The sequence below is a fragment of the Ursus americanus genome, chromosome 8 (genome assembly GCF_024610735.1).
Source record: "Ursus americanus isolate L20-20 chromosome 8, mUrsAme1.1.p, whole genome shotgun sequence".
Lineage (NCBI taxonomy): Eukaryota > Metazoa > Chordata > Mammalia > Carnivora > Ursidae > Ursus > Ursus americanus.
In genome coordinates this window covers 30,039,276-30,157,439 of record NC_142134.1, presented here as the reverse complement: position 1 = coordinate 30,157,439, position 118,164 = coordinate 30,039,276, and the positions used below count along the sequence as shown (strand labels likewise).

At 36.6% G+C, this 118,164-nt stretch overlaps 1 protein-coding gene and 2 long non-coding RNA genes across 3 annotated transcripts in view; 2 read left to right on the top strand and 1 right to left on the bottom strand.

The window, feature by feature from the left end:
- Positions 1 to 7,253: 7,253 nt before the first annotated feature.
- Positions 7,254 to 31,250, bottom strand: SULT1E1 (sulfotransferase family 1E member 1). The gene is made up of 8 exons (XM_045789137.2): positions 31,119 to 31,250; positions 21,613 to 21,775; positions 19,001 to 19,126; positions 17,773 to 17,870; positions 14,078 to 14,204; positions 12,128 to 12,222; positions 10,815 to 10,995; positions 7,254 to 8,927 (listed from the first exon to the last, which is right to left on the bottom strand). Exons 2-8 carry the CDS (start codon positions 21,758 to 21,760, stop codon positions 8,815 to 8,817), a joined length of 888 nt encoding a protein of 295 aa, XP_045645093.1. The 5' UTR covers positions 21,761 to 21,775; positions 31,119 to 31,250; the 3' UTR covers positions 7,254 to 8,814.
- On the top strand, positions 28,403 to 99,764 carry LOC148109555 (uncharacterized). Its single transcript, XR_015725455.1, has 3 exons — positions 28,403 to 28,566; positions 31,038 to 31,237; positions 99,168 to 99,764. It is a non-coding gene; the product is annotated as an uncharacterized LOC148109555 (long non-coding RNA).
- A 17,686-nt stretch (positions 99,765 to 117,450) lies between these two features.
- LOC148109554 (uncharacterized) overlaps positions 117,451 to 118,164 on the top strand; it is a 2,122-nt gene continuing 1,408 nt past the window's right edge. Inside the window, exons 1-2 of the long non-coding RNA XR_015725401.1 lie at positions 117,451 to 117,480; positions 117,948 to 117,968. This is a non-coding gene — a long non-coding RNA (uncharacterized LOC148109554). The remainder of the gene's footprint in view (positions 117,481 to 117,947; positions 117,969 to 118,164) is intronic.

The following is a 118,164-nucleotide window of genomic DNA, read 5'->3' as shown; positions in this document are numbered from 1 at the left end:
TTTGAAGTTGAAACCTCTCATTCAACGAAGTATAAAGATGTAATTAAGTATAAAGATGCAAAGTATAAAGATAAATTATCATCCTCTGTGAACATCCCAAACAGTATCTTTGACTCTAAATCTTAAGATTTTATCTTGTAGTAGGTTTCAGGGAAGAAACTAAGAAACAACCTGAATGCCACACTGCTATGGAATTACAGGAAGGCAAAACAACTGGAGACAATTAGATACTTTTTACAGATTAGTCTGAAAAACAGGGAAAAATATTTCTAGTTTGCCTTCCCCTAGGCTTTGCAGCTAGAAAATGATCCTCACGTTCTTATCATGTCTCCAATTATGTCCCTTGAAAGAGATTGGAGGTTTATGTTCTAGAAAAAGTGTAATTTAGGGATTCAGGATTTAGGGTCACTAGATATTGCTGAGGAAAATGTGTCATTAATGAAAAGAAGGGAATTAAGTGATGAGACCCTTCAAGTTAGTTTGATAAAAAGTATGCAGCCCATTTAATTTGATGTCATAGGAAAAACCCAGGGAAATAATCAACTTAACTTCATTCTCCTTCCTCCCTCAGATCTCCTGCCAAATACAAACCAGAGAGCCCAGCATCTTGTTGATGTAATCCATACACATCAGCCTCCCAGGGCAGAAAACAGGATGGAATCTGGAGGGATAAGCCAAAGATATCCAGCGTGGTAAACTTGCTCCACTTTTCAGAGGGTCTATTTTCCCAAACTCTAATTATTACTTGTCTAAAAAGCATTGTCAATTTGATTGCTGAAACAATATTTTCAATTTTCTTTTCTGCAGGGATACATTTCATAAATAAATATTGTTTAGAAATAAATTTTACAAATTTGCAGAACTTTGTGCATGTATGCACATATAAATGTGTACATATACATACATATGACTATATATAACATCTCTGTGACTATGCACAAAACATATACAGACATAAATCATGATGAAATAAATGTAAAGACATGCTTTAGTCTAAAGATGAATTATACAAAGCATGAGACTATAAGTGTTTGAGGGATGGTGGTAACACATCAGTGGATTTCATCCTACCCTACCCTCTTGGACAAGACTGAAACTTAAGACAAGATATCTCAAAGTTTAAATCTCTGGTTTCTCATACCTGTGTTAGTATGTATGTAATATGTACTCTGGATGATCTTTAAGGTATGGAGCAAGGTATGTATGATAAGTTATGGTATGATAAGGTACGGTAAGGTATGGTACGGTTAAGGTATGGTATGGGCAAGTATAGTATTGGGAATTTCACAGGCCTTTATGTGATGAAGTCAGTGTTATGTGATGAATTCAGCATTTTCACCAGAAGAAAATAAATAACTGACTGAGCTTTAAGTGTGGCAGGGGGTTAAGAGCAAAACTGGGAAATGCTTGAACTCTTCACTATGAAATTCTTCCTGTAGGATATCAAATCAATGTCAACAGTTTTGGTAATAAAAGGCTGTAAAAAGGGGAGAGAAGACCATGGGAGTTGACTATATTAATGTGGGCAAATATTCACTATCCTCTACTTTGCTTATGGAAGGAGAATACTTTCCTGCCCAACAGGAGTAATAATTTCTAGATAAATTATACTAATTTAATTAATTAATTTTTTAAAAATTTAAAATATATATATAATATCGCCACATTTTCTTTATCCATTCATCCATCCATGAGCACTTAGGTTGTTTCCATAGCTTGGTTATTAAAAATAATGTTGCAGTGAACATGGGGGTGTAGATACTTTTTGAGTTAGTGTTTTTATTTTCTTTAAATAAATACCCAAAAGTAGAGTTGCTGCATCAAAAACTCCAGTTTTTGAGTTTCCTCAAAAACTCCATACTGTTTTGCATAATGGCCGCACCAGTTTACATCCCACAACAGTGTATAAGCGTTCACTTTACTGCACGTCCTCCACCAATACTTGCTATTTCTTGGTCTTTTTGACAAAAGCCATTCTAACAAATGTGAGGTGATATCTCGTTATGGTTTTGATTTGCATTTTGCTGATGAATAGTAGGTACCATTTCATATAGCTGTTAGCCAAGTGTATGTGTTCACTGGAAAAATGTCTATTCAGATCCTCTGCCCATTTTTTAATCAAATTGTCTGGTTTTTGACCACGGATATTTTGGGTATTAGTTTTTTATCAGATATATGATTTCCAAATATTTTTTTCCCATTTGGAAGGTTGCCTTTCCATTTTGTTGATGGTTTCCTTGCTGTGCAGAAACCTTTTAGATTGATGTAGTCCTGTTTGTTTATTTTGCTTTTGTTGCCTTTGCTTTTAATGTCAAATCCATAAAATAATCACCAATACTGAAGTCAAGGAGTTTACTGCCTACATTTTCTTCTAGGAGTTTCATGATCTCAGATCTTATGTTCAAATTTTTAATTCACTTTGAATTAGTTTTTGTGTATGGTGTAAGATAGTGGTCCAGTTTCATCCTTTTGCATGTTGCTGTGCAGTTTTTCCAACACCATTTATCAGCATGGCAGCTTTATTTCCTCCTTTACATATGTTTAATTTTTATTTCTTTTTTTCTTGCCTTATTGCAGTGTCTAAAACTTCTATTAGGTTTGAGAACTTAAGTGATGAAAACGGGTATTATTGCCTTGTTTCTGGTTTTAAGATGAAAGGATTCCAAGATACCCTTCAACAGACAAATGGATAAAGAAGATGTGGTCTATATATACAAGGGAATATTACTCAGCCACCAGACAGGATGATTACCCAACATTTGCATCAACATGGAGAAACTGGAGGAGATTATGCTAAGTGAAATAAGTCAGGCAGAGAAAGACAATTACCACATGGTTTCACTTATTTGCGGAAAATAAGGAATAGCAGGGAGAACATTAGGAGAAGGAAGGGAAAAATGAAGGGGGCGGGGAACAGAGGGTGAGATGAACCATGAGAGACTATGGACTCTGGGAAACAAACTGAGGGTTTTGGAGGGGAGTTGGTAGAGGGATGGGTTAGCCCAGTGGTGGGTATTAAGGAGGACACATATTGCGTGGAGCACTGGGTGCTATACACAAACAGTGAATCATGGAACACTACATCAGAAACTAATGATGTACTGTATGGTGACTAACATATCATAATAATTTAAAAAAAAAAAGATGAAAGGATTCAGTCTTCAACAACTAGGTATGATGTTAGCTGTAGATTCTTTTTAGAAATTCTGGATCAAGTTGATGTAGTTCTCCTCTATTCCCAAACTGCTGAGAGTTTTTACCATCACCAGACATATGAACTGCATCAGATGCTTTTCCTACATCAATTGATATGATAATTCTTCTCTAGCTTATTAATATAGTGGGTTATACTGATTGATTTTCAAGTGTTGAAACAGCCTTACATATCTGACTAAAATTCCAATTTGGCACAGTGTGTAATTCCTTTTATACTATTAGATGCAGTTTGCTAACATTTTTGTTAAGGAATTTTGTGTGTAAGCTCATGGAAGGGAGTGGTCTGTAGTTTTCTTTCTCTGTACTATCTTCATCTGGAATTTGTATCATGGTTATGCTGGTTTTATAATATGAGTTGGAAATTATTCTCTTCTCTTTTATATCCTGGACGAGCTTATGTAAAATTGATCTCAACTTTTCATTAAATCTTTGGTAAAATTCTGCACTGAACCATCTGAAAATGGGCATTTCTTTTTTGAGAGTATTTTAATTAAAAATTCAATTTTTAAAATGGTTGAGGACTATGCAGGTTATTTATTTCATGTTATGTGAGCTTTTATACTTTATGGGTTTTGAGTAATTTGTTCATTTTTTTCTATGTTGTGAAATTTATGAGCATAAAATTGTTTCTAGTGTTTCCTTATTATTCTTTCATTGGCTGTAAAATTTGTGATGATATTTCCTGTTTTCATTCTTGATATTGGTGATTTACATCTTGTATCTTTTCATCTTAGACATTCTTCCTAAAGGGATATCAGTGTTATCTATTTAAGATCTAGCTTTTGATTTCTTTAATTTTCTCTGTTATTTTCCTGGATTCAATTTCATTTAATTCTGATTTTAGTTTTTATTATTTCTTTTTTTCCACTTCTTTTGGGTTCATTTTACTTTGGTGAACTAATGATAAAATTTTAAAATCCTGGGCCAAAATAGGGAAGAAATAGAATCTACAGAATTAGGGGCGCCTGGGTAGCGCAGTCGTTAAAGCGTCTGCCTTTGGCTCAGGGCGTGATCCTGGTGATCCGGGATCGAGTCCCACATCAGGCTCTTCCGCTATGGGCCTGCTTCTTCCTCTCCCACTCCCCCTGCTGTGTTCCCTCTCTCGCTGGCTGTCTCTCTGTCACATAAATAAATAAAATCTTAAAAAAAAAAAAAAAGAATCTACAGAATTAAACTCTGCTATTCTTATGGGCCTTTTTCTGATTTTCTAAAAGGTGACTGAGAAGCTGAGCAGAGCTTTTGAGAGCCTGTGGGTTTAGGAATATAAAAGTTGGATTCCAGGTCCCAGAAAAAGATGGGATTGGAGGGGAAGGCCTGTATAACCCTGTGTTTTAAATGAATCCTGAAAACCTTAGGCCACAAAAGTATGCAAATTCCTCATTTATTTCTTTCCCTTGAAAGTGGTAGCATTGCTAAAGGCTAAGAAGCTACTGGGGTCCAGCAGGCAACAGCATGCTTGGAGAATGAGAAAGTGACAGTGAGACCAGAGGTCAAGTAGGGGGAAGGACAGAGAAGGTGGCCAGCATGATCATGGGGTTGGGGGAACTGAGCAAACAAACAAGTACATTAAAGATGGAACAAATATACAATTTTGGAAAATAAGAAGGCTAGACAATATCCTTGAGGCTTTGGATTGAAATTGTAGGTATTGATATAAACTTGTATTTTTTATAGTATATATACTAGACTTAGAAATAAATATATATCTATATTTATACAAATGCATATGTGTGTATGAATATGTATGTTCTTTGTAAATGCTTAGTCAAATAATTTAATGAAACATTCAGAAAAAGACGCAGCAGGAGAAGAGGAAAGTGAAATACTGGATACAGTGATAATAGATAATTCTCAAATGCTTCCAATGTAAAAGAGAACAGAAAAATGTAGGACTGTCTGGAGGATACTTGATGCAAATATTTGTTTTGTTTTAAGATATTCCAGCATTTTTGCTGATGGGAATTGATTATGCAGGAAGAGAAAATAATGAGGTTACAGAGGAGAAATATCAATTGCTAGAATAGATGACAGTTGAAGAATTCAGGGCACAAGTAGAGAGTTTGCATTATTCAGATACGAAAGACTGTTCATCCTTAGTAAAGGAAATTTAGATTTTTAAGGAAAGAGACATATTTGTTGTTGATTATGGAGGATCTTTTTTTTTTTTTTTAATTTGGGATTAGAAGGAATAGGAAAAATCTCTATAGTACCCTTTGTAATTCCAGTACTTGTACTTTTAAAAATGTGATGATTAATTTTGGTAGAGATTAACTCTAGATAAAGATTTTAACTTCCAACTGTTGTCTTAATATACCTGTATACTTAATATAAGCTAAAAGACACTTGCTTCTAGCAATGTGGTTATGAAGATATTTTGAGAGACAATCAACAAAGAGCAAGTAAGTTATGGATAAAATATACCATTTGGTGCATTCCTAAGCCTTCTAAAAATGGAAGGTGTCTCTACACTTCTAAAAATGGGAGAAAGAAAAATTGTTTTCTAGAGGAGAGCCTGGCAAACTATGGCCCTCAGGCCAAATCTGCATTTCCATTTGTTTTTGTAATGAAATTTTGTTTTAACAAAGTGACACACTCATTCGTTTATGTGTTGTTGTCTATGGCTGCCTTCAAGTTACAATGACAGAGTTGAAGAGTTGCAATGATGGCCATATAGTCAGCAAGTTGGAAATACTTACTATCTGGACTTTTACAGGAAAAAAAAATAGTTGCGGAAGAAAAAGAACTCCAAAGAGTTTCTGTATGTTCGGCATTCATTTTCCCTCTTATTAAACTCTAATACTTCCATGGTACATTTGTTACATACTAATGAATCAAAGTTAAATCATTATTATTTACAAAAGGACATTCTTCAGTAGAATTTTATAAATGTTAGCCGAGTTTATTTTCTTGTCCCAGGATCACATCTAGGGTACCAAGTTATACTTAGGAGTCATGTGTCTTTAGACTCCTCTTGACTATGACAAGATTCTCAGATTTTCTCTGTTCTTGATGACCTTGATAAAACTGAAGGGTCCTGGTCAGGTATTTTTTGTATTGTTCTTCCTTCAGTTTGGTTTTATCTAATGTTTTTTCTATGGTTATACAATGATGGTAGGTTTTTTGCAAAAAGATCAGCAAGGTTAAGAGACATTTTCATCATATACCAAGGGTATTTCTATGAATACATCTTATCATTGAAAATGTTAACCTTGATCAACTGGCTGAGCTAGTATTTGCCAGGTTTCCCCACTGTAAAGTTACTCTTCCCTCCTCACTCTGGCCATCATCCTTTCCATACTCTTTTGAAGGAAGTCACTATTGAGTCCTACACTTACGGGATGGAATGGGGAGTTATACATAGCTGGAATTCTTCTTTATGGGATATTTGTATATGTTCCCACACTTAATTATTTATTCAATTAATTTATATCAGCATGGGTTCATGGATATTTATTTTATACAGTGGGTTATAATCTAGTACTATTTTATTTATTTTGTTGCCCAGATTGAATTCTCAGGTGATTTAGTCATATAAAGGAACTCTATAGCATGGTTCAAGTTAGTATGCAGTTGAAGCCGTCATAAATAAATGCTTACTAAGCACTTTCTGGTCTTAACATGGCATCAATCAGTCAGTCAGTCAATAAGCATTAGTATTTCTAAGTATCTAGCACTTGTCCTGAAGGCATTGTTCTAGAGATTTAATTATTGGGAAACCTTAAACACTAAGGTAATGAGAAATTTCTAGTTTTCCTGGAAGCCCAGAACCAAACCTACAGTGGCTATCCCTGTGACCCCACCACGTGATACTGTCCAAGGCTCTCAATTGTCTCCAGCTCACAGAGATGTTAAGCCCAGCTCAGGGAAGATGACAAAGAATCTCAGAGGGTTTGAAGTTCCTATTTGAATTGTAAACTAGATCCTAGTCTCTTCCTTTCTCCAAAATATTACAAAGATTTCTGGACAAGCTGTGGGGAAATGTGATTGGTCTAAATTTCAGTCAGGTCAATTTGGAATACACTGTTTCACTAAACAACTAAAGTCAGAAAGATACATGAGTTTATTCTTGTTTAGTTAGATGTAGGCAACACCAAACATCAGTTTTACAAACCAAAAAATTAAAAAGCTATCATTATAAACTGTAATGTTACTGAAAAATAAATCATGACAAAATGGGTATTTAAAAAATAACAACTGTTCCCTTCAGAGATTGAAATTCTACTTCTCATCTTACCCCAACCAAATCTTAATAGTTATCAAGACTCTCCAATTTTTGCATAGTGTGTAACTATGTTATACTTTTTTTAAAAAATAGTTTTGATTCTGAAAAATCATAATTACTGAACAGAGTGTTGGGCAATCTCTAGACTTTTTTCCAAGGTATAAGATTACAAATCATATCAACTTATCCCTAGATTTGACTTTTTAGTTTAGTAATTAAGGATATATAATATCTATAATAGTCTACTAAAGGCACATAGTGAATTTTTCATGACCTTGTGTGTCTTCTGATTTAGAGAAGGGAAACATTGAGTATTATAATAAACAGTATAGAAAAGAAAATCACCATAAAAAAACAGAAAAATAGGAGACACAAGGCAAAACAACATTGCTTAAATAGAAAATAATAATTATTCTTCCCTTACTTTTGTTTTTGTTTTGTTTTACTGGCAAATATCACATTCTTTAAAACTTTAGTTTACAGAACTTACAATTCATTACATTGTATATAGGACAGGGGGACCTCTAGAGCATAAATGTTGCAAATTAGTTGAAGATATTCAAGCATAAATAGTACTCATTGGGATTATTTATATACATCTGGAAATCAGTTCTGTTCTGCCCACACTTTATATTAGACTAAGGTAAATTCCAAACTAAGCCATTTTGCAGAAAATGAAAGTAAATCAAAAAGGAAATAGTAGGTATAGTGGTGCCTCCGAATGTATATATTCTTTAGTTTTTCCTCCCAAGGTCTTCAAAGTCCATGCACAGTTATTAATATACATATTTATGCACGTATGTATATATAAACATATTCATATACTAAATGTACTACTAATGAAAAAAGGATTCACAAAAATAAAGAATTTGGAGTGCTTTGTTATTTTAAATGAGATTCTGACAATTCAAACTATATGTGTGTTCCTACATCATACACATACATCATAGATTTGTAATAATTTATAGATTATAGATTTGTGTAATATTTGTAAATAAAAAGAAAAAAGAAAACAAAAAAGATCATAGCAGGGAAAAAATCTTCTTGTTTTTATATGAACATCTTAATAATCATGTGAATCTGATCATGATCCTTCATATGACTTATTTACCAATCTAATTTTTTTTTAGAGAGCCAGCATGAGTGGGGGGAGGGGAAAAGGAAGAAGGAGAGGCTCTTAAGCAGGTTCCACGCTCTGCGCAGACCTTAATGTGGGGCTTGATCTCACAACCCTGAGATCACGACCTGAGCTGACATTAAGAGTTGGACACAACCAACTGATCCACCCAGGCACCCCTCTACTAATCTAACATTTGAAAACAGTGAGGAATGATGAGAAGAAAGCTTTAATCTCAGATATATTAAGAAAACTCTTCTTAGATCTCAGTTCTTAACTTCAGTGTGGAGCCCTTCATTTCCTGCTCATAATGTATATCAAATTTCTCATTCAGGGCTACTGTAAAGTGATTCTTCCAGTCTCCTGCAATTCCTGTAACAAAAGAGAAAACAGTAAATATTATGTTTTCCAGCCAGAATCATGAAATTTTCTAATATTCATTACTTTCATTAACACCTAATATAATCTTCAATTATAAAAACAAAATATATACCAGTGTGTGTGTGTGAGTGTGTGTGTGTGTGTGTATTTGAGCTTGCAAAGCAAGGTTTGTCCTGATTGTTAACAAATAAACAAAACCCAGCAAGTTTATTTCTCTGACTCTTTCCTCTTATGCTACTTTACTTAATTTTTCTTCTCCAATTGCCCCTGAAATGTTGGAGCTCCTAAGATGAGATCCATGTTTTGCCACACTTCCAAGATATTAAATATCATCTTCATACTAGCACTTAAACACAGGCTTACGTCTCCATAGCCAACTGCCTACATGATATTGCCACCTGCATTCCATGTGAGTATCTCAAATTCAACTAGTTCAAAATTAAATCCATTTTCTTTCCCACAAAATTGTGGGCTTTTTTTTCTGTACTTTTCCATAACCTGATTAATGGCAGCACCAGCTATCCAAAGCATTAATTTGGAAGTTGCCCCTCAACCACAATATCTAATTTTATACTCATTCAGACTTTCTTCCTATCCATTTCTTCCATTCCATTTTTTGCTGTCACTGACAGGTAAGCTTCTCAGCATCTCCCACCTTGTGCTATTTCAAGACTAGCAGGTCCTTTTCTTTTGCATTCCATCACATCCAACCTTCCCCTGGCAGGAGTATTTTAAGTTAGTAGTTCACTTGCCCCCTTAGTTCAAGGAGCTCTAACCTTTCCCAGTGAAATAGCCCCAAAAGACAGAAAATATGTATCTTGAGAATTAGATAGGCTCTAAGTGTTTGGCACTAAGCAGCCCTTTACAAGCATGGCAACTATTTTAAGTCCATTCTGTTATCTTAAAAGTACATGTGGACCTTATGAAAAAGAAGACTGAGATCATCTGAGAACTAAACAATTAAAATAAAATCCGTATGTTAACTCTTTTTTCAGGGCTTTCTGTGGGTGTCAGTGACAGGTTTGTTATTCTTATTATCTTAAAAACTCCTGACTCTGTCACTGAAAACTCAGCTCAAAGGGCAAGATTTTCTCTGTTCTGTTTCTGCTTCACATATCAGGAGACTGATCTCCCAATACTCTACATATTCAACATGCCTTTGGATTTGTAAACTGATCACATCTCCTCAGAACATTCCTCCTCCCAATAGAATGTCAACTCATTGTATGTTGATATTTTGCCAAATACTGCTGTCTTTGCTAGTAAGTGCTTTGAAACTTTTAAAACAGTTTTAATGAGGTTAACTGATATACAAAGAACTGTACATATTTGCACAATTTGATGAGTTTGGATATTTGCCACTCGGTCTTGAAAAATGTTTGCCATTTGTTCAAGGAAAAGCTAATTGTTCTAGGCTTGTTTCTCATCTCAAAGTAAGATAATAATAGAAATTTTCTTTTGAGTATCTGATTTGAATTTCAAGAGGATTAGAATTTTAAAATTATATACATTTATATTACGTACCAAGGCACACAGACTTTATAAATGACAGCTAGTAGCGTGTGGTATTATTGCTGACAGTGAGGCTGGGGTGGCCGCTGGCCATTCTTACTATGCTGCATATACTAAGTAATCAGCAAGTAGTAGCAATTTAGTACTACTACTACTAGTAGTAGTAGTAGTAGTAGTAGTAACACTACCATTTTAATGCCTCTACAGAACTGGTAACTCAGGAAAAAGATTGCTCAAATGTGAAACAGCTCTGAAGAAAACACACTGGATCCGCAGGCAAGAGCAGACTTCAGTAAGTTTTTGCCTTTAACTATTTCAACTTGTGACTTCCTGTAGCAATCGAGGCAAATTACATGACTATCTCACCCTTTCTCATGAAGGGAGAAACTTTTTGGTTCATGATTTCATCTGGTAGTGTTGTATAATTGGTAGATGGATTGTTCTTCATCTCCTGGAATGAAGTATGTTGTACAATCTTGTCCACAAGCTCCTCTGATGGCTGCCTTCCCAGAAATTGTATCACTTTTATCACCTCTTTTCTGATATCCTAGGAAGAAAAAATATTTTGAAGACTCAATTACTAAAGTTAAATTCATTACTATTTGGATTTTAAAAAGAGAAAGAGAAAAAAATCTTTCCCCTTTTGTCCCAATTGGTATTGGAATTAGGCTTCTAATGAGGAAAAACGTCTTAGAGAAGTGGTATTTTTTTTAACTTCTCTAGGCATAATTTCCCTTATCCATAAAATGGATATAAAAGTTGCTTCAAAGAGTGTTAGAACACTAAATGAGATGATGTTTATAAAATATTTATTGTAGTCCTTGATGCTTAGCACATGCTCAATAACTGTTATCTATGAATATGAATATATACTCTCAAAGAGTAGCGTCCCCTGTGAAAGAATAAGTTTGGGGCTGAAAATATGTAGATAGTTTTCATTTTTTCTTCTAATTTATTGGTGTACGTACCAAGAAACAAAGTAACCAAAAAGATTAAGAAAAGGTATAAAATATCAAATATTCAACGTGGAACATCTGATGTATGTGAACGATAGCTACAAACATCCCCATCCCTATATCACTTCTATAGTGTGCCCTATTATCCAGCTCAATCACTCAATGCAAGTATTTGCAATACCAACTATAATGCTGGTATTGGTACATAGCTCCCTTTACAAAGAATGTTCTTCTCAAATTTTCCATCCTACAAATTACAACTTGCCTGTCAAACTTCACCTTAAGTATCACCCTCTTTGGCATGATTTCTTTGACTATTCCAATTTGAGTGAGATGACCTTATTTTTGCTCTTGTAAATTCCCATGTAAGTCTTTATTCTCATAATTTATTTACTTGTTTGTCTGCTGTTTTGTTTTATTTTATGAACTCAAGTTCTTTCAAATTTTATCTTTGGAATTTTTTTCAATATATTCATTCACAAAAGAGTTTTATTTACTAGCTTCAAATCTGTGCTAAAATATCTGGATTATTGTAACTTTTAGAGGTGGTTCCACCATCTATTTAAAGACAGACTTTTGTATCTAGAGTGTTGTTAAATGCTAGTATTTTAGAAATTACTAAATTAGGCATTTGTTTTCTTTTTCTTAAGTGTTTATTTTATTAACATAAAGTGTTATATTAGTCTCGGGTGTACAATAGCCCATATGTTTTCAATTTCTCACCTCCTTCATGTCTTCATAGAAAAGAAATAGCACATGTGGATTATTTCTCTTTTCCCACCAAGATTTTGCATGTTTATACCAGGAACCATACGGCACTAAAATCAGAGATAAAAACAACGTAAAGGAATCTTTACACGGCTTGAAAATGAGTATTCAAACAACAGTAGCAACAAATAAATATAAAAAAATGATCACAGAATGAAAACTAGAGATTAGCCTACAGCTTTTTTTTTTAATTTTATTTATTTATTTGAGAGAGAGAGGGAGAGTAAACATGGGAGAGAGAGAGCGTGAGCACCAGTGGGAGGAGAGGCTGAGGGAGAGGGAGAAGCAGACTCCCCACGGAGCAGGGAGGCAGATGAAGGACTCGATCCCAGGACCCTGAAATATGACCTGAGCTGAAGGCACACACTTAACCAACTGAGCCACTCAGGTGCCCCGCTGTCACACATCTTAAGCAAATTTCTCTGCAGCAAGAGAGGCAAAGTATGCTGAGTAATCCACGTACAGAAACCTATCCTACACTTTCATCATTATGACATGGTTTATGACACAGAAAAGGTGAAGGTAATCCCCCTCCCATTAACTTGATTCAGAGCTTATAAGAGCATTTTTGAAATGTGTGTGTGTGTGTGTGTGTGTGTAAAGTCAAGCTGTCAGTGAAGAGAGTGGAGTGAGTGGAACTATAATGATCCTATAATCCGAATTCAGTCTAGGTCTGAAGTTTACCATTTACAAACTATCTTTGGCAACTAAAGCCAGGAACTATATAATTTTTTATTATACTACTTGCAGTTTATATAGTAGAGGTGTTTTGTTAGGGACCCTTAGTGTTATCCTCATTTCAAAAAAGTTAGAAGATTTTGAAGATGATATGATATGCTGAAATGCTGTCTCTCTGTCTCTCTCTTCCCTTGTCTCATGCATATCCCAGTGTTTCACTCAATAAAAAGCTGACAGAATAATATAATGTTGTCTGAGTCAAAGTATTCTGCTTTGCATTGTCATCACCTACTACTGTTCTTTGACTCTATTGACAATTGTTCCTAACAGCAAAAGTTATACCATGATATTTATAGTGCCTTATTCATCCATTTTGCAGAGATGCAACATTATCTTTCTCTGCCTTACAGTGGGGGTTTGGACGGTCTCGAGGTATTTGTTTAATTCCTGATGCTTTAGCATAACTTTTTCCAAAATGCAATAAACATAAAGTACATATATTCCACTTTCATTAAGTCAATATTACCTTCTATGGATATAAAGATGGTATTATTATCATTTTTCTTGCAATTCTTACTAGAGGATAAGAATGGCCTTCTTCAGGTAATAGTGGACTCCCCTGAACCCTTTCTTCCTCAACTTTAAATAGTTGCTGTAGTCAACAGTTTAAAGAAAAGTTAAAATTTTTCTGCTCAAGTAACTCTTGTATGGATCTAAGAAATCGAGTTGAAACATTCAGACTGTACCCTGGTGGAAAGAATAAGAACTTTATAGATATTCAGACTTCCTTGTGAATTCTGACCCCAGAAAGCACTTGAAATTTTCCTTGGAAACAGACGGGCATTCTCTCTTCTCTATTTCTTTGACCCCTTATTCAGTAGTGTTGTAATGCTGTGAAATACTTTTCTAACAAAAAGAAATGAGAGAAAAGTGGACACTGAATCTCTGTTGCAGAGAGGAAAACCTGTTACCTCCAACCTCCAAACACACTTTTATATTTTTATTTTTAGGCACTGAACTGGAGTGCCCAAATTCTGCAGTTAGCCATCCACATCTGGAAACCCTGTGCTTGCTCTGGAGTTCAAGGGCTTCTAGAATTTCTGTGTTTTAGTTAAGGATCAGAGAGGATAACAGACCAGAACAGACGACAAAAGTTTTTGCTCAGAAATGTCATTTGTCTTATATCATTTACCTTGAAAGAATTGGGAGTAAGGAAGCTGCTCTTACCTTCTCCATCCATGAATTTTTCCACGAACTCTTGAAAAGATCCAGGATCTGGATGACCAGCTACCATTTGAAAGAAATAATAATAAGAAACAACCACATCTTTGGCATTCCGGCAAAGATAGATCATCTAAAAGGGTGAAATTGTATATGAAATCACAAATTGTTTTCAAACATAGTCTCATCAAGATGTAAAACGAAAACATGTTTTCACCTACAAACATAATACATATTTATTGTAGAAAGGGTATAAAATATATGACAATATAAAGAAGAAAAAGTCTTCAGTAACCTGAAGTGAGAGCCTCTTTTGTGCAGTTGTGGAGGGTTAGTTCTCACTTTTCATTTTTCATGCCATTTTCACATATAATAACTCATTTTAAAGTCACAAATTTCATGCAATCTTAGAGGGAAAAACATGTTTATTGAGGGTCTACTCAAATGCACATTTATCTCAGTAAAAATATAATTTTCACCAACATTGGTGAGTTTCCGTATTACACATAGAACTGCCAGTCTGGCACTAAAAAGTTCTATCATCTTGTGCAAAGCACCAATTTTGGTTCTAAATGTTCTAGCCAATAAACAAGTAAGTTGGCATCTTTATGGTCTCTTCTAAGTCTGATGCTCAGTGCTGCAGGAAAAGATCTGCAGAAGTAAACTCCAATATCCCTGTGGTCTCCACTCCCTCCCACAAGCACCTGAGCAAAGCTATTAGGGAAGGCTGCTTATGACCCTTCACTATTTCCTGGGTTTGAACTGACTCACTAGCTTGTCTTCGCTCTTCAAGTTTCTACACTTTTCAAACAATTTCAATGAAATCTTCTAGTTTATTTTAAGAAATATGGCTCTTCTCCATCTCTGTCACTCTTAAATAAATAAATAAATAAATAAATAAATAAATAAATAAATAAATAAAATCTTTAAAAAAAAAAAAGAAAAAAGAAACATGGCTCTCATTTTTAAGGTCCTGCTAGAAAAACCTGAAATTGCTACCCCACCAAAAGTGAACTTTCTTTTCTTATCAAAGCTATCATTAGCCACATTGAACTTTTCCAATCTAATTTAATATTTTTCCTACTTTTTTGCATATTAGCTGAATGGAACTCTTTGCCACTATATCCATGAATTTACTTCAGAATTTTCACCCCTTGCATTTCTTCAGGCTGGTCCCTCTGTCTTGAATATTCTCTACATCTCAAAATGTGTCTTTTTAAAGCTTGGCTCCAGGTCTCCATGAAACTTTTTATTTTCCCAGATGGTGTTAGGGTGTGAACAAAACTAATCCTTCTTCCCCTAAACTCCCATTAGTTTATCTTATCTCCATTTTAGCAGATACTATTCTAACTTTTTACCACACATGCTTTTCCCATCTTCGAGGAAAATCTAGGTCTTTCCTAAAGATAGGATTTTGCCTGCAGCTCTCTGAAGTCAAAGTTGCTGGTTTACCCACAATTCACTTGGAATCATAATCCTTTTTAAAAATCCTGCACTTGAAAAACCCTTGTTCCTGTGATTCTCAATTCATACCTCTCCCAGCTAAAGCCTTTCTAAACTTGTGGTCCTTCCCTTGCTTTAATTGAAAATGTGAACATCTGCCTCACAGTATTATTCTCCATTCCTAGTCTTGGCTTCATTCAGCATAATTTTAGTATCTGTATGCATGAACCATTTGATTCTCCTGGTTCTTGTATTCATTGATTGTTACTTTTATTTTACTTCACCTAACCACTTTTATGACCAAATCATGAATCTTGTCAGCACCCTAAAGATTTCACTTCTGAAGCCCTATTCTGGAGCATCGTGTTTTCTTCCAAGACAGTCTTACTCTTCCCTTCGTCCTTATCAGTTATTCCCAATATACTTGTCCTGCAACAATTCCAAGACCTCAAATTTATTGGCCTCAATTGTTTCTCTTATCTATTAGTTTGATCCCTTCCCCTTCACACACTTTCTAAAAATCACTTATAGCTTCTGGCTCACCACTCCAAATTCACTTTTACTCATAGTTTCAATCCATCTATCTTCCTGTGCCCCAGTGAATTAGCCCAGAAATAGTCAGGACATGAATCCATCTAACCGTTTGATGAATCTCTGAGAAGATAAGCAGTTTTGTGAAGACTAAGCAGTTTAGAGAAGACTAAGACTATTGTAAATGTTTCTGTTTTCATTTGAGAAATGAAAGCGCTACAACCCATTCTCCAAAGGAAAAAAGTGACTTGGTCGAATCTCTTGAAAAAATGGTGATTACACATCTCTTGCAAAATACTTAAATGCCATTAACTAGTAAGAGAAAATTTATGTATGGAATGATGTCGGCATGATGTATGCGTTCTATCTAGAATTGCTTTTGATAAAAGTTAAAAAACAAAAAAAACACATTAGAATCTTCAGAGTTTTGGACCATGGATCACCAGAAAAATATTAAATACACCATGTAACATTAAATAAAAAATAAAAATGTTTCATGATAGTGATAAACCCTCTATTTTGTTATTAAGGCTACATATAGTACATTAATATCTCATATGTATAGGATATATGGGTCATAGTGTGTCCTAAAAAAGCTGAAAAGGTCTTGAGAAACAGCATGAATGATCCAAGACTTAATGTTTTAGGGTCACATGTATCATTCTTTGTCAAAAGCAAAATTGATCATGTCAATCATCAACTTAAAATGCCTGCAACTCATTACCATTAAATAGAGTTCAAACTTTTTAACTTAGCTTCAATGTCTGTTGCCATCAAGTCCTAGCTTATCTCCCTTCATTTATCCAGGCAATGTGTACACTCAACCTTGCAGCTCAACAACCTGTTTCAGTTCCCCACTGGGGTTGCCTCTGGGATTATACAGACTAACTGCTTTACATCTTTTAAATATCAGCTGAGATGTTACTTGCTCTTAGGTACCTCGCCTGCCCTCATTGTCTGGGCTAGAATTCTTCTCCTTACTTAACCTATGACACCTTCTGCATTGTCTCCTTATTTGCCCCTTTCCCCCACTGGATCACGTGATCATGAAGAAAGGATTGCCTGGGTCTTCTTAACCGCTGTATTGCTGGCACATAATAGGCACTCAGTAAATAATTATTATATGATACTATCTGGTTTATCTTTGTCTAGTTCACTTGCATGCTTCATAATGCAAAGCACAATGGTTTGCAAAAAGGAATACATTCGAAACCGTCAGTAATAACAACAAATATAGGGGCACCTGGGTCACTCAGTCAGTTAAGCGGCTGCCTTCAGCTCAGGTTATCATCTCAGAGTTCTAGGATCGAGCCCCACAATGGGCTCCCTCCTCGGGGGAGAGTCTGCTTCTCCCTCTGCCCCTCCCGCTGCTCGTGTACACTTGTTCTCTCAAATTAATAAATAAAATCTTAAAAAAATATATAAAAGTAGCTACCGTTTATTGAATATTTACAGTATACTAGATACCGTGTTAGGTACTTAACAAGCATTATATCATTGAATCCTTATAACACTCCACAAGGAAGATGGTATCATAATCCTTCTCTTACAGATGAGGAAGCTGTGGCTTAGAGTTTACTTTTTTTTTCCCAAATCACCTCTAGAGTTGGAGTGAAAGCTAGACTCTGACTATACTGACCTTAATCCACATTTATTAAATGTCTGTAGATTCCATAAAAGTACAAATTAACAAATGTGAAGTTTTAAGAATACTTGACTCTGGTTACCTTACAGTTCTTTTCCCAAAATGAGGCTGGAAGAAGTTCAAGTGGCAAGTGAGTCTTCACTATTCTAGGAGATGCCATCTGTTTTAATTGTTTTACCCCTGATTTTTAAAAAATTAGAGGTTATATAACTTCAAAAATTATAAATATTTATATGGATTTTTATAGACATTTAAAAAATAAAAATAACTTTAAGATTCATAGTAATAACAATATATGCCATGACAAACTTAGATAGAGGGAATTATAAAGAAAAAAAGATAAAATAAAATTTCACCATTTGGGGAAAATCTTTATTAACATTTTGGTAACATATTAACACAATCATTATTAACACTCCATATAAATACAGCTGACCCTTGAGCATGTGTTTGAACTGCACAGGTCCACTTATATATGGATTTTTTACACTACATTACTATAAATATAATTTCTCTTACTTATTATTTTCTTAGTAACATTTGCTTTTTTCTGGTTTACTTTATTGTAAGAGTACAGTATGTAATACATATATAACATACAAGATATGTGTTAATCAACTGTTTATGTTAGTGGTAAGGCTTCCAGTCTAATAGTAGACTCTTAGTAGTTAAATTTAGGGCAAGTAAAAACTTCTATACAGATTTTTATTGTGTGAGGTGGGATCATCTCTAACCCCACCATTGTTCAAGGGTCAACTATGGATCCATATGACCAGACTAAGAACCATCTAACTACCACACATGCAGATGGAATTTTTAATACTTTCTAATTGATTTTTCTTCAATATATTATACTGAAATAGAAGACGTTCTAAAATTTTTAATGATTTCATAAAGTTATTATGTCACTTTATTCTTCTGTTGATTAACACATTGTTTCTAATTTTTCACAATATTAAAAGAATCTGTGATGAATATCCTTTTGGATATATTCTCAATAAATTTATGGATATTTTTTAGTTTTTAATGTATTATCATATTCAGCCATTATAGGAATAAATGCTTAAATATTACTGGGCTCTACTGAAGGCATATAAGGGCTATTCTTATTCACTCTAGTTCAAACCAATGTTATACCATAAACTCTGCCAAAATTTAAATTTAAATTTACATGCTTTCCATAGAGAAGACATAATACTAATTGCCACTCTTGCTTACAGTCTCTTTCCTTGCACCGTCTATATCTACACTTTAGAATATATGTACATAGCTTTAAAATTTAAAGTTAAAAAAATCTACTTTAACATCACCATTCATTATCTCTTCTTTTCTGCATTCCAAATAGGGTACTCGATTAAAAATGACATCTTCTTTGCATTTTTCCACATCACCCTCTTTGTAGATCATGTATACAATTTCACTAACCCACGTTGTACCTGTAAAAATTAGACAAATCTCAGGGTTCCACTGACCATGCAGGGCTGACAATACAAGCAGTGTATTTATAGCTGGATAAGGTAGGAATGTCCTAATGCAATATTATTTGAAAGATGTCCGAATAGCCACAGACACCAAGAAATATTTCTTCTCATATTTCATTTTATAAGACCCAAAAATAACCTCAATAAATAGAGATGAACGTTGTAGTAAGACACACTTATGGTAGGAGTCCAAACTTGTCCACGATGAACTGGGACATTGTGCAAGCTGGTAACAGTTTGGGATTTAAATTTTTACATCTAAAAAGTAAGGAGGCTTGAATTATTGAATTCTTACTACACGGAAAGCATTGTATTTAATTAGTCATTATCAGGAAAAACAAAGAGGAATAAGATGTTGTTCCTGACATCTAGGACACATCAACAATAAATATATTTCAGCTGACTAAAGTCGTGCAAGTGAAAATAATACACAATTGAATGCTGAGCTTAATTCAAAGAAAGGAAAGATGAGGATTGGAGTAGGGAGGAGGCTCCCACATCCATGTATGTGCTATTTCTTCAGCCTGGAACACTCTTCTAGGAGCTAAATCTCTCATGTCTCTGCTTTGCTTACCCTAAGAAGCCTCTGAAGAGCTCCAAGAAAGGTGTTCCTGCTATATGTCCTCACGATACCCTAGTGGACTTCCTTCACCCACAGCCCTTTCATACTGTACTGTCGTCTGCCACTTTACCTACTTATATTCCCCACAGGATTGTAAAAGCTGAGAAGGTAGAGATTAGATGTGTTTTATTCACTATTATATCTCCAGTGGCTAATATCACACTTGACACATAGCAGGAACTCAATAAAAATTTGCTGAATGAATAAATGAGAAAACAGAAATGGAAAAAAACGCAAAGACGTGGTGAAGAAGCAGATCAATGAGAATAGATGGTCCCTACTTCTGGGGGGATAAGGTGAATAGGGAGGTGTCATTCATTCATTCATTATTTTCAACACATATATATTGAGTATATGATAGTCACTATGCTAAATGCCAAGAATACACAATTAAACAAGATATAGTCACTACATTAGTGTTCCATCTGTTATGGAGACTTATACTCCAAACACATAGTTTGAGCGTGGATTTGGACTATCTTTTCTGTCTAATAGATACCTGCAAATACTGTACCAAAATAAAAATGTTAATTTTGAAAAAAGAAAAAGAAGTAAGGAGACTTGAATAATAGGTGATTCATTCAAGCATGCTTCAACCACAAACTTTACTGATAGCTTCTGATGCCTCAAGCTGAGCCTCAGTAGAGAGAATACAGGAAAAAATAGATCTGATCCTTGCCTTCTGGTGCTCAAAGGCACTTTTAGGGTTGGAAACAGTGCACAATAATTACAATACTTCTTTTTCCCAAGATGCCATAATACAGGTAGGCACAGGAATTTAAAGAACTGCAGAGGAAGAACATCTAGCTCAGTGTGCTGCTGCCTCTGTGATGTTTCAACAAGAAATGCCTTCAAGACGACATGAGAATTAAACTTAGACCTTAACACATTATTGCCATTGGTTCTCCAGTTTTGTAAGGTGGAAAAGGATTCTACCAGGCACAACTGTCTTTTCTTTTTTTTTTTTCAATCAAAGGTCAGATACTTAAGAATAGTATAGTGGTGAGGAAAAGAATTGGAAATAGATTATAAAGCCTAAATTGAAGAAGAAATGTGTGGGGAGGAGGCTGCAGAGGCAAGCAGATGGTGAGCATAAAATGCCTTGGAGTTCATCCTAGAGTTCGAGTTTTTGAAAAGTTCTGGAAAGGCAATGACATGCATTAAGCAAGAGAGCAAGATTATGAGGGTTATGTTCTGGAAGAATTCCTCCAGTGGCGAAGTAAGATAACAATGGAGTGAGACGTATTTAGTGTTTAAGATATGGAAGTGTTAAATGTAACAACCAGACGGAGAAGTCTAGGTCAGATCTTCCTGATTTCTAAAGGTCTATGATCGTGAGACTCCAAAACTTTGATTAACAGTTGAGCTCATCTCAGGAAAAAAGACGTTGCAAAAAAAGGGGTTTGGGGGCAGACTTAAGGAGGGAGAGCTAGTTAACTGAAAAATAATTTTTTAAAAGTTTACAAAAATTGCTTATACTTTGTTTTTACAACAATGAAAATAATGACATGAGGTAAGCACAGTCGGTAGTTTGAAATTTTAGTTATGGTTCTGTATTCATCCATTTATACTACGTAATTTTCTAAAGGCATCAACAATACCCTTCTGTCAATGTGTGCCCAAGTTCCAGGTACAGACTGTGCTCTTAGAATAAAGCTATAATATCCACTTCTTCTATGTCTTTACCAAAACTACTGTGTCTGTCTTTAATATGAAGAATGAGTGTGGAAGAGGTAACGAGCTTAATACTTACCATTCAAGGTGGGTTTGTCATTTCTAGGTGAAAAGAGAAGAGCGTTGACATAATAAGGAAACTTACCAGATTTGGGATAGGTGACAATGACAATGTCATCTGGTCTTGCCTGGAATGTCTCCACATCATCCCAATATTTCATAAAGTCTTCATACATTAGAATTCCATGGACTTTGCCAAAGAATGTACCGTAGCCGGATTTAGAAGAATCCATCCTAAGGCTGGTGCACTGAAAGGAAAAGGTATGTTTTTCCACTTCATATGTACTTCAAAGTGTTTTAAAATTAATAATAGCTCTGTACATTGAGGCTCTCTTGGGTTTCTAGCATTTCTTAGCTATTGAGCATATAGAGGAAGGCATGTTAAAAAAAGTATATAACATAGTTTTGGTGCTTTAGAATCTCTAATCCTATTCAGAAGGTAAGTCTAACAATATAAAAGAATAAGAGTGTATAAGACACTGTAAAGTGTTTTTTTTTTAAGATTTTATTTATTTATTTGACAGAAAGAGAGGCAGCGAGATAGGGAACACAAGTAGGGGGACTAGGAGAGGGAGAAGCAGGCTACCCGCCAAGCAGGGAGCCTGATGCGGTGCTGGATCCCAGGACATGGAGATCATGACCTGAGCCAAAGGTAGACGCTTAACGACTGAGCCACCCAGGCGCCCCATTAAAACTATGTAAAAAGTAGGGGCGCCTGGGTGGCTCAGTCTGTTAGGCGTCTGACTCTTGGATTCAGTTCAGGTCATAATTTCAGGACCCTTGGAACAAGCCCCAATTGGGCTCTGTGCTGAATGCAGACTAGTCTTGGGATTCTCTCTAGCTCTGCACACCCCACCTCAGTCTCTCTCTCTGTTTCTCTTTCTAAAATAAATAAATAAATCCTAGAAAGAAAAAAAAAAAACTATGTAAAATATAATGTGAAGCATTTGTATTATATTTATTTTTGTAAGGACTTTAAAATCTGAGCCACCCAGGCACCCCTGGATAATCTCGACGATTTTTAATAATTTTATTGTACCTTCCTCCATGCACCTAAAAAAACACCATTAGGGACATTTGAGGGGCTCAGTCCCTTAAGCATCTGCCTTCCACTGAGGTCAGGATCCTGGGGTCCTGGGATCAAGCCTGCATCAGGCTCCCCGCTCAGCGGGGAGCCTGCTTCTCCCTCTACCTCTTCCCCTCCCCACCACTCATGCTGTCTCTTGTTCTCTTTCTCAAATAAATAAATAAAATCTATTTTAAAAAACCCATATTTCATTGTCCATCAGTACTTGACAGATAATACAAAATTGTGCATTAATGCTACATACGCATGTGAGTTTGAATTATTTCAGAAGATCAATTTCAATGAATGGTGCCTAGAACTATTTCTAGAAATAGAGGTAGAATACTTTTGTGTGCAGAAATAAAGAAGTAAAAGACTTCTAAAAAATTGTATTATATTTATACATAATATTTATACCTAGCAAATTCCATGATGAATAAAAACAACAGAGCCTTCCATTTCTTTGTCAAAATTGATGGGGTATATAGAAAGACTAAGAGATTCAAAAATACAACAATATTTTGGCAAATAATCACTTAGATTAATGATGTATACATTAACTAACAATAGAAGATTGATGGCCACATTTGATAGCTACTGCCAGATCTCAAAGTCATAGCTTCCTTAGTTCCTGAATATGTTTCATTTAATGAAAAAATTCAAATGCTTGGTAAGTGTATTCAAAAGATGAAATTAATGACACTGTAATAAATATATCTAAGAGATGGATTCTTGAGGGTGTAGTAGATTCCTCTGGGACCTCTCACACTACCTTGACTTTTCTCTCTCATTTGATCAGTAAAGTAGTGGATATTCTCATTGACTGACTTCTCTGAAACATATAAGGTTAAACAAGATGGTTATCAATGATAATTCATTTCCTGATCCCATGACAACCCACTTCACGTTCAGGGTTGGGCATAGAATTTTTAATTAAGCAAGCTTTACTTCTTCCACTGTCTTTCCTTCTCCATTCTGAGTTTGTGGTATAGCATCTCAACAAATTTTGTCCTTCTTTGTTATTAGATCTCCTTTCTAGATCTCCTTTAATTCATCCGTGTGAACCAGACTAATGCACATCTGCCATGATGACTGCTCTGTGACCCGCAGCCTTCTTGAGCACATCACCTCCCCACATGCTTTCCTTTTGTTTAACCATATCCTTAAGTACACCCTCGAGGCAAAATGCCCTTGATCTGCTCTGGAGATATGACTATGACACACACTAATTCTTTCCTTTTTTAAATTTTTTTTTTTAATTTAAATTTTGGGTTGTTAACATACAGTGCAATACTGGTTTCTGGAGTAGACTCGGTGATTCATTACTCACACACAACACCCAGTGCTCATCATAAGTGCTCTCTTAATACCCATCACCCATCTAGCCCATCCCCGAGACACCTCCCTCCATCAACCCTCAGTTTGTTCTCAATTGTTTAATGAGTCCCTTATAGCTTATTTCCCTTTCTCCTTTTTTCCTTTTTCCCCTTCCCATATGTTCATCTGTTTTCTTTCTTAAAGTCCACATATGAGTGAGGTCATATGGAAGTTGTCTTTCTCTACTGACTTATTTTACTTAACGTAATACACTTTAGCTCCATCCATATCATTGCAAATGGCAAGAGTTCATTCTTTTTGATGGCTGAGTAATAGTCCATGATATATGGACATTGGAGATTTTGGCTCTCTTATAGTTTGACTATTGTCGATAATGCTGCTATAAACATCAGGTGCATGTATCCTTCAAATCTGTATTTTTGTATTCTTTGCGTAAACACCTAGTAGAGCAATTACTGGATCATAGGGTAGTTCTATTTTTAACTTTCTGAGGAACCTCCATACTGTTCTCCAGGGTGGCTGTACCAGTTTGCATTCCCACCAACAGTGTATGAGTGTTCCCCGTTCTCTGCATTCTTGTCAACAACTGTTGTTTCTTATGCTGTTAATTTCAGTCATCCTGACAGGTATGAGATGGTAGCTCATTGTGGTTATTTTATTTTTTTAAGATTTTATTTATTTGCCAGAGAGAGAAAGAGAAATACAGAGCATAGGCAGGGGGAGCAGCAGGCAGAAGGAGAAGCAGACTCCCTGCTGAGCAGGCAGCCCTATTCAGGACTCGATCCCAGGACTCTGGGATCATGACCTAAGCCAAAGACAGACACTTAACTGATTGAGCCACCCTGGCGTCCTTCATCGTGGTTTTGATTTGTATTTCCCTGAGTGATGTTAAGTATCTTTTCATGTGTCTGTTAGCCATCTGGATGTCTTCTGTGGAAAAGTGTTTATTCATGTCTTCTGCCCCTTTCTTAACTGGATTATTTGTTTTCTGGGTGTTGAGTTTGATAAGTTCTTTGTAGATTCTGGATACTAACCCTTTATCCGATATGTCATTTGCAAATATCTTCTCCCATTCTGTAGGCTGCCTTTAGTTTTATGGATTATTTCCCTTGCTGTCCAGAAGATTTTATCTTGATGGAGGTCCCAATACTTCATTTCTGCTTTTGTTTTTGCCTATGGTGATATGTCTAGTAAGAAGGTGCTAGGGCCAAGGTTAAAGAGGTTTCTGCCTGGACACACACATTCTTAAACATTCTCCTCTTGGGTGGTCCCCTATCAGTACTCCCAGCCTCTAGGGCTACCAAAGCAAGTCTTAAAAGAGGTGGGGTTGCAGAGATCTACTCATCTTCTATGACCAAAGACACACTTCAGTCATAAGTCCCCTTAATAAAAACATTTCTTGTGAAGCTGGAGTTGGTCTTTTTCTTCGGTGTTATGGATCCTTCAGCCTTTGGAGGTTGTTTTCGTATACCTCCCTTTCACAAACGTCACCTTGCCCAAAAAGCCACCTGGTAAGTTATATGCTCATACATTTGTAATGGCTATGGCTTTTATTGTCTTTTCCAGAGAGCCTGTAGTATAATAGGAGGCTTCCGGAGGTAGTAGTTCTTTTAGTCACTTAATGTGCTTCCTTTGATACAGAGCATCCCAATTCATGAGAAATGTATTATAAAAAGAAAATGAAATTACAATTATTGTAACAGATCGATTATCCCAACCTAAAAATTTTAGGAAGGTATACAATTTTAGGAAGATAAATCCTACAAATTAAACCAAATGGTTAGACCATTGACTTATTCTGAAGGCTTCTTCCAGTCATGTTTTCCCCACGATATTTCTAGGCTGCGCATTACAGATGGAGACTTTCAGATGTTGCCTCCTAACTCCCCATCACCAGCACCTGACACTAAGTCCCACGGATTAAATCCCTGTCATTTCCCTTGTTTTTCTATATTTGTGCACCCTGCCCTCATTCAGAACCTCTCCCAACTGTTGATTGAATATGAGAGTAGCCTTTCAGCTGACCTTACTGTAAAAAGTGCAAATCTCTTCTTTCTACAACCACCAGAAGAAAGGGAATGGACATTCTTTACTAGGCACTTAGTTTGTGCCAGATTTGAAAAGTTTTCTTTTAAAATCTTATTTATATGTCATAAAATTCTGTGAATGGGGCACCTGGGTGGCTTAGTCAGTTAAGCATCTGCCTTTGGCTCAGGTCATAATCGCAGGATCCTGGGATTGAGCCCCGCATTGGGTTCCCTGCTCAGTGGAAAGCCTGCTTCTCCCCCTGCTGTGCTCTCTCTCTCTCTCTCTTTCTGTCAAATAAATAAATAAATAGAAATCTTAAAATAAATACATACATACATAAAGAAACTAAAATTATGTGAAAAAAGCAGACATCATTATCAATTAGGTTAAGTTTGTCCTGTACCAGACCTTGAAGACAGAAACCATATTTGTTTTACTGAAGGAAAGGCAAATATGCACATATTTACACATACACCTAGGTGTGCTTATATAAATATCCTTATTTTTGACACATGATTGGTGAAAACAAATGAAACATTATAGAGAAAATAAAAATGCTCTCTTTATTCTACTCTCAAAAGATAATCACTCTTGATAGCACTGTATTTATGCTTCCAAATATTTAAATGTGTATAAAGCCTACACACTTACATATCTAATTTAATTTGTATCATATTTTACAAGGCTTTTGCACTGTAATTTTTTGCTATATAATGTGAACATAATTTGGTGTTAATGCATAAATTCTGCTTTTATTCTCATAAATGACATGTGGCAGTCCATAGTATGGGTGTAGCATAGATGACACAATTCTTTACTGATGGAAATTCCTGTTTTTCCCAATTTTTTTAATATAAGTTGCACTGTAATGAATGTCTTTGAGTATGTCTTTTCACACTATCTTTGCAGTGACAATGGAATTGCAAAAATAAAAATTATGTGCATATAAAATATTGTTAAATATTTTTTAATTGCCAAAATTATACCAACTTGCACACTGTATGAAATTGCCTGTATTCTCACATCCTCACTTGTATTGGAAATCATTTGTTGTAATCTTTCATTATTGAAAATATGTATTTAAAATTGTATTTTAGGGGCGCCTGGGTGGCACAGCGGTTAAGCGTCTGCCTTCAGCTCAGGGCGTGATCCCAGCGTTATGGGATCGAGCCCCACATCAGGCTCCTCTGCTATGAGCCTGCTTCTTCCTCTCCCACTCCCCCTGCTTGTGTTCCCTCTCTCGCTGGCTGTCTCTATCTCTGTCGAATAAATAAATAAAATCTTTAAATAAATAAATAAATAAATAAAAATAAAATTGTATTTTAGGGATATTTTATAATTTTTCATGTTTTCATCTTTTATAAGTTAATTGGTTATTTTAATTATTTTGATCCATTTTGTCCACCAGGAGTGTTGCTTTTTCCTAACTGACTTATAGCTAGCAATTTATTGTTGATTTTATATTGAAGATACATGTGGTTTTTCTGTCTTACATACCAGTAATCTTTAAACTGTCTTTTTTTTTTTAAAGATTTTATTTATTTATTTGACAGTTAGAGAGCACAAGCAGGGGGAGTAGAAGAGGGAGACGCAGGCTCCCAACTGAGCAGGGAGCCCCTCATAGAGGGCTTGATCCCGGGACCCTGGGATCATGACCTGAGCCAAAGGCAGACGCTTAACCGACTGAGCCACCCAGGCACCCCCTAAACTATCTTAATAAATCTTTTAGTAGCATTTCATAGAAGTCTATTGTTCACATAATCAAATGTGTCAAATTTTTCCTTATGATTGGTATGGTTGCCTAAATATTTAAATGTGCTCATACAATGAGAAACATATATATGTGTTAAAAGTTTTAAATTAATCCTATTAATTTAAAGGATTAATGTGTACATAACAGAGAATAGAATATAGTTATGAAGAGTGTGGGTCCTAAAGTAGACCACCTTGTTTATATCCTAGCTCTGCTATTTGAAATTATATGATCTTGGCAAATTACTTCAGGTCAGCTGTGCTCCATCTTCTCATCTACAAATAAAGGTGATAAAATGATAATACTTACTTGAAACACTGAATGGGTATTATAAATTCCCATTATAAATGCTTAATAAGTATGAGCTTCTATTGTTATTATGCCAAATCCTATATTATGGAAATAGATTATGTTATTACGCCAACTACTATATTATGGTAATATAGAGGAGTGTGGAGAGCAAGATGGAGTCTCTCATGTCAAGCAGGGCCCTGTGTCAAGCAATGACGCAAGGAGGTGAGGTACTGCAGCTAGGAGATATGCCAGGACCAACATCAGCTGACACCCCAGAACTGATAACGAGCAGAACCAGAGGAGGTCTGCCAGGACCCAAGACCAATTAAATCCCTTTAAAAAGGGGAGGATTTTGGCAGCAATCTGTCAGACTCTTCAGACACGACCTCTCTATATCTGACCACTTTAAAAAGGCAGCTGCCACCCAAGGCTCTGGCCCGCTTGCTCTCTGAATAGAGGGACATCCTTCACTGCTTGAACATAATAAGCAGTGAGTGCCAAGAGCTGATCAGACTACACCAAGGCCTTGTCTCAACTGTGCCCCCACAAACTGACTGCAGGTTGGTTCATTAACTTCCTACACCCTTCTGTTGTGTTTTGTTTTTTTTTTTAAGAGAGAGAGAGAGAGAACAAGTGGGGGAGGGGTGGACAGAGGGAAAGGGGGAGAGAGAATCCCAAGCAGGCTCCGTGCTCAGTGAGGAGCCCGACGCGGGACTCAATCTCCAAACCCTGAGATCATGTCCTGAGCAGAAATCAAGAGTCAGATGCTCAACCAACTGAGCCACCCAGGTGCCCCACCATTCTGTTATCTTGTTTGTTGTTGGCTTATCTTATGTTCTGTTCTATGTGCTGTGTAAAAAGCCAAGTTAATCTCATGGTGAAATCTCATTGAGTTTGAAATCCTGAAACTGTTTTATAATTGTGATTAACTTTGCTTTATGACTGAATAAAGCTGGCATTACGTGTCACCTCATAGCATGCTCATGATAAGGCACTTTGCACCCTCTCAGTTAGAAACAGTACACATAACAGGGTAATGTCTCCTTTAAAGCAGGGAAACATGTGTTGATAAATTCCCAAGAATATATTTCATAAATATAAAATTATCTGGAGAAACTGATAATCAGTAATCTGTGTTCCCACTGGAGAGTGTAAAATCCATAAACGTACAACGATTTTTACACAAATCTGTAAATTTCCAGTATCATTTTGACACAGCATGACTTCCATTTGCTTCTCTAAAGTTCTTTTGGACAACCCAATATATTTATTTCATTTTGGCCTCAGATTACACACCAGAAGAGAGACACAATGAAAGAGAGTTATTCATTTGTTTGTTTTTGCCTAAAGAATGTCTTAACATGTGTTTTGGAAACACAGAACAACACTAGTCCTGCATGTTCTCGCTAAATGAAAAAAATACCAGTCCCTAATGGCAGACTCAACTCTTTGAAGACATCCCTCTCAAATATGTTAGCTGTAATCTCATCGAAATTATGAGATTTTGAAGATGAATCAGTCTCGTTAATAAATCACCTTGTTGAGCACCTGGGTGGCTCAGTCTGTTAAGCATCTGCCTTTGGCTCAGGTCATGATCTCAGGGTCCTGGAATGGAGCTCTCTGTTCTGGCTCTCTGTTCAGTGGGGAGTCTGCGTCACCCTCCCCCTCTACCCTCCCCCTTGCTCACACTCTTTCTTTCTCAAATAAATAAATAAAAATCTTTAAAAAAATAAGATTAAATTAAATTAAAGGAAAGGAAAGTAAATCAGCTTGTTCCCTAAACCTTCCTTGCTCTCAGAAAATAGAAATCTTTCACTAGAAGAAATGTGTGTAACAGGTGTTACTTGCCCAGCCTATTGATTTGTTTATTCATGTGAACAACTTTCTTGGTGTTCTGCCAAGTTTGCAAATATTGGCTTACAGTCCATTAGGAGTAGCTGCTTTATCATTGGGCACTTGGCTGACTTCTAGCTGCCCCACTCATGGTCAGTTTTGGTGTCAGAGTTAAACTGAGTGGCATATAATTAAATCTCTTTTCTTACTAACTTCTCTTGTTAATTATCTCATATCACAATGTGTGGACTCACCCTTTAGCTGCTCTCTTCTTTTTCAAAAGATGTATTTCAGTTAGAAATTGTCAATTTTATTTTCTAACTGAGTATAAAGGTTACTGTTATCTAGAAACATCAACCAAGAAAAATTGTTAAAGCTGTGCTTTATAAATTCAATTGAATTCAGAAAGATTTTTTCTTTTTCCTCTTCATTTCTTCTTCCCTTCCTGTTTTCTTTCTCCCTTTCTCTATCCTCCCCTTGTCCATCCCCTAGTCTGCCTCTCCTCCAGCAAATACTCTCTGTGTGAGCACCTACCTCATTTCCAGATACAGTGTTAAGTGTCAGAGATACACGCTGAGCACGGATGCATAGAGCTCACTTTGTCCTCACCATCTCCTACTTACTCAGATTTGGGGGAAATGGTTGAAAGCAGGGAACATCCAGCCTCGGCGCTATGTCACAAGGCAGAAGCTCAAAAATAATTGCTAAATGTAACTGCTAGATCAAATCTCTCTGTGCTTTCTCATTTCTATTAAGGACTCCTAGATAAATAGCTACTCTTTTGCAAATAATCTACCTGCCGATGATTGGCAAGGACTTGGATTTCTGCTGTATTTTTTTGATGTCTCTCATCTAAAAGTAACAGTAATGTATAAAAGGCCCATGGTGATATTGGACTGCTTCTGTCACATTTCAAAGAAGCAATCACACTAGAAGTCAGGCTCCCCTTTAACTGTTTCTACCCTGCTGGCTCTGCTTCCTCCTTAGTGAAATGGAGAACATGTCCAGCATTCAGAACTTACCGGGTCACTACGATTCCAAAGTTTTATGTTAGAATTCTTTAAACAACAAAGCACTATATAATCCAAGATTTATTTTTAATGACAAGTGATTTAAAAAGGCTTCAAAATGCTTGACATTATTAAGTAACTAAGTATTAACAACGACTTTCTTCTCTCTGAATTTCCTTTTTTAACAGCTTTGCGATATATAATTTGCATCTAAGTTTCCTATATCAAAGTCTAAATATTAACATCAGTAATGATCGTAAAAATACAACCTGTCCAGATGATCCTGGGGAAAAAAACTGCGTGATCCAGTCCAGTTTTCTGCGATCTCCACTCAGGTTTTAGCCTGCCAAAAGAGATGAGAACCACTTGATCATCTGAAATGTTTCTGGTGAGCTTTTATTCCCAATGCCAGAGAAGGAGGTGGAGGTTCATTGGTGGGTTGGCTTTCTAGAGTCTATGACCCAATGGGGTATCGCAGGTACGGATACATAACCTCTGCTGCATTTAGCCATGGAGTCGTGCTCATTCACACAGAGATGCGGAAAGCCTCTGGTTTATTTCTCATTCTTGGCTCATAATCAAATTCCTAAGTTTGCCAGTAGTAATCAGTGGGTGGGGGAGAGGGAGGGAGAGGAAATGAAGGGGAAATGAGGGAGAGGGGTTTGGAGCAAAATATAAGAGAGCTTGGAAGGGGGGGCTCCTTTATTTACTCACTGATGAATAATAAAATGAGATTGACCTTCAAAAGAATTAACTTCCTGGGGGAGTGAGAGGAGAGAAGAAAAGGAGGGACAAAACAGAAGGGCAGTGAAGACCCTGGATCAGGAGACCTAGCTCAGTTCACTGAGAGCTGTCAAGGAAGGCTTTGTAGTGCCTGGTTGTGTCCTAACAAGTCAATCAGAAAACACCTCCTACTTAAGATCTTTGCTTTTAACTCTGAAGCAGCCCTGAAAATCAAAAACAGATGACAGCTAAGGAAAGAATGTAGACATCATTCACCTTTGGATTATTATTTTTAAAAATCTCACTTCTCTCTGCACCCAATCACATGCGTAATAGGATAGTGTGGAATTTCCGTGTGAAGTTAACCATTGATATCACTGGAATTTAGATAAGAGAATATGAAAAATAAAAATCTAAAGGTTTGTGGAGCCCAAAATTCTCCCTTGCTCCCACCCCTCTACCCTCATCAATACCTCCAACCCCGATAGTTCCAAACCTGACTCTTTCTCATTTGTCTCTTGATTTTAAGGAGATGGCACTTCCTTTAAAAGGCCTGTCATGACTCTTGCTGACCTGACCATCCCTCTAAGTGGCCTTCAGACCCTACACTCTACTCATTAACACTCAGTCCACTGTGTTGTGATTAGAATTTATTTGTGCACCTTCCTAATAGCAGGTTATAAGTTACAGAGAGGGTTTTTACTCAGTAATTACCACACTAGCTGAATGAAAGCGGCCGATGTGTTTGAGACAGAAGAAGTTAAAAAAAAAAAAATTGTTAGCTATAGAAGTTACAAATATCTAGTCCTACCAAAAGTAAAAAAGAACAGTTGAGTGGTTTTGAGAAATGAGGCTTTTCATGATACAAAATCAAGGTATAGCAGGAGTCCTAGAGGCTTGAATATAGATTTTAGATTATTTGGTATTCTGTAGTTGTCACTCTCTTTTGTTTATTTTTTCGTTAAATAAAATGTGTGTTAAAAGCATTTGATCATTCTAAAAATTTAATTAAATATACACATTTGATATAGATGATCATTTTTAAACCTGTTGCATAGCTTAACTTTCCATTATTATTTTTTAATAATAAGGATCTGTAAGGCTTCCTTTATTGTTTGCCAAAAATAATCTTTTATCCAAGCAGTCAGGATACAAATACAAGCTAACCTGAGCAGGTTTAACCTTCAGACATCTCTCTTATCTTTCACTTGTAAACAACTGGCCACAGGGATGTTACAAATGTTTCAAAACCATGTGATGCTGGTCAACTCCAAAGACCAAAACACATTCAATCCTAGAAAATCTTATAAATGATGAGGATTCACTTGCTGATCACGATAAAACAATGGCACAATGGCCACTTAACTAACCTTCATCCTCCTCCATGAGCAAGGAGAACAGAAGTTACAAAGTGATTGGGTCTTTGGTCTGAGCTTTCCTCCTTTGTACCCTCATTCTCAGAAAAAATAAAAATGCAGATAAGGACCTATTTTCTTAAATGTCTATCTTGACCCGTAGCATTTGGGCAGAATTGGTATCATACCACTGTCATTCTCCAAAACACCGAAAACAAATGCAAGATGGGCATATCTGTGTGACAAAATGTTCCCAAGGCAATGGTTGTTCCCGACGTGTGGCTGCTGAGCTTTTTCTTTTCCTTCTGTATCACATACTTATTTCTTTTGGGTCAAGTTTGACAAGGTTTCAGCATTAATTGTGAAAAAAATAAATGACTTTTTAAAAACTATTTTGTTAATAGACTTGATTTTTTAGAACAGTTTCGGGTTTACAAAGAAATTGATCAGATAGTACAGAGAGGTCTCATACAGCTTATCTGCGCTGTACGGTTTCCCTTACTTATTAACATCTTGCATTACTGTGGTACGTTTGTTAGAACTGATGAACCGATAGTGATACATTACTATTAACTGAAGTCCATAGTTTACAGTCAGATTTCCTTTTTGTATAGTAAAGTTCCGTGGGGGCTGACAAATGCATAATGTCATGGGGCCACCACTATGGTATCATTTGGAATAGTTTCAACCCCCTAAAAACTCTTGGGCTCCACCGATCAATCCTACCTCCTCTCCTCTGAACTTCTGACAACCACTGATCTTTTTACTGTCCCTGAAATTTCACCTTTTCCAGAATGTCACAGAGTTGGAATCAAAGAGTTATGCAGTCTTTTCAGACTGGCCGCTTTGACTTAGCAATATACATTCAAGATTCATCCATGCCTTTTGGTGACTTGATAGCTAGTTTCTTTTTATTGCTCAACATCATCCAATTGTCTGAATACACCACAGTTTGTTTATTGCTTCACCTATTGAAGGACATCTTGGCTGCTTCCAGGTTTTGCAATTATGATCAAAGCTGCTATTAACATTAATGTGCAGGGTTTTGTGTGGACAGAGGTTTTTACCTCACTTGGGTAAATACTTAGGAGTTCAATTGCTGGATTATACGGTAAGACCACGTTTAGCTTTGTAAGGCACTGCCAAAATGGCTTTACTGTTTTGCATTCCCACCAGCAGTGAATAAAAATTGCCGTTGACCCACATTGTCACCAGCATGTAGTGTTCTCAGTTTGGGATATTGTGTGGTGTGGTGCCACAGATCTCAATTTTCTCTAATGTCCTTGTTTTATCTCCCCTTTTATGAGACAGAAAGGCCAGAGGGGCTGTTTTATGTGCTCCCCTTTTTCCAGGTTAGATAAATCTCTGATAATATATTTTTCCATAGCAAGACTTTGTGGTGGAGAACACTCTAGGTTTATTTTTAAATGGTTACTCCCCCCACCTCCTTCTGCCTGAAGCTCAGGGGGAGTTTTCTCCGTTCATTCTTCACCATGATAAGCTGATGAGACTCCCAGAAGTAAAACTCAGGAAAGCACGGAGCCCTTCTAAGACTGGGTCCCCTGGAGTTCTTAACTCTTAAACTCAATCACACTCAGCCTCCAGCATTTCACCAGTTACCACTAATTACTCCAACCAGTTTAAGGTTCCAGTGGCTTCTACTCTCATTGGCTCTTATTCTCTGATTTCTGCCTCACCAGTTTTGGGGGCTGCAGTCTGCCCTGTGACCTCCTTTCTCTGATAAGTCTAAGAATGGTTGGTTTCCACCGCTGTTTCTGTCGTTGTTGCAAGGATGGAGGGACTATTTAAAGCTCGTTATGTGTCAGAGCTGAAACCAGGGGTGTGCCTGTGCTCTGGTATATCGATGTAGCCTCACTCTTTAACATTCTGTGAGCTTAAAAAAGCAAGTGACTACAATCTTCTCTCACTCAGAAGAAGTCCCTGGGAGTCATATCACAAAAGAAAGACATAAACACTAACTTTTTAGTAGCACGTAATTGATCACATGGGTACTTTGAAATGCCAGATACATTAATGTCGGGAATTTTTAAATAATTTACAAAACTCAGCATCTTTGTTTAATCTTGGTAGAAGAAAATCTTGAATTCATATATTTTCAAGGTCAAATTTATTAGTTTATCTGTTCATTGTCATTCCTATCAGATATAGTTTTGTTATCCAATCGTTAGAGTTAGGTGTCTTTTTTTCTTTAAAGATTTTATTTATTTATTTGAGAAAGACAGAGAAAGCATGAGCTGGGGAAGCGGCAGAGGGAGAGGGAGAAGCAGACTCCCCACTGGAGCCTGATACAGGACCAGTGCCAGCCAATCCCAGGACCCTGAGATCACGACCTGAGCCAAAGTCAGATCTTTAACCAACTGAGCCACCCAGGTGCCCCTAGAGTTAGTTTTAAAGCTAAAAACAGGAGTTTGCCCTAAAAATTATATAGTTAATTCCGAATTAGATTTATCCAATTATTTTAACAACCTTGCACATTTAAAAAATAATAAGCCACGTGTGAATTAGACTATAATTCATATTCTTTTATTACCTGTGCCATCACATAATTAGCGTATTATTCCTATATCTTAAAAAATGGCACTGATCATTTGGTAAAGACTTTTGAAAATCCTCATATTATCACCTAATTTTTTTATGGATCTATTTATTTTGTGGGCATTTCTTTCTCTTGAATTCAAGCAAGTATCAGCAGGTTGGAAGATTGTGAAATCACATTTTTCTTTTATTGTTTTGATTCCTTTCCTCCTCAGTGAGTCTAATTCACAAAGATGATACCAATACGTAGGTTTCAGTTTTTTTCACTTTAACCTTTCCTGAACTCTCTACTGCAAATCCTTGGCAAATTATAAAATATTTTGAAAAAATATTAATAGTATACTTACTTTGTAATAACTCAACCGTGTTACTGGTAACATGTTAACCTATATCTAGTTACTGGGCTCTTTCTTTACTCATGCATCTGTGGCAGCAACAATGACTGGAAGAGGAAGAAATAGAAATATACCTACTATATGCCATGCAGTTTATGTATAGTTACCTATGATCATCACATTTCTCATATGGAGGTATGTCCTAGAACTGTGTTCTGAGACTTGCCCAGCAGGTGCATCCTGGAATGATGATACTGTGATACTGGAATCCAGCTATAAGAAGAAGCTTCAGGGTAAAGAGAGAGATGATGGGCTAATCATAAACCCTTTCAATAGGTATCTTCTTCATCTTTAAGATAATATAGATTTGACTTAGATATCTTGATAAAAATAAGTAATAATGATTACACAGCAGATAGGCAGAAGATGCTAGGATGGTGGAATGGAGAGAACATGGTGTAATAGGTAATAGCTATGTGGGCGTCAGGAGTCAGGAATTGGAGCATGGAAGAATCTGTGGTATTCTAAGGGTCAGGCAGTAGGTGGACAGCCGCCAGACAGGTTAGGAAAGTACTAAGCAGGTGGTAGAGGTGTTGGGACAAGCCTGGAGCTCAGGAGCCGGACTAACAGAAAAAAAGCAAGTCAAATTCCTATCTGAGAGGAAATAAGGTACTCAGATGAAGATTCAGATATGTGAAAAAAATATGTGAGGAATCTGGGATATAAAGCAGGTTTGGGGTCATGAGAAAAAGTCCCTTGTTTGATTTGTTAAACTGTTAAATCATAACTGAATAATCATAATGATATCTAATGTTTCACAAGGGCTTATTGCTTCTCAGAAACTGCTAAGTGCTGTTCACAGATTATCTCTTTTCATCCTCATAATAGCCTTGCAAACTAGTACTATTATCCTGACTGTAAGACAAAAAAAATGAAGCCCAATGAGGCTAGTTATGTTGCACAAATTTATAGCCACCATGGCTGACTTGGGTTTTGAACCTAAATCAACTAATCCAAGAACTCAATCGTAGACCCCTGTGCCAAAGGACTGAGCAGCTAAGTACCCTTAATCTCCCTGCACCACCCCTAGCTTCGTCCCTCTACTTCTCACTTCCTCCTCAATCCTAGCAGGATTGGCATCAGGGCATGGGAAGACACCAAAGCTGTGGAAACCAGAAAGACTTGGACTGGGATTTAAGTGTGTCTTTATGGGACTTCTTTCAGATTCTTGTTGCTAATCTCTGCAGTGATAGATAAGAAATCCTTTTGGGGGATGGGAGGAGATTGCTTCTTAGACTTCTTCCAGTTGCTTAGTCTCGTCCAGTAATTCTCAAACCTGGTGGTACCTGGTGACATTTAAAAATATTCAATTGCTGCATCATGTCTTTTATATTTTTCCAATTCCCTATAGTTCTATCTCTGATGAAATCACCTAGTTAGACTTGAGTTCTGAAAGGGGCAAGACAGAGCATTAGAATCATTCTCACCTACCTAAGGGCTTTTGCTTCCATATGCAGAGACTTAGGGATAATTCCCACGTTTGAATTGCACCCTCCCTCAAGAATCTTTCCTAGAGCCAACAAGATCAGGGGACTGGTACTCCAGGGGCAAGTCCTGAAGATCTGAAGCTATGGAAATAGCTTACACTCATGCCGGTCCACAGCACCTGTGGATTTCTGCTCTGATCTCCACTCCGTAGTCGGCCCCACTTTCTCCTACTTCACCCACTTCTTAGGAAAGGATTCCGTTTGAATCTCAACCCATTCTCTACTTCCTCAATTTCTGGTAAGTTTTATAGTTTATACTTTTGAAAGGTCAGAGACAGGGCAGAAGGAAGAAAAATGGTGCTAGATTTATAATTTGTTTATAAGTGGGGATTTCCCCTCCCTACCTGTTATAGGTTGAATTGTGTCTCCCCAAAATAGATATTAAAGTTCTCACCCTTAGTACTTCAGAATGTGACCTTAGGGTCATTACAGATGCAACTAGTCAAGATAATATCCTACCGTAGTGGGGGGGGGTGCTAATCCAATATGATAATGTCCTTATAAGAAGACAATAGTAAAGACACAAGGCAAGGACTCTATGTGAATACAGAGGTAGAGACTGGAGTGATGGACTGCAAGCCAAAGAACACCAAGGTTAAATGGACGCCACCAGAAGGAAGGAATGAACAAGGAAGGATTCTGCCCATAGTCTCAAAGGAAGCATGGCCTTGCTGACATCCTGATTTTGGACTTCAAGCTTCCAGAACTGGGAGAGAATAAATTTCTGTTGTTTTAAGCCTCTCAGTTTGTGATACTTTGCTATGGCAGTCCAAGGAAACTAATGTACTGCCCTTGCTACTTGCAGGTAGAATATAGTTCTCCACTCCGATAATCTTAGAATTGACCACATAACTTGCTTTGTCTAATTGAATATGAACAGACATGACAATAGGCTATGTCTGAACAAAAGCTTGGAAAATCTTTGCCTGTTTTGGCTGTCACCTTTGTTCTAATCATTTACTGTAAGAACATAATGTCCCAGATAATAGTTCTTCCTTCACCTTCGGTACCCCAATGAGAAGACACATGAAATTCAGCAGAGCCCAGCTATGCCATAATTGAGTGGCAGCCCTCAAGCAGCATGGTCAAGAAATTAATTTTTCTCGTTGTAAGTCACTGTTTTGCAGTTGTGTGTTTTTTCCAAAAATGCCAACTAAAAAAGGAGTCCTAAAAAATTAAGTTAAATTTTTCCAAATGAACCTATCTAATTAAATAAATAACGGTTATATCAACATAGATCATGATATGTGATGTAGATTAAGGGAAGAACACTGCATTTTAGCAAAATAGTACAAAAGACACGAAAGTAATCAGGACTTCTGTGCTTTTTGTTCTCTTCTTTTATCTAAGGTAGGGAGCTATAAAAGGCTACGAAAGTTCAGGGCTGATACTTTGAAGATTGGGCAATAGCAATTAATCCAATATTTAGAGTTAAGAACATAGGAATATCAAGGTCAGATTAATATTTCAAAAAAAAAAAGCATTGGCCCAGGTAGTGACAGGGAAAATGTTCTTTCTAGATTGTAATATTGTAATGTCAAAAAGAACCTCTCAACCCAAGTAAGTAAGAAGGGACATAGTAAGAAGGGACGTTATTTGAAAGAATTATTGCATGCTGCTGGGGCCCTTGGTGGGAGAGGGACTATTACACTAGGGAGAACATTGAGTTCTGTGAGATTAGCAAGCATTTTAAGAGTTAGGCAAGATAAACACTATATGATCTTACTTATATGTGGAAGTGAAAAGTCAAACTCATAGAATCGGAGAGGAGAATGGTGGTTACCAGGGTCCTGGAAGGTAGGGGACAACGGGGAGATACTGGTCACAAGGTACAAACTTCCAGTTTATAAAATGAATAAATTCTGGGGATCTAACGTACAAGATGGTGACTATAGTCAATAACACTGTATTGTACATTTGATATTTGCCAAAAGAGTAGATCTTCAGTGTTCTCACCAAGCACACAAAAAAGGGGGGATAACTGTGTGAGGTGATACAAGTATCCATTAGCCTGATCGTGGCAATCACGTCACAGTGTATACTTATAACAAATCATCACATTGCACACCTTAAATATATACAATTTGTATTTGTCAGTTATGCCTCTGTTAAACTGACAATGGGGTGGGAGGGAGTTACACAAAAGGGATTTTCTTTCATACAAAGAAGTCAACAAGGCTAGAAAGAACCATGCATGGAGAAGTGGGGTGAGAGGATGGCATTGAGGGAAAGCAGATAAGAGAATGTTTATCCTGAGGCCAGCCTATCTATTCTCAGAATGGGCTATTAAGGAAGGGGTTTTAACTGATTCAAGCTGAGGGTTAGCGAGAGTTCAGAGTCCAGGGGGAAGGCAGGAATCTTTTTTACCACTATTGCCAATTTATTTCAAAGGGTATTTTAAAGGAGGTCTGGAAGGGTCTTGAGCATAAGAGCTTCTGTCCCCGTGGATTTGAGGTGTGCCCCCTCCCAGTAGGTGACTGTGTTCCCAACCTGGAAGCTCTATGAACCTGTACTTTCGGGATTTTTATGGAGACTTCATCACTTAGCTGTGATCAAGTATTAACTAAATTTCCATTCCTACCTTCCCTTCTAGAGGATTGGGGTGGGGGTGGGGGCTGAAAGAGCCAAGCTTCTAATCATGGCTTTGTCTTTCTGGTAACCAACCCCCATCCACGAGCCATCCAGGACCCACCCAGAGTCACCTCATTAGAAATAAAACATGCTCCAATCACCCGGGAAATTCCAGTGGATTTAGGAGATGCTTCTATCACTCAGGAAATGATAAGGGTTTTAAAGGTTTTGTGCCAGGAACCAGGAGCAGAAACCAATATATATTTTCTATTATTTCATACTGGAAGGAAGGAATCTTAACCAAAGCTTAGTTAAGAAATATTTTCTTCCCATTGATAGCCGGACACCTGGTCAGCTAATCATTTACATGACAAAGAATAGGAAACTGGGATGTCTGTGTCTGGCCTTGTCTGTAAACAAGGGGCCATCCCTGAGTATCATCTGAGTCCTATGGGGAAGGGTGTTTCTTTGCAGTAAGCCTTTTTCTGGGACACAAAATGGTGAAGGGATTCCTTCAACCTCCCCTTTTTCCCAGGAACGTGGCGTTCAGGTAAATTTCAACATCGTCAGCAGTGTCACAAAACTGTAAATACACTGAGATAAGGAATGAAATGTTCAAGAGGTCACAGTGCCCTCCATGGAACACTGTACAACACAGGATAGTGAATAAGAGCGACCTGATAATGAGGCTGCCCGCCCTGCTTACTATGAACTGAGTGATGCAAAGTAATTACTTTAGTATTTCTTAATATTACAGATTATACTATTTAGCCCCCCTATAAGTGGAAAGGGGTAATTATTACTAAAATTTCTGTAAACTGAAAAACATCACACATGTTATTTTAATATGCGTAGCATGAACGTTGGCTGAACAGAAGAGTGAACGCAGAGATGCAAAGGGACAAGAAGAGCCCCATGTTCTTTCTTTGCTAGTTTGTTAGAATACATTGCTTCCTCTGCCCAAGCTTGCCTCCACATCTTGCTCGAGCAGAAAAGTAATTAAGTTTAACTTGCTAGAACTAGTAACTTTGAATTCTCTGCTGTCCAGTACTTCTCAAAAGCCTGGTTATGATAAGCAATATTTATGGACAGTTGTTTGAAGGGAGTGGATTCTATCTGTTCCTCTGGGTATTTAAAATGTTACCCTTGGATTAGGCCAGGCCACCAAGGAGCTACCTACCTAAACTGAATGATTTGAGACTGAATGCTTCCTTAGCTACCTTAGGAAAAATTGTCAGGTGTATGAGTTTGTGTCTTCCTGTGCAAAATCATAGAATCTTTCAATTACTCAAGTCTTCACTTTCAGCCTTCTGCAGGCTTCATGGTGTTTTCCACAAAGTCTTATGTGATTCCAGCAGTTAGTATGTACAGTGACAAATCATGGTAATAGTGTATGTCCTTGATATGCTGAAATGAAAACAGCACTTAACTGGTGCGGTGCTCCTCCCCAAAACTCACGGCTCCAGTCTAATGATGAGAAAGCGTCAGACAAATCCCACATTCTACCTTCTACCTGACAATTATTCCTCAAAATTATCAAGGTCATCAAAAACAAGAAAAACGGTTACAGCCAAGAGGAGCCTGTGAGACATAAGAGCTAAATGTCATCTGGTATCCTAGATGGGATCCTGGAACAAAAAAAGACACTGAGGAAAACTAAGAATATCTGAATCAAATATGAACTTCAATAAATAATAAGGTATCAGTACTAGTGTATTAACTGTAACAAATGCACAACAGTCATGCAAGCTGTTACTAGAAGAGAAAATTGGGTTGGGTTATGTGAGAAATCTACTATCTTCACAATTGTTCTATAACTATGAAACTGTTCTAAAATTAAAAGACTATTAAAATAAACAACTAATGAGATAATTCAACTTAAAAGTTAGAAAAAAGAATAGTATATCAGTAAATTTCAAGTATGCAGAACTCAATTACAAACAAGAGTAGAAAATGAAAGACTACTTAGAGAAGAAAAACAAAGGCATACAATCTTTCTCTTTAAGATAAAGATTAAAATGGAAGAAATCAAAGCAAAATGAACAAAGATAAAAATATCACACGTATGAACAATATTGGAAATGCGAACAAGTGATTTATAACACGGAACTGACAAAAACATCTGTGAACAGCTTTGTTTTTGTCAGTAAATTTAAGAAGCAGATGAAATGGAGACATCCCTGACAAAATGATTCTAATCAGCAACAAATACAAAGAAAACATCAAAACATTGTTTTTATTCCATTTCTTGATGATTCTTGAATACTGTGTTACCACGACCTTAAGAAATTTCATAATTTAATAACCAGTTAAATAATACTATAGCCTTTGAAGAAACTTAATAAGTTACTTAGTACTTTACAGAGAATAAGCATCAGATTTGACAGTTTCACAGGAGAGGTCTATTAAATATTTAAATTAAAAATAATTGTTGCTATTTCCATTTCTGATGGTGTTGAAAGTGATGTTCTCTTTAGTTCCAGTAGGAGGAGGTAAAACCTAAGGATTTTAATCGGAAGCAGCAGAGAAGACACATTGAAAGCTAAGGGCAAATCCAGACTTCAAGATTTAATTCCACACACCTTTGTGAAACATACTACAGGTGTTGAGGCGGGGCCAAGTTTTGCGTTCTAGGTTAGGTGTTTCCTGACCCTTCTAAATGAAGATGTTTGAATTTTGTGTCTGGGGAAGAGTTGTGGTGGCAAAACAATGTTAAATGAATGGACTAAGGGAAACTGCAAAGGATTACCTCTCCTCCCTTCCACTTCCTTCTCCTTACCTTCTCTCTCTCTCTCTCACACACACACACACACACGCACACGCACACGCACGCGCACGCGCGCACGCACACACACGCCAAGGGAGACTTAATCCCCTCTCTACCCTCTAGACTTGAGAAGGGGCAATAGATCTATTTTTATTTTGATTCCCTTCTTTTCAGGAAAGAGGTACCCCCTTTGGGGCACCTGGGTGGCTCAGTCTTTAAACATCTGCCTTTGGCTCAGGGCGTGATCCTGGCGTCAAGGGATCAAGCCCCACATCAGTCTCCTCCCCTAGGAGCCTGCTTCTTCCTCTCCCACTCCCCCTGCTTGTGTTCCCTCTCTCGCTGGCTGTCTCTATCTCTGTCAAATAAATAAATAAAATCTTTAAAAAAAAAAATCTTTCCCAGAAGTGGAATTGCTAGATAATATGGTAGTTCCATTAAAAAAAAAAAAAAGAAGAAGAAGTACCCCCTTTGATCATTAGGTGGCACCAAAGAGCAATATAATATGCTCAGATAAATGTAAAAGAAAAGCTGAGCATGTTCAGCAATAAATCATCTCTAATTAGGCAGGCAGGACTGGACTGAAATAATATTGAACAGATTTATTACAATTTTCTGAAGGATAACCTCTCAATCACTAAGATCATAGCAAAATACTTCAGTTAAAAATTCTACAAAGCCTATATGACTATCATATGAATTATTTTACCTTTGCTAAAAAAAAATAGGCATCGCTAATTGGAATTTGCCTAGATATTTCTATTATCAATGGATCAGGTACTTGATATTTAAAATCATTAGTTACTAGACATCAAAATGCACAAATGAATTCGTTACCTTCATGCATGTCCTTATTCGTTGTCCTGAGTTTATGTCAAGGCTATGGGGTTAGGGATGGATAGCTAATTCAATTTCAGTTCAATTTCTATTTCAAGTGCTAAAGTTGCTGAGGAAACAGTGATGTCTGTCCTTGCCCTCCAAGATTTCACAAATAAGAAGGGAAGACAAAAGTACAAGCAAGCAACTGGTGCTGATAGATTACAATGCTGACCACATGGAAATTAAACACTGTCCAAAAGACCTCAAGGATGGGTCACTTAAGCAGTGCAGGGGAAGTGGTAACGAGGCAGCGCTCAGCCAGGAAGAGCAGGGAAGCAGTGCTGTCATAGAACATGGAAACATTCCACGGGGAGGAAATAACGTGCATAGGGTCGGAGGAGTAAGAGCTTCATGCACTCTTGAAAGCACAAGAAGATTGTTGTGGCTGTGTCCTTCAGAAAAGACGAGTGTGCTGGTTGGTGAAAGGTGGCGCTGAAGAAGTCAGCAGTGCTCATATCACGCAGGGATTTATAGGTGAGTTTAGGTGATGAACGATTATCCTATAAGCAATGGGGAGCCAGTGGAAAAACAGGTACCATGGTCAGCTTTGCATTTTGAGAGACTCGTTGTTGCTCAGGTGTGGAACACAGATCAGATAGGAACAATATTAGACACAGTGAGAGGAGTGAAGAGACAACCACTCCAGAGAGTTGATGGTGGCTTACTGTAGAGAGCAAAATGGAGTCTCTCATGTCAAGTAGGCTCCCGAGTCAAGCAATGACACAAGTAGTTAAAGGCTCTGCAGCTACAAGATATTACTGGGGCCAGCATCAGCTGACACCCAAGCAGAACCAGAGCAGGTCTGTAGGGGCCTGAGATGCGTTAAACCCTTTTTAAAAGGGGAGGATTTTGGCAGCTAACTGTCAGACATGACCTCTCTATGTCTGAGCACTTAAAAAAGGCAGCTGCCACCCAAGGCTCTGACCACTTGCTCTCTGAAAAGAACAAAGTTCCTTCACTGCTTGAACATAAGAAGCAGTAAGTGCCAAGAGCTGACCCGGACCAGATGACAGAGGCCGTATCTCAACTGCGTGCCCACAGACTGACTCCGCCTTGGTTGCTTAACCTGCTGCATCCTGCTGTGCTCTCCTTGGTTGCGTGGTTTGTCCTATGCCCTGCTCTGTGTGCCATGCAACATGCCAAGTTTCACCACGTGGTAAAATGTCATTGAGTTTGGAATCCTGAACCTGCTTTATAATTGTGATTAACTTTGCTTTACGATTGAATAAAACTGACATTGTGGAAAGACACAATTCCTGTGTACGCCTTCACAACGTGCTCATGACATTCACCGATACCGGGGACATTTGGTAGGTAGCCTCAAGTCCATTTACAGCTAGATTGGCAGTTGGGGAAAGAGATAGAGGTGTCTGACCTGAGCAATCGAGGGAATGATCTAGAGAAACAAGAGCCAGGCTCAGGCAGAGGTGGTGTGTTCCTTCTAGACACCGAGTTTGATGTGCCTATGAGGCCTTCCTCATCTTTTCCTGAGTTGGCTATGTCAGTGGAAGGCTCTAACATCCACGCGTGTGATATTTCCCTTACCCTCCTTATCATTGCTGCAAAGTTCAATCCACATATTCCTCTCGGAGGTCTCTTTAACCTGTCCAGTTCTTTCCATTCCCACCAACCTTCTTATTTAAATATTATCATCTCTTATTTGGATCACTTCAAAAGGCTCTGAACTGGTCTACCTGCTTTCACTCCTCTCTGAAGCCAGAGTGAGCTATTTTTAGTACATAAATCTGATCTTCCTCCCACCATAATCCTACTTAAAACCTTGCAGTAGCTTCCTGTTGTTCTCAGGATTAAGGCCAAATCCTTAAATTGGCCTACAAATCCCTGAATGGCCAAGCTCACATATCACACATCCCCTTTCTGCTTCCCATCCCCCCAGCCCCCTCCACCCCAACAAACAGCCAGTCTGTCAGTCCTCAGCTGCATCTTGATCTTCCCTCAACAGGCTTCGCTCCTCAGGCTCTATTTTTGCCAGAAATGCTCTTCAATACTCATTTCAACTCTCTCATTCTATTGACTAAAGCTTTAAAAGCCAGTTCCTCAAGAACTGACCTGTCTAGATCAAGCACCTCTGTCACGGCACCCAGAGCGCCATGCACCTCTGCTTTGTGAACTTGTCAAAACTGCACTTTTGCATGTGTTTACACTGATCCTGTCTCCTGACCCACTAAGGGTCAGCGTTCATGAGTCTGATTTCAGCTAATCTTTGGGTTTCTAGAACTTAGTCTGATGTTGGCAGACGGTGAACACATGCTTCTTACTTGTTAAGTGGAGAGATGAACCAGCGATGTACAGAGCATACTTTATATACAGATGTGAAGATTAAGAAACACATCTGCATGGGTCATATAATTTAGGTGTCTTTAGAATAAAAATAATAATCACAGTCATGGAAATGAATCAGATCACTCGAGAAGTGCATGCAGAGTGGAAAAGAAGAAAGATAGGAAGGGAGGGAAGAAGGAGGAAAATCAAGGCTGTATTGATCACTGTTCTCAGTTGCTGACATAAAACCCTATTCTGTGCTTCAGCAGGAAAGGAATGTATTGAAAGATTTTTAGGAGTTTACAAAGTTTGGTTCAGAGATCCAGGTCTAGCACTAGATAGGATCAGTGCTAAAACCTAAAACGTGATTTTTAGGAGTTTACAAAGTTTGGTTCGGAGATCCAGGTCTAGCACTAGATAGGATCAGTGCTAAAACCTAAAACATGGCATTTCTAGGGAAAACACAAGCTCACACAGCGTATGCCAGTACCCTGGGGATTTATAGTTCGTATAGACGATACTGGAGAATAAACACCAGAAGGTCTGCCACTCCAGCCAGCAAAGAGCTAGAGCCCTCAGCCATCATCCTCACTAAGAGGTTAATTTCCCAGATACCTGCTTCTTCGTGTTCACTGGATTTCCAACTATAGGACTTCGACAGTGAATCTGACGGGCCGAACCTAGGTCATATGCCTGGCAGTAGTAGCTGGGGGGGCTCATAAAGTACATTTTTAGGTTTCCACCATGAGAAGATGAGGACGCATAAGATGAGAAATTAGCAAAATATAGAGATGGCATTCCAACGAAGTTAAAGATCACTCACACATAAAAAGTATCTCCTACAATGGCTCCTTAAAAAAAAAAAATCCTGAAAATATCAAAATATAAGAGATGGTTAAGGAAATAGAGCCAGAAGAGGAAATCAGAAGGATGTGTTCTTAGGGATGACATATGAAGAGAGTGTTCTTTGAAAATAGGAGAATCAGTGACACAAATACTGCACAGAAATTTAGCAGCATAGTCTAGGAGTACCCATTGCGAACCAACCAGAAGGAAGTCATTATGGCCCTGGAGGAGGCAGCTCCCGGGGATAATGAGGCAAAGGGCAAATTTATGGTACATAAGGAATGGGAAGTAAGAATGTAAGCAGGGTACGTGTAGGACATTATTCCAAGAAACTTTTGGAGCCCTAGCAATAGAATATGGTATTAAAGATGCCTTTGTTGTTGTTGTGTCTTCCAAAGAAATTCACAGTCCTGGAAAAATAAGTAAATAGACAATATAGCGAGATAAGTGTTGTGATAAGGATAAGCATGAGAGGTTAAGAGTACAGAGGAGAGGCACCTAAATAGCCTTAGGGATTATGGAAGGTTTAGGGGTTTAGGCAGGAGAGTTACATTTTCATATTTAAGCTTTAGAAACATCACTGAAGCTGCAGGATGAAAAGTGAGGTCCAGTCAGGAGGTCACTCCAACCAAAGGAGAAAGATGGAGCCTGTGTGAAGGTGGGAAGAAGGGAATGGAGAGGAGGCTGATTTGCAAGAGACTGAAAGGGTAGCTCTGATATATTTGTATTTAATTGAATGTAGGGGTTACAGAAAAGTGACAAATCAAAGATCCCTTGGCCTCCTGAGAACATTCATTGTTAAGAATAGTATCAGCATCCTTTCCTGATTAAAACCCTTCAGAGTGTAGGAATAGAGGGTACATTCCTCAATCTCATAAAAACCATCTATGAAAAGCCTACAGCAAATATCATTCTCAATGGGGAAAAGCTGGAAGCCTTTCCCTTAAGATCAGGAACACAACAAGGATGCCTACTCTTGCCACTATTATTCAACATAGTACTAGAAGTCCTTGCAACAGAAATCAGACATCAAAAAGGGATAAAAGGTATCCAAATCAGCAAAGTAGAAGTCAAAATGTCTCTCTTCGCAGATGACATGATACTCTATATGGAAAACCCAAAAGAATCCACTCCCAAACTATTAGAAGTTATAGAGCAATTCAGTAATGTGATTAGATACAAAATCAATGCTCAGAAATCAGTTGCATTTCTATACATGAATAATGAGACTGAAGAAAGAGAAATTAGGGAATCCATTCCATTTACAATAGCACCAAAAACCATACATTACCTTGGAATTAACTTAACCAGAGACGTAAAGGACCTATATTCTAGAAACTATAAATCACTCTTGAAAGACATTGAAGAAGACACAAAAAGATGGAAAAATATTCCATGCTCATGGATCGGAAGAATTAACATAGTTAAAATGCCCATGCTACCCAGAGCAACCTACACTTTCAATGCTATCCTGACCAAAATACCGATGACATTTTTCAAAGAACTGGAACAAATAGTCCTTAAATTCGTATGGAAACAGAAAAGGCCCCGAATCGCCAAGGAACTGTTGAAAAGGAAAAACAAAGCTGGGGGCATCACAATGCTGGATTTGGAGCTGTACTACAAAGCTGTGATCACAAAGACAGCATGGTACTGGCAAAAAAAATGACACATAGACCAATGGAACAGAATAGAGAACCCAGAAATGGACCCTCGGCTCTTTGGGCAACTAATCTTTGATAAAGCAGGAAAAAAACATCCGGTGGAAAAAAAGACAGTCTCTTCAATAAATGGTGCTGGGAAAATTGGACAGCTACATGCAAAAGAATGAAACTTGACCACTCTCTCACACCATACACAAAGATAAAATCCAAATGGATGAAAGACCTTGAGGTGAGACAGGAATCCATCAAAATCCTAGGGGAGAACATAGGCAGCAACCTCTACGACATCGGCCAAAGCAAACTTTTTCATGACACATCTCCAAAGGCAACAGAAACAAAAGATAAATTGAACTTGTGGGACTTCATCAAGATAAAAAGCTTCTGCACAGCCAAGGAAACAGTCAAAAAAACTAAGAGGCAGCCCACGGAATGGAAGAATATATTTGCAAATAATGCTACAGATAAAAGTCTGGTATCCAAGATCTACAAAGAACTTCTCAAACTCAATATGCGAGAAACAAATAAACAAATCATAAAATGGGTAGAAGATATGAACAGACACTTTTCCAATGATGACATACAAATGGCTAACAGACACATGAAAAAATGTTCAAAATCATTAGCCATCAGGTAATTCAAATCAAAACCACACTAAGATACCACCTTACGCCAGTTAGAATGGCAAAAATTGACAAGGCAAGAAACAATAATTGCTGGAGAGGATGTGGAGAAAGGGGATCCCTCCTACATTGTTGGTGGGAATGCAAGTTGGTACAGACACTCTGGAAAACAGTGTGGAGGTCCCTTAAAAAGTTAAAAATTGAGCTACCCTATGACCCAGCCATTGCACTACTGGGTATTTACCCCAAAGATACAGACGTAGTGAAGAGAAGGGCCATATGCACCCAAATGCTCATAGCAGCATTGTCCACAATAGCTAAATCATGGAAGGAACTGAGATGCCCTTCAACAGATGACTGGATTAAGAAGATGTGGTCCATATATACAATGGAATATTACTCAGCTATCAGAAAGAACGAATTCTCAACATTTGCTGCAACATGGACAGCACTGGAGGAGATAATGCTAAGTGAAATAAGTCAAGCAGAGAAAGACAAATATCATATGATTTCTCTCATCTATGGAACATAAGAACTAGGAAGATTGGTAGAAGAAGAAAGGGATAAAGAGAGGGGGGTTAATCAGAAGGGGGAATGAAGCATGAGAGACTATGGACTCTAAGAAACAAACTGAGGGCTTCAGAGGGGAGGGGGGTGGGGGAAGGGATAGACTGGTGATGGGTAGTAAGGAGGGCAGGTATTGCATGGTGCACTGGGTGTTATATGCAACTAATGAATCATCGAATTTTACATCAGAAACCAGGGATGTACTGTATGGTGACTAACATAATATAATAAAAAAAATTTTTAAAAACAATAAAAAGAATAGTATCATAAAGAGGATGCCTGGCTGGCTCAGTTGGAGGAGCATGTGATTCTTGATCTCAGAGTCATGGTTTCAGTCCCACATTTGGTGTGAAGATTACTTGAAATAAATAAATACAATTTAAAAAAAAAGAATAGTATAAAGGATATCATTCACTAACCCAGCTGATTAATATAATACATGATTTTCTTCCTTAAATTTCTATTTATTTAACATGTTATATTATGTTGTATTAAGATGTCATTCCTCTTATTTCAAATGAGTAATTTAATGTTTCACAGGAGAGGTTCAGAATATTTCAAACTCTTGTATGTTTTGTTTGTTTGTTTGTTTGTTTGTTTGTTTGTTTTTATCACCGTCACCTGAGAATTCAGGGGAGTGTGAGGGTGCTATTCATTTCTAAGAAGAGGGCTCAAGAGATACTAACAAACCAGATGAGAAAAGTATAAGTCCGTTAGTTGTTGAGTTGTGATGGACTTGTATTTGAATGCTTTCTCTTTTACACAGATAAAAGAAGTTGCTATGGAAAATACAGTCATTATATATCATGGTAGTGTTAGCTCTGAGGCTGCATATCTAGGTTCAAATCCTGGCTCTGCCACTTTCTATCTTGCTGTGGACAAATTGTTCAACCTCTCTTAGACCCAGACTGAACATCTATAAACTAGACATAATTTCATAGGTTGTTGTAAGGATTAAAAGGCATAACTTATATAAAATACTTGGAACTTTAATTATTCAACAAACACGTATTATTATTTTAATAAAAAATCTAATGGTGTTTTTCTTAGGTGCATGGAAGTGAATACAATATAATCATTAAAAACCTTTGAGGTTTTCCAATAAAATTTCCAATACACACACACACACACACAAGCACAAGTGATTAATATCAATATAACCTCTCTATCTATATCTATAACACACACATGTAAATTACATACATTGGCATATACATATATAATTATCATATAAATAAACCTAAATTACTTTCATCTAATGCCTAACACTGACAGTCTTACAGAGACATAACAAGATTTACCTTCTCAACGTAATTCAATAATATCTACCTACCATTACTTGCCAAGTTTCTGTTCTGATTCTATCCTGTTCATCAAGCTTTCTTGAATATCCTAACTGGAAATACATTCTCTCTATTCTCTATGCTGATAAGATTTCTTGGAATTCTTATCTTCCTCTACTTTCATTATAGCTGATGCTGTGCTCATTTACCTCCCTTCTCATACTCTAGTCTCCACAAAAATAAGGCCCATATTTAAAGTATCTTTGTATAATTTGTACAATAATTTGCCCAGTCTAGATCATTAACACGTATTTTTGAATATATAAGTAAATAAATAGTGCTTTAGTGGGGCTTTGTGCAGACTCAAACTTCTATGGGGCTAGGCAGTTAACAGCAAAAGGAAATGAATGAAGCAGACTGAGTATAACTTAAAAGGGTCTAGTGGTAAGTGTATTAAATGAAAGTGCATACCTGCTATAAAGAGCACACTCACAACCCACTTTCTGTCAATTTAGCCCTGTAGGAATATAGACCAAGTTCTGTCAAGTTTGCTATATCAAGAGAGGCAACAACTATTGAATTATGTATGAGGGTTTTTTTAATGTTGCAAACATTTCAATGTTTCAAGTGAAAGAAAATATTCAGCCTTGGGGATACTACGTAGCCATCTCAGATACTGTAAACTATGCTGAGTAAGCCAGAGGCTCACAAATTTATCTTCCCTATTTCCTCTCCTTCTGCTCTCCCCCCTATGACTCCTATTCCTGATACTCTTTTCTTCTAAATCCCCACATCCTCTCACATATTAAATTCCCTTCTATCCCCATCCTTGATATTTTCGAGTGTGAGCCCAAAGGCACGGGTAAGCCTAATGAGGATCGGTATGACCATTTTAGCCACTCACAAAATCAAATACCTCACCTGCAAAGAGGTAGTTACAAGAGGAGAATTTGAGGACGAAGTCTCAGGGGATCAAGGAAGACTTGGGATCATCAGCTGAACTGGGGGGATGAAGCATAGTACAAATTTCATCTGGTCAGTAATGGGAAAGGATACGTTTGAACCCCATGGACCCAACAATGAGATCAGGACAAAATACATTTTAAGAACGAAGAACTAACTGACTCCTGGGTGACTCAGTCAGTTAAGTATCTGCCTTTGGCTCAGGTCATGATCCCAGGGTCCTGGGATGGAGTCCTCTGCTGAGCAGGGAGTCTGCTTCTCCCTCTCCGTCAACCCCTCCCCCCTGTTTGTACTCTGTCTCTCTCTCAAATAAATAAATTAAATCAGAAAAAAAAAGGAAAAGAAAGAAAGAAAGAAAGAAAGAAAGAAAGAAAGAAAGAAAGAAAGAAAGAAAGAAAGAAAGAAAGGAAGAAAGAAAGAAAGAAAGAAAGAAAGAAAGAAAACTAAGTCCAACAGTGAAAACTCGGTGAAACTGATTTCTGGCTGAGACAGCCAAGGACAAGACAACCAGCTGCTGTGGTTCCACGCTAGCCATTTACTGGTTTGATATTTACTGGTTAGATATGATCTATGGTTGCTAATTAGAAATTTCAACCATATTTAACAGCACATTTGTCTTATGAATATTAAATATCAATATCACTTTTAGAATTATATTTTCAAAAGGCAAGTGTCTTTTTCCCCACTACCTAAGCCATTGATCAGTGCCCACATTCATATCATGAGGCATAATAGTATTCTCTATTATGATCAACATTTTTCTGTGCCTCTATTTCTTTTCCAAATATTAAAGACTTAAATACAGATTTTTTTTTCTGAGCTCAATATGGCTTCAAATCCTGAGAAGGATAAGTATTTATAAAGTTTGCCAAATTATATTTTTAACTGAGAACTGATATATCAATATTAGCAGAGCAGTAGCAGAACTGAATTCCATTACACTATATCATTCAATTAGATAATAATTTTCTAGTCCTTTCCTCTCCAATATTCTGACATTCCAAGTTTAAAGAGCACCTGTGAAATGATTACAGTCTGCCTTTAGATTATAATTTAATTAGCCTGTGTTATAGAGTCAAAGACGAGTGTATTATCATGTTTACACATTAATCTTGGCTGAAGAAAGATATTGACACCGTAGACCTCATGTTTCTGAAATATGCTTAGCAAAGAATTCCCTGGTTCTAAGTCTACCTTTATTTAAATAGTTGCCAGTTAGTTCAAAACATTTCTTGCGGGGCGCCTGGGTGGCTCAGTGGGTTAAGCATCTGCCTCCTGCTCAGGTCATGATCCTTGAGTCCCGGGATCGAGCCCCACATCCAACTCCCTGCTCAACGGGGAGTCTGCTTCTCCCTCTGCCCCTCACCTCACTTGTGCTCTCTCTCTCTCAATAAATAAATACCATCTTAAAAAAAAAAAGCATTTTTCAGAATTGTACGGTGTTTCTTTTCCAGGCAGTTTATCTGTGACATCTTAATTTCCCAGTGCCTTGTTTTAACTTTTTTTATTATTTCAAATTCATGAATGATTATATGCCAAAAAACATACACTATTTTCTTCATCATTTATCTATATTTTAACCTTTTTTAAAAAAACTCATGTTATTTTATAAAGAAATATCTGTAAACAACATATTTAGAGATCACAAAGCAATTAAGTGTACTCCTGAAATGTACACATCTAACCACTAACTTTATTTTTTTAAGTTTTCATATAAATTCCAATTAGTTAACATACAGTATAATATTAGTTTCAGGTGTGCACTATACTGATTCAACACTTCCATGCATTACCCACTGCAAAACACTATTGAAATCAATAGCAGAAGTCAGAAAGAGAAAACTAAATTTGATTTCTTTTCTAGTCTGTGCGTTCAGATGCCTAGATCCAAGATTGAGGTGGTTTTCCCACCCTTTATCAGACTGTGACAGTGAAAAGGAATTCTTCATTATGTTAAGCCATCGTATTCTGGTGTCTGCATTTTTTTTACTATGGTATAGTCTATATTGTACTTTCCAACATACTGTGGATGCCACAGGAAAATTTGCAGATGAAATATCTACTCTAATGGAGCTTACAGTCCATGTGGAGTTAGACAAAGGAAGAATAGGCATACTATATGGAGATAAGCACCATGAAGAAAAATAGAACCTGGTAAAGTGATAAAGAATGAAGAGTTGAGTAGTGAGAGAGAAATGATAACTAGACTTCATACAGAAAGGACAGATAAATGAGTGTCCATACCTTAAATATGATAAGCCTCAAATGTAGCTTCAGTCTCCTCATCTACTCTGTGAACCCTCCCTATGCTGAGCTACACGTGTCAATATCACCAGCCTGACAAAGACTTCCAGATTCTAAACATTTCCACGAGTGTCCCAACTGCTGCACAAATTTAAAACATTTAAATCCGAGGTCATTTCTTTCATCCCAAATATGTTTTTCCTACTGTCTTATCTAGGCCCTACCTTAACTGCAAATCTCTTTAGAAACTCACCAGTAACAACATAAGGGAACGTCTCTCTACTTGCCTGATGGGAGGCTACCCAGTTCATGAATCATTTAATAAATTAGATCTTAAGACATGCTCAGTTGAATTTTGTTAGCAGATTTGAGATCCAAAATGAATGACATTTAGGGACAACTAGAAACAGGGGTGCAGCACCTGCAAGCTCTTTTGAGTCCACTGTTTTTCTTGCCCTTTTGGAGGGCTGTCGGTAAGTCCTCTTGGTTTCAGCTCTGTTCTTGCGTTCAAGCTACTGATCTAATTGGCTTTCCAGTCCAGGGTTAGCGAGTCAGTCTAGACTCACAGGAAGCTCTAATGGCGCACCTCCTGAGCCCTTGGTTCAGTCCACAATCCCATGTTGGAATCCCTTCCCCATTCCAGTCTGAGATCCTTATTTACTGGAGTTTGCTGGTTTAGTCCTTTCCCCATTTCCTGTCCAATGGAGTCTGCTGGTTTAGTCCACACTGGGGATGGCTGGTGGTGTGCATGGGGACTTCTCTTGGCCAGCCCACAGTGACATGTTTTGCTTACTGCAGGTGTGTTAAGGTGTACATGTTTGTTTGTCTAATTTTGTGCAAATAAAGGCTATTGCTAGAGGGATATTGGAGGCCAAAAAGCTGAAAAATTATTGGGCACAGGTTGAGGTAGAAGACAGCAAAAGGTAAAAATTCTTTTTTTTCTTTTTTTTCTCTTTTTTTAAAATTTGAATTCAATTAATTAACATATAATGTACTATTAGCTTCAGAGGTAGAGTTCAGTGATTCATCAGTCTTATGTAATACCCAGTGCTCATTACATCATGTGCCCTCCTTAATGTCCATCACCCAGTTACCCCATGCCACGTCCCCTGCCCTCCAGCAGTTTGTTTCCTATGATTAAGAGTCTCTTATGGTTTGTGTCCCTCTCTAATTTCATCTTGTTTTATTTTTCCCTCACTTCCCCTGTGTCCCTCTGTTTTGTTTCTTAAATTCCACATATGAGTAAGATCCTATGATAATTATCTTTCTCTGATTGACCTATTTCGCTTAGCGTAATGCCCTCTAATTCCATCCATGTTGATGTAAATGGTAAGCATCCTTCCTGATGGCTGAGTATATTCCATTGTATATATGAAACACATCTTCATTATCCATTCATCTGTCAACAGATATCTTGGCTCTTTCCACAGTTGGCTATTGTGGACATTGCTGTTATAAACCTTGGGGTGCAGGTGGCCCCTTCAGATTACTGCTTTTGTATCTTTGGGGTAAATACCCAGTAGTTGCAATTGCTGGGTCATAAGGTAGCTCTATTTTCAACTTTTTGAGGAATCTCCGTGCTGTGTTCCAGAGTGGCTGCACCAGCTGGGATTTCCAAGCGTAAGAGGGTTCCCCTTTCTCCACATCCTCATCAACATCCATTTCCTGACTTGTTAATTTTACCCATTCTGATTGGTGTGAGGTGGTATCTCATTGTAGTTTTGATTTCTATTTCCCTGATGCTGAGTGATGTTGAGCATTTTTTCATATAATTGTTGGCCATTTGGGTGTCTTCTTTGCAGAAACATCTTTTCATGTCTTCTGGCCATTTCTTGATTGGTTTATTTGTTCTTTGGATGTTGAGTTTGATAAGTTCCTTATAGATTTGGGATCCTAGCCCTTTATCTGATAAGACATTTGCAAATATCTTCTCCCATTCTATCAGTTGTCTTTTGGTTTTGTTGACTCTTTCCTTTGCTGTGCAAAAACTTTTTATCTTAAGGAAGTCCCAATAGTTCATTTTTGCCTTTGTCTCCCTTGTCTTTGGACACATGTCTAGTAAGAAGTTGCTGTGGTAGAGGTCAAAAGGGTTGCAGCCTGTGTTCTCCTCTAGGATTTTGATGGATTCCTGTCTCACATTTAGGTCTTTCATCCATTTTGAATCTATTTTTGTGTATGGTGTAAGGAAATGGTCCATTTTCATTCTTCTGCATGTGGCAAGAGGGAAAAATTCCTACCAGAATGAGTTCTTCCTTTTCTTTTTTTTTTTATATTTGCAAATAATTTTAATAAAAGATGGATTCCAAATTTCTATGACAATATATTGAGTACAAAAATAAAAAAGAGAAGGGGGAAATGTGCATAATTTATCATAATGAATGGCATATATCATATTCTTAAAAATTACTATTATATACCCAAAATTCTGGTATCTTCTACTTGACAGTAGTATAATAATCTTGCTCAAAAATCATCATGCCATAAAATAAGCTAACATTAATATTGCATTCCTGGTATTTTTTTAATTTTAATTATTTGTTTGTTTGGTTTGGTTTCAAGTTTTGATTTAAATTCTGGGTAGTTTACATATACTGCAATATTGGTTTCAGGAGTAGAATTTAGTGATTCATCACTTACATATAACACCCAGTGCTCATCATAACAAGCGCCCTCCTTAATACCCATCCCCATTTAGCCCATCCCCCTGACCACCTCCCTTCCATCAACCCTCAGTTTGTTCTCTATAGTTAAGAGTTTTTTATGGTTGGCCTCTCTCTCTTTTCCCCCCTTCCCCTATGTTCATTTGTTTTGTTTCTTAAATTACACATGTGAGTGAAACCATATATTTGTCTTTCCCTGACTCTTATTTCTCTTAGAATCAATTCTTCCTAATCTCTGCTCGTAGTGCTCAGTAGAGATTACAAAATAAAATGTCACATTGACCTTTCTTTCCAAATCCAAACCCACTGTTATTGAATTTTTCTATCCCAGAGAGAGCTGTGGCCTTCTTGCTTGTCTCATTTTCATAATTGTGCTTGGCTTTCTGCTTGCCTGGAACATGCAGGTTGTTGGGGTTTTTTGGTTTTTTTGTTCTTATGGGTTTTTGTTTTGGTTTTGGGTTTTGTTTTTGGTTTTGGGGGGGTTTTTTGGTTTGTTTGGGTTTTTTTGTTTGTTTGTTTGTTTTGGCTAATTTTGTAAGTGACTCTGGTTTTTGAAAAGGTAATATTTTTTGAACCATCTCTGGGACCCATCTTACATCTGATGGAGTTATTGAATATTGCCAGAAATATTTAAAATTAAAAATAAGGCTAAAATCTTAAAGTTGTGTTAAATTAAATAATGAGTTAGGTTAAATTAATATCTAGAGGGCCGCCTGGGTGGCTCAGTCAGTTAAGCGTCTGCCTTCGGCTCAGGTCATGATCATAATAATTTGTGATCTAATTTAATGAAGTGCTATGAAACTTTTTAAATATTTTTGGCAAACTTCTTCAAATCAAATTCTAAATGAAGTAATATTTTGCTGTAATATTTCAAAGGATTTTTAGATTAATCAGGCTTATTTGATATGTAAATTACATGAGAAGCATTGTCAAAAAGTAATACTAAGCCTTCTTTATACTGTATTTGTAAGATTGTAGCACTTGTACATAAAGTCCAATCTGTTTCTGCAAAAACTGACCCCTCATGGTCTGACTTTTGCCACCCTGATGGCCTTGAAACAAGGCAATGGTCTATTCCAAAATCAGAAATTTAGATGAGTAAACAATGGCTGTAAATTAAAGAATGTCAGGGCTCTAGGAAACCCAAGACACCTGTTTGGTTCTCTCCAGCTCCCTGACCAACCCCATTTTTCAGTTTTTGCATTCTTTTACCCACCATAATGCATTTAAGATGACTCAAATTATAAACAGACATTAACAGAGAGATTTCTGCAAAACCGTAAAAATAGCCTATCACAATGTCTGACTTGTCAGGTCCGTAATCCTGGAAAAACAATTGGTGTCTCCAGAGGCCTCTGACTCCTCCCTTTGGACCCTATAGACACCCACAGCTCGACTTCATTCAACTGCCACTTAGTGTGGGTTATCAACATGCTCTAGTTACTGGATGAGTGTTTCCCAGATGGGCTGAAGCTTTCCCCTGCTGCAAGGCTAATGGCCCCACTGTACACAAGAAACTGTTAGAACGTGTATTCCCCACTCGGGGTATACTGTGCATGATCTCCAGTGATGGAGGAACCCACTTCACCAGACAAATCATATGAGCCTTAACAAAAACCTTACAAACGTCTTAAAATTCTTTCAGTGTACAACTTCTTGCTGGTCCCTCACCATCTTACGCTAGTATGACCAACTACTATAAGTCTCTAATGTCTTATGCTCAAGCCTATCATCAGCATGTTGAAGAAGGCTTTTGGGTCTAAATGCATAGGGTCCTACTGGTCATAGTCTGGCTCCTAATGGCTGGGTATTGTAGAAACATCATCAGAGGAAGACCCATCAGGAGGACCTTACTGAGTGATCCTGACCACTGACACTGCTACAAAACTAAAAAGTATTAAGCCTTGTTACACATCACACAGCTAAAGAAGGTTGCATGTGTCAACCGGTCCCGTAGAGACATCAAAGACCTCTAAATCAAATGGAGGAAGAAGAGAAGTAGCTGACATTGAGGTAGACTGCTTCCACCCAAGACAACAAATCAAGACCTCATACTTTTAAAATGAAGCCTTTTCTCCTTTTCCTTTCCTTTACTCTGACCCTGGAAAGATAATGCCCTTATCTGTATCTACCAGGTCATTGCTAAGGCGGGGAAGGATGGAATGAGGTAAGCATTTAAAAAAAGAAAAAAAAATGTTTATATTTCAAACCTGATTGAATATAAGTGCATAAAATAATGTTTTTACCAAGATTCAAAAAAGAAAAACAGCAAATGTGGGACATTAGGAAAGACCTGGAAAGGTATAATAACATTTGAGGTAATATGTGAGGGGTTGATAGTATTTTAATGAGCATAGACATTAGAATTATTCATGACAGTGTGCAAGCGTGTACAACAGTAAAGGAGAAGAAAAGTATGAGATATGTTCAGGTGAGGATGAGCGGATCACATTGACTAAAGGTTATACATGTTTAGGAACTTGTCTCATCCATTCATTGACTTCTTTAATGATACCTGATAAGTGCCAACCATGTGCCAAAAATTGACCAGGCAAAAGACTGTAAAGCTTTTTCGCTCTATAAAATGTGCTATCTAGTGGATAATGAAAGACATGGCTGAAAAATTGTCCCTATTGTGGACAGCCGTGAATGTTGGAATGCCAAGTGTGCATTCAATTAATAAAGAAACAAAAAGCCACTTCAGATATTGAACAGAGGAATCATGTAAATGAACTCTTATGGAAATGTGAGGAAGGGTTAAGAAATGACAAATGTAAATAAGAAATTTGTATAATTCTTCTTATAACTTGCCAATGCCCTTGCAATGATCAAACACAATATAAATGATTAAATCCATATATTCTTCTGAAGTTCTCCTCTCTTGATTTCCATGTTATCACATTCTGACTGATATCCTATCTCTTTGTTAATTCTCAATTTTCCAAAGGAATATTTCTATCAACTTAGGCCAGAAGTGTTGTTTTTCTTTGGAGTCCTATAATTGGTTCTCTTCAGTTCCCCAGATGTTCTTCAACTTTTTCAAATTCAGTAATCATAGTTGAACTCATTAGCCCTGCTCTCCACTGAACCAGTCCTTGTTCTGGATTCTTTCTGTATCTCATATTCTAATGATACTGCATTCATCCCACACTCAAGTCAGAAGTCTGTAAGTCATCCAGATTCTGCCTTCTTCTTGAAGCTCCCAAATCCAGATGGCTCACAAATCTGATTATTTTTATCTTTCAAGTATTCCTGCAAAAAGCAGCTTCTCTTTATGAACTAGCTTAGTGGTTTAGACTGTAAGGTCTCTATATTCGGAGGTCATAGGCCAAATCTGTCATGTACTACCAATTGGACTCTGCATATATCATAAACCCAAGTTTCAATTTCCTAATCTTAAAACAGAGGTAATGATTTATTTAATTTATAGAGCTAACTTGATGGTAAATAAGATGATGGATATAATGTGTATATTGATTAAACATGGGGTATATTTGGTAAAAGGCAGCCATTATTAATATTATCATTATTATGATTGCCCCCAAATTTGCCTTTATTTATGTCTTTTTTATCATCCACCCTGTAGTGTGGCAATGATCTTAAAATTAGTTTTAATTTCTTATTTCGAAGCTCAGTTCCTACACTTCCACCTGCCAACTACCAGTATGATCTCTATAACCTAATTACAACTCCGAAGTCCAAAGGATAAAGTTTAAAGAGCTTTCTCCTGGTTTTCACATTTAATCTCTTTGACTCTGCTTATCTCTTCCTCACTTGGACATTAGCCTGCAGCAACAAGGCAATGAAAAATTATCTCTACCTCTATATCTGTATCTACACCTGTATAGATGGCTCCACCCCCTCACATCCTGCTATTGCACCTGCATTTTCTGTCTTGGAGCTGATACTCCTCTCTTGTGCATCTGGAAAACTCCTATTCATTCCTCAAAACCTTGCACAAATTTCACATTCTCTGAGAAACCTTCCTAGTGACCTAAAGACAAAATCAATTACCGTCTTTTCTCCAATTCCATATCCTGAATAGACTGACACTCTTTTCTATATTTCAGTGTGTTGCTATTATCTGTTTACAATGTCTGTTTCCATGATTAGAATTTAGATTCATTGTCCCAATGTTGGAACATATATTTGATGCTGTAATCCCAAAGCCTTTACTTTATGGATGTTAATAAATGTATATTGAAATGAAATAAAACCTCTGCAATATTCTAGGTGGAATGATCAGGGATTAAATTATTTTATCTTGCCACTGTAATTATAGTTATGAAGCCAGCACTTCAGGATGTGCTGAGAAGTATCAGTAGGTCACACCGAATCAACAAGGAGCTTACATTCTAAATCATTATTCAAAATGCACACACATTTATACACATGTGCACAGACACACACATGGACACACACACAAACACACACTACCCTGCTTTTAGTGCATGTATTTTGTTATTTAATCCTCATAAAAATCTTCTAAGTTAAGTCCTATTATACCCATTTCTCAAGGGCAAAATTAACATAGAGAAACTTCAGTAACTTGCAGAGATCGCACTGTCAGTAAGTGGCAGGACTGGGTTTGAACCCCGATAGTCTTGACTGCAGGCCAGAGATCATAATTGCTATTCTATCACTACCTTCTAAGTACAAACACTGAAGACTTAACTCCTAATACAAGATGACATTTAAATGTGCCAAATTATGTGGAGGTGGTCACCTAATCTATAGTACAAGTGGTGTGATTTGATTTTGACCATGAGGTTGGGGTAATTAAAGATACAGAAGAATATTCTAGGTAGAAAAGAGAAAAAACAGTATTCCTTTTTGCTCAACATCTCACATACACTGAAGTACTTTATAAATACTTAGAGATGTCATCTACTAAAACGCATAAAAAATGATTTTAAGAAAAACTGAATCATGCTAACGATTTCTTTTAATAATGTTTATTCTCATTTATTCATATATTTTATCCGATTGCATAAAATTTTATTTGGAACCATTTCTAAAGAGAAAAATTGTACATTTTTAGCTTTGTTTCATGTGTGAAAACTGTATAATGAAATGTTTTAATTTATATACAATTTTTTGTTACTTTTGGAATATTTGTGTTTGTAACAATATTTGGCTGTTATAGATTGTACATTAAAGGTGACGTAATCAATGGGTGTATTTTAATATTTCCTAAATCTGATTCAGATTTTGCATGAGTTTAATATTCTAAGTTGGCATCGTGACTCCTAAAAAGCCCCAAGCAAAAAGTATTTGTTGTAAAGCATGCAGTCAAATTTAACTTACCTTTAAACTCCTGAGAGCTTTCAATGAATATCCTCAAGTTACGAATCAGAGCCAAAAAATCATTAAAAGAATGACCCCTTTGAGTTGCATATAAGTTACTATGTGAGAGAACTTGAGTTGATGAGAGCTCAGGACATATGGGAAGATGATTGTTTCCCTTAGGTCTCTTTGTTTGCTTCTCTGAAAATGTCCCTTGAAACATAACTTCCTCTGGAAGATCATTATAACCCCTTGGAACTATTTAATACTCTTCTCACTGATAGAAGCCAATGTTAGTCCATGTTAACTTGAACAAAACAATTGACTTGCATGCCCATTCATGAGTTAAAATAATGAAATATCGTACCTGAGCATATGTTGTGTCTTAATCATAAAAAATTAACATTAAACTCACAACAATCAATACATTATTCTCCTGGAAAGTGATAGTATTTTACTGTTTAACAGATTCTGACCTTTTGGGACAGAGTTTATTAACTCCTTTTTAAATGTGTAAAAACTCAACTGTTTTGACAATACAAATGCTGTATTTGTGGGGCTCTTTGCAGTGCAGCATTGAGAACCTGAAGAGTGACATTTGGGCACAGCTCACTCACAGCTCTCTCTACACCAGCAGTAGAGCCCTGAGCTACTCACCTCATATTTCTGAGCCATGTTTTACCTGTCTAAACAACGTGGGAAATGCACAAAATGGTCACTCCAGGTGGTTTCACCTCTAACGTTACACAATTCTAAGTAAAATGAATATTCTTACCAATATGTATGCTTTATGTCACCACAGTAGAAACAAGAAAGGAGGGAGATGTGTAACACAACCCTCCTTATTGCTAGAAAGAATTCCGTTAGGGTACTACTAATTAAAATGCTGCTTCACTTCTATCACAATTCAAAGCGCACATTTCTAAAAACTTCTCATTTATGAAATCTCAAAAATAATACAGAGTGTCCTGTATTTCTCACATGATCTTGGCAATTTATCTCTGTAAGAAATTATCCACTTATGTGTCTTTTGACTGTTGTTTTTTGTTTGCTTGCTGTGTACGTACAAATGAGGCCATGTTCTTTTCCCACACGTTGTATCTTATAAATGATCTTAGTTTATATTATCAAATTAAATGGCTAAAATAACATGGATTAACATTAAGGCGTAATATATGAAGAATATTGAGATTTATGAGCACTTACAGTCATTCTAATTTCCACATTGTATATTTCCATTTCAACTTAATAATAGCTTTGAAATTCATATTATCATTGGAAATTTTCAGAGTTTAAGCAACTTGCCCTATGATACAAAATGTATATGGTAAAATCAGATTTCAAATCCTGGGAATACACATCTAATGGTAAAAGCACTCAGCTTTGTTGCTGGAAAAGCCACTGTTCAAAAAATCTCGAACTTACCAACTACGTAGCTTTGGGCAAGTGAACATTTTGTGAGCATAGAATATTTCATATGACCAGATAGCATCCATTTCATAGAATCATTGTCATTGTGTCTTTGTCAGTGTTATAATCTCAAAAATGAAACTAACTGAAATTTAAATAAAACTTGAAAAAAATCTCACAAATGAAACAATTTAAAGTGTATGAAAATGCCGTATGTTGTCTGGCATGTATTTCTAAACGTGTTATCATATTAGCACCATTTATATCAGCATAATCTCAAAATTCATCCTTTTTGAAAAATTTCAACCCTGACTCAAATCAGAAAAGAAAAAAATACATTCTCTTTCACCTGGAGAACTGTTCTCTATCCTTGATTCAGTCCCACAAAAAAAGATTATGGGCTGAAGTTTTTATATTTAATCTATGCTTTATAATCAGTCTTGAACAAGTCATCAACCCTAAAAGTGCTTGGCAACTTTAGCCTTTAAGTGGAGATAGTTGCACCTTCCTGTCTCCTCCACCTCATACAGATATCCCGCAGTTAGATGTACCCTATTACTTGATATCCTCAGGCAATTCTTTGTACATAGGCAGGAAGAATCAGGCACTCTCTTATTGCCAGGATCTTTTAATATTAGTGAGTATTTGATGGTGAAGAGTTAATTATGCTCTTCTCCATTTGGGATCCCCAGAGCCTAATAAAATCCAGAAAACAGCTCTCCAGTACCATAGCAATGGAAGAGATTGGTGAAGTCATCGTCTCAGTTCCTGAAAGCCTAAAAATCTCTGCTTTATAATGGGGCTGGCTTGTTCGTAAGCCTAAATGAAATGTTAGGAATGGGATAACAAACATGTATCATCCTTAAAAATATAATTGTGTTGTGAGTGTTTGTATGTGGGTTGTTCTTTTCTTTACTTCTATTTTGTCTTTATTTCTTTCTTTAAAATTTGGGTTTTCTGTCACCATGGTGCTGTAGGATTTCACCTGAAAAGTAGAAGATTTGGATTTCCCTTGCAGAGAAAGTCAGTATCTGCAGAGTGGTTTAAGAGTTGAACAAGTTTCCTATTTTGTAAGATCAAAAGTAGGCAAGGGCAGATGGGAGAAGGCAAAGAAAGAAACATTTAGGGAGCACCTACAATGGATTGGAGCCAGTTTTCGAAAGGACCTTTCAAGTGTGATTTTGAATAATTTTTGTAAATTTTCTTTGCCAGATTACCCTCCTCTGTAAAATAGGAATTATTTTACATCCCACCTTGTTGAAGAGTCATAAGAATTAAATAAGTAGGGCGCCTGGGTGGCTCAGTCGGTTGACTATTTGCCTTCATCTCAGGTCATGATCCCAGGGTCCTGGGATCAAGTCCCTTGTCGTCAGACTCCCTGGGAGGCTGCTTCTCCCTCTGCCTGCTGCCCCCAGCCCTCCCCTGATCCTGGTGTCTCTCTCTCTCTCTCAAATAAATAAATGAAGTCTTAAAAAAAGAGAGAATTAAATATGTAAAGTACTTGGAACAATGCTTGACACAGAGTAAAAATCAATAAATATTAACATTAAAAATAACTTTAATAATAATTTACCTCTATAGCAGTATTTGAGATAGATATTATTTCATCCTGTCTTTCAGTAAAGGAAACTGAAACTTGAAGGTATTCTAAGCAATTCCCAAAGTCAAACAACATGTACGTAGTGAAATAGAGAATCATAACCATGGGCAGTAATTTCTCTGACATCAGCCATAACAACATTTTTCTAGATATGTCTCTTAAGGCAAAGGAAATAAATCCAAAAACAAACTATTGGGACTACATCAAACTAAAAAGCTGTTGCACAGCAAAGAAAACCATCAACTAAAACAGAAAGTCAACCTACCGAATGAGAGAGGATATTTGCAAATGATATATCCAATAAGGGGTTAATATCCAAAATATATAACTAATTTATACAACTCAATACCAAAAACATAAACCAACTGGTTAAAAGATGGGCAGAAGACCTGAGTAAACATTTTTCCAAAGAGGACATACAGATCCCTAACAGACACATGAAAAGATGCTCAACCTCACTAATCATCAGACAAATTCAAATCAAAACCACAATGAGCTATCACTTTCCACTAGTTAGAATGGCTAAAATCAAAATGACAAGAAACAACAAGTGTTGGTGAGGATGTGGAGAAAAGGAACCTTTGTGCATTGTTGGTGGGAATGTATATTGGTACAACCAGTGTGGAAAACCATATGGAGTTTCCTCAAAAAATTAAAAATAGGCATACCATATGATCCAATAATTCTGATACTGGGTATTTTCCCAAAGAAAATGAAAACATCAGTTTGAAAATATATATGTTTATCCTATGTTTAGTGCAACATTATTTACAATAGCCAAGATATGGAAGCAACCTAAGTGTCCATCAATAGACAAATGGATAAAGAAGATGTGGGATATTTCTCAGCCATAAAAAAGGATGAGATTATGCCATTTTAGACAACATGGGTGGACCTAGAGTGTATTATGCTAAGTGAGATAAGTCAGAGAATACCATATGATTCCACTCATAAGTGGAAACCAAAAAAAAGAAAAGGAGTAGAGTAAAAAACAAAAGGCAGAATCAGAACTATAAATACAGAGAACAAACTGATGGTTGCCAGAGGGAGGGGTGTGGGGTTGGGCAAAATGGTGAAAAGGCAAGGGAAAAACAGGCTTGTAGATATGGAATGAGTGTATCATGGGAGCTAAAGGCATAAGGAACAGGCAATGATATTTTGATAGTGATGTAACAGGACAGCTTGTAGCTACACTTGTGGTGAACATAACATAATGTATAAACCTGTCAAATCACTGAGTTGTACACCTGAAATTAATGCAACACTATGTATCATCTGTACTCAGAAAAAATCATAACCAATTTTATGGATTCTGAAGACCATCCTGTTCCTTTTTTTTTCCCACTTGAATAATTAGGATTTTTTTTTTCTTTAATTTAATATGAAAGCATCTAAAGTTTCAAATTTGTCCCCAGTCAGTTTTGACCAAAGCCCAGAGACTTTAATATTTCCACTTTTTATTGTTTACTATATAATTTGTATTTAATTATATAGCTGCTAACCCAATAGATTATTTTAAAGAAAATGTATTTGATTTGCTAATTTAATTTGTTGTGTTTTACAACAATTTTTAATTACATTCTCTATGTTAATATGCTGGTTTAGAGAATGTAAACATCATAAATTTTGTATTTTATATCTGATTGTGATTTTGTGTCAGTAAATGATCATTTTGTTGCAAGTTTTGTTACCTATTGGTAGTATAAGCAAAAATGTGTGTATTTATATATGCATATGTACAAATTAATTCAATTTCAAATCTTCAAAATCTTTTTTAAACTTAATCTATCAGATAGATTAATATTATGTAAGAGTTCCCTCTGTACATGTTTCTATCAATTTCTGTCAAAACTTTTAACATATGCAGTATATGAGTTTTTCTTTTTATTTTAAAATATGTTCTCTGAAATATAAAATTGTGATTGTGTTTATTATGGAATATGGTATTTATTATCATAGATTCAACTAACACTTGATCATTTTGTTTTGATTACTATCTTATGAGACAATAGCATTGTTATTTTTTTTTTTCACCTCTACCTGTTTTCTGTTTCTTAACTCATCCTCTAAAAAACATATGGGAGAGAATTGAAATATTGGTGTATATATATGTGTGTGTGTATATATATATATACATATATATGTATAACATATATATATGTATAACACACATATGTTTTTTCTGTTTTAATGTTTAAAACAATTTGAGCACTTGTGTTAACAGAAGTATTTCATCATTCTCCTTTGAAATGTTTCCTTCCTCTCCTGTGTGGTTCAGTCAGTTAAATGTCTACCTTCAGCTCAGGTCATCCCAGGGTCCTGGGATTGAGTCTCCCTTGGACTCCCTGCTCAGCAGGAGGTCTGCTTCTCCCTCTGCCTGTAGCTCCTCCTGCTTGTGCTTGCTCTCTCTCTCTCAAATGAATAAATAAATAAAAAATAAAGTGTTTCCTTCTTGCCTGTCTACAACTTCTATAAGTACTGTAATTTTTATAGCACAACTTTCTTTGGAGGCTGGGATACAAAATTCAGTGTCTTTGAGAAATAACAACATTTATATAGGCTGAAAGCATTGATTTCTGCTAACTTGAGAAGACTGGAGTTAGATCAAACCTTAAATCCACATTGCCAAGGGAACAGTGGTCCATAGTGGGCTGGATCAGACCTAAAGAAATGTATCTGAGGAATGTCACCAAACCTTCTCCAAAACAACGAATTTCTTTTCACTAGAAAAGATTAGTGTTCTCTCCACTCCTCCTCTTCTCTAAAATCTATTCTCAGGATGTGGTGCTATGAGATGTGATGTGACATGTACATTGTGAAGCTTAGTAAAGCTTCAGTTCTTCACAAGAGCAGATGGTTTTGCCTCACTTGTGCATAGACAGGAACATGTTAGGTTCTGCCTGGACACAGATCCTTGAAAGTATTCTGCAAATTCACAAAAGCTTTGGAAAGCTAGTTCCAAATGACTTTTGAAATCAGTTTCAAACTCTTTTGAGTTTATTTCTATCGTTTCAGAACACAAGAGGAAGTTGCTCTTAGATGCAATGAAGAAAGATGTAAATTTGTCCACATTCCAGAGAAAACAGAGAGTCTAATTGTTGTTGCAAAATACCCTCTGCAGACTCTGAACCATCGGGAGATACTAAATGAGTCATGTGACCGCAAATGAACTTTTTTTTTTTTTAAACCACATAAAATGCCTCTTTTAGTACATCTGGAAATGTAGGTATCATATGATACTAAGGCTTCAACTACATTATCCCCAATTTCGGTGGGGGATGTAGTGATTTTAAAGTTCAGTATAGACTTATACATGTTGATAGCTAACAAATCTACATAACATTAAAGTAAAAATATAACTTGGAACATTTTCAGAACAATGGCTTATGAATTTTCATGTATCTGAGGAAAATATTTGTATCGTTTTAGAAAAAAAAGTGACTAAACATTTATCCATTGAAAAACTTGCATTATTTAGGTTAATGTTAATTTAGGTTAGGTTAATAATTTAGGTTAGTCCAACCTACTAGAATTACTTTAATTTAAAATATTTGGATTTAAAATGTATTAAGCTTTTTTGTCTGTTGTTAAAATATAATGCTAAATATTCTCATTACTACAATAAGAATTTAATGATTTCAAGTAACTCTTCATTCATTAGGATTTTCTCTACTGATGTGGTGTTCCTAGAATATCCCTTTGATAATAAATCCAAGGTAAAAGTCAAAGAGATATAGAAGAGACCATTCTCAAGTGATTATTCATTAAAGTGACAATAGAAGGGTGCATGTGAAAAAAAACATAGCTCAAATTTTGTTTCAAAACCTTTTAGGAAGTAATATATTTCTAGAAATTGAAGAACACATCACAGTAGTGGTTCTCTAATTTAAAGATAAAGAAAGATCATACATGTATTGCAGTGAAAAATATGCTATGTAGTCAAATTATTTTTGATAAAAGGAAGTAAAGCAGTCATCAATGGAAAATGCATTTATCTACTATCTATACAATACAATTCTTTGGGAATCTCAAGAAGTACACAAAACCTGACTTGCATCTTTGTCTCACAGTGGACCATACAAGAATATTCCTTTCAACTAAACAGAAATACTAGAAGGTGGAAGACTAATAACCTTTAAAACTAGTTTTTAGCTTTATGAAGCTGAAGTTAGTAGACTACCTCAATGCAATTTTAAATATGAAAAATAATCCTGTGAATTTCTGCTAGAAAACCTGGACCTAAGAATCCCCAAATATTTCTCTTTGTATACCAAAACATCCACACTAGAATTTTCCATTTCACATTTTCTAATTTTTCACTTGTGAAATCCAGTTCTTTACAAAATATGGGCACTTTAAAGACAGAGTTGATAAATCACTTACCAGATGCCTGTCTTGAGGAACTGGAGGTCCAGATTTTGTTTCTACAGGAATTGATTACTGAAAATTTCCCTCTGTATGTTGTTCAGTCAACCAAGACAATCCATCTAAGCATTAGGAAGGCAAACGATGAAGTCCGTAGAGCTGTATGAGGTTAATGATTAACTGTAGAAAGTCTATTATTGGCTTAAATATTAAATGCTTAAGGACGGCTTTTAGTTGTTACTTGTGGTGGTAGATAGAAACAAAGAGCCCATGGAAATCTCCTAAGCCTGACTTCCAGAATTAACTGCTATCCGATAATTACGTATAGTAAATGGGCCCTTTATTTTACTTTTGCTTCTGATTTCAACAGTAAAAGCCACACAAAACAGACACGTGCTGTTTCATGGCTCCAGTGCTCTTATTAGAAACCCTCACTTAAAGGTGATTTATCTGTGCCTCTAGAACTGCATGGGCAAGTTAGACCAGCAAGAACATGTTCCTTGTGTAGGAGCAAAGGAAAAGGCATGTGGAGCCAAGAAAATTTGTAGTATATTCTGTTCCTTAAATGATACCTGCACTATCCAGAGGCAGATCTGTAGATCACTTTTAAGCCGCCTGGTAATAGTGGTGACTGTGTAAAAACTCTGTTTCAAAAATAGAAAAAAACTGGTTTGAAACTTTTGCCATTTTCCATATGATTAAACTATGGTTCCTTTTGGCTCTAGGTCTTTATATTGTGCTGCTGACAAAGGGCAAAGTTATTTAAATCTGTGGGTTTTTCAATCTGTACAAAAACGGAATTTGAAGTTGAAACCTCTCATTCAACGAAGTATAAAGATGTAATTAAGTATAAAGATGCAAAGTATAAAGATAAATTATCATCCTCTGTGAACATCCCAAACAGTATCTTTGACTCTAGTGGAAAAATCTTGAGATTTTGTCTTGTAGTAGGTTTCAGGGAAGAAACTAAGAAACAACCTGAATGCCACACTGCTATGGAATTACAGGAAGGCAAAACAACTGGAGACAATTAGATACTTTTTACAGATTAGTCTGAACAACAGGGGAAATTATTTCTAGTTTGCCTTCCCCTAGGCTTTGCAGCTAGAAAATGATCCTCAGGTTCTTATCATGTCTCCAGTTATGTCCCTTGAAAGAGATTGGAGGTTTATGTTCTAGAAAAAGTGTAATTTAGGGATTCAGGATTTAGGGTCACTAGATGTTGCTGAGGAAAATGTGTCATTAATGAAAAGAAGGGAATTAAGTGATGAGACCCTTCAAGTTAATTTGATAAGAGGTATACAGACCATTTAATTTGATGTCATAGGAAAAACCCAGGGAAATAATCAAGCTTAAATCTCTGGTTTCTTATACCTATTTTAGTATGTATGTAGTACGTACTCTGGATGATCTTTAAGGTATGGAGCAAGGTATGTATGATAAGTTATGGTATGATAAGGTACGGTAAGGTATGGTACGGTTAAGGTATGGTATGGGCAAGTATAGTATCGGGAAGTTCACAGGCCTTTATGTGATGAAGTCAGCGTTAATGTGATGAATTCAGCATTTTCACCAGAAGAAAATAAATAACTGACTGAGCTTTAAGTGTGGCAGGGGGTTAAGAGCAAAACTGGGAAATGCTTGAACTCTTCACTATGAAATTCTTCCTGTAGGATATCAAATCAATGGCAACAGCTGTAGATTCTTTTTAGAAATTCTGGATCAAGTTGATGTAGTTCTCCTCTATTCCCAAACTGCTGAGAGTTTTTACCATCACCAGACATATGAACTGCATCAGATGCTTTTCCTACATCAATTGATATGATAATTCTTCTTAGCTTATTAATATAGTGGGTTATACTGATTGATTTTCAAGTGTTGAAACAGCCTTACATATCTGACTAAAATTCCAATTTGGCACAGTGTGTAATTCCTTTTATACTATTAGATGCAGTTTGCTAACATTTTTGTTAAGGAATTTTGTGTGTAAGCTCATGGAAGGGAGTGGTCTGTAGTTTTCTTTCTCTGTACTATCTTCATCTGGAATTTGTATCATGGTTATGCTGGTTTTATAATATGAGTTGGAAATTATTCTCTTCTCTTTTATATCCTGGACGAGCTTATGTAAAATTGATCTCAACTTTTCATTAAATCTTTGGTAAAATTCTGCACTGAACCATCTGAAAATGGGCATTTCTTTTTTGAGAGTATTTTAATTAAAAATTCAATTTTTAAAATGGTTGAGGACTATTCAGGTTATTTATTTCATGTTATGTGAGCTTTTATACTTTATGGGTTTTGAGTAATTTGTTCATTTTTTTCTATGTTGTGAAATTTATGAGCATAAAAAATTGTTTCTAGTGTTTCCTTATTATTCTTTCATTGGCTGTAAAATTTGTGATGATATTTCCTGTTTTCATTCTTGATATTGGTGATTTACATCTTGTATCTTTTCATCTTAGACATTCTTCCTAAAGGGATATCAGTGTTATCTATTTAAGATCTAGCTTTTGATTTCTTTAATTTTCTCTGTTATTTTCCTGGATTCAATTTCATTTAATTCTGATTTTAGTTTTTATTATTTCTTTTTTTCCACTTCTTTTGGGTTCATTTTACTTTGGTGAACTAATGATAAAATTTTAAAATCCTGGGCCAAAATAGGGAAGAAATAGAATCTACAGAATTAAACGCTGCTATTCTTATGGGCCTTTTTCTGATTTTCTAAAAGGTGACTGAGAAGCTGAACAGAACTTTTGAGAGCCTGTGGGTTTAGGAATATAAAAGTTGGATTCCAGGTCCCAGAAAAAGATGGGATTGGAGGGGAAGGCCTGTATAACCCTGTGTTTTAAATGAATCCTGAAAACCTTAGGCCACAAAAGTATGCAAATTCCTCATTTATTTCTTTCCCTTGAAAGTGGTAGCATTGCTAAAAGCTAAGAAGCTACTGGGGTCCAGCAGGCAACAGCATGCTTGGAGAATGAGAAAGTGACAGTGAGACCAGAGGTCATGTAGGGTGAAGGACAGAGAAGGTGGCCAGCATGATTATGGGGTTGGGCGAACTGAGCAAACAAACAAGTACATTAAAGATGGAACAAATATACAATTTTGGAAAATAAGAAGGCTAGACAATATCCTTGAGGTTTTGGATTGAAATTGTAGGTATCGATATAAACTTGTATTTTTTATAGTATATATACTAGACTTAGAAATAAATAAATATATATATTTATATAAATGCATATGTGTATGAATATGTATGTTCTTTGTAAATGCTTAGTCAAATAATTTAATGAAACATTCAGAAAAAGATGCAGTAGGAGAAGAGTAAAGTGAAAAACTGGATACAGTGATTATAGATAATTCTCAAATGCTTCCAGTGTAAAAGAGAACAGAAAAATGTAGGACTGTCTGGAGGATACTTGATGCAAATATTTGTTTTGTTTTAAGATATTCCAACATTTTTGCTGATGGGAATTGATTACTCAGGAAGAGAAAATAATGAGGTTACAGAGGAAAAATATCAATTGCTAGAATAGATGACAGTTGAAGAATTCAGTGCGCAAGTAGAGAGGTTGGCATTACTCAGATACCAAAGACTGTTCATCCTTAGTAAAGGAAAATTCAGATTTTTAAGGAAAGAGACATATAGTTGTTGTTGATAGTGGAGGAGCTTTTTTTTTTTTTTTAATTTGGGATTAAAAGGAATAGCAAAAATCTCTATAGTACTCTTTCTAATTCCAGTACTTGTACTTTTAAAAATGTGATGATTAATTTTGGTAGAGATTAACTCTAGATAAAGATTTTAACTTCCAACACTTGTCTTAATATACCTGTATACTTAATATAAGCTAAAAGACACTTGCTTCTAGCAATGTGGTTATGAAGATATTTTGAGAGACAATCAACAAAGAGCAAGTAAGTTATGGATAAAATATACCATTTGGTGCATTCCTAAGCTTTCTAAAAATGGAAGGTGTCTCTACACTTCTAAAAATGGGAGAAAGAAAAATTATTATCTAGAGGAGAGCCTGGCAAACTATGGCCCTCAGGCCAAATCTGCATTTCCACTTGTTTTTGTAAGTAAATTTTATTTTAACAAAGTGACTCACTCATTCGTTTATGTGTTGTTGTCTATGGCTGCCTTCAAGATACAATGACAGAGTTGAAGAGTTGCAATGATGGCCATATAGTCAGCAAGTTGGAAATACTTACTATCTGGGCTTTTACAAAAAAAAAAAAATAGTTGCAGAAAAAAAAGAACTCCAAGGAGTTTCTGTATGTTCAGCGTTCATTTTCCCTCTTACTAAACTCTTATGCTTCCATGGTACATTTGTTACATACTAATGAATCAAAGTTAAATCATTATTATTTACAAAAGGACATTCTTCAGTAGAATTTTATAAATGTTAGCCGAATCTATTTTCTTGTCCCAGGATCACATCTAGGGTACCACGTTATACTTAGGAGTCATGTGTCTTTAGACTCCTCTTGACTATGACAAGCTTCTCAGATTTTCTCTGTTCTTGATGACCTTGATAAAACTGAAGGGTCCTGGTCAGGTATTTTTTGTATTGTTCTTCCTTCAGTTTGGTTTTATCTAATGTTTTTTCTATGGTTATACAATGATGGTAGGTTTTTTGCAAAAAGATCAGCAAGGTTAAGAGACATTTTCATCATATACCAAGGCTATTTCTATGAATACGTCTTATCATTGAAAATGTTTCATTGTATCATTGAAAAGATTTCATCAACAATGTCTAGGTTTTGAACCAAATCTGCTAGAGCTTGGTAGAGGAGAAAAGGGTTTTAATTATTTTTCTCATTTTAGGTTCTTCCTTATGTTGAAAAGGAGCTATCAGGTTCAGAATGGAGTCACCTGTACTAAACACTTTGCTTGGAAGCAAACTAAGACTTACTATCTCAGCTAATTGCACTTTCCACCTCCCCACCCGCTGCCAGGAATGTAACTTTAACCAGTCAACCTGGAATTACCTTGTAGCACTAGTGAGGTTACCCACGCCATAGGCCCTCCAATCTTAGGAAGGCAACCTTGCCTGAAACAATTCATTCATTGCAACTAATGTCCTTTTTCTGCCCCTTTTGCACCTTTGAAAGTCTTTCCTTTTCTACAGCTCAGTTTTCTACACCTCATTGCTAGATGGGACGCTGCTAGATTCATGAATTGTCGAATAAAGCCTATTTCATCATCAAATTTAATCAGTTGAATTTTTGATTTTTCACACTCAGAAAAGTTTTTTTTTTCTTTAGTCACAGTGTTCCTGCAACCTTTTCCATTAACCTCAAAAGTGTGTTTATCCATAAGAAGCTACTTCTTCCATAATCCTTATATTGAGACTGGTATTCTGTGCTGAACTTCAGATTAACTGGAAGAGATTCTGACATGTACTTCAATTCTTTCCCCTTGTGAAGGAGATAGACCCAGTGCTTTCCCTAGGCACTCGTATTAGTGGGAAAAATCCTTTTTCAAAAAAGGATAGACCTTGAACCCCAACACCCCACCTTCCCCCAGTTTACAAATATCATCACTATTGGAGATCCCCACCTAAAACCCTCTTCCCCCACGGGTATGGATACTGCCCACAACCACCTGCCAGTTTGTGCCACTCCCCTGGACTGTGCCTTGATTTATGAACACTCATCCAGGAGGACAAACCTTGCACAGGATTCAGTTCCCTTAATCCTGTGGTTATTCTTCTATTCCTCCCGCCTCCCAGCCTGTTAGAACAGGAGTTAATGTGGACTGAATGGTAAGGAAAGCCTTCATAAAAGAGATAGCCTTGAACAGGATTTGAAAGGCCAACTCAGATCTCTTAAAAGGGCAAAGAGGAAAGTGAGAAATAGCATTCTAATGAGGGAGAAGAGCAGACACAAGACATCTAATGACTTAGTACTTAAAAATAATGAGTGTATCTGTTGAAGTAAATTTTTTCCGAGATATTCTTGAGCGACAAAAACTGGGGGAAAAACAATTCAGAGTATATTCTCCTTAATTTAAAATAAACAAAATATTACATATTTCTTAATATGTGCATATGTGTCTTCGTGTATGTATACTTACAAGCAAATGTTTGCAAATTGATCTTCAAGGACCACCAAAAATGATGTGAAATTGGGTGGCATCAAATAGTGACTTTGCTTTATCTGATTGCTTGAATTTATATATTGTGATAGAACAGAATTGTGGGCGTTGTGGTGTGTGTGCTAGTGTATTCCTTGGGAAATCAAGAACACCTTGTAGAGAAGAAAGAACAAACATTCGCAGTAGAAGAAAAGAGCATAGATAAAAAGATGACTGGATGGCAGGACGGTAGAGAAAATAGTTATATATTTTTGTGTGGTTAAGGCTTTCTGAACAAATAAATCTAGGACCTAGGTTAGCAAACAAGGCTTGGAAGTTAAAAAATGACTGAGTAGAGAGTGGGAACTAAGATTCACTCTCCCTTGGGTATATGTGTTTACATTTCAAAGGGGAATAAAATCTGGAATCAGAAACTTTCCAGGGTTTGCAAAACTACAGGACTTGGCCTATTTTCCCCCTGGAAATCCTTTACGTTCCAAAGGATAAGTACCTGGAAGCCCTCTTATTCGTGCCCCAGTTATCATTTGTTTAGATTGGGGAAATTAAGCTTCCTTGTATCACTCAGCACCAGACAAGGATGACACATACACAAACTCCCAAATGTATCCTCTTTTGAGTTCTTCTCCTGTAGTGTGAAAATTGCCTTTGCACTTGTAGTCTGACCCCTTGTTTCAGGAGAAAGGCAGAGAGCGGGGGCCGAGGGGGACTGGTAAGATTGTCACCGTAAGAGAGCCTCTGATCTCTGCACCAAGAATTTCATGTGTACTTTCAGAACACAAACAAATATAGGTATTAAAGACTTACCACAGCACTAATATTCATTCTACTGAAGAGTGAAACTTCTATGGCAGGGTTGAAGGGGGCTGTCTCCCAGCTGGTTTTTTAAATTCCATCATTTTCAGTACAGAGATTAAAAGACACTATTTTCACTTGATTTATTTCATATGTATCTATTAAGGACTTCGTAAGCACCAAAAAACAGGCCTAGATCTAAATCTAAATCTTTTCGGATGAGGCAGACAATAGACAAACAAGTAAACATTTACAAAGTCAAATAGTGATTAGCTTTAATTTTTAAACTAAGGCAGGATAGTAGGGTGAGGAGTTTATTTCAAATATGGCGGCCAGGAAGGTCCTTTCTGAGGATGTCAAATTCCAACAGAGATCCGAATAAATAGAGTAAGCCCTAAAGGTATTTTGGGGAAGAGCATTTCAGAAAAAAGGTCACAGCTAAGGCTGTGCCAAGTCAAGGACGTGGCCAGTATGTTTGGGGAACAGCAGGGTTAGTATGGATGTGGGAGGAAAAGGGACAAAAAGGAGGACATGAGGTAGGAGAGATGGGAAGCCAAATGCAGAGTTTTGTAGCCCAGGGCAACTTTTTTGGCTATTCTGGAAGAACTCATCACAGGGATCTAAGCAGAGGACTACGAGATCTAAATCCTACTTTAAAAGATTTACCCTCCCAACTGTGTCGAAAACAAAGATGAGCTTGGAGGTGGGATGAGAGAAGAGCAGAAAGAATAGTTGGAGCTTTTGCAACTATCCAGGCCATGGTCCATTTACTTGGACAAGAATTAAAGTGAGGAATTTGCTAAGAAATGACCATAGGGCTAATGGGATTTGGGAATGGTAAGTGACTTGTCTGGAGGACCAGGCAGTAGGCCCCCTGTAACCATGGCCTTGGGTTGTGACTTGGCAACGGCAGTTCCCTGTTGGCAGCAGCCCGGGCGACGGCTGACCCCCTCCCATGATGCCACTCCTGGCATTTTCTGCATTGTGAGCTGTTGCCCAAAAGGCAGGACCTGACACCATATGAAGGGGATGAAGCAATTATGATTCTAATCTTTTCCTATAGCTCAATCCAGTTTCTGGTGTCCGAACATTATCAAACATTCACTACTACAAAGCTGGGGGTTTCTGGTTACGGGCACAGATTAATAACTGGACCTACCGAGATATGACACTTATCTTCTTGCCATGGTCAGGGTACCTAAAATCCAAGTGAAAGGGGAACATCCCAAATAGGAATGATCTGCTATGGTGTTGCTGGGGCAATGATAACACAGACAGTATCCTATGCCTTTGATGTAAACGTGGGCGAATGCAGTTAGGAACTGTTTGACCGAATCTGAAGTGTTTTACCATGAGAGAAACCAATGAACCATGTCTACGGAGATCATAGAATTCCAAAAAGATGATAACCTGCTTTATCTCTTAATGACATCCATGGCATTCCCTCATAAGCTTGGCTTTTACAGCATATGAACTTATGAAGCAGTTTTTTCACCATGACTAAAAACAATATCCTGTCTCCCAGCCCACACCCTGTTAATGAACTGTCAGAGAGAGAAATAAGATGTTACTTTATAAGATGTTATTTAGATGGAACATTTAGTTAGATATTTACCAGGTTGCAAGAACCACTGCTATTTTATGGGTTTTTTTCCTTTTTATTCTTCCTTTCTTTTTTCCTCACAAATCAAACTTATTTCCTATACTTTTTGGATTCCAAAAGTTGCAGTTTAGGATATTGAAAAATCCTTAAGGCGATGCCAGGTAATTAGGCGTTTTTCTTTGTTTGTTTAAGAAAAGAGTTTTAAAGTGCTATGTGGAAGTAGAATTTCAAAGTGTGGCCATTAGCAGATAATGTTATTCCAAGATATTCATTGTAGTCACAATTCTTTAAAAATTCTAATGTTGTCTGTTAATATGAAAATAAATAGGTTTGGTTATGTTGCCGCAGAAATATGAGAGCTGAACAACAAAAAAATGTGAGAGCTGAATTTTTAAGTTCAGGAAAACATAGTTTAGAAACCACCATTGAAATACTGTTCTTAGTTTTCATAATTGTACTTCACTAGATAAAAGAACACCTTTTTAAAAAAAAAGTATTTTTAACATTTTTAACGAAAAGTAAATGTTGCTTTAAAAGGTAGGCAAGATCTCCTTCAAAAGGTGACTAGATAAACAAACTGTGGCACATTCATACCACTAAATATCATTCAGCAATATGAAGAAATGAGCTTTCAGTCCATGAAATGACATGGAGGAAACTTGAATTCCTGTTGCTAATTGAAAGAGGCCAGTCTAAAATGGATGCAGCTTGTATGATTTCAATTATATGAGGATTTATTGGAACTCTGTGTAGTTTCTGTGCAATTTTTCTGGAAACCTAGGAATTCTCTTTGAAAAGTTGTCCATTATAGCTTTGTAGAGATTCAACCACAAGTGATAAATTTTTGAGTATTACTCAAATCTATTACCAGTTACTACAGGTGATTTACATATGTTTTTGAAAGTCAATGTATTTTCCAAAGGCAGTAATAATAAATACTAAATGCCTTTGCTCTCAAGATAGAGATTAACATTGTCAAATTTGTCCTTGTTATTGGAAAGTTTGGTATATGCTAGAAGACATAAGGGAATTTTTAAATATCCATAACACAGTTGTATGAATGCTAAAGAATGTTTCTTAGGCATACTACCACCATGATAGAACTAGTCTTTCATGTAAAATCATTTTAATGCAATATTAACTTAAGTAGAAACGTAATAGGATTAAATTATGCTTTAAGAAAATGGTTTAACTGTAACAAATCTATTTATCATATTCAGAGCCATTTCTTACTATTGACATGACTGGTTGGAAGGGGAATAATGTGATTTGTAGAGTTGATGTTATTTTAAGACATTAGAAATCTAAGTTGAAAGTAGTTTTTCTCCTTCAGTTTTTATTCTTCCATAAATTCTTTCTTGCCATTATGTTATTAAAAATGTCATGAACTGATTTCATTGAAGATATGTATCTCGTATGATCTATAAATATACTAGTGGGTAGAAATACATGTATTCCTAAAACTATTTTTATTTTCATTTCTGGGATGCATTATAACAAAATAGTAGTAGATCACAAGAAGACTTGATTATATAAAATAAGTATCCCAACCATGTTACCAGTGACAGAGAACTCAGAGTATTTTTAAGGAAAATTTGTATTCTATGTAATAAAATACATAGAACAATTAAAAATAATTTTCCATGTTTCAATAACAGTGATGAAAGTAGTTGATACTGTTCTAGATAAAAAAAAAAAAAAAAGACCCGAGAAAAAAAAGAGTGAGATACTAAAAATGGAACATATTTGAATCCTGATTTGAAAAATAAATTCAAAAAATGACTTTTTAAAGGTTATCAGAAACATTTGAATAAGTACTTGACATTAAATGATACTAATAAAATATTGTTAACTTTCTTGAGTGTAAAAATGGCATTGTGGTTGTCTTAGTCCATTTTGGCTGCTATCACACACTTCCATAGACTGGGTGGCTTATAAACAACAGAAATTTATTTCTCACAGCTCTAGAGGTTGGGAAGTCCAAGATCAGGGTGCTGGCAGATTCGGTGTCTGGCCAGAGCTCTCTTCCTTATCACAGATGGCTGTCTTCTTGCTGTGTTCTCATGTGGCAGAAGGAGCAAGAAAGCTCTCTGGGGCCTCTTTTATAAAGCACTAATCCCATTCTCCAGGGCTTCTTCCTCATGATCTAATCAATTCCCAAAGGCCCCACCTCCAAATGCCATCAAGTTAGGAATGAAAATTTCAACATATAAATATAAACATTCAGTCTATAGAAGTGGTTATATTTTTTGAAAATACTTTTTAGAGATGCACACTGCAGTGTGTAGTGGCAAAATGGTATGATATCTGAGATTTGCTTTAAAATACTCAAAGAAAAATTGGGGCATCTGGGTGATTCAGTCAGTTAAGTGTCCAACTCTTGATTTCATCTCAGATCATGATCTCAGGTCATGAGATCGAGCCCCACATCAAATCCCACAACCTGTTCCAGGCTAAGCAGGGAGGCTGCTTGGATTCTCTCTCTTTATCTCCCTTTGCCCCTCTCCCTGCTCTCTCACTCTCTCGCTCTCTCTCTCTCTCTAAAATAAATAAGTGAATCTTTAAAAAAATAAAATTCTGCAAGAAAAATCAAACTGAGGTTGGGATAAGTGAAACAAACTTTGAAAAATGTTGATGCTGAGTCTGGGTGCTGGGTAGATGGATCTTGTTGTATCTTTACTTTTGAGTATAATTTAAATTTTTCATATTAAATACTTCAAAAAATCTTTGGTGTTTAATTCTTTCTGTAATATGTTTCAGTCATTACTTCAGTCATTCCTTCAGCTTTACTTCCAATGCACTTTCCAAAAATCTTACCTCCCTTTGATTTGGTATGCTCTTAATTTTGCACAACTCTTGTTGTTTTCCTGATTCTACACCTATGTTTGAGATTTTTATATGTTTTAGAACACCTTCTTAGGTCTTGTTTAGGCTTGTGTTGGAGCCTCCGGAGTCAACTGCACTGACAGTTATCTGTTAACAAAGTTATTAATTCAGAAGGTGTAATTGAACCTCCTTAAACATTTTCCCCAGAACTCTGAACTCAACTTGATATGTAAGCTTACTCTTCCCAGTCCTAAATTTGTCTAGAAAGTCATCTCAGATGCTTGAATCAGGGAGTCTTTGCCCTTCGGTAGAAATAATGGTAAAAAGACCACATCCTTTACATTCTGAATCACAATAGATTATCTACAAGTATCAAGAAAAAAAGCCCTTGAGGAAATGCTATTATATATTCGGTCCCAAATGAAAAAATTTGCAACCAATGGGAGACTGCTTCTCAAGACTGATACTGAGACTATATTTTATACTCAATGTGAAGCACTTGTAATTTTATTTATTTCCAAGTATGAATGTAGAAGAAGAAAAATACTATAAGTTGTTTTGTTTTGTTTTGTTTTGTTTTGTTTTGTTTGTTTTATTTTGTTTAGGGGAGACTGAGGAACAGAGGGTAGAATCAGTTAGAATGTATAAAAGCATGGTCAAAGCATTAAAATAACATGAGATTTGAAATGGAAAGGACGAAGGACATGAACATATATATGATGACTTGTGGTGTGGTGTGGTGGTGTGTAAGTAGGAAAAAGTCTCATGTTTTAAAAAGAGAAAAGGAGTCTGGAAAACAGTATGGAGTTTCCTTAAGATGTTAAGAATAGAGCTACCCCACGACCCAGCAATTGCACTACTAGGTATTTACCCCAAAGATACAGATTTAGTGAAAAAAAGGGGCACCAACAACCCAATGTTCATAGCAGCAGTGTCCACAACAGCCAAACTGTGGAAGGAGCTGAGATGTCCTTCAACAGATGAATGGTTAAAGAAGATGTGGTCCATATATACAATGGAATATCAGCCATCAGAAAGGATGAATACCCACCATTTGCATCGACATGGATGGAACTGGACGGGATTATGCTAAGTGAAATAAGTCAAGCAGAAAAAGACAATTATCATATGGTTCCACTTACATGTGGAACATAAGGAATAGGATAGAGGACATTAGGAGAAGAAAGGGAAAAATGAAGGGGGAGAAATCAGAGGGAGAGATGAACCATGAGAGATTATGGACTCTGGGAAACAAACTGAGGGTTTCAGAGGGGAGGGGGATGGAGGATTGGGATAGGCCGGTGATGGGTACTAAGGAGGGCACATATTGCATGGAGCACTGGGTGTTATAAGCAAACAATGAGTAATGGAACATTACATCAAAAACTAATGATGTACTGTATGGTGACTAACATAACATAATAAAAAGAGAGAGAGAGAGAGAAACGGAACACAATATTTAGCTAGATAGTAATAAAATTGTTTGTTAAATGGTGAAACAACTGACCTCTAGATTAAGCTGTCTAAGATTACCTGGAAGCCAAATCCTTTTAGAAATAAAATTGGGTGATTACTATTACAGCCCAATTATTTTACAGTAGTTCCAGTTGGCAAGGGGCATGCATTATGTCCCAAAGCATTGAACAGTGTATTTAAGCAGAATGAAAAAATCAGTCCCATCAGCCTTTGTATGTCTTATGTCCAGAATGTTAAAATATTTAAACATCTGGAAAAGAATGAACATTTTTTGGGTCAAGAAGCCTGATTGAAAATGTATCTTCACGTATTCACTTTCCTTGAATAATATTGAAATCATAGAAAACCTATAAGCACACATCCCACCCCACCCCCCAAATTCTGATAAGCACCAAGTGACCAAAATAGGGACAACTATCTGGAATATATAAAACAAGTGAGGTTACATTGTCAGTAGAATTACAATCCCCTGGAGACAAGAAAGAGTCTTCAGAGACACTGAGTTATCTCAGCAGAACAGGACAACCTCAAGATCAAGACGGCAGAAGCCAGCAGAAAGAGATCATCTGTGGAGGCAGCTGTGCACTTAACCTGTGGGTAGCCAAATAGATGTCTAATGCTTCTGATTCTGGAGATTTCTCCTGGACAAAAACTGGGAGTGAAGCTATCTAAAATGGGATTTTCTAACACAAATTTCAATTGGCAACAGAATTTACAATAACCAAATTTTAGTTGGAAACAGAAATTTCCAGAACAAATACTATAGATGGAGAAGTTCAACCCTGGCAACTTAAGACCACTGAGGAAAGCAAACTGACTTTGTCAAACAGAAGTTAGATGTACACCATCAAGAAAAGCACACTGAATACATGTCTTGCTCTTTCTAGCTGATAATTGTGCAACATACCTCAAGAATACTGTTAAATATACTTTAGAGACTGATGATATGCAATCTAGGGAATCATGCTCTGGTATAAACAAACACCCAAAAGCATGATAGAGAGGCACCCAAGTTACAAAAAGAAGCATAATACTTGAAGAAACTGGTTTATGCAGAAAACTCAAAAAAAACTTTAGAAAATGAGTAATTGGCATACCCATCATTATTCAATAGGATATTATATCTATTTTAAAATCGACAGTTTTGAAAAAGGAAAAATTATTACTTTAGAACTTAATAACTTGATTATTGAAATAAATTTTCTGGATATTAAAATATCAAATCAGCCACCTAGGAGATGAAAGAGAAATGTTTTTGAACAGATTAGTGCAAAGGCCAAGAAGACATAAACTGTAGGAGAAGAATTAAACTGAGTATGTATCTAGATATTCAAAAGCCTATTTAATAAGTATTCCAAAAAATAGACATGAGAAAATGCAATGCAAAGAAAATAGAAAAATAAACTGAGGCAAAACAAGTTTTTTTAAAAAGAGTCATTTAAGTGACAAGCAGTAAAAATGAAAAAAACAAGCAGAACGAAACAACTTATCCACATCTTGCTAAGCAAGAAACGTCCATTAATATATAGAGAAACAAACACTTAGATTGTTCACAAGGACGTTCACCTCTCTTTTTGCTGATGAGTAAGCATCTTCTGTTAAGTCTGACCTTTGTCTCCATGGGAGACAAAGATATATAGAAATCAGAATGGCAAAGTATAAATCACGTTGTAGACTCTGTGACATTCAAATACAGAAGTCTGTTAAACTGCCTTTAATGGCTAGCTAGAAAGTTAATTGCTCTCTGCATAAGCACTTTTAGCACACCCACAGAAATGTTTTTTCCATTGTGAAATTTAAAAAAAAATAGCAATGCATATAGAAGAATTATAAACATGGACACAGATGTAGGGCATCTGAAGGGAACCAAGGAGAAAATTCAGAGCAGAGAGCCTTGAGGGCATCAGGGTAAAGGGTAGAGCCCAGTGTACAACATTGTAACTTAAGACTTGGCGCTGGGATAACTTAACTACACTTTGGTGAATGGTGGTGTTGGAATTCTTCCTCAGGTCGAATGACTTACAGATCTGCAAGAGCTCAGCCCAGGAGAGGTAAGTGATTCTAGAATTCAGTCTGCCGAAGGATCCAGGCTGGAAGAACAAGAAAAGAGATTCTCCCAGCTCAGCTTCATTTTTGGCATTTGGAGAAAAAAACAAAAAACAAAGAAATTCAACATATTCAAAGTCGCATAAATACTCAAGTGGTAAGATACGCAGGCTCACAAAATTGTAAATGCGGACAAATATGTGTTTATTTTCTGAAAGAAGTCCTCTTTGCAGCTGTTACCTGATGTTCATTTCCTTTCAAAAGAGATATTCAGACATGTACACAGGTAAATTAGTGTTAGAGATTTAAGATCGAGCCATGCACAAGGTCGGGTGATTTCTACCTGGCGAACTGAGAGTCATGCAGTAGGTGAGGTCCGAGCCAAGAATTGGCATCGAAGGCTCTCACCAATCGCATGGAGAATGGGAGAGAAACAGCATCCCAGACCGTGAAGTAGGGTGAGTAAGGAGCCGTGAGGAAAATAGACCAGGGCATAAAGGGAACTTCACACAACTTGGATCAGTATAATGCAAGACAAGGCTAGTGAGTCTTAGGGGCAAAGACAAAAATGTGAAGTTGTCTGTGTGTATCTTGCAGGCAGGAGATTCAGGAGAGTTTTATGATTTTTAAACAAGAAGTTGAATGTTCAGATTGACATTTTAAGTGGCTCTAGGACCAATTTCTGGATAGAATAGACAAGTTGGAAGTAGGAGCCAAAAGGCTTGACCCTTACTCATTTGTGATGTGATTGTGGGTTCAGGGAAAGAGCTGAGATCACTGGGCACCTTTGACAGAGGGCTTTCTCTGGAGCAATGGCGAGAGCAAAGCTTGAAGAGTGAGTGAGAATACAGAGAACACACCCATTACAGTAACAACATGTCAGGATGGTTACCTTGCAGTGTTTCTCCCAGAAGGTCATGGAAACGGGTGAATACGATAAGTCTTTACAACACTCTGATATGGCATTTTATTCAAAGACTCCATACCTTAAAAGGTATCCATGAATTGTTAAAGGATTGTAGGATGCCACAGGTTTCTCATAGTCTTCCCGCATAGTCTTAACCAAAGGGTTCTCAAAACATGATAACCCTGGACCAGAACCATCAATATCATTGACTGATTGATTTGAGAAATGCAAATTCTCAGACCCTGCCCCCAAACCCAATGAATCATATACTCTGAAAGTGGGGTCCATAACTTGTGTTTTAATTAGCCCTTGAGGTGAATTAATTCCTCAAGATGATTCTAAAACATGTTAACTTTGAAAACCACCAGTCTAACTCATTCGAAAGATCACATCAACAGGTAAATTATTAGAGGAACTAATTGAGGCCTAGTATCAATCCATTCAAGGCATGACCATAATATCTTTTCAGCAATGTCACAATTGGTGTTATTTGTAAATGTCTATATCGTATATCAAGTCAAATTATATGACATCACACAGCTCTGTAAGGACAAGCTTGAGTAAAACTTACCATTTGCAATTTCAGGCATAATCAATTCCATGAATAGAACTTGGTTATAAATAGAAATCTTATTTACATTTTTTTCCACATCTATTTTATGAAGAGTAAAACCATGATTAGTAATCTGGTTTATCATTTTATTTACCCTGGTTGTCTTTGAAAAATAAAAAGAAATCAAATTTATTCTTTTTCTGGGATTTACTAGGAAAACATACTCACCTAATAGCTTTCCCTTTCATTTTAATGAGACATTACCACTATATTATATTACTATCTAACATAGATTGAATGTTACCATGTGCCAAGTACTATTTCGATCTTCAGAAAACTCTATAAAGTCAAGAGAATTATCATCTACATTTTGTATATAAGGAAATAGTGGCACAAAAGTGATAAAAAACACATGCAACATTCTTCACCTAGAAGGTAAGAGAGCCAGGATGATTGTTCCAGAATCCACAGTAGTGGTTTTTCTAAATGATATTTAAAATTCTTTTTTGTTTGTTTTGTTTGTTTAAATCAGGTTTATTGAGGCATAGTGTCTAGAAAGTGAAATTCACCATCTTTTATGGTCCAATCACTGCCCATAATTCATTCTTTTCCTTTACAGCAGTGGTTCTCAAAGTGTGGTCCCCAAACTAGCAGTGTCAGCACCACTTGGAAACTTGTTAGTCTACCCCAGTCTTACTGAATCAGAAACTCAGGAGGCGATGAGAGCCAAAGCACAAAGCATGTGTCATATTTGCTAAACTTAGTATCTACAGTGACAAATCATGGTAATAGTGTATGTCCTTGATATGCTGAAATGAAAATAGCAGTTAACCGGTACGGTGCTCCTCCCCAAAACTCACGGCTCCAGTCTAATGATGAGAAAGCGTCAGACAAATCCCACATTCTACCTTCTACCTGACAATTATTCCTCAAAATAATCAAGGTCATCAAAAACAAGAAAAACGGTTACAGCCAAGAGGAGCCTGTGAGACATAAGAGCTAAATGTCATCTGGTATCCTAGATGGGATCCTGGAACAAAAAAAGACACTGAGGAAAACTAAGAATATCTGAATCAAATACGAACTTCAGTAAATAATAAGGTATCAGTACTAGTGTATTAACTGTAACAAATGCACAATAGTCATGCAAGCTGTTACTAGAAGAGAAAATTGGGTTGGGTTATGTGAGAAATCTACTATCTTCACAATTGTTCTATAACTATGAAACTGTTCTAAAATTAAAAGACTATTAAAATAAACAACTAATGAGATAATTCAACTTAAAAGTTAGAAAAAAGAATAGTATATCAGTAAATTTCAAGTATGCAGAACTCAATTACAAACAAGAGTAGAAAATGAAAGACTACTTAGAGAAGAAAAACAAAGGCATACAATCTTTCTCTTTAAGATAAAGATTAAAATGGAAGAAATCAAAGCAAAATGAACAAAGATAAAAATATCACACGTATGAACAATATTGGAAATGCGAACAAGTGATTTATAACACGGAACTGACAAAAACATCTGTGAACAGCTTTGTTTTTGTCAGTAAATTTAAGAAGCAGATGAAATGGAGACATCCCTGACAAAATGATTCTAATCAGCAACAAATACAAAGAAAACATCAAAACATTGTTTTTATTCCATTTCTTAATGATTCTTGAATACTGTGTTACTACGACCTTAAGAAATTTCATAATTTAATAACCAGTTAAATAATACTATAGCCTTTGAAGAAACTTAATAAGTTATTTAGTACTTTACAGAGAATAAGCATCAGATTTGACAGTTTCACAGGAGAGGTCTATTAAATATTTAAATTAAAAATAATTGTTGCTATTTCCATTTCTGATGGTGTTGAAAGTGATGTTCTCTTTAGTTCCAGTAGGAGGAGGTAAAACCTAAGGATTTTAATCGGAAGCAGCAGAGAAGACACATTGAAAGCTAAGGGCAAATCCAGACTTCAAGATTTAATTCCACACACCTTTGTGAAACATACTACAGGTGTTGAGGCGGGGCCAAGTTTTGCGTTCTAGGTTAGGTGTTTCCTGACCCTTCTAAATGAAGATGTTTGAATTTTGTGTCTGGGGAAGAGTTGTGGTGGCAAAACAATGTTAAATGAATGGACTAAGGGAAACTGCAAAGGATTACCTCTCCTCCCTTCCACTTCCTTCTCCTTACCTTCTCTCTCTCTCTCTCTCTCTCTCTCTCTCACACACACACACACACACATGCACGCGCACACGCACGCGCGCACACACACACACACACGCCAAGGGAGACTTAATCCCCTCTCTACCCTCTAGACTTGAGAAGGGGCAATAGATCTATTTTTATTTTGATTCCCTTCTTTTCAGGAAAGAGGTACCCCCTTTGGGGCACCTGGGTGGCTCAGTCTTTAAACATCTGCCTTTGGCTCAGGGCGTGATCCTGGCGTCAAGGGATCAAGCCCCACATCAGTCTCCTCCCCTAGGAGCCTGCTTCTTCCTCTCCCACTCCCCCTGCTTGTGTTCCCTCTCTCGCTGGCTGTCTCTATCTCTGTCAAATAAATAAATAAAATCTTTTAAAAAAAAAATCTTTCCCAGAAGTGGAATTGCTAGATAATATGGTAGTTCCATTAAAAAAAAAAAAGAAGAAGAAGAAGTACCCCCTTTGATCATTAGGTGGCACCAAAGAGCAATATAATATGCTCAGATAAATGTAAAAGAAAAGCTGAGCATGTTCAGCAATAAATCATCTCTAATTAGGCAGGCAGGACTGGACTGAAATAATATTGAACAGATTTATTACAATTTTCTGAAGGATAACCTCTCAATCACTAAGATCATAGCAAAATACTTCAGTTAAAAATTCTACAAAGCCTATATGACTATCATATGAATTATTTTACCTTTGCTAAAAAAAAATAGGCATCGCTAATTGGAATTTGCCTAGATATTTCTATTATCAATGGATCAGGTACTTGATATTTAAAATCGTTAGTTACTAGACATCAAAATGCACAAATGAATTCGTTACCTTCATGCATGTCCTTATTCGTTGTCCTGAGTTTATGTCAAGGCTATGGGGTTAGGGATGGATAGCTAATTCAATTTCAGTTCAATTTCTATTTCAAGTGCTAAAGTTGCTGAGGAAACAGTGATGTCTGTCCTTGCCCTCCAAGATTTCACAAATAAGAAGGGAAGACAAAAGTACAAGCAAGCAACTGGTGCTGATAGATTACAATGCTGACCACATGGAAATTAAACACTGTCCAAAAGACCTCAAGGATGGGTCACTTAAGCAGTGCAGGGGGAATGGTAACGAGGCAGTGCTCAGCCAGGAAGAGCAGGGAAGCAGTGCTGTCATAGAACATGGAAACATTCCACGGGGAGGAAATAACGTGCATAGGGTCGGAGGAGTAAGAGCTTCATGCACTCTTGAAAGCACAAGAAGATTGTTGTGGCTGTGTCCTTCAGAAAAGACGAGTGTGCTGGTTGGTGAGAGGTGGCGCTGAAGAAGTCAGCAGTGCTCATATCACGCAGGGATTTATAGGTGAGTTTAGGTGATGAACGATTATCCTATAAGCAATGGGGAGCCAGTGGAAAAACAGGTACCATGGTCAGCTTTGCATTTTGAGAGACTCGTTGTTGCTCAGGTGTGGAACACAGATCAGATAGGAACAATATTAGACACAGTGAGAGGAGTGAAGAGACAACCGCTCCAGAGAGTTGATGGTGGCTTACTGTAGAGAGCAAAATGGAGTCTCTCATGTCAAGTAGGCTCCCGAGTCAAGCAATGGCTCTGCAGCTACAAGATATTGCTGGGGCCAGCATCAGCTGACACCCAAGCAGAACCAGAGCAGGTCTGTAGAGGCCTGAGACCAGTTAAATCGCTTTTAAGAGGGGAGGATTTTGGCAGCTAACTGTCAGACATGACCTCTCTATGTCTGAGCACTTAAAAAAGGCAGCTGCCACCCAAGGCTCTGAACACTTGCTCTCTGAAAAGAACAAAGATCCTTCACTGCTTGAACATAAGAAGCAGTAAGTACCAAGAGCTGACCCGGACCAGATCACAGAGCCCTTATCTCAACTGCGTGCCCACAGACTGACTCCGCCTTGGTTCCTTAACCTGCTGCATCCTGCTGTGCTCTCCTTGGTTGCGTGGTTTGTCCTATGCCCTGCTCTGTGTGCCATGCAATATGCCAAGTTTCACTACGTGGTAAAATGTCATTGAGTTTGGAATCCTGAACCTGCTTGATAATTGTGATTAACTTTGCTTTACGATTGAATAAAACTGACATTGTGGAAAGACACAATTCCTGTGTGCGCCTTCACAACGTGCTCATGACGTTCACCGAGACGGGGGACATTTGGTAGGTAGCCTCAAGTCCATTACAGCTAGATTGGCAGTTGGGGAAAGAGATAGAGGTGTCTGACCTGAGCAATCGAGGGAATGATCTAGAGAAACAAGAGCCAGGCTCAGGCAGAGGTGGTGTGTTCCTTCTAGACACCGAGTTTGATGTGCCTATGAGGCCTTCCTCATCTTTTCCTGAGTTGGCTATGTCAGTGGAAGGCTCTAACATCCACGCGTGTGATATTTCCCTTACCCTCCTTATCATTGCTGCAAAGTTCAATCCACATATTCCTCTCGGAGGTCTCTTTAACCTGTCCAGTTCTTTCCATTCCCACCAACCTTCTTATTTAAATATTATCATCTCTTATTTGGATCACTTCAAAAGGCTCTGAACTGGTCTACCTGCTTTCACTCCTCTCTGAAGCCAGAGTGAGCTATTTTTAGTACATAAATCTGATCTTCCTCCCACCATAATCCTACTTAAAACCTTGCAGTAGCTTCCTGTTGTTCTCAGGATTAAGGCCAAATCCTTAAATTGGCCTACAAATCCCTGAATGGCCAAGCTCACATATCACACATCCCCTTTCTGCTTCCCATCCCCCCAGCCCCCTCCACCCCAACAAACAGCCAGTCTGTCAGTCCTCAGCTGCATCTTGATCTTCCCTCAACAGGCTTCGCTCCTCAGGCTCTATTTTTGCCAGAAATGCTCTTCAATACTCATTTCAACTCTCTCATTCTATTGACTAAAGCTTTAAAAGCCAGTTCCTCAAGAACTGACCTGTCTAGATCAAGCACCTCTGTCACGGCACCCAGAGCGCCATGCACCTCTGCTTTGTGAACTTGTCAAAACTGCACTTTTGCATGTGTTTACACTGATCCTGTCTCCTGACCCACTAAGGGTCAGCGTTCATGAGTCTGATTTCAGCTAATCTTTGGGTTTCTAGAACCTAGTCTGATGTTGGCAGACGGTGAACACATGCTTCTTACTTGTTAAGTGGAGAAATGAACCAGCAAGGTACAGAGCATACTTTATATACAGATGTGAAGATTAAGAAACACATCTGCATGGGTCATATAATTTAGGTGTCTTTAGAATAAAAATAATAATCACAGTCATGGAAATGAATCAGATCACTCGAGAAGTGCATGCAGAGTGGAAAAGAAGAAAGATAGGAAGGGAGGGAAGAAGGAGGAAAATCAAGGCTGTATTGATCACTGTTCTCAGTTGCTGACATAAAACCCTATTCTGTGCTTCAGCAGGAAAGGAATGTATTGAAAGATTTTCAGGAGTTTACAAAGTTTGGTTCGGAGATCCAGGTCTAGCACTAGATAGGATCAGTGCTACAACCTAAAACATGGCATTTCTAGGGAAAACACAAGCTCACACAGCGTATGCCAGTACCCTGGGGATTTATAGTTCGTATAGACGATACTGGAGAATAAACACCAGAAGGTCTGCCACTCCAGCCAGCAAAGAGCTAGAGTCCTCAGCCATCATCCTCACTAAGAGGTTAATTTCCCAGATACCTGCTTCTTCGTGTTCACTGGATTTCCAACTGTAGGACCTCGACAGTGAATCTGATGGGCCGAACCTAGGTCACATGCCTGGCAGTAGTAGTTGGGGGGACTCACAAAGTAAATTTTTAGGTTTCCATCATGAGAAGATGAGGACTCATAAGATGAGAAATTAGCAAAATATAGAGATGGCATTCCAACGAAGTTAAATATCACTCACACATAAAAAGTATCTCCTACAATGGCTCCTTAAAAAAAAAAATCCTGAAAATATCAAAATATAAGAGATGGTTAAGGAAATAGAGCCAGAAGAGGAAATCAGAAGGATGTGTTTTTAGGGATGACATATGAAGAGAGTGTTCTTTGAAAATAGGAGAATCAGTGACACAAATATGCACAGAAATTTAGCAGCATAGTCTAGGAGTACCCATTGCGAACCAACCAGAAGGAAGTCATTATGGCCCTGAAGGAGGCAGCTCCCGGGGATAATGAGGCAAAGGGCAAATTTATGGTACATAAGGAATGGGAAGTAAGAATGTAAGCAGGGTACGTGTAGGACATTATTCCAAGAAACTTTTGGAGCCCTAGCAATAGAATATGGTATTAAAGATGCCTTTGTTGTTGTTGTGTCTTCCAAAGAAATTCACAGTCCCAGAAAAATAAGTAAATAGACAATATAGCGAGATAAGTGTTGTGATAAGGATAAGCATGAGAGGTTAAGAGTACAGAGGAGAGGCACCTAAATAGCCTTAGGGATTATGGAAGGTTTAGGGGTTTAGGCAGTAGAGTGACGTTTTCATATTTAAGCTTTAGAAACATCACCAAAGCTGCAGGATGAAAAGTGAGGTCCAGTCCGGAGGTCACTCCAACCAACCAAGAGAGATGGAGCCTGCGTGAAGGTTGGATGATTATATTGAAGGGAATGGAGAGGAGGCTGATTTGCAATAGACTAAAAGGGTAGCTCTGATATATTTGTATTTAATTGAATGTAGGGGTTACTGAAAAGTGACAAATCAAAGATCCCTTGGCCTCCTGAGAACATTCATTGTTAAGAATAGTATCATAAAAAGGGTGCCTGGCTGGCTCAGTTGGAGGAGCATGTGATTCTTGATCTCGGATACATGAGTTCAAGTCCCACATTGGGTGTAAAGATTACTCAAAATAAATAAATACAATTAAAAAAAAAGAATAGTATCATAAAGAATACAGTTTTACTAACCCAGCTGATTAATATAATACATGATTTTCTTCCTTACATTTCCATTTATTTAATATGTTATGTTGTATTAAGATGTAATTCCTCTTATTTCAAGTGAATAATTTAATGTTCCACAGAAGAGGTTCTAGAATATTCAAACTCTTGTATGTTTTGTTTGTTTGTTTGTTTGTTTGTTTTTATCACCGTCATCTGAGAATTCAGGGGAGTGGGAGGGTGCTATTCATTTCTAAGAAGAGGGCTCAAGAGATGCTAACAAACCAGATGAGAAAAGTATAAGTCCTTGAGTTGTTGAGTTGTGATGGACTTGTATTTGAATGCTTTCTCTTTTACACAGATAAAAGAACTTGCTATGGAAAATACAGTCATTATATATCATGGTAGTGTTAGCTCTGAGGCTGCATATCTAGGTTCAAATCCTGGCTCTGCCACTTTCTATCTTGCTGTGGACAAATTGTTCAACCTCTCTTAGACCCAGACTGAACAACTATAAACTAGACATAATTTCATAGGTTGTTGTAAGGATTAAAAGGCATAACTTATGTAAAATACTTGGAACTTTAATTATTCAATGAACATGTATTACTATTTTAATAAAAAATTCAATGGTGTTTTTTTTAGGTGCGTGGAAGAGAGTACAATATAATCATTAAAAACCTTTGAGGTTTTCCAATAAAATTTCCAATACACACACACACACACACAAGCACAAGTGATTAATATCAATATAACCTCTCTATCTATATCTATAACACACACATGTAAATTACATACATTGGCATATACATATATAATTATCATATAAATAAACCTAAATTACTTTCATCTAATGCCTAACACTGACAGTCTTACAGAGACATAACAAGATTTACCTTCTCAACGTAATTCAATAATATCTACCTACCATTACTTGCCAAGTTTCTGTTCTGATTCTATCCTGTTCATCAAGCTTTCTTGAATATCCTAACTGGAAATACATTCTCTCTATTCTCTATGCTGATAAGATTTCTTGGAATTCTTACCTTCCTCTACTTTCATTATAGCTGATGCTGTGCTCATTTACCTCCCTTCCTATACTCTAGTCTCCACAAAAATAAGGCCCATATTTAAAGTATCTTTGTATAATTTGTACAATAATTTGCACAGTCTAGATCATTAACACGTATTTTTGAATATATAAGTAGATAAATAGAGCTTTAGTGGGGCTTTGTGCAGACTCAAACTTCTATGGGGCTAGGCAGTTAACAGCAAAAGGAAATGAATGAAGCAGACTGAGTATAACTTAGAAGGGTCTAGTGGTAAGTGTATTAAATGAAAGTGCATACCTGCTATAAAGAGCACACTCACAACCCACTTTCTGTCAATTTAGCCCTGTAGGAATGTAGACCCAGTTCTGTCAAGTTTGCTATATCAAGAGAGGCAACAACTATTGAATTATGTATGAGAGTTTTTTAATGTTGCAAACATTTCAATGTTTCAAGTGAAAGAAAATATCCAGCCTTGGGGATACTACGTAGCCATCTCAGATACTGTAAACTATGCTGAGTAAGCCAGAGGCTCACAAATTTATCTTCCCTATTTCCTCTCCTTCTGCTCTCCCCCCATGACTCCTATTCCTGATGCTCGTTTCCTCTAAATCCCCACGTCCTCTCACATTAAATTCCCCTCTATTCGCACCCTTGATATTTTCGAGTGTGAGCCCAAAGGCATGGGTAAGCCTAATGAGGATCGGTATGACCATTTTAGCCACTCACAAAATCAAATACCTCACCTGCAAAGGGGTAGTTACAAGAGGAGAATTTGAGGACGAAGTCTCAGGGGATCAAGGAAGACTTGGGATCATCAGCTGAACTGGGGGGATGAAGCATAGTACAAATTTCATCTGGTCAGTAATGGGAAAGGATACGTTTGAACCCCATGGACCCAACAATGAGATCAGGACAAAATACATTTTAAGAACGAAGAACTAACTGACGCCTGGGTGACTCAGTCAGTTAAGTATCTGCCTTCGGCTCAGGTCATGATCCCAGGGTCCTGGGATGGAGTCCTCTGCTGAGCAGGGAGTCTGCTTCTCCCTCTCCGTCAACCACTCCCCCCTGCTTGTACTCTCTCTCTCTCAAATAAATAAATTAAATCAGAAAAAAAAAGGAGAAATAAAGAAAGAAAGAAAGAAAGAAAGAAAGAAAGAAAGAAAGAAAGAAAGAAAGAAAGAAAGAGTCTTTTTCCCCACTACCTAAGCCATTGATCAGTGCCCACATTCATATCATGAGGCATAATAGTATTCTCTATTATGATCAACATTTTTCTGTGCCTCTATTTCTTTTCCAAATATTAAAGACTTAAATACAGATTTTTTTTCTGAGCTCAATATGGCTTCAAATCCTGAGAAGGATAAGTATTTATAAAGTTTGCCAAATTATATTTTTAACTGTGAGAACTGATATATCAATATTAGCAGAGCAGTAGCAGAACTGAATTCCATTACACTATATCATTCAATTAGATAATAATTTTCTAGTCCTTTCCTCTCCAACATCCTGATATTCCAAGTTTAAAGAGCACCTGTGAAATGATTACAGTCTGCCTTTAGATTATAATTTAATTAGCCTGTGTTATAGAGTCAAAGACGAGTGTATTCTTATCACATTTACACATTAATCTTGGCTGAAGAAAGATATTGACACCGTAGACCTCATGTTTCTGAAATATGCTTAGCAAAGAATTCCCTGGTTCTAAGTCTATCTTTATTTAAATAGTTGCCAGTTAGTTCAAAACATTTCTTGCGGGGCGCCTGGGTGGCTCAGTGGGTTAAGCATCTGCCTCCTGCTCAGGTCATGATCCTTGAGTCCCGGGATCGAGCCCCACATCCAACTCCCTGCTCAACGGGGAGTCTGCTTCTCCCTCTGCCCCTCACCTCACTCATATGCGCTCTCTCTCTCAAATAAATAAATAAAATCTTAAAAAAAAAAACCATTTCTCAGAATTTTCCGGTGTTTATTTCCAGGCACTTTATCTGTGGCATCTTAATTTCCCAGTGCCTTGTTTTAATCTTTTTTATTATTTCAAACTTATGAATGATTATGTGCCAAAAAACATACACTATTTTCTTCATCATTTATCTATATTTTAACCCTTTTTTATAAACTCATAATTTTATAAAGAAATAATCATAAACAACATATTTAGAGATCACAAAGCAATTAAGTGTATACCTGAAATGTACACATCTAAACACTAACTTTTTTTTTAAGTTTTCATATAAATTCCAGTTAGTTAACATACAGTATAATATTAGTTTCAGGTGTGCACTATAGTGATTCAACACTTCCATGCATTACCCAGTGCAAAACACTATTGAAATCAATAGCAGAAGTCAGAAAGAGAAAACTAAACTTGATTTCTTAGAATAAGAATAAGTTTATAAAGTATGGCATATCGGTAGAGGGCAAAATAACCTTTATATTATATAAAAATCTCTAAATTACCATTTGGTAACCATGTTTTATTTTTTTTAATTATTGAAATTCTATGTATTGGCTATATACTGTGGGTCAGGCACTTTTTTAGGTAGTTAGGATATATTAGTGAACAACGCTGGCAAAAATGCCTATCTTGTAGTGCTTGAATTTTACAGGAATGTAGCAGAACATATGCTTTTAATAGACATAATACAAATTCTACATTATATTAGAATATGGTGCAGGCTGTTGGGGAAAAAAAGGACTTGGGATGCCTGGGTGGCTCAGTAGGTGAAGTGTCTGACTTGATTTTGGCTCAGGTCATGATCTCAGGGTTGTGAGATCCAGCCCCACCTTGAGCCTTATGTTGGGCTCTACACTCAGCTTGCTCAGCTCAGAGCCTGCTCGAGATTCTCTCTCTCCCTCACCACCACCCCCCAACTCCTGCACGTCTCTCACACGCGTGCGTACACATGCTCTCAAATTAATTAATTAATTAAATCTTTTTTTAAAAGAATAGGAAAGAACAAAGCAGGCTGGCGGGGATCAGTATGGTAAGATGGTCAGGGAAGAAGAAAGCTGCTAAGGGCTCTCGTGAGAATAAGGCACCTTGCACACAGAAGGCATTTGTCAAACGGCAAATGTAATTCCCTTTGCTACCAATTTATTTATGACTTCAGGTAACAGAGTATTTCTGTAAAATTAGGTTTATTTAACACCAGGGTAAACAACATTTTCTGAAAGAATAGATTTGATCACATGGACTCATACTTCAAAACACTTTTATTTCATTATTTCCAAGTTCTAAGATTACGTATATGCATGTGAAATAGTATCTGCTTCATGTTAAATAAATACTAAAGGGCCGTTACTGTTTATCTACCACCCTAACCTAATTCTGAGTGGCAAATTTTTTGGCCAATAGCACAATTCAAATTTTAATTAAGGTATCATCAATTGGGTTCATCTCTGCAGTTTAACTTTTTAAAACAAAATAGATAGACGCTCTTCATGGAATGCTGACTAGAATTTTCAAAAGTCACCGTAGATTACTTCTCTCCTCTTCTTATTATTTTTTGTATCTCTTCTCACCTTATTTTCCTGTTCTGTCTCTTCACTGCCTAACACACATACCAGGTTTCAAGTTAATCATCATTAAATGATTGAATTATTGAATAATTCTGGTTGATAAAAATGACAGGCACTAAAAGGGGAAAATATGTGAATAGCTATTGTTTGCACAGTATCATCACATTCGCTTTACACCTACAAGCTCAAATCCATAATTACAGATTGGTAGTTGCTGTCTCTGAGACACAAAAATCATGGTATATCTCAACCCAGGAAATGTAATACTTCCAAGTTTTTAATATATTTATTTCCATATCTGTTTAGAAATATTGCATCTCTATTAGATGCAACATACTTTGAGGGTGACAAGAATAAATAATAATGTTTAAACCTTCAGGGAAAGAAAGAGAGAAGAGGAGAAGAAGGAGCAGGAGGAGGAGGAGAGGAAGGGAGGGAGGGAGGAGAGGAGAGAAGGGGAAGTTTGAAGAAAGGTTACACAAAACTTATCATTATAAATGTTACAGTTCTTTAAATACCTTAATAGAAGTTCAATGTACTATAAAAGTTGAAAGTGAGCATAAGCTGCTTCCTCCTGAAGCAATCAGGGAGATGAGAACACAGCATTCTTCAAGGGGAAAGGAGGAGTGAGGAACAATGAATCTAAAGTTATGGAGCCCTTGCACATTCACGATATAGTTGCAAATCTTTCATCTTATTTCCCATCATCTGTATAACAACATCATTATCCTCACCTCCATTTTACAGTGAAGATTCATAAACTTTAACTTCCCAAAGTCACACAGTGACTTTTCTCTTTTTCAAAGACTATTATCTTCTCCAAATATCTTATGGAGACACCATAAAATCCCATCCTGTGTCACCATAGGAAATTGAGACCCCACCAGAATATTGCTGGTGGTTTTTCTAAACATTTTAAAATCCTCATTCTGAACTGTTGCTCTTGGCATCAACCCTGGTGATTGCATCAAAACTTCTTCATGTTGGATTCTTCTTACTGTATTACTTTCATCCAAGCATGAACACACACTTCCTCCGCTCCCAGAGATGTAGCTTACACAAGGCTGTTGACTTTGTCAGAATTCCCTTACCACTTAATAATGTCAAAGGGGAAAACAGTGCAGAGGAAAGAAGAAACAAAAAAACAAACCAACTCTGAAACTAAATGATCATCAACGACCCTGACATCCATTAGCTAAACTCCAACAGAAAGTCTTTCGCAGGACTTCGTCTGTCTTGGCACCAACCAGCTGTCATAGGCTGTCGTTTGCCTCATTTGAAATCAGAGTTACTCAAATGCTGTCATACTTAGCTAGATTCAGGGCCCCCGCAATCTGGTCCTAACGTGCCTAATGGAAGCCAAAAATGAACTAGCAGGTTACTGTTTTCCACCTTTACCAGATGTTCTTTTACATCATTTTACAAAACAGTTCCACACCTCTTGAACCTAAACTTTACCAGTCAAGATTTTGCTAAGATTTCACACAACTAAACGAAACTAAACACGTTTTTAGGAATGACAAAGGAAAGAAGAAAGGTCTGCACTTAATTTTATATGAAAAACAACTTTTCTGTTGGCCTAACTATGCCACACCATGGCGCTTGATGCTGAACTGAGGTCTATGTTGTTTCAGATCTCATTCTTTTTTCATGAAGTTACCTCTTTCACATAAAGGTAAGTATATTTCAGTAGTTTGGGAAAGAGTCAAAGGCAGAGAGGTGGAAAAAACTAAGGGTAAGTTTGAGAAATAGCAATAGGCCAGTTGAATGACACCCAGGTTCTGTTTAAAACAATATTGTGAGAATTGGTTGGAAAGATAATTTCAGTTTCACTCCATATGTGAACAATTAAAACTAAGATATTTGAACATAATTCACCAGGTGCCATGTAGCCAACAAAACGGAAACTTGGGAAGATAGAAGAAGCTAGATGTCCAAGTTCCACTGCCTAATGTACAACATGGAGCTGTATCAGTTGTGTCCACACCACCAACTTGGAGCAATGTCTGCTCATCCGCGGCATCCGAGTGACTGCACACCGATCCCAGTGCCTTTGTTCCAACTTTTGAACCAGTAGTCTATGTATTGTCTAGACACTAGTGAAATGTGCTCTTTTGGGATTTAGTACCTATTCTATCCTTGCCAGGGTAGATTGGGGGATTCAGAGTGTCCTTTGCTTCCCAAGATTGCCCCGGACTACGGAGCCAGTAGCCTTGGACAGAAAATTGAATAACGAATGAAACAGTGTGCCTTCATTTTAGGAAAGTGATGTTAAATTAGTATGCTTCAATGTTCAGTTAAATTTTTTTTAAAAATTTTGTCTCTGAGAATTTTTTTTATCTCTTTAATTTTTTTCAACTATGGCTTCTAGTTTTCCTCAGGATGGCTCTGTGTGCTCTCTTGTTTCATTATATTCCTTATCCAGTTTCTTTACCTACTTTTTTTTTTTTAAGATTTTATTTATTCATTTGACAGAGAAAGAGAAACAGTCAATGAGAGAGGGAACACAAGCAGGGGGAGTGGGAGAGAAAGAAGCAGGCTCCCAGCGGAAGGGCCTGACGTGGGGCTCGATCCCAGAACTCCAGGATCACACCCTGAGCCGAAGGCAGACGCCTAACGACTGAGCCACCCAGGTGCCCCTCTTTACCTACTTTAACTATAGAATGAACCGGGCTCAAGCACGGATATATATCCCTGTTTTTGTTTATAATTTTAAGTACTCCCCTTCATTGCTCTAGTTCTTTCAGACCTCTTACTTATAACACCAAAATTTGGAGATGAAATTGTATTCTTTTAATTCAGCATAACGTACACAATAACGTAAAGAGCCAGGATTAACTTTTCTACTTTTCCCATCCCAGGATATATGCCAACAACACGATCTTCATCTTAATGCCATCCAAAACTTCAATAAAGCCTCTGCCATTGCTGCTTTGTTAGAAATAAACAAACAGGGGCGCCTGGGTGGCTCAGTCGTTAAGCGTCTGCCTTCGGCTCAGGGTGTGATCCCGGCGTTATGGGATCGAGCCCCACATCAGGCTCCTCCGCTGGGAGCCTGCTTCTTCCTCTCCCACTCCCCCTGCTTGTGTTCCCTCTCTCGCTGGCTGTCTCTCTCTGTCAAATAAATAAATAAAATCTTTAAAAAAATAAAATAAAAAAATAAAAGAGAATATATATGTGTGTGTCAGTGATTGGGGGTGTGTGTGTGTGTGTACATAAACATATGTGTTTTTTTTCTTAGTGTTCTTTGTGAAAAGGGGAGTATTACGGTCCTACCAGTAAGCTTAAACATTTATGCTCTTGATCCTTGTTTTTTGTAAGATTTGTAAGATTTCCCATTTCAAGACATTGGAAAGTTAATTACTAAATTCCACATTTAAAGAAATTAACTAACTCAATGGTGTAAAACCTAGCAATCTTGTCAATGTATCTTGGCAATCCAGGTACATCTGGTAGATCAGAAAATTTCTCCTAAGAAAAATATGATCATTATACAATGTTTTTTACTTGTGTGAGTTTATGGATATTACTTTTGAAAGGAAGATCAGCATTATCTCTGCAATATTTGCCAGAAAACTTTGTGGGTTTTTTTTTAAAGATTTTATTTGTTTATTTGAGAGAGAGAAAGCATGCAAGCGCACGAGCAGGGGGAGGGACAGAGGGAAGAGGAGAAGTAGACACCCCAACCAGCAGGGAGCCTGAGACAGGACTCAATCTCAGGACCCCAAGATCATGACCCTAGCTGAAGGCAGCTGCTTAACCAACTGACCACCCAGGTGCCCTGACTTTGATATTCTTTAACCAACACTTACCAAATATATTTAATCACAGATCTTTTTTTTCCCCTTTACCTGGTAACATTTTGCAAAGTGCTGTTTAGTTTACAAAATGCAGATTCAGAGTTATCAGCTGAATTCTGCAGAGAAATATATGTCAACTTCCTCAAGATTGCTAGAAAACCGTGAATTGTTCCACAACTTTATTTCAGGCAGGATCTTAAAGAGAAATAACCCTGACTACTAAGAAAGAAGGCCCTTCTTGTCTCAAACCTTGTAAATTTTTTAAGGGTTGTTAATCTTCTTGGAATTTGGAGAAAACCCCATCTTACAGTTATAAGGATAAAAAAAAACTTTCCATAATAAATGCAATATATAAATACTGTGTTAGTGATCTCTTTTCATAGATTTGAAAAGCAGCCACATTTATGCAAATCAAAGCACTTCCTGAGCACTGTTTCTTACGGGATTGAAAGCCAGAAAGCCAGAAAATCATATATGATTTGTAGGGACTTCCAGTTTAATTAAAGTACTTAGAGTGAGAGTATTATTGCATTATATGAGAAGAACTCAGAATATGAAATTCAAAGAACTTATTATTTATTTCCTATCTATCTGAGGAGCTGCATGACCTCTGTATCTGGCACATACACATACACTTCCGAGCATGTTGCTAGGTACTAAGATTAAGACATTCGAGTGGAGAATCCAGGAAACAAAAAGCAAATAAATGTATATCACGATTAACCGATATAAATAACATGCAGATATATGTTATCTATATTAAAATTTCCTTATGTGCTAGTTACTCGCTTTACCGATAAATGCAATTCTAGCTATAGCTTATGCATCCTGATTTGTTATAATGCATCAAATATAGATGATTCTAGAAATATAAAGCTACTTATTATTTGATTTATCCATACAATTGAGATCATTTCCATCCATGTTTAAGTAGGGTTTATAGTATGTAAATCTTCAAACGTCCACTTTTAAATAGTTCTCTGAATTCCTCTTGGAAATATTTCTTTCCTCAATTGTACGTAGTCTTAGTATGAGGGCATGTGCACATACCTGATTCTCACTATAGAAGCTCAAAGAACCAGATCCTAATTCTTTATGTTTTGTTATAGCCAACATGACCCAAGTGGGATAATCAGAACTCACCTAGAATTGTGAATCTTGATTGAATAACCCCAAAGGGAAGACAAGTTTATATATTTTGGTCCAGCTGCTGTATAGGGGTCACACTATTCCAGCTAGATAGACTTGCTGTTCTATCTTCTAGCCTTAGAGCTACCTGGATCACTTAATATTACTATTAAATTATCCTTTAATTCTGAATCCTCCTCTTCAGAAACTTTTTTTCTCAAACTATCCAGAGTTGATTTCAGGGGTTTGCAACCAAGAACCGAATCCTCCTGGCATTTGAAAAATTCCTGACTCCCTAGTTTTAGAACAAATACAGGGAAATTAAGATGCAAAGAAAGAAATGATGACTAAGGTCCTGGAATTAGATAAAATGATGAAATTTCAAGTTAGACACATTTCTAGTCTTTCTCTGATCACATAGGTGACATTATTTCACCAATATCAGCAAACACGGAATAACTTCGTTACCCCAGGACCTCCCAGAGCAGTATACCCCCCACAAGTCCACACAATCCAGCCACTTCCTTCTACTGCTAACCTTTCAAAATCTTTTCCTGTCCACCACACTCCAGGTGTCCTAAGGCTCTCATTGGTATACCTTTAATTTCTTCTAAATTACCTAGTCTAAAAAATGAAACAAAACAAAGTTTACTGCATATAAAAAATTAATCTATATCTTAATAGATGTGATTAGTTGAAAGATACTACCTTTACCAAAATTCAGAATTTAAAACAGGTGAAGTTGTAAGGGGGGGAGAGTCCATTATTATGCCACAATATTATAGCTATATAAAGCTTGCTTATTTATTATATGTCTTTTGTTTGTTTAATAAATTTGGTATTTACATATGCTTTCAGTACTAATCCTAACATTTCTATATTTATAGGTCCCTTCAACCAGAATTTTGGATGAAAGAGAGTAAAAAAATTAGAGTAACTGAAAATAATGCAAAAAAGCAAGGACTATGGGTTAACCATTGGAGAATAGAAGGGAAAAAAACACAACTAAAGATAAAAAGAAGGAAAGCCTTTTCACAAATATAAATTCATAGCCCATTTAATCCTTTTAAAAATTCTCCTTTGGTTATTTTTATCCCTGTTTTCTTTCATTGCTTCTTTCTAGCCTTCATTTTAAGAATTTTCCTTTCTCATTTCTGTTCATATTAATGTACAAAACAGTTAAGCTCATGGGGTCCCTAAAACCTAATTCTGACTGACCAAAATGTGATATAATTATGTACAAAACTGAAAGCCTTGATTCACAACTTTCTGAAGAGTTCTGATAACTTTTTTGAGTAATTTCCTGTTTAAAAATTTTATTAAATATTAAATTGTCACATTTACCGTATTAGTTTCTAGATGCCAAGAGATTGACAATTTCTGGAGTCCTACTGAAAAACCCCTTTACTGGGTTTATTGATTTGGTGCTGTCATATATAATATTACAAAACACTCAGGGCAATTATTTATATGACAATTATCATTTTGCAAGGTAAATTGACTTTAGTCAATGACAAAGAGCGAGCTTTGGCATTCTAGTCAGGTGGACCCTTCAGTCTTGTGTTTTGCTCTCTCTCTCATTATTTTCCTTTCGTTTATTTTTTTTTCCAGAGTCATCCATCAGAGAAAAGCTTGACCTCTTTTTAATGGTCTTTCTGGTATTTGTCTCCTTCCTTAGTTTCTTCTTTTCCAAAATCAAGAGCCCAAAACAAGATCTGCAAACTTAGCTTGCTTAAAAAGATTCCCATTGAGTGGACTCTTAAGTACTTCAAAATGTCTCCAACTTCAGGTTCAGAAACTTCAAAGGATCTGTGATTTTTATCCTCCCTGTATGATAAGGAGATAGCCTGCCACAGAGATACCACAGAAGACACTAGAATCCTGAACACAAGACAAAAAACTTTATTACACACAGCAATCACCATAGAATCTCAACATCCGCCTGGTTCCTCCTCCCCATTTTCACCGTGCTTTGTGAAGAGGGGCGGGGATACCTGAGTACACAGCAGGTTGTGTTACAGGGAAGCAAATCTGCAAACTTCAGGAACGCAATTTTTTCAAAATGAGCAAGTAACCTTACCTGACATTTATTCGGAGAGAGCCATTACTTTATTAGAACAGCAAACAAGCCTGCCTTTTATTCTGAAGGAAGACTATCTTCCTAGGATGTTTGCTATAAAAACATTCTTGAAAAGATTGTTCAGAACAAAGGCAGCCAGTATCTCTACTTGCAAGATATTCAGAAAACTAAGGGGTCCATGGGGGACTGTCCCTTAGTCTTCTAGGAAGATAGACTCGTTTCTGATTTTTCCTCTTTTTTTGTAGGGGGGGAGGGGCAGAGGGATGTGGGGCTCAATCCCACAGGGCACTGAGATCATGACCTGAGCCGAAATCAAGAGTTGCACCCTTCATCAACTGAGCCACCTAGGCGCTCCATGACTTTTCCTCATTTTTCTCCTTAAAATTTTATTTATTTATTTATTTATTTATCTGAAAGAGAGTTTAGGGGAGGGGGCGAGGGGGGAAGAGCAGAGGGAGAGGGACATAATACAGAAAAAAAGAAACACCAAGCAACAAAAATTTGATTTGTTTATCTAAACATTGAAAACTCCTTGACATCAAACCCATCATAACACAAAAAGGCAAACTGCATCTGTGAAAACATGTCCACAAAATTAATGACAAAAGAAAAATATATTTATGATTAAGTTAATATCTACAAAAATATAAAAGCATTCCCCAAGGGAAGAACAAATGATAAGAAATAATTCAAATGAGTAGACGTGGTATACATGTTACAACCATATGTACATATAATAGCAGAAAACAAAAACTAAATTCTGAAAATATAAACGCCCCTTTGAGGGTAGCTAAATAAATTGTAATGTGTCAATAAGATGAAATATTGTGGAGCCATCATAGAAGATTACATAGAACTATGGTTTTTCTATCTGTGGTTCATAGAGCCTTAAAAGAGTCCCAGGGAAAGAAAAGGAGAATATTCCATCAGGTGGGGAACTATTCCTACCAAGTAAATTCACATTTATCTAATTTAGGTTTTGAATTTTGAAGAACAGGATCAACTGCTTAAAATGTGTTCAATATTATAATGTCATCTATAAATCTAAGGCAGTGTGGGAAAATGATGAGACAACAAAAGGTGGAAAAAACAGTTTATAAAATCAATGGAATTTACTATACACAACACTCATACATATAGCCAGAAACAAACTCCACATTCTTTTTTTTTTTACTAATGATTGGTTATTTGGGCTGTGGGTTAATGGATTTTCGTTTTTCTTATTGATTTTTTAAAATTTTGTAAATATTTAAATAGCCACTAAACTTGAATCTGCAACTGTCCTACAAAAGCGAAAGTTGTCACTCAAAACTCTGTATCTCACCTTACAAGCTGAATGTCAGAAACCTGTAAAACTGACTTCAGTGTTTCATTAATCTACTTGATTATAAAAATTTAAAAAATAAAACACAGAATATGATAAGGTCATTTGTTGGATTCTTAGCTAGAGACCAGAAAGTCTTGGGGGCAAATTTTTAACAATAAAGCACAGTACTGTAAGAGGGGGCAATTTGGAGTAAAATAGCCCTTTCAAGCAGGGTTAGCCATTTTTGTCTTAACCCAAGAAAGTTGTGTAACTATTGGAAGCCTTAGTTTCTCCATCTCTAAAATTGAAATAAAAATAATATTCACTCTCTTAGATTGTCATGTGAAAAATCTTCATAATGAGCAAATCTTTAAAAAGTGCTAACACACACTATACATTAACTAACTGGAATTTAAATAAAAACTTAAAAACATTTTTTAAGAAGTGCTAGGGCAGTGCCTGAGTGCCTGGCTTATTAAAAGTGCTCAAGAAATGTCAGGTTGTATTACTGTCGGAAGAATCTGCATGCATTAGAAGACCGGCTCTATAATCAACAGTACAGGGTAGTGAATGTCCTTCCTTGTCTCCTCAGCAAAGTGCTTAGAAAGGAGAGAACCTGAAGGCCAGAAACCAAGCATGTGATTGTTGGACCAGGGCAGGACAGAACTCCTCTACCCTTCTCAGAGAGCTTGCAGGCAGAGGAAGAGGAAGGCCCTGGAGGTACTTGGGCTGGGACAAGCCATGACCATCCTGATCTGAAACAACAAGAGGAAGTTCATGACATCCTGGAAAGAGCTGGGGTGGGAAGGGCAGGGCAAAGGTGAAGAACACTGCAGAGCTTCACCGGGGAGAGAGTGCCAGCCTTTCAGGCTTCTGCCTTCCTCCTAAGAAGGAGAGATTCTGATTCTCAATATCAAGTCCAAATTCCTGTTGGTACTGTGTAGTCTTCCGTGTCCTGCTTGCAGTGGACACGGGTCACTTCCAGCCATGGCTATTAACATACTTTCCGGCCTCCCCTCTTCCCTCACCTCCTCAGCTAACACACTTCTACTCATCTTCCAAGTTTCCTTTCCTGATCTTTTCATGTCAAAGAGAACGCATCCTCTTTTGTGCCTTCAAAGTTCTTGTATTCCTCAACAACTATAGCACTTTTCAATACATACAATTTAATAATTTATAAGTTTGTTTCCCCACAGCGTTATTTTAGAGTTTTAATTCCTCCATCCACGTGTCATTAGCACCGCCCTCATCTGTCAGCCTCTCTCACTTCTCAGTTTTCCAAATCTTACACAGATATTAGTAGTCGTTTTAAATTTTTGACCACTTCATCCCATCATATGCCATCAGTCTTCTGGACTTCTGTTGTACTTCCCATATTGTGTCAGCCGTCTAGAAATTAGATCCTAAAATAACTTCTACTTGCTGTTCCACACTGGTATACCCCTCACGGCTGTAACTTATTCACTGACCATGTTAAAAATCCCCCACTTGCTCTCTGCTCCTCCTGACTTACCTCAGAACTATCTCTCTTCTGAAATACTCCAGCTCCACAGCCTCCTCAGGGTCCCTTTCACTGAGTCTACAAGAATTCAGTTATATTCTTAGAAACTCCTTCATCTCCTTTGCTTCCAGGACAGAAATTTGAACCTGAATCTTCCCAGATAAAAATACCCTATAACTCTCAAGGCAGAGAAGGTGCCCCTTCCTGTTTGCCACCTCTATCTGGAGGTAGGAAAGAGGAGAAGGAATCGTCATTCCTCCACCACTTCCACTTCCTGAGGACTTTCTGCACTGACTGTATACCAGGGGCCTCGGGACCTTGAAGTCTGTTATGCTCTAGTTCAACCTCGTCCTTGTCTCACTGCTGCCATCTACTGTCCTTCCGGCTCCCTAGTGCTACCCTTACTCAGAGGTTGCGTGTCATTCCATCTTGAAACCTGTCACGATCCTGGGCTATGTAGTACCCACACAAATAGTCCAATCCAACTCCTGACCTCTTTAACTTAAAAGACTTTCACCTGGAAATAAGTCAGACACAGGAAGACAAAGACCTTATGACTCCACTTATATGGGGAATCTAAAAAACAAAACAAAAGAACAAACCAACAAAAACCAAATAGACTCTTACCTATAGAGAGCAAACTGGTGGTTGCCAGCAGGGAGGGGAGTGGAGTGGAGGGAGTGGTGAAAGAGATGAAGGGGGTTAAGAGGTACAAACTTTTAGTTATAAAGTAAAGTGATGGAGATGAAAAGTACAGCATAGGGAATGTAGTCAAAAATATCGTAATAATGTTGTACGGTGACAGATGGTGATACACTCTTTGTGGTGAGCTTGGGAAAGATATAGACTCGTCAAAACACTATGTTGTACACCTGAAACGAATATAACATCATATGTCAACTATATTTCAATAACAAACGATAAAAAATACCTTCACCTCACTTCACCAGTTAGCCTCTTACTGCCATTAGCAAGAATTTCTTTAAAACTTCAGAGGGGAGGGGGGTGGGGGAATGGGATAGACCGGTGATGGGTAGTAAGGAGGGCACGTATTGCATGGTGCACTGGGTGTTATACACAACTAATGAATCATCGAGCCTTACATCGGAAACCGGGGATGTACTGTATGGTGACTAACATAATATAATAAAAAATCATTAAAAAAAAAAAAAGAATTTCTTTAAAATTTTTCGATTCTAAAATTTTCCTCTCTGCTCTAATTTTTACCTTTAGGCACTTCTGTACTTCCATATGAGTGACATTCTTACCAACTATTAAAGGCTAGCTAATCGATGAAGAAACATTAATACTGATAAAGGTGTAGTTATTAAAAGGAAAAAGGATCAGAACAATGTGGTTGGATAATGTTAGAGTTAGGAAGTTGCATATCTGACGGTCTGCAGACTTCTCCTGAAGTAATGTGAAGTTTGTCTTTAGCATGACTGTGACATTTTGTTTATTCTGCTAGTTCCTCTTACTCACACTGTCCTCTGACGGCTTAAATCAGTTCATCTTACATGCATGCTATGCATTCCTCTCTTGCTAGGATTTCACTTTCTCTATCGCCTATCTAAAGATAAAATACCTTGTATACATCAAGTGCTCCTGTTGAGTGGTATATTAGTAAGACACAGGCTCGCATGTTGGAAGATCTGAGCCACCATTTACGCATTAATTGATGTATGACCTTGTATGGAAATCAATTTACTTAACTTAGGGAAGGTTTGGCTTGCTTATCTTGCTTTCCCTACGTTGCATGGTTCTTGTGAGGGGCAAATAGAATAATAACTGTGAGACTTTAAGCATTGTTAAGAACCATATAAATTAATAAATTAATATATTCCATTCTATTGGTGGATGCCTTATTATTCTGTCTGGGAAACTACAGTTGTTTCTAGTAGGTAATACAGTCTGTCAAAGCCATTATACGTCTATAATAGCATTGTTAAACAAGGACATCTAATGATTAGACCCAGTAAAGCATATCAATAATGAAAACTATGTTCTGTCAAGTCAGAGGAAGATCTATTTCTGAAAGGCAAAACTCTCTTACACATCAAATTTCCCTGTCTTTTAGAAAGAACTCACTAGGTAGCATTTAGTTAAATTTTAGCTCAATTTTCCCAGATGTCTTGAGTATGTAAAAGCCTCATTAGTGGCAAAATGAATGAATTTTGGTTGGCTGTGGCAAGGAGGTGGTAGTATTGGTATTACACAGACAAACTTACTCATAGAACATCCTACCTACAAAAAGAACCTAGGGCTGAGTAAGAAAATGCTTTATTCTGGACATTGTTATGAATGTAAGCAATCTCATGGAAATACAATTCAGTGTTTTTTAACATCTGGTTTTGCTATGTATGTTACATGTTTTTACAATTTTACCATGCTGTTAAGTATTTTTTTATTTTTTTATATGCAAATTTTCACTGTTGGTAAGTTTAAAGGAGGACACTATACATTACATTTTCAAATCTCCTAGTTGCTTCCTACTCAAAGTGTGTCCCGTAGATCACCAGCAATGACATCACCCAAAAACTTGTTAAGAATGCAGGATCTCAGGACACACCTCAGACCTATTGAGCGTGAATCTGAAATTTAACACGATACTCTAGAGATTCATAAACACATTAAAATTTGAGAAGCACCTCGTAATTCACTGTTCTGTGAAAATTCATATAGGACAAGATTTCATTAGTAAAAACTCTAAACTCTCTTTTCGACTCCCTTGTCATACCTCATCCCAAACGTTCTTTAGCTGTGGTCATATTAGAAATTTTGTCTCTACCTTTCTGCATATTTTCTATGCAGATACAAATATTAAAGTGTAATTTATAAATTCTCAAAAGTTTACAAATCTATGAGGTAGGAAGATAATTTGGGCACAAAATCATTAGTTGAGGGCTTTAAAAAATCATGTTCCAATAATGGATAATCTTAAATAAGCCCCTCGTTTCCGGTACTGCACACTTCGAAGTGTGTAATCTCATTGTTTTCCCCTTTCATGTAGGAAGTGAATGTTATTGAACAGATGGGAACATTGAGGCCCAGTGATTTACTCCAGATAACAGCAAGTTATGAGAGCCGAGATTAAAACTTACAGTCTGACCCCTGAGCCTTGCCTTGCAACCACCACTTATACCACTTTACTCAGATAAAGTGTGTTTTGTTTTATTTTAGCTCTCCGGAGACTATCGACAGGCCCCTGAAGAATTAAAAAGGAGATTTTTCTAAATACAAACACAAAAGTAAACATAGGTTCCATATTTCCACTGATATCATATATTCATAGTAGACAACAACTTCCTGAAAAGAACTCTATTTTATTTCCGGGTGCCAACGTTCTGTTCCTACAATATCTGAGAGCAGATACTAAGCATCCTTTGTGAATCCTCTGGTACGTTCCAAGTGACGTGTGGGTTTCCAGAGAAAAGCAAAAGTATCTTTCACATTTCTCGGTAGATTTCCTTCTGGAAGTTTAGATGTTTGTCACATAGTTAAAGGACACTTTCCTAGAAGGCTCACCAGCCACGAAGCCAATGTTCCTGAGAGAATTATGACAAACTAATTTAGGAACTTTTTGTTCTGAATTATTGACGGTCTCATACAAGTGAGTCCTCTAAAGGAGATGTGAGTCTGGACCAGAACAAGCTGCAACAATATACATAACCTCACATGGTAAAGTTTGCCACTTAGCAAGTTTTCAAAATCTATGTCTATTGCTATGATATTTCTTTTCATTTTGTGCTAATTACTTTTACTAATAAGTACGAATTCAAGAAAGAAATAATTTTTCCGACATCGAAAAACTGGAAAACAAGGAAGCTTTCTATTTAGTTGTCCCTTAACTAACCTGCTTCCACTTTTCGTTTATTTAGGGACTCCTGGAATTTCCAAATCAATTATATGGTATCTTTAGAGTGGCCATGCCATGGTGCGCCTAAAATAGTCCTAGTTTATGGCTGTTTTTGTATTATAATTACTAAAAGCAGACCATTTCATTATTATGAATGTTCGTTGTTGAATGACCCATTATATGTTCACCTTACATGTGACCCTATTATAACAGAAAATTGATATTCAGGTAATAATCTGAATATCTCACAGGGCAAAGCCTCATCAGACTATAAATGGTCTAAATATGTGTTTCAGATCTGAGCTTTGTTTTAGTGACTAGAACTAATCAAATTTAACTGATAGAGCAAACAAAAAATATCAATAAAAGCAAGCGAATTTAGACTAAAATTTTGCAGGACTTGGCATTGTACAAATCTATAATGAACACATGAAACCATGTTTTCTCAAATTATAGTAAACAGTTATAATTTAAAATGATAAGAATGATTATCAAAAATTACAACCTAATTTACTATCTTCAATACCTAATTCAGACACAGTGGAGATTAATCTGTATCCATTGGGGATTATAGATAGAAAAATTTGAATTTTGAGTTCATGAGAAGTCCCGTGGTAGATACACAAATTCACTGAGAGGTGCTTTGTCTTATGCACTTAGACACTTCTAAAAGTCTGATTGTTTCCTTTTGATGACAAGCCTTATTATTATCAAATATCCCCAAAAAGTATGGTCTCCAGACCGAACTGTTCATAGGTACTCTGGAGGTCTTGTTCAAATCTCTATTTTTGGACTATCCAAAAATAATAAAATTATTTGCTTTTTGCATGTTAATTACCCACCATAGTACTTGGCCAGTGATTTTGTCTTGCTCAGCTTTTATATCCCCAGTTTCTTGCCCAGTTTCTTCATCTCCGTGAATAAATAAGTGAATGAAAATAAATAAACAAATGAAGATACGGTAGCTTTTTATAAATTACAGTAGATTTTTGTATAGTGTGATTCTGAGTAAGGCATAAAATAAGTCAATCATTCTGTATACACTACGGAGAAAAGACCAAAATATATAATGCAGCTGAGACTGCTTGCCCTCACTCCCTAGAATCAGAGTACAGGCATACCTCATTTTATTGCATTTCATGTTATTGTGCTTTGTGGATATTGCATTTTTTACAAATTGAAGGTTTGTGGCAACCCCGAGTCGAGCAAGTCTATCAGGGCCATTTTTCCAACAGCATTTATTTGCTTCATGTCTCTCTGTTACATTTTGGTAATTCTCACAATAATTGAAAATTTTTCCTTATTACTATATTTGAATTGTTGCAATCTCATGGTAAAATTTAAACAGATGAAGAGTTGCTTCTAATGGACAAGCGAAGAGAGTGGCTTCTTGAGATGGGATCTGCTCCTGTATCCTGGTGAGGATATTGTGAAGATTGTTGAAATGACAACAAAGGGTTTAGAATATTAATAAACTTAGGTGATAAAGCAGCAACAGGGTTTGAGAGGATTGGCTCTAATTTTGAAAGAAGTTCTGTGGCTAAAATGCTATCAAGCAGCATTGCACAAGACAGAAAAAACATATGTGACAGAAGAGTCAACCGATGTGGCAAGACTGCTAAAGCCACTCGAACCCTTGACAGCCACCACCTTGACCTGTCGGCAGCCGTCAATATCAAGGCAAGACCCCTCACCGCCAAAGGATGATGACTCGCTGAAAGGTCTGATGATGGTTAGTATTTTTTAGCAATTAAGTATTTTTTAAATTAAGGTATATACATTAGTTTTTAGACCTAACGCTATTACGTACGTAACAGACAACGGCATCGTGTAAACATAACTGCTATCTACATGTACTGGAAAACCCAAGTTTATTTGACTCGCTTTATTACAATATTCGCTTTATTGCAGTGGCCTGGAACCCAGCCTGTAGTATCTCCAAGGTACGCCTGTAAATAGAAAACACTAGTAGGTTGTTAAAATGGATACGATGTAGTCAGCAAGGAAGATACTATGTTAAGAGAGCTTCAGTATGGAAAACCACAGTCTCCTCTTACTCTTGTTATAGAATGAGACTGAACCACTCTGGTATTTCTTTTACCTCAGAATAATGTTCCTGTATTATGATTGTGACTAGCCTGTAAATATCGTTATAGTTTTTGTTTTTTAATTTTAAGATATATAGTATGTTCATTTAGCCAGCATATAGTACATCATTCGTTTTTTGGAAGTGTTCAATGATTCATTAATTTCATATAACACCCAGTGTTCATCACCACACATACCCCCAACAATAAAATTTCTTCTCCAAGTAAAAAAATAAAATAAAATAAAATAAAATAAAATAAAAGACATGTAACACACATACATACACAAACACACACACAAAATATATATGATTCCTTTCTAGTAAAAATGCACTGATAATCAACAATATTCTCTTCAGCATACAAGATCTTTTCTAAAATGTATGATGCCAGTTCATTCTCAGAGTAGAATTGGGGATTAGAGAGAGGGGCTTTCATTTTTTTTCCTTTTATTTACTTTAAAGGATGGAGAAATCACAGATACGTTTTACTTTTTACAACATTTAAAAATTTAATTCTTGAATAATTATTACTTTTAATTAAACAATCTAATAACTAAATTAATGAATGCTATCACAACTAGTACTCCCAAAATAAAGCAAACAAAAAATTATGTAATGTACTTAAAATGCCACCGAAATTTATAGGATAATTTTATTTCTTTTTTGGAAGAAAAGATTTGAGCACATACAATGTAAGTTACCCCATAATGTGAATAATTAAAGTAAATATTATGTGACAAATTGAGTTTTAAAAGATGAAATAAATAATGAATTATTCTCATGATCTAGTATGTTGGTAAAAATTGAAAAATTTTGAGGACCTTAATTTGTCCTAAGAATTTTCTTTATAAGTATTGGGTTTTCGAAAGATAAAAAAGACAATTTTATTGATATATTAGTCTTTCTGATTATCCATTTAACATAAAACCATGGTCCTATCATAACCGTAAATCTAGAAATTTTTGTATTTTAATTTCAAATCTGGTTATTCCATTTCCTGTATAATCTGCTATCATAGTACGAATCACTCCTTTGTTGGAAACTCTCCTCAGAATTTCTGGGGAGAGAAATTAGACTGAAAATTAATTTCCCTTTTGAGAGAATTCTTAGAATTTAAATAAACCTATTGGTTGAACTGAAACCACAAAATTAGCATTTTACTTATCACTAGGTTTAAATAGCTGTGGAACAAAAACATCTGCCATCACCTTGATCATCAACCAAGGTTGCTTCTTCTTCCCAGTCTTGGGTTCAAGGTATTGTCTTTACATTTGGCAAAATTACTATGATTCCACATTGTCTAATCTTTCTTTCACTCTTCATTTAGATGCATTTGTAACTTTTCTATGTGTTTGCAAACATTGATACCTTCTTAAGGTATACTGGTAGGTTAAAGATGCATTTGCAAATTTTGTCACTATCCATCTCAGATCTTTAGGTGAAAAATTCATATAGTGTTATAAAGACCAAATTATTTTTTGATGACTTAGTAACTGAAATCTCACATATTGAAAAAGTAGATCCATCCTTTCAGTAGAGACTTGTGGGGAAGTAGTTTAAATTATTTTGCCCAATCCCATTGAAACTCATTATGCAAAATAATTTCTGCTTTTTAATTACTGTAACAAAGACCATTTATGGTAGAGTATTTCAAGGTCAGTTTTATTTCATGTCATTTGGCTAATTGAATTAATTCTATAAAAGGTATGTCAGTGATAGATATAAAAGACTACTTTTTGTAAAGATGGTTTAATTTGGATATTTGGAAGGATGCAAATGGATAAAGATAGTAAATTCATTTTAGGTTTATAAATATGCCTTCTTTACTAATGTGTTTAGATTGTACAGTTTGTAAACCGAAGCAGTATATATAAAAAATCAGTATTAGTTTGTTGACTGAGGCATAAAAAATTGCATGTATAACATGATTTATTTTAAAAAATTCTCTGTAAGCCATTTTCCTACCACATTTAAATATCAGTAGTTATAGATCATTGCAATTTGATGGAACTCTGGAAATCAAACATAACAAGATATCTGATTCTTATGATTCCGTCCAATCATCTTCATACAGTCATGTCGTGGATATACATTGCAGCAAAACATGAAGTGATAGCTAGATTCTTTTAAAAAAATAACTGATGGAGGTTAATAGTTTCTACATAATGCACTGATATCATTTCTCATGAAGATTCTGAAAGAGCAGGATGGTCTGAAATAGATTTAAAGGAGGAAGACATTTTCTGAAATTTTCAGATAAAATTAAATACTAGCTCTTAATGGATTTCAGTTTATTACTCCCCAGCAAATCTGATGATCTAGAAGGAAAAGTTCGAGGTTTTTAAAATTGTATTTAAATATTGATTATTCTCTGTTCCTCTGACAAAATCATATAACCATATTCAAGAATCAAATGTTTTGTTTTAGAATGTTAGTGGATAAAAATATTGGTAAGAAAATTGTATTTCTTAAAATAAGCACTGAGCAAGATAACTGGAATCAGAAACTAAACTTATATTGAATAGCAAAATTTTAAAAATCACATTAATTAAAATACCACCCCTCAAATGAATGTATTTTAGCATAAATTTTCCTTTGTTGGAAAATCGAGGATTTCTTTTTCATTTCATTAGATCTAACTCCTTTTTATTTCTCTTACATAGGCCTTGACAACCATGAAGGTTCTCATCCTTACCTGCCTTGTGGCTGTTGCTCTTGCCAGGCCTGTGAGTATAGCAGAGAATTTAGAAGATTGTAGATTCTTGTTAGAAATGACCTGATATCCTATCAAACACAAAATATAGAGAATAATGATCTTAAAGCATGGGATGATCTCTAATTAAAGTCTAGATATTAAAAATGTGGTAATGTTTAACTCTAAATAAAATGTCTGACTTGAAATATAAACACCAGTCAATAAAAAAAAAATAAAAATGAAAAGTGAAAAAGAAAAGAAAAAAGAAGGTATTGCACAACATGATAAGATCAAAGAATGGAATTGGGTTCTTTCCCTGGGTCCATCACAGAAGTAGCATATTTGTAGACATATAATAGGCCTCAGTATTTCCTTACCAAATATAACATAAAGACACATGTTCCAGTGTATTTTACTTTTGGAACCAAAGTCAACCCTCATTTGAGACAGCCCGGTCAACAAGTTTTTTCCCAACATATAAAAAATGAGGCTGATTCTGCTGATTCAGAGCTATTGTGGTCACTGCAGACCATGAAACTAGATAATATAAATGAAAAGAACTTTTCTTCTCAAAAATAAGTAAAAAAGAAGGAGAAAGAAAGAAAAGAAAGAAAGAAAGAAAGAAAGAAAGAAAGAAAGAAAGAAAGAAAGAAAGAAAGAAAGGAAGGAAGAAGAAAGAAAGAAAAGAAAGAAAGAAGAAAGAAAAGAAAGAAAGCTATTCCATTAGTTCCATGAAGCAACATGTTATTCTGTTCCCTTGTGATGTGGAGCTGATGAAGGAGGGAGGAATAAACAAGGATCACCTGACGAGAAAACAACTCATAAAATAATGATCTGGGGTATTTGGACATTGCAACTATCAAATACAGAAGCAAAGTTTCTGAAGTGCTGACCCATGATTCTACTGATGAGACTCTCACTCTCTAAAACCCTATTAGGATAATGACGAATCACCAGTAACTCAACTTCTCACCCAGCAGAATTTTGTTTATGCTACACTCTAAGCACCAATAGAAAGAAATCTTTGACTTAAAGTTAGGGAAAAAAATCCACATCCTCAGAAATGTGTCTTTGGAGTAGTTCTTCTCTTGTCCTTTCATAAATGAAATGAATAAAAGTTCCTCAGAAAACAGGTTCTATCCCCCTATTCCAAAGAAAACATCAAGATTGTTTTATGCTATCATTTAATCAACCTAAGCCTTGTCTCCAGAGTCAGAGTGCAGATTGAGAAAAAATTGTTAATAATGTAGTTGATGATAAAAATAATATCCAAACAACATTTAATTAGGAAAATGTACATTTTGCTCCACAAATTTATAATGGTTTAAATTACCTTTGGAGCTATCATGTAATATAAGTAATTCAGAAAACTAAATCGCTTATTTATCACTCTGGATTAATTTAAACTAAGAATTTTTTTTAGTCTTTTTACATAGTTTTCTCAATTTTCTGCCATATTTTAAGGAGAAAATAATTAACCTATTTTGCTTTGATGTTTGTTAATAAAATAGTTATGGTTCCTTTTTTTTCCCTTTTTGTTCCCAGGGAAACTTGGTTTCAGATAAATTTAGCTATTAAAATATGAACCTTTCTTAAATAGCGATATTTAAATTCATAGTATATGTGTATTGTGATATTGTTATTTCTGTATTTTGATTGCTTTTTCTGTTTTGTTTTCCTTTACAATTCTCTATTGTTTTTCACAGAAACTTCCTCCTAGACACCCAGAACTCATTCAAGTGAGTATTCTGTTTTGTTCCAAGAACTCTCTCCAACTATTGAATTTAAGTGATGATGTATTGATAACACATTGACTCTAGAACTGTTCCTTTCTTCTTTGTAAAAACAGTTACACATTCACTGAGATACAATATCTTCAGTTCATGTGCTGACAAATTTTGATTTGTTTTCATAAACTTTGTTAGAGAAGAGGGCACATGGACTTAGATAAAAATTTATGGTTAATAAAAACCTTAATATTCAAGAGAAATAATTAAATAGAATATGTTAACATGATTTATTTTATTGTGTTCTTGCTTCTTTCCCTTCTGCTTGCACTCTAACGTGATTTATAATTTGATTTCATTTTGCACACTGGATCTTGAATTAGAAACTTCTACCACACGTTTCTGCAAGAGCCATTGAAACTCCACTGTGTCCACTGATTGAACTAATACCTTTTTATTAACTTTTTTATTCTTTGCAGAATGAACCAGACAGCAGAGAGGTAAGGTTCTTGCTTTACCCCCTCTTCTGGCCCCCAGCCCTTTCTGCTACCTGTGATGAATGGTGAATGTCTTCTTCACTCTAATTTTTATTTATCTTCAAATATATCCAAGTACTCAGCTACTTGGATTACTCTCTCAAATTTTTGTTTTGATTAAATCCTTATTCAATTCCTCCTTCAACATTTTGTTAAGCAT

Bases quoted from the DNA above. Each gene is read 5' to 3' on its own strand.
- SULT1E1 (XM_045789137.2), bottom strand. From the start codon at position 21,760: ATGGATTCTTCTAAATCCGGCTACGGTACATTCTTTGGCAAAGTCCAT. The intron at 10,996-12,127 runs GTGAGAAATTGA...TTTTCTTCCTAG, and splicing joins TCTATGAAGACATGAAGGAG to GATATCAGAAAAGAGGTGAT. The intron at 8,928-10,814 runs GTGAGATAGTCA...CTTTTGTTACAG, and splicing joins TTCTCCCTTCATGAGAAAGG to GAATTGCAGGAGACTGGAAG.